Source organism: Myxocyprinus asiaticus, chromosome 6, assembly GCF_019703515.2.
Source record: "Myxocyprinus asiaticus isolate MX2 ecotype Aquarium Trade chromosome 6, UBuf_Myxa_2, whole genome shotgun sequence".
Taxonomy (NCBI): domain Eukaryota; kingdom Metazoa; phylum Chordata; class Actinopteri; order Cypriniformes; family Catostomidae; genus Myxocyprinus; species Myxocyprinus asiaticus.
In genome coordinates this window covers 17,879,383-18,009,961 of record NC_059349.1, presented here as the reverse complement: position 1 = coordinate 18,009,961, position 130,579 = coordinate 17,879,383, and the positions used below count along the sequence as shown (strand labels likewise).

The following is a 130,579-nucleotide window of genomic DNA, read 5'->3' as shown; positions in this document are numbered from 1 at the left end:
GCAATGTCTAGATACTGTTCACCACCAAGGTATTCGACTGACCTTGGGAGCATACACCAATTCAGAGTTTATATGTGGAAGCCAATGAACCTTCCTTGGAAATCAGACGCCTAAAGCTGGCCCTACAATATGCAACCAAACTGAAAACAAATAAAAAAAATCCAGCCTATCCAGCAGTTTTCTCAACTCAACGTTCAATACTATATGAAAGAAAACCAAGTCACATTCGTCCATTTGGCCTACGTATAAAAACCCATCTGGAGAATCTGAAAGTGGATTTAAACATTCTGGAGCAGACACATTTTTGTGAAATCCCCCCATGGGATCTCAAAAAGCCCCAAATCCATCTGGATTTAACGAGAAAACAAAAATCTAAAACTCATCCGAATGAGTATGACCAACAATTCCTGGATATAAGGGCAGTGTTCCCACAACATATCCCAATATACACAGATGGATCCAAATCTGGAAATCAAGTGGCAGCAGCCTTTGCAACAAGTCAACTGTGTCAAGGCATACGAATCCCTGACCAAAGTTCAGTTTTTACTAAAGAGGCAAATGCTTTATTACTAGCAATGAAGTTCATTGAGACTGATCCACAGAAATCCTTTTTAATGATAACTGATTCCAAATCATGTCTGGAAGCATTGGTGTCTATAAAAACCGATCACCCAACAATTGTGAAGATTTTAATCAAATTGTCATCTCTGGAATCAAATAATTTTAGAATATTTTCTGCTGAGTACCTGGCCACTCAGGAATCTCTGGTAATGAACAAGCAAATAGAGCTGCCAAATAAGCATTATCCTCTGAACCAGTAAAATGTTCTATTCCGTTCACAGACATAAAACCAACATTAAACGTAAACACTAAAAACAAATGGGAGTCGGAATGGGATCAGTGTTTAAACAACAAATTACGGGAAATAAATCCTGTTGTTGGGACAAGACACGTATTCCCTTTTAATAATCATTGGGATCAAGTCACTTACACTCGATGCCGGATAGGACACACAAGGCTTACACACCAGTTTTTACTATCTGGAGAAAATTCACCAAAGTGCCCATCCTGTCAGAACCCACTATCCATTAAACATGTCTTACTGGACTGTAACGCTTCTACTACACACTTGAGGAACCTGTATTATTCTGTTGACACTTTTGAAAAGGTGTTTAGTTTTAAGGTTTTTAGAAAAAATTAATCTTAAACACCTTTTTTTAGTTTTACTCTTGAATAACTAAACTGGCTCTTTCCATGAATATAGCCATAGAAGCTGGCATGGCATTAAAAAGGAAAGAAAGAAAGAAAGAAAGAAAGATGCTAAAATATAACATTTTTGATTTATTTTAGATTTTTTTTAGTCACAACATAATTCCCATAATTCCATTTCTGTTATTCCATAGTTGTGATGACTTTACTATTATTCTAAATTGTGAAGAAAAAATAATGATAAGAGTAAGTGGCCCCAAACTTTTGAATGGCAGTGTATATTTTTCAGCCAGTTGAGGATATTCAATATATACACAGGGTTTTTCCTGGCTCAAAATGAGGCAGAGGTGGTACCATCCTGATCATGTGCACACATACACTTCCACTGGCTGAAGCAAACACTTACAAGCAACATGTTTTAGGTGTTCTAATAATTAGATGATTGAAGAAAATGACAATTATCAACTTATAGCATATTTAATTAAAAAAGCTAACCTGTTCAACATTAAATTAATTAAATACAACATAACAGCTAAAGTGTTCATTTATAGTTAACAAACAGCAAACATGATTAACTCTTAAACCAATAGTAAGATCATCTCTGATCTCAGGTATGTGGGTGGGTATGATGGGAAGGGATGATGTGTAGAGACCAATCGGCCACTGTTTACAGCTTGCATTGGACTGATCACTTAGATTGACAGGTCTTGATTTACCATGCGCACAACTGAAACAGTGCTGGATCTTATTACTTGTTACTTATTCTATGTAATTATGTTTCTGGTTTATTGTGGCATTTACAAATGTAAGTAGTTCTTAGGTTCAGTAAAACCCTCAGATCACATAAAAAAAGCTACCTTGGTTCCAAGTGCCATAACTTGCTTTGAGATAACAATACAAAATTTTGCCCAGATACAGTTGACATGATTGTAGTCTTCATGTCAAGCATGAATAATTAACAAAATGAATAAATAAACTGCATCACTTTATCAGCAGTGTTGTAACATAAGAGCCTCCAAACATGAGATGTACATGTTTGCATTTTTGAGAAAATCAAGATTATGCGTGGTTAGTAATTTTCAAGTCACTGAAAGAAGGCCATGAAACACATAATAGATTTTGTAGACTCCAGTTTTCGCTCACAAAATTAACTTGTGTGAGACACTTTTTTTGTGTTAGAAAGGCCGTATCGGATCATACTGCTCTTCTGAGGTAAATTCACAGTGTGTCTTCTTCCAAAAATGATAATGAGCTCAAACGTGAAAGACTGTACCTCTCATTGGTTTCATACGGATTACACAATCAGAGAATAATTGTTTTCGATTTATATTGGTTCATTTAAAAGTAGACAATTCAAGATTTCTATAGACATATTTCTCATGTCTGTGAGGCAAGTATACGCTGAGTTTCGGTTCATTTTTTTGATGCACTCCAGACAGAAGTTCACAGAGACCAAGACGGCAGAAAGCGCATCCTGTATGATTTCTTTATTTTACAAAACCACAATGTTTTGCTGTACACAAATAAAAGTAAACCCTTTATAGTTTCAAATGATGTCTTACTCTTGTCTGTATGACCAAAAATGACGGAGTAGCCTATTTCTTTCTGCTGTTATCAGGGGAAAAAGTCAGATGACCACAGAGGATTGACTATGTTATGTTAATGTGGCAGCGGGGGCGTGGTCTAGCATCCTTTGAGAGAGAGAGAGAGAGAGAGAGAGAGGGAGAGAGAGCGTTAAGGGTGCATACACCTGAGCCAAATTATGACTAACACCTGTCTCTAATTGTAGTGAGATTGGGGAGGGCGGCATAAAAGGACCATGCCAGCGCCAGATCGAGAGAGAGAGACTGGGTCGAGAACTTTACTGTGAAGCTGATGAGTTATTGTGAAGCTGTAAACCAGAGAAGTGGTCAATTAAAAGTTCCTACCTGTATTTGAAGAATCCAGTTCCCGGTGTCCTTCCTTGTTACATTGGTGCTGAAACCCTGCACGCCCCATGGAGTCCTTCCCGCTGACCGACATCATCAAGTCCCTCGCCGACCTACATCACACCCACCAACAGGCTCTGCTTGAACTCCACCAAGATCAGGAACACCGCTTCCATGAAGTCCTTAGAGTTCAGGCAGAGGATCGGCAGGTCATTTGGAGCCTCCTCACCCAGGAGGAAGCCCTGGCAGCGACCCCAGACAACAGCAGCCCCCTGCCCCTGCCCACGTTGTTGAAGATGGGGGTGGAAGAAGACTATGAAGCCTTCCTTAACCTATTTGAGGATACCACTGAAATCTGGGGCTGGCCGCATGCTCAGTGGGCAGCCCAGCTCATCCCTCTTCCGGGGAAGTCTAGCTTGCAGCACAACAACTGCCGGCGATCTGAAGAAGACCATCCTGCAGCGGGTCGGCCGGAGCCCAGAGCAATACCGTCAACTGTTTCGCTCGATGAAGTTGGAAGGAACCGGTCACCCGTTTGCCTTTTCTCAGTGGCTCCGTGATGCCTGCCGGAAATGGCTGTGGGCGGGGGACTGCGACATCGAGGGAGTGGTCAACCAAGTGGTTCTGGAACAGCTGATCTGTCGGTTTCCAGAAGGGATGGCGGAGTGGGTCCAGTGCCATCACCCAGCGTCGCTGGAGGAAGCGGTCCAGCTGGCGGAGGACCATATGGCGGTGTGCCCAAGCACGGAGGAGCCCTCTCTCTCGCTCTCTCCTCCCCCTGTGTTTTCTCCCATCTCTTTCCACTCCCCTCTCACTCTGTCCTCTCTCCAGGCCCTGTTCCTGCACCAAGCTGGCTCCTCGCTTGCGCCGGTTTATCCCTTTCCCAGCGACTTCAGGGTCTACCCGCTCTCCCCCTCAGGCTGATGTACCCGCCCCCGCAAGTGCGAGTGTAGCGCCTGGGCCGGCCTGCTGCTGTTGCGGGGATCAGGAACACTTCCGGGATCCTGTGATGGAGCTGGGAACTGTAGTCTGGATCCCCGATGCACCACAGGCTGCCCCCGATTGGGCTGGAGGGTACAGGATACCGGTAAGAATCAAGGGGAGTACACACCAAGCCTTGGTGGGCACGGGTTGTAACCAGACCACTATCCACCAATGCTTGGTTCAACATGAGGCTTTGGGCACAACTAAAAGGGTGAGGGTGAAATGTGTACATGGGGATATTCACAACTACCCTGTGGTGACCCTCGTTATTAAATTTCGGGGCAAAGCATAGAGTGGAGGCCGCGGTTAATTCCCGCCTTACCCATCCGCTGATTTTGGGGACAAATTGGCCTGATTTCAGAAATGAGTTGAAGGGAATATGCGCGGATGGGTCCTGCACAAACGCGACGAGATGTGAAATGTGCGATGCTCTGGCAGGGGAGGCGGAGCCGTGGCCGTCTTCACCAGCTCCACGTCAGGATGACGAGGGAGGGAGAGGCTGCAGTCCCTCCCATCCTCGGGGGATTTCCCAAAGGGGATTTCCCTTTGGAGCAGTCGCGAGACAAAACCCTCAAGCACGCCTTCGACCAAGTGAGAGTGATCGATGGTCAACAACTCCAGCCGAATGTCGCACTTTCATATCCCTATTTCACAATTATAAATGAGTGGTTGTATAGAGTGATGCAGGACGCTCAAACAAAGGAAGATACAACCCAGCTCTTAATACCGCATAGCCTCTGGGAAATGGTGTTCCAGGCGGCTCATTATAATCCCATGGCAGGGCATCTAGGGGAGAGAAAAATACTGAACTGACTAATAGCCCATTTTTATTGGCTGGGCATTGGCAGGTGGTGTGCGGCATGCTGTGAATGTCAGCTGGTGAACCCACCGACCACCCCAAAAGCACCGTTGCACCCCCTTCCGCTGATCGAGGTCCCCTTTGAGAGAATTGGCATGGACCTCGTCAGGCCATTAGAGCGGTTAGCACGCGGACATCGCTTTGTATTGGTCCTAGTGGACTATGCAACGCGATATCCGGAAGCAGTGCCCCTGCGCAACATCTCAGCATGCAGTGTTGCGGAGGCACTCTTCAAAATAATCTCTCAGGTGGGGATTCCGAAAGAAATCCTCACCAATCAGGGCACAACCTTTATGTCACGGACACTACGCGAGCTTTACGAATTATTGGGCATTAAGTCAATTCGCACCAGCGTTTGCCATCCACAAACAGATGGCCTGGTGGAGCGATTTAATAAAACCCTTAAGAATATGATTCGTTAGTTTGTACACGAGGATGCTAGGAATTGGGACAAAAGGCTCAATCCCCTGTTATTTGCAGTACGAGAGGTCCCACAAGCCTCCACGTGGTTTTCCCCATTCAAGCTGCTATATGGGCGGCGTCCGCGCAGCATGCTTGATGTCATACGCGAAGCTTGGGAGGAGGGACCTTCAAACTGTAAGAATGAAATTCAATACGTTCTTGATCTTAGAACATAACTCCACACCTTGGGGCAACTAACACAGCAGAATTTGCTCCAAGCTCAAGAATGACAGAGCTGATTGTACAACAGGGAAACTCAGCTAAGAGAATTTGCACCGGGAGATAAGGTACTCGTATTACTCCCCACATCGAGCTCCAAATTACTCGCCAAGTGGCAAGGACCCTTTGAGGTCACACGACGAGTGGGGGATCTTGATTATGAGGTAAAGCGAACCGATAGAGGGGGTACACGTCAAATTTATCCCCTTAACCTCCTGAAATTGTGGAGGGAGGCGGCCCCTGTGACGTTGGCTACGGTAGTTCGGGAGATGGCGGAGCTCAGGCCGGAAGTAAACACAAAACACAATTACGTCACCCCGGTCACTTGCGGAGACCACCTCTCACCGTACCAACACGCAGAGGTTGCCAAACTACAACAAGAATTCGCAGATGTGTTTTCCCCTCTACCGGGTCGCATGAACCTCATCCAACACCACATCGAGACTGAGCTGGGGGTGGTGGTACGTACCCGTCCTTACCGATTGCCCGAACATAAAAAAATAAAAAAAAAAGTTCGGGAAGAATTGGATGCAATGCTCAATATGGGAGTAATAGAGGAATCCCACAGCGAATCCCTCCAGCCTGGTTGTTCTGGTGCCTAAGAGTGACGGGTCTGTATGGTTCTGTGTGGATTATAGAAAAGTCAACGCGGTGTCTAAATTTGATGCCTACACAATGCCTTGTATTGATGAGTTGCTCGATTGGTTGGGCACTGCTTGTTTTTATTCGACATTGGATTTGGCAAAGGGTTATTGGCAGATCCCCTTGACAACAATTTCCCATGAAAAAATGGCTTTCTCCACTCCGTTCGGATTACACCAATTTGTGACACTTCCATTTGGTTTGTTTGGGGCTCCGGCCACGTTTCAGCGCCTCATGGACCGAATCCTCATACCGCATTCAGCTTAAACCTATTTGGATGACATCATCATTTATAGCAATGATTGGCAGCGGCATATGCAGCATCTGAGGGCAGTTCTGAGGTTGCTGCAATGGGCAGGGCTCACAGCAAACCCTAAGAAGTGTGGGATTGGTCGGGTGGAGGTACGGTATCTAGAGTTCCACTTGGGCCACGGGCAGGTGCACGGGCAATTCCCAAATTGACAAGACAGCAGTGATTATGACCTGTCCGAGACCCAAGACCAAAAAGGGGGTCAGACAGTTCCTGGGGCTGGCTGGCTATTATAGGAGATTTGTGCCTAACTATTCAGACGTCACCAGCCCGCTGACTGAGCTCACTAAAAAGGGAGCTCCAGACCTGGTCCAGTCGACGGAGCAGTGCCAACAGACGTTTACGCAGGTTAAAGCCGCACTTTGCGGGGGGTCGCTTTTACATGCACCTAATTTCTCTCTCCCTTTTGTGTTGCAGACGGACGCTTCAGACAGGGGCTGGGGGCCGTACTCTCGCAGGTGGTGGAGGGGGAGGAGCGCCCGGTGCTGTACATCAGCCGCAAGCTCTCCTTGAGGGAAACAAAGTACAGCACCGTAGAAAAAGAGTGTCTGGCCATCAAGTGGGCGGTCCTCACTCTCCGTTACTACCTGCTGGGGCGGGCCTGCACTCTCTGCTCAGATCACGCCCCACCCCAATGGCTCCACCGCATGAAGGATACCAACGCGCTGATCACCCGGTGGTATCTGGCACTCCAGCCCTTTAAATTCAAGGTGGTCCACAGACCAGGAGCTCAGATGTCTGTTGCCGACTTCCTGTCCAGAAATGGGGGGGGAGTGGTAAGCAGTCCGGATGTCTCCCCGGCCTGAGTTGGGCGGTGGGGATATGTGGCAGCGGGGGCGTGGTCGAGCATCTGTCGAGAGAGCGGTAAGGGTGCGTACACCGGAGTTAAATTATGACTAACACCTGTCTCTAATTGTAGTGAGATTGGGTAGAGCAGCATAAAAGGACCATGCCAGCACCAGATTGAGAGAGAGAGACTGGGTCGAGAACTTTATTGTGAAGCTGTAAACCAGAGAAGTGGTCAATTAAAAGTTCCCTACCTGTATTTGAAGAATCCAGTTCCCGGTGTCCTTCCTTGTTACAGTTATCAATATAAAAAAAACAACTCAAACAGGAGCAATTCAAATATTGAATTTTGGGGGCATTTCCGACCCTGCACGATGATATTTTGAGCCAATGCCTGATTAGCTTGCTTGTTGATAAATCCTGTTGTTGGGACAAGACACGTATTCCCATTTAATAATCACTGGGATCAAGTCACTTACACTCGATGCCGGACAGGACATGCAAGGCTCACACACCAGTTTTTATTATCTGGAGAAAATTCACCAAAGTGCCCATCCTGTCAGAGCCGACTATCCATTAAACATGTCTTACTGGACTGTAACGCTTCTACACACTTGAGGAACCTGTATTATTCTGTTGACACATTTGAAAAGGTTTTTAACCAAGTAAATCCAAATTTAGTTTTAAGGTTTTTAGAAAAAAATAATCTTAAACACCTTTTTTAGTTTTACTCTTGAATAACTAAACTTGCCCTAAATATAGCCACAGAAGCTGGCATGGCATTAAAGAAAGAAAGATGTTGTTAAGCTTAATGGAGGGCTATTGCCTAAGTTCTGCTGGCTCTATGGAGATTTTTTTTATAGTGGTTTATTTTCACAGCAGTGGCAAACAATGCTTAGGGCAAACATTATCCTTACCTGGCTGTCACAAATGAAGGCTGGTCAGGTAGACTTCGATGTTGTGTGGAGGCTGTGATAAAGAACATCAAAGAGGTGGAGGGGCAGGGGCCCGTGTGGTCTCGCAGAATTACAACTTAAATGCAGATGTCGGGCACACGTTTAATTGAGAATTGATTCCAAGGGCCAAATTTAAATAAAAACTAAAATATAAATTAAAAAATAAGCAATGACTTGCAAAAAGGGCACTTATCTAGTGAAAGAGGGCGGGTGCTTGAGCACCACTTGGGGTCTCTCTGTGCACATGACTGCCTGCCTAAGTTTCATCGACAGTTTGAGGCGGCACGAAATTTGTTGGAGTTTGAAAGTGGTATAGAGACATCCTCTCTATGCAACATTTTTCACAAGAGCCTACAATTTTGCACAGTACTGTGTACATATATATATATATATATATATACATACACATATACACACTATATGCCCAAAAGTTTGTGGACACCCCCTTCTAATTAACGAATTTGGTTACTCCATTAAATCCAGTAAAGAAAAATCTTAATGTTTCTTTATGTAATGGCTTGGGCTTTGTGTGCTTCCAAATTTGTGGCAACTGTTTGGGGATAGCCCCGTTCTGTTCCAGCATGACAGTGCCCCTGTGAACAAAGTGAGGTCCATAAAGAAATGGTTTACTGTGTCTGGCGTGGAAGAAATTGACTGGCCTGCACAAAGCCCGGACCTGAACATCACTTTTGGGGTGAACTGGAACAGCAACTGTAAGTCAGACCCCATCGACCAACATCAGTTCCTGACGTCACTGATTTCCTTGTGTCTGAATGAGAGCAAATCCCTGCAGCCATGTTACTACATACAGTATAGTGGAAAGCCTTCCCAAAAGAGTGGAAGCTGTTATTACAGCAAAGGGGGAAATTGATGCCTAAGGTTTTGCCTATGTGTCCACAAACTTTTGGCCATATAGTGTGTGTGTATATATAATACACATATACACACACACACACACACACACACACACACACATATATGTATATGCATGTATGTGTGTGTATATATATATATCAACTGTCTTCTTTCTGCTTTCAATCTTGTTTCTGAACAGTAATCTAAATCAAGCAATTCTGTGAGTTTGGCTCCTTAATGTTTCAGTTTAGGAGCCAGTGGCTCCTTAGTCATTTTTTTAGTCTGGAGCCCTGCTATACAGTAATATAGCCTATTCCAGTCGCAATTTCTTCAATTTCACGTGCCTAGTTAAATGGAGCTTTTATTTTGGTGGAAAACCGAAAGAAGCACTTTTTCAGTTCATACAGTATGTTTTTGATGACCCCCTCTGAATAAACAGTTTGCTATGTGGCTTAATGTGCTTCTTCAACCACAGAAGGCTACGATTTAATTACATAAATATATTGTCTGCATGTGCTGCGTGCTTTAGAGTAAATGAGTGCTCTGCTATCTTGTCATCTGCTTCACACAGAGCGCTTGTGATGCAGCGATTAATCGGATTTAAAAAAAAATACATATGTATTTTATTCAAATGTGATATTTTCTTTTATTTTTATTAAATTATAAAGAATATTTGGTTTGATTTACGGTACTGAATTCTACTACACTATTCTATAATACATGATTCTTCTCTCACAAAACTTTGAACAAAGCCTGAATCATGAAAAGTTAAGTTTGAATTTATTATTATTATTATTATTACTTTCAGGATATATGCAAAACAGTTCCTTTCCTTTGCTTGTAAAGCTTAACATAAAGTACTATTCATTAAAGAGTAAAATGATCCATCAGGGATGGAGTGGGACAAAAAATCAGCCCATGCAGCAGAGGGCAATGGTGACACCAGAATAAAAATATGAAATCTGAAATCATGGTGTGACGTTGGACAGTTTAATCAAAGTGATTGTGCTCCATTTCTCCATTACGATCGATTTGATTGACGTGGATGCGCGCGCTCGCGTGCACGGCAAAGTTTAATGGAGACTCGCTTGTGGTAAAGAAACGGTTTTGTGAAATGGAAATACGTGCCTGATTTTGAATTCATAACATGTATACATTACAAAACAGAGAAAATAGCAGTAAAATGTAAGTTATGCGCTGGAAAGAAACAAGTCTTAAGCACATGAAACAGCACAAGCCCTCTTTCAACACACCTGTTGCAGCAACCGCTTCACTATAAACTCCTATGCTTATTATGTGTTTATAAAGTGCTCTCGTGTGCTGGGCAACTTGGGTCATGTTTTTTTTCCACTTCAACTTGTCTCTGTCATTTTTCAAACGAGTTTCATCATGCAACACATTTTTCACTGGGCTGCAAAGTGACATCACTGACGGATCTTCTCTGTGCCCGCCGCAAATATCCATCTAATCGATAATGAAATTCATTGTCGATGATTTTTATTGATGTCATTTTATTATCAATTTTTATCGATTAGTTGATGCAGCCCTAGTGTTTTTTTTTTTTTCACACAATTTGGAATGCCCAATTCCCAATGCGCTTTTAAGTCCTCGTGGTTGCGTAGTGATTCACCTAAATCCAGGTGGTGGAGGATGAATCCCAGCTGTCTCCGCGTTTGAGACCATCAACCCGCACATCTTATCACGTGTCTTGTTGGGCACGTTGTTACGGAGACATAGTGCGTGTGGAGGCTTCATGCCATCCACTACAGCATCCACGTTCAACTCACCACGCGCCCCACCGAGAACGAACCACATTATGGGGACCACGAGGAGGTTTGTTTGGCCAATTTGGTTGCTTAGGAGACCTGGCTTGAGTCACTCAGCATGCCCTGGGATTCGAACCTGCGAACTCCAGGGGTGGTAGCCAGCGTCTTTACCACTGAGCTACCCAGGCCCCAGCCCTAGTTTTATTATCTCACAAGGACATACAGTTGAAGTCAAAAGTTTATAAACACTTTAGCCAAATACATTTAAACTCAGACATTTAATCATAGAAAACTTTCCCTGTCTTAGGTCAGTTAGAATCACTATTTTAAGAATGTAAAATGTGAAATAATAGCAGAGAGATTTATTTATTTCAGATTTTATGTCTTTCATCACATTCTCAGTGGATCAGAAGTTTACATACACTTTGTTAGAATTTGGTAGCATTGCCTTTAAATTGTTTAACTTGGGTCAAACGTTTTGGGTAGCCTTCCACAAGCTTCTCACAATAAGTTGCTGGAATTTTGACCCATTCCTCCAGACAGAACTGGTGTAACTGAGTCAGGTTTGTAGGCCTCCTTGCTTGCACACGCTTTTTCAGTTCTGCCCACAAATTTTCTATCAGATTGAGGTCAAGGCTTTGTGATGGCCACTCCAATACCTTGACTTTGTTGTCCTTAAGCCATTTTGCCACAACTTTGGAGGTATGCTTGGGGTCATTGTCCATTTGGAAGACACATTTGCGACCAAGCTTTAACTACATGGCTGATGTCTTGAGATGTTGCTTCAATATTTCCACATAATTGTCCTTCCTCATGATGCCATATATTTTGTGAAGTGCACCCTCCTGCAGCAAAGCACCCCTACGACATGATGGTGCCACCCCCATGCTTCATGGTTGGGATGGTGTTCTTCAGCTTGCAAGCCTCACCCTTTTTCCTCCAAACATAACGATGGTCATTATGGCCAAAATGTTAAGTTTTTGTTTCATCAGACCTGAGGACATTTCTCAAGATCTTTGTCCCCATGTGCACTTGCAAACTGTAGTCTGGCTTTTTATGGTGGTTTTGGAGCAGTGGCTTCTTCCTTGCTGAGTAGCCTTTAAGGTTATGTCGATAAAAGACTCGTTTTACTGTGGATATAGATATTTGTCTACCTGTTTCCTCCAGCATCTTCACAAGGTCCTTTGCTGTTGTTCTGGGATTGATTTGCAGTTTTCGCAACAAACTACGTTCATCTCTAGGAGACAGAATGCATCTTCCTGAGTGGTATGATGGCTGCGTGGTCCCATGGTGTTTATACTTGCGTACTACTGTTTGTACAGATGAACGTGGTACCTTCAGGCGTTTGGGAATTGTTCCCAAGGATGAACCAGACTTGTGGAGGTCCACCATTTTTTTTTCTGAGGTCCTGGCTGATTTCTTTTGATTTTACCATGATGTCAAGAAAAGAGGCACTGAGTTTGAAGGTAGGCCTTAAAATACATCCTCAGGTACACCTCCAATTCAGTACACCTCTAACTGGCTAATTGTCTAAAGGTTTGACATAATTTTCTGGACTTTTCCAAGCTGCTTAAAGGCACAGTTAACTTGGTGTATGTAAACTTCTGACCCACTGGAATTGTGATATATTCAATTAAATGTGAAACAATCTGTCTGTAAACAGTTGTTGGAAAAATTACTTGTGTCTTGTGCAAATTAGATGTCCTAAACGACTTGCCAAAACTATAGTTTGCTAATCTGTGGAGTGGTTAAAAAAATTTGTTTTAATGACTTCAACCTAAGTGTATGTAAACTTCTGACTTCAACTGTATAACAATTTTAAATAAATTCATTTTATGCCAAATATGTCAAATTCCCTGACATTCCACATTTTATAGGTAATTCCTTTTTTATGAATGGATTCCGCAATTCCATCGTGTTTTCTGCATCGCGGATATCAAAAGGCCCTAAAAAGAATTTCCCACATTTTTTAACTAAATGAACACAAGGAAGAATGAAATTTGATTGTTTTCATTTATATGCATCCATATATAATGATACATAGTAGCCTAATAAAAATCATTATTTACCTAAATATGTTGTTACTAAAACATTTTTGTGAATGAACTTTCCTCATTTTTTGGATCCCAGTTGAATATTACACTCTTAAGAAAAATGGTTCTAAATAGTACCAAATAAGGGTTCATCTAGGGCTGAACAATGAATTGGAATAAAATTGAAAATTGCTATATGAGGTAGTTAACTCGATACTTACAGTGTATCCGGAAAGTATTCACAGCGCTTCACTTTTTCCACATTTTGTTATGTTACAGCCTTATTCCAAAATTGATTAAATTCATTATTTTCCTCAAAATTCTACAAACAATACCCCATAATGACAACATGAAAGAAGTTTGTTTGAAAAAATAAAATAAAATCACATGTACATAAGTATTCACAGCCTTTGCTCAATACTTTGTTGAAGCACCTTTGGCACCAATTACAGCCTCAAGTCTTTTTGAGTATGATGGTACAAGCTTGGCACACCTATTTTTGGGCAGTTTCTCCCATTCTTCTTTGCAGGACCTCTCAAGCTCCATCAGGTTGGATGGGGAGCGTCGGTGCACAGCCATTTTCAGATCTCTCCAGAGATGTTCAATCGGGTTCAAGTCTGGGCTCTGGCTGGGCCACTCAAGGACATTCACAGAGTTGTCCCGTAGCCACTCCTTTGTTATCTTGGCTGTGTGCTTAGGGTCGTTGTCCTGTTGGAAGATGAACCTTCTCCCCGGTCTGAGGTCCAGAGTGCTCTGGAGCAGGTTTTCATCAAGGATGTCTCTGTACATTGCTGCATTCATCTTTCCCTCGATCCTGACTAGTCTCCCAGTTCCTGCCGCTGAAAAACATCCCCACAGCATGATGCTGCCACCACCATGCTTCACTGTAGGGATGGTATTGGCCAGTTGATGAGCGGTGCCTGGTTTCCTCCAGACATGACGCTTGCCATTCAGGCCAAAGAGTTCAATATTTGTTTCTCATGGTCTGAGAGTCCTTCAGGTGCCTTTTGGCAAACTCCAGGCGGGCTGTCATGTGCCTTTTACTGAGGAGTGGCTTCCGTCTGGCCACTCTACCATACAGGCCTGATTGGTGGAGTGCTGCAGAGATGGTTGTTCTTCTGGAAGGTTCTCCTCTTTCCACAGAGAAATGCTGGAGCTCTGTCAGACTGACCATCGGGTTCTTGGTCACCTCCCTGACTAAGGCCCTTCTCCCCAGATCGCTCAGTTTGGCCGGGCGGCCAGCTCTAGGAAGAGTCCTGGTGGTTCCAAACTTCTTCCATTTATGGATGATGGAGGCCACTGTGCTCATTGGGACCTTCAATGCTGCAGACATTTCTGACTCGGAGGTCTATAGACAATTCCTTGGACTTCATGGCTTGGTATGTGCTCTGACATGCACTGTTAACTGTGGGACCTTATATAGACAGGTGTGTGCCTTTACAAATCATGTCCAGTCAACTGAATGTACCACAGGTGGACTCCAATCAAGTTGTAGAAACATCTCAAGGATGATCAGTGGAAACAGGATGCACCTGAGCTCAATTTTGAGTGTCATGGCAAAGGCTGTGAATACTTGTGTTTTTTTTTTTTGTTTTTTTTTTTATAAATTTGCAAAGATTTCAAACAAACTTCTTTCACATTGTCATTATGGGGTACTGTTTGTAGAATTTTGAGGAAAATAATGAATTTAATCCATTTTGGAATAAGGCTGTAACATAACAAAATGTGGAAAAAGTGAAGTGCTGTGAATACTTTCTGGATGCACTACAAGTAAAAAAAAAATAAATAAAATTACACAAAATTATTGACAAAAAGAACTGCATAAAGACTTATGCCTAAAAAATATGCCTTTTCTGTTTTAATTTTTCTGGATTCCATGTTAAATGTTTTAATTAAATGTTATGATCAGATTGTGTTTAATCAGATACATACTATACAGCTTTGATCAAATGAAAATATAATAATTTATAAATTTATAAAAACAAAAAAGATGCACAACAGAGCTTTACAGTTTTAATGAAAACATTCAATGAAAACAATCTGATAACCTGAGGCAAAAGGCTGCCATGGCTGAATCACAACATGCTGATATTCAGTACACTTGCTTATGTGATATTGCTAACAGATGATAATCTAATAATATAACCATTTAATATGACATTATTGTTACTATGAGTTTTATTGCGACTGCTTTGAATATTACGTTTATACAGTTGTAATATTTTTCTGTCGTAATGTCTTCAATTTCACGCATCCAGTTAAATAAAGCTCTCATTTCAGCAGGACTTTTATTTTGAAAGATATTTTAAGTTCTTCCTGTTTGTGATGGGCTCGTTATATCAAACTTCCCGCGACTCGTGAGCTGAAATCTCCGGTGAAAAGTCATTTGAAAGTTCACAACCGTTTATAAACTAAACACTACTTTGCGGCTCTGCAGATGGATACTATTGGACACACTGCATGAAAATCAAGCAGTAGTAGTAGTGTGTGTGTGTGCGTGTGTGTGTTCGTGCACCTGCTTGCCTGTGTGTGTGAAGGAGATGACAGAGCAGAGTGGTGCCTCTCATTCGTTCTGTGGCGTGCAGCGCATGTGACTATACTGTTTAATTAAATTACATCCTTCTGCTGTTTACTGATCACACTTGGCCATATCGAGACTTTTTTATTATTATTTTCAAATAGCCTTTGATTTCATCTCAAAACTCTCACATTACATTACATTTTGCTAACGGCAGCATACTTTAATATGGTACCGAAATTAACAACAAGATGATATCATACCATTTAAAAATTTTTGGAATCGTGATATTTAGTTAGTAGCGGTATACCACGCAACCTTACGCTGCACTTACTGTATGCGCGCAGCACTGTTCTCTGTAGTGTTACACATACTCAAAGCATGCGTGAGGCTAATGAACTGAGCATGTTACATTTACAGCACTCTAGATTCACTAATTGCAAATTTTTTGTGTTTCCAAATATGCTTGGCCACTAAAAGTTACGATCCAAATCTAAAGTAACCCCAGAACACCGGGTTTTTGTGGATAGAAGAGTTGATTAGGGCATTTTTCTGCAGTAAAAGGCCATTGTGAACTCGACTACAAACAAACGTCTTCCTTCATGTTCTGTCAATGTTCCGTAAACTACTTGATGTGAAGGTGATGTAAATCTGGTTGTCCCCTTCTATGTTTCACTGTTTTTTTTTTATTTTGTTTTTTTTTAAAGAGGACTCGAATGTGAACACCCTTTCTTAAACAGTATTTCTATTGGCAGAAGAGCGTGTTTGCCCATGACTTACTTTAAAAAAACACTTTTGTTGGATGCTGGTGATGTTGGAGCTTCTTATTGCATACTGAACAGGTACTTCTGTAAATGCATTTTGCTCCGGACTTTTTTTTAATAAAGATATTTGAATCATAGCCCATCCTGTAGCATGCGTAAATACTGGTATTTATGCCTGGTGTAGACAAGAGACCTCTGATGCGTGCGAAAGTTAAGACAGTTTTACCCTGGAAACAGTAAGAGATTAAATTACTACGCGGCTACCGCCACTTTCCCTTTGACGTCCTATGTGCAATAGCAATCACACAGTCAAATTAAGAGACCATCGATCGAGTCATAGAAAGCGAATATTGGCCAATACAGATCAGTGGCCGGATCAATCGGAGCATCCCTAATTAAACCCTGTATGTTACAGTGAATGACTGCTGTTATTGTGGCACAGGGAATGCAGGCTGCAAAGCAACATGGCATCGTGCCCTTACCATGGTGCCATGATGTCAGTGGCACCCAAATGTGCACAGACACACACACTACATATTGTTGTTATTTTGCTCTTTCATAAGTTGGAGCCATCACTACAGTGATTGCCTACAGTAATGGTTAGATCAGTGATAGTTTGGTAAAGCTGTTTCCTCCCACAACGACCTAAACCCAGCCCTTTCCTTGAACTCCAATTTCATAATGTTTATGTTTTGGCTGGAAAAGTCAGTCATCTGCTGTCATTACCCACAACAGGGCCATTACCAGGACTGCAGAGGAAATGCAGTACTGTGTATGTTTGTGTGAGGACAAAAGTGCTCCTTGTGTGCTGGAGAGTAGAATAGCGTGGTGTGTCTGTACTGCCTGTTCCTCACTGTAGGTTGAGGTTTGGTAGCCATGTGAATTGGACTGCTTCAGGGCCTGGCGCCTGGTAGCATTCCTAAACTTCCCACTGACCAAGCATAGACTCTGCCCACTGACCAATCCCCCTCCCAACCATGCCACCGTGAGCCAGCTGTGTCATGTCTGACATCACTGACATCATAGAAACTGAGTAAAGCCTATACATACATAGTTATGCCAGCCTACTCTGTGATTTGCAACCTCTAATCCATATGGATATTATACTTCTCTGATGTCAGATGAATTGCCTTCATAGCTACAAAATGTTTTTTATTACTCCCGCTGAAAAATATTTGCATTTTTTTTAATGTGAAGCTTACTGTTTGCTTGTGTAAAATAAAAGATAGCTGACTGGTGTAGGATAACATCTGCATTTTTTATGAAAGGCACTGTATGGGGTCTCTGTGTGTCAGTGTTAGATAAAGAGTGATACTGAGAATGGCCTACAATCCCCAGAGAGAGCTCTCACTTTCATTTTCACTACAGGTGTTTGTAAACCAGTCTGCTTCTCACACACATTCATTTTCCACCAGTCAGTCTCACCAGAGAATTCCATTCTTTACCTTCTATCTGAAGAAGTTGTAATATCGGTCGGCCGATATTAGCCTTTCACCGATATATCAGTATCTGCGTATATTTTGCCGATATGAAAACTTTTTTCAGAACATATAATGCAGAAAACAATGCTTTAGAATTGGTGTCATAGCGTAGTTTGTCCAGCAGAGCACGCTTACTTTAAAAAAAGTCTGTTTGTTTACAGAGCTGAGCTGATGGTGGTTCTGCAGACAGGGCGGAGTTAAACGGTCTCTTCTCATTAAATTGCTAACTAGTTTGTTAAATACACACTGGAAAGTTGATAAAAAATTACCCCATGATTTTATATAACTAATATAATGTTAACCCTTTCCCTGACAACCATGTCACTCATGTTTATCACATATGTTTGCTGTTAGCCAGCTATAGTTTGTCAGTGCATTCAGTAATGCAGCAGATTGAAAGGTAAACATCAGAGCATTTTTTTGCAGCTCAGCAGACAACGGTGCGGTGGTGGATTGTGTCTGCTGAGTGTTGATTTTATGCTTTGCTTTACCTAGTTGGTGAGACACAATGCTGGAAAGTAAAATAAACAACGTCCGTCTTTTACTCTCCGTGACAACGAGCTTATAGCTAACTAGCTAATCATGTAGCTACTTTCATACATTTTCAGCTGAGTGGAAGCTAACGTGTAAACGTGTTCACCAAACTGTTTTGTTCAGTATTCACAGTTTGGTACCCCCTTCAACCGAACAATACCAGTCATTGCATTTATAAAATGTAATATTTAAAAGTCTGGTTTTCCAGACATTAAAATAGGATACGTAATAAAAGTAGATTTGATAAATAATATATTTGCCCTGTGTAAATAATAATATATAGGAACTGTATCTAAAATAAATGAGGGGTGATACATACTAATATAACATGCTGGAGAAATAGACATTTATTCATTTTAATATCTTTTATATATATATATATATATATTTTGAATGTGTTGAAACTTGACACCGGGCGACACACCCTAAAAACGGCACCGTTAGATCTGTTTCATGCTGATGAACCGCTTAAAAGTATGTTTTTTTTTCTCTCGTAAATGTAAATGAGTGTAAATGCCAACATCATCATATATGTCGAAAAGACTGATGCCTGTCAACCAAAACATGAGCTCATTGATGTCATTAAATGAGTCTGCTTTTTTTATTCCATCAGTTACTCCTGGCCGTAAATATTTAGTTTATACGTAGGGTTATACGTAGAACTACACTACCGTTCAAAAGTTTAGGGTCACTTACTCATTCTTTCTTTCTTTTTTTTTTTATTTTCTTTTTTTTTCACATTTTAGAATAATAGTAAAGGCATCACAACTTTGGAATAATAGAAATGGAAATATGGGAATTAGGTTGTGACTAAACAAAATCCAAAATAAATCAAAACTGTGTTATATTTTAGCATCTTCAGAGTAGTCACTCTTTGCCTAGAATTTGCAGTCATGTACTCTTGACATTTTCTCAACCAACTTCTTGAGGTATCACCCTGGGATGCTTTTTAAACAGTATTGAAGGAGTTCCCATCTATATGCTGGGCACTTAGTGGCTGCTTTTCTTAATTATTCAGTCCAAGTCATCAATTCAAAAAACTTTTTTTTTTTTTTTTTTTTAAATAAAATTTTAGTTTTGTAATTAAATGAATATGTTGGCACAATTATAGTTTTGTCTGCAAAACTAATATTTAAGCATACGCCTTCAGATCAAAAGGTTTTTAAGATCATGAGAAACATTTCAGGCAAGTGACCCCAAACTTTTGAACGGTAGTGTAAATTTGATGGTGCAACGGTCAAATATTTAGTAGAGTGTAAATTGTGACTTAGTGCCCATTTATGCCACAACTAGGCTAAGTTGTAACGAACGTATAGCTGGTGCAACCAGTCCCTGATGTTTATTTAGCTATTTACTTTATTTTTATTTATTCTTTATTTAAATGGTCAGCATTTGACTGATACTAAACAGTACTGATGTTTATTTAGCTATTTATTTTATTTTTATTTATTCTTTATTTTAATGGTCAGCAATTGACTGATACTGAACATACAGTACTGATGTTTATTAAGCTATTTATTGTATTTTTATTTATTCTTTATTTTCTCAGTGTTCATTTCTAGAATTTGTTGACAAAAATATTTGTTTAAGAAAGCAGCCTTCTGAGTATCTTTGCATAGTCATATCGGTGCAAAATCGGTGCACAATCCACATAGAAAAGGTCTGTTTTCATTCCAGCTCAAAGATTAACTACATCGGCCACCATATCGGTTATCAGTGAATTTTCCCTCTCTAAAATCGGTATCGGTCTCAAAAATCCCATATCGGTCGGGCTCTTGTAATTTTATCTATGAATGACCAACCTGAACCTAAAAAGCTTCAACTTTGTTAAGCTACAGTACATGGTTTCAGTCTGACCCTAATCCAAGTTTAGTAAAATTCTACAATCTGTCTTTAAACAAGTCAAAAATATAAAATCAGTGTCAACAACTGTTCCCAGAAAAGGTCAGTTTATAAAAAGGATGGATATTTTTCTCTTACAGTCATAAATAAAGTACTTGGTCTGGTTGGTCTGAATAAAATAAGGTTTGGATAAAGTTTGCATTCTGATGAGGCCAGACTGAAATGCGAATCAAATGTTTTTTGTTTTTTGTTTGTTTTTTTAGATTTTAGTATACAAATATTTATCACAGGTGCATTTGTTGTACTAAAGGACACGTTTCCAGGTTACGCTAAATGCAGCTGTGTGGAGTAATTACAGTGCTTTTATATTATACTGCATACTGGGTTATTTGGTGTCTTTTTAGACTGAACTTTTAATTAAATGAGTGTTTCATTGCTGTGGTCCCTTATTCCTCATTCCCAGCTGGCCTGAACTATGTGGTGTATTCATACAGAGTGGCTTCAGAGTATAATCAGCAGTTCTCTTTGTGGCTGAAGGAGTGATCACAGGCCATGTACACATTACAGCTAAATACTCAGTTTACCTTTTAGTGCTTAATCCTGTTCTGTACACACACAGTTTGGTAATTTACGGGGGTGACAACCGCAATCTTCAACCAAATGAACTCCTGAAAATTACAACCGCGTTTTCAGAAATTGCACTTAGTGTGTATGGACTGAAAAACGAGTTGTTAATGACATGATCAATAGCGTGTGTGAGATTTGTCCGTCTTCTCCTGGTGCAAATCACACAAACAGAGGTATGTCGTCTTCATTCATTTATATATTGCAGTCTCTCTCCATTGTAGTTTCTCTCATCAGCCCTGCGGACTCAGGGTAGGAGACGCTTAGACACGCATTAACAAAACACGACGATTCTGTCAAAAGGGAGCCAACTAAACTTTGTTGGATGATAATACAGTTAAAGTCAGAAGTTTTCATACACCTTAGCAAAATAAAAATTTTTCACAATTCCTGACATTTAATTGTAGAAAACATTCCCTGTCTTATGTCAGTTAGGATCACTACTTTATTTTAAGAATGTGAAATGTCAGAATAACAGTAGAGAGAATGATTTATTTCAGCTTTTATTACTTTCATCACATTCCCAGTGGGTCAGAAGTTTACATACACTTTGTTAGTATTTGGTAGAATTGCCTTTAAATTGTTTAATTCGGGTCAAATATTTTGGGTAGCCTTCCACAAGCTTCTTACAATAAGTTGCTGGAAGTTTTGCCCATTCCTCCAGACAGAATTGGTGTAACTGAGTCAGGTTTGTAGGCCTCATAGCTCGCACACGCTTTTCAGTTCTGCCCACAAATTTTCTATCGGATTGAGGTCAGGGCTTTGAGATGGCCACTCCAATACCTTGACTTTGTTGTCCTTAAGCCATTTTGCCACAACTTTGGAGGTATGCTTGGGGTCATTGTCCATTTGGAAGACCCGTTTGTGACCGAGCTTTAACTTCCTGGCTGATGTCTTGAGATGTTGCTTTAATATATCCACATAATTTTCCTTCTATTTTGTGAAGTGCACTCCTGCAGCAAAGCACCCCCATGACATGATGCTGCCACCCCCATGCTTCATGGTTGGGATGGTGTTCTTCAGCTTGCAAGCCTCACCCTTTTTCCTCCAAACATAATGATGGTCATTATGGCCAAAAAGTTCAATTTTTGTTTCAATAGACCAGAGGACATTTCTCCAAAAAGTAAGATCTTTGTCCCCATGTGCACTTGCAAACTGTAGTTTGGCTTTTTTATGGCAGTTTTGGAGCAGTGGCTTCTTCCTTGCTGAACAGCCTTTCAGGTTATGTCGATATAGGACTCGTTTTACTGTGGATATATATACTTGTCTACTTGTTTCCTCCAGCATCTTCACAAGGTCCTTTGCTGTTGTTCTGGGATTGATTTGCACTTTTCGCACCAAACTATGTTCATCTCTAGGAGACAGAATGCGTCTCCTTCCTGAGCGGTATGATGGCTGCGTGGGTGTTTATACTTCCGTACAATTTTTTTGTACAGATGAACGTGGTACCTTCAGGCATTTGGAAATTGCTCCCAAGGATGAACCAGACTTGTTGTGGAGATACATCCCCCTCTATCTCTATCATTTACTCATCCCCATGTCATTTCAAACTCATCTGACTTTCTTTCTTCTGTGAAACACAAAAGTTTTAAAGAAGGTTCCACCCTGCTATTTTTCAGTGACAATAAAAGGTGATGCGTGGTATCGACCTCCAAAAAGGCATCATAAAAGTACCATAAAGTCTGTACCATGTAGTCCATATATTTATGTGCTGTATTGCTAGGATTTTGAAGCCATACTAAAGAGATCATTGTGTCAGGAACAGACAGAATTTTAAGTTATAATTCACTGAAAGTCTTGCTTTGAAATTGTTTAGCATTACCTGAACCATGTAGAACCTGGCTTTTACCATCATTCTGGTGAAGTAATAAGGAGATGAGAATAGTGAATGGAGAAAGATTTTAGAAGTTAGTTGATGTTGTTAAACCCCCATCCTACACACATGATGCAAAATACTTTTATAGCCAAGCATCACTTCTCTTTTTTTCTAAACCGAATAAAACCAAATTTAGGCCTAATATTTCTTGAGAGACATACAGGAAATACCTCTCAACAGTCGCATACTCATAAAACCCAGTTTCAACCAGTCATTTCAACAGATATAGTTAATGCAAAGTACAAAAGATGAGTGAGAGAGAGAGAGAGAGAGAGAGAGAGAGAGAGAGACGCTTCCACATATTTAAATGTGTAATACTCTTCAGTTGCTTTACAATTATTGGGAATTCACAGGGATGTGTATACACAAACTCAATGTGTGACAATGTGTGTTTGTGACTGTCTTACAGTTACAGAGGATCCCTATGGATGGAGATGTGCACGATGGTGTGATGGACTTAGAAGCCTGTGAAGCCAGTCACTACAAAGATACCCTGCCTGCGTGCTGTGTGTGAATCTATTGCTGTGCCACACACACACTCACACTGCCCATAAACCAAAGTGACCAACAGTCCTCTTACGGAGCGGACAGCTGGTAAGACCACACATTGTGCTCATGTCATCATAAAAGTGTGCTGTGCCTGAATACGATTTGTACTTGTCTGTCTGTTTGTCTTAGTATATGTGTGTATTGTCTTTTGTAGTGATCTTACTGTATGTTCTTGAATGAAATGGTGCTAACTAAAGCTCCAGGCATTTGCAGCAAGCACTATTGTGTCCATGTATGTGTGCCCCTGATATGTATCACTGCTCTTCACACATGCCACATGGCTCTCTCACCTTGTCCCATCCATCATTAGCTGTATGGAGGGTGAAATGGAGAACGAAGGTGAGCATTCTGTACCTTATTACTCTATGGACTCTGTTCCCTAGAATCAAACACCCTCTGTGTGGTCTACTGCCTTGAACTGCCTCCCTATGTAGGCCCCTGTGTAGTGGCTTTGAGATCTGGCTTTTACCTGATTTAGATGTACTGGACTCCTCCATTGTAATAACATAGCCAAGGGTGTGCTTGCAGCATTATTGTAGGCCATAATGGTGAATGTGGTTTGTGCAGAAGGCGTATTATAAAACACACAGTGGTCAACTGTTTCCTTCATAAACAGGAGGCAATCACATCAGCCCCAGATTTCTGACCGATGAGAGTTATTTTTTCCCAAAACGCGTCACAAAGAGTGCACAGTGCTGTTTTAAGCTGAGGTAAGCTCAGTGCGTGTGTGTGGCTGTCTGTCTTAGAGACTGGCACGTCTTCATAAGAAGTTTAGCAGTCAGAAAAAACATCTGTGTATGCGTTTAGCATTTAGTACTGTGTGTTGAGAGGAAATGATCTCAGGCTGAGTGTAATTACTGTATGCTTATCTGCTCTGCACTGCTCCCATCTTAGTCAAATAGCTCTATAATTAGAACAGAATACATTACTGACACATTTAGATTTTTATCTGGAGGTGGAGCAGTTCTGACATACACCTGCTTAAACATGCCTGTGTGTGTCTGTGACCGCATACATTGCTTTTCATATCTCCTGGCTTATTAACTGAATTTTGAATCCAGGAAATCTTGGTTTTTGTTAATTATGCTTGGTAGGGATTTTGGTTTTGATACAGCGGTGGTCTTGGAGTGTCTTTTATAACGAGGTGACAAACCCGAACTGGAACGTTCATGCAAGCCCTGACTGTTGATATGGATACATGCATGAGTGTTTGTCAGAACAGAGGGGTGGCTGCTCACAGAAGTTGGGGGGTTTAGTTCCCATCAGGGGAAGTGTGGCTATTTTTACCTCATAGGAAGTGTGTTTCTGTGTGTGCTGAAATAGCAGTGAGCGTGCTTCTTGTTTAGTGGTGTTGCACATGCCTGGAGAGACTGGAAAGCCAAGACCGACAGCTCTGGTGCTCTGCGTAGAGGTAAGAGGAAGGAGCTAGCAGCACAATGTTATTTTAACCCCTCTATCTGTCCCTTCCTGTGTGTTGCCAATGCCCACTCCGCACTCCATTTCCATGTCCACCTCTTCAAATGGACCAGCATTGCCTTACATCGCCCCATCTCAAGGACATGTCAGTGGTGACAAGCCTTCCTGGAGTGCTCTTAATGTGGTCCTCGGGAGAGTTGGATTGTAGCCTTTCAATTATATAAGATCATCTCTCTATTTTTGTCTCACTTTCTCTGTCCATCTCTCTCTCTCTCTCTCTTTCTCTCTCTCTCTCTCTCTCTCTCTCTCTCAGTATTGCAATGTGCATTTCAACACCATGTCAGAAGGAAAGACGGGTTACAAATTGGCAAGATCATCAGCCTCATGTCTTATAATATGGAGCAGAAGATGATGCAATAGCCCAGGTCTCTTACAGAGCATATACACACAGTCATGAACTCTTGTTTGTATTGTGATGTGCATATGCCACCCACACGGTCAAAAATCCTTTCACAAAAGTGGCAGTTCTGCAACCACAGACAAACTCACTGTTAAAAATGTTAAAGCATACATACGTACTGTACATTGACAAAGCAATAAGTGAAAAAAAGCTAGTCAGTGGAGTCTTTTTAGTCTTCATTTTGTGTCTCGCTCCTTTAATGTCTCTCTCACCTTCACTTCCAGTCAGCTGACTGTCTGCTCACCTGGCTTGGTGTGTCTCTAAGTACCTAGTTTAACTCCGTAGAGTAAACACACAGAGCCCATGAGCTCATCTGTGTGTATTTAACACACTCGCACGCATGCGCGTACACAGGCACAGTGCTGCTTATGCCTGTTAACTTGAACATAACATCATAGTGCTTATGGACTAAAAACAGCATTCATGCTGTCTACAGATATGCACTTGCATATGCACTTCTTTAACAACTTATTTAGCTTGAAATGTTATTTTAATGCTTCATGCTCAGTCCTGGGAATGTAATTTTAAAATGAAGGTCTCCAGTGAGTGGTGGTGCCTGGTTATTAACCAACTTTAGAAGAAACAGGCTTAGCTGTGATTCAGTGTTTCACACAGGTGCGAGTGACTACATGTGTTTGTGTCTGATATGGAAATCACCACATACTGTTAAAACATTCACTACTCCAGAGCACCATTTTTTTTTTTTTTTTTTTTTTTTGGGTGGAACTGGCCACATTGTAAATTTACAGCTTTTTTCATATGCTGAATTGCACACTAGAATCACACTTTTTTTTTTTTTTTCTCATTAATATCTCATTCCATGATTACTAAATTGCATGTTGAGATTTTAAGACTTGGACTCTGACAATTACAGGTTTATTTACTTATACTTTAATCTTAAATGTGTAAGAAGTTTCTGGAAACCTCACAGTCTGACAGTTCATCCCCTGTAAACTTTGTGTAACACTCTTCAAGGCTCACTGTTGTTCGTTGAGCCCAATTTGTCCTGCTCTGCTGCCTCCAGTGGCCATTTTTTGAACTACAGCAACCCAAGCGACTGCACACAAAGAGGATGGAGGAAGAGAAACAGATCCATGTGAATGACAGGCATTCATTATTGAATGAACAATGAGCCCTGCTGATGCAGTCATTTCAATGATCTGTAGAAAACCAGCAAGTGGCCACTGATTTTAATCAGAACTTTTTCTTTATTATACTGTATAGTGGAGACTGACAGAAAATACTTGGGTACAAAGAAAGAATGTGATCGGGACGTGCTGCAGGCTGAACTCAAACCAGTGTCACTCACATGAGCACTACAACTCAACATGTCTAGAGCACATGCAACTGCATCATGGCTCTGACCTAATCTGCACTTTAGAGGAGTGTATTTTTCTGTATATGTCCCATGCATTTCTGTCAAGGGGAAAAATTCAAATGGTCGAATAATTTCTTTCAGTAACCTTGCACAAATCACCTCATGTATGTGGTATGTCTGTCCTTTATAGCACATTGCTTACAGTCTGTTGCCCTGACTGTCTCGCTGCCCTCGAGGGTGACACAGCTGGGTGCTAACACTCTAGGGGCTGTGGATTTGTGTGACGAGCTTAGGATACACCTGGGTCAACCCATCCCCTTCACTCTACACTAGAGATCAGTAATCCTCTCACCTCGTGGGACTAAACTACACCTGTCAAATACACACACACTTTCACACACACCATGCCTTGGTGCCAGTTTGATTCACATGGCTGAATGGACCTTCCTAGAAAGATGCCACAAAAGTAGAGATTAGTCAGCCTGCACACACTCACAGTGTGTGTGTTTATCCTAGATTCTCACCCTGTGCACCACTGCCTGTGTTTAAAGGTAACTGTAAAGCTTTCTGGGAAGTAGGGATATTATACGCTATGTTAGGGCTCCGCTGGGTGGGGGGTGGGGTGGCATCCTTTTGGATAGACTTCATCATAATTTGGTGACCAACTTTGACCTGTTTTAACTCCTGGATAAATTTTTGCCTTGTGCTTTTCTTTGTATGTACCTTTTGTAAACATACAGTGGATTTAGTAATGCATTCACAGCATACATTTGTGGATTTTTATTTATTTTATGATGTATACTTTGGGCTTTGTTTGCATTACTAATTTGCATATTTGCATTCCTCTTCAGAGGAAGGAGTGTTGCAAGTGACTTGACCATGCCATCGCACTGTTGTTTTCATTAAAGTTGCAGTATGTAACAATTTTCATGTAATATGTATATATTTTTTTGCAAATGTGTGAACGGCTTGTAACGCAACTTAAAAAATGAGCCCTTCCCGGACTTCCTAGGTTGCCTATTAAAGCCTGTAGACTGATTTTCATGCAAAGGGAGCAAAAAAAAACTAGAGTGAACATCAGCAGGGCATTTGATTCCTGGAGGGACATTCGTCCGGTTTTGGGGATCAAAACCGACCCTGAATTGGCGTTCTTATTGGACAGGTAAGCTTACATAACTGCAAAACATGTGAAATATAGTGCCATAAGGATTGATCTGTGTAATTTTAGCTAACTTGATCTTGCCTGCTAATGCTGACGAATTGCAAGTTACCTTGCTTTGTAACTTTCAAATAATTTCAACAATCTTCTCTTTATACTAAAAGTCAGGTATACAGGATACTTTAAGCAAATACGCTGGTTTCTTATTCGTAGTACAACATATGACTTACAAAACATACAATAGTGCAAAATAACGGTGCGGTGCAACAGTAAACTGTCTGCTATAGTTCGGTAGTATATTTGTGTGTATCAGTATGCTATGTTAGGTGATAAGTAGTTTTAGTTTAGTCTCAAAGTTTGTAGTAAAATAAATATAACTGTAATTTTAATTATGCTACCTCATCTGTCAGCATGATGCCGGTGAATCACGTTCAGTCACTTTGTATGTTACTTCATTGTTTTGGCCGATACTCGCTCGCTCGGTCACGTCCCTATGACGTGTGTGCACAAGCGCGAGCAACAGGTAGCTGGCTGCAGTTCACTTAACGGCCACAGGTGTCATTAATAACAAGGGTTTCTGAAACTTGCATACTACACCTTTAACCTATTTATGGGAAGTTGGAATAATCCATCTTGCTGATTGTCAGTGAATAATTTAGACTAAAGCTTAGAGAAATTATTGCTTGTTTCTTCTTTCCCTACAAGGCAGTTTTAGAAGTTCCCAACAGATGTGCTGATCAAGATGAGTTAAATCATCTCTCTTCATTTTGAACCATCTCTCCTATCTTTAGCCACAGCATATGGAGAGGAATACATATATCAGATCCTGATGGAGATTAGCTTGTGGAACATGACTAAACCTGTACTAGTCAGGCAGAATATGAGGGCTGACTTTCTGAAGGATAAACTCAAGCCTCCATAGGAAACTAAGATGAATATGCATGCTCAAACCCAGCATTGTCCACTCTAGTTCAGGGGACATTACAAAGGCTCAACAGCACATTGAATTGTACCATCACAATCTAATTCCTCATCTGTTTTTTTGCTGCTTTTGGTGGTAACATATCAGGGCTTTTCCACTTTGTGGTTTAATGTGCCACCCCTGAATGTGTATTACTTTTTCTAACACTCCCAGTGATCTTCAGTGAGATGCTCAGAGTAAATGTAATGAGTAAACAGTAAATTGCTCAGCCTATCTATAAGTATAACTTGTTATACTTCATTGCTTTAATAATGACCCGCTCAGTATAAAATTTAAACATTTGACACACAAATAACATTACATCTACACTGCAAGCGAGCGGTGCAATGGGCGCAACAAATCTAGAAACCTCCTGTTATAATTAACAAAGCTGTCTTCTAGGCTTGGGATCTATGCCTTTTTCAAGCATCAATAATCAGAAACTTTTCCTGATGATAATCTATATATATATATATATATATATATATATATACATTTTTTTTCAGATAGAAATAGGGCTGCTTGTTGCACAATAATCTTTGTCTCTTCAGACATTTTTCTCAACACAACTTTGTAAAGTGTGAGCGGCAGGGTAAATTAAAGGGGGTCGCACACCAGACACGTCTGGCATATGACATGGCATGTTCTAAAATTCGAAAAAACTATTTGGTAATGCCATTTTACAACAAAGGTCCTTGTTATACATATTACATGTAATGACTATGGTAGCAACAGTTAATTATGCATAATTACAAGAAACTAACCCTAAACCAATCCCTAACCATAAACCTATAGTAAGTACATGTTGTTAATTAATATTACTGTAAGAAGGACACTGTAAAATAAAGTGTAACCCAGTTATTTTCTACGAAGGTACGCACACACTGCCGCTGCCCGTCTCCATAGGCTGCTCAAAATTCTGCAGCGCCATGGAGCTCAACTAACATAGTTTTCCATTAAATTTGACCCAAATTATTATCGAAGGTCAAAGATTATTTACTTTAGCCATAAGTGGATGATATATTGTGTAACTTTATTTTTCATATAGCCTACACAATGTATTTTCAGTTGGAAGTATGTATTTTTGTGGTTTGACAGATTGAATAAAACCTATTCAAAGCCACATACAGATAAATTGCATAATAAATTCTAATTGTTCAGTTTGCGCAGTTACCCCAGTTTCGTAGCTTATCTCCTAAATGTAGAAGTAAAGGGCATGTACCAGTTTTGACTACTTGAGAATGAATAATCAAATTATTTAGTGGAACTGCCGAGGAATTAATGTAAATTTAGCTGAACTGCAGCATTAATCTGCTGTTGTTAATCCCATTGCCTCTTGACTTTAAGAGACTCACTTGGTACCAAGCAGCCCATTGACCAATGAAAGATCTTTCACAAGTTTTCCTTTTGAGTGTAGACATGACCAGACTGTTTACACAAGATGCCGTATTGGTCATTCCAGACTTAATCATATGTTTTTGCTGAAAGGGGAAGTGCCAGCAACATGTGATTTTTGTCAGACACCACTGTCTATAAAATACATTTTACTGGAATGTCCTACTTTTAATGCCACTAGGCAGTGTTTTTTAGTGGATGTTTTTAAAAATGTTTCACCAGGGAAAATTTGAAATTGATCAAATATTGAAATGAAAGATCTTATATAATGTTCATTGTGTATATTAATGTGTTATATATTGTGTATATTACCTTTTAAAACTACCTTGATCTTGCCATGAAAATAGCCAGTGATGCTGACACGGCAATAAAAATAAATAAATAATTTACCCCAGTTTCAGTGCCACTTTGTTTATTCTTGAAGTACCAAAACCTTAGTAACTTTTGTGTGTATGATGACTAGATCCACAACTGCCACCTGCACCTAAATGATGCGTCCTGTGTTGTGAGAACTGTGCTTTGTCCACTTCTCGGTAAATGTTGTATCACCCTCTTGTGGTCTCCCAATGCTATGCCAGACTACATGACACAAGGCCAATTTAGTGAATTGGATACATGCAAATTAGGATTTTAATTAAAAAATTTAAATGTTAATATATCCATGCCATGGATAGCTCCATTGGCCACCGCAATGCCAATGGTTGAGCATGCTTAATATTCTTTCTTGCATTACCGTGACGGGAAAAACCTCAGTACTCAAGGGGGCGATAGTTACCTTCAAGTGTCTGTGACATTAAACTGAATGTGTTATTATTCTGGTAAGATGCAAAAAATATATTGACTTTAACTTACTTGCTCAGCAATATTCTCTTCAAACTGTTGCTCTGCCATGACAGTAGTTGAGTTGAAAGAGAAAAATCACTGTAGAAGTGGACAGTTCACATTAATCTTGTAAAAGCACCTCTTGCAGCGACGTGGAGAATGCAACACGTAGTTGCTTTGAGTTATAAATTATGGTCTGACACATTTTTAGAACGCATTGACATGTGAAATTGAGCTTGCGTTGCAAGATGTGTCTGCGTTCATGAACATGCATATGAGCATGTTCGGCCCTTAGTCTGCACATAGCTATACCAGTCCCTGTTTGGTATGGAGCTCAGGCTATAGGCTCCAAATATGTTTTCCATACCTGTGTGAGTAGTCTTGTGGGATATCAAATAGCCTGTTTTAAAGTTTGATCTGAGAGAACCGGTTAGAAGCACCATGGTGATGGACTATAACATACACCCACTCTCTCTTATTTTTCCCATTATTGTTCCACCTTTCTTTTATCTTTTCCTGAAGAATGTCCATGAATGAAAACAGTGTAGGGGTGAATGTTAGACTGTCTTTGTCACATTGATGTGTGTTGTTATGGCCCGGCATCAGGAGAATATCCCCTAACAGTGGGTGGGGGAGGGGGGAATGTGGGTGAAGTGGGATTTAATGACATTGCTGTTGATGCTTCAGCCATCTGCTCAGAGAGAGAGTCCTGATGCAAGGAGAGCTTAGAAACACACACACACACACACACACACACACACACACACACACACAGAGAGAGAGAGAGAGAGAGAGAAAGAGAGAGAAAGAGAAAGGGATGATAATGGAGACCAGGCACAAATACAGACTCTGCTTTGTATAATACAAGTGAGGACGATGACCAGGTTAGACTTGAAAGGAGAAAGAAATGCTAGAATAATTTAATGATAATGATCTCTTCTCTGTTATTGTACCCTTTCAGCCTATTTATTGTACTTCATGTTAGGTTAACCTTTTCCCCTCCAACACCTACACCAGCACCAAAGCCATTGCATTTCTTTTTGTGAGTTTGCAGTCTGAATTAAATGTGATGAGAAAGAATGGGTACCACAGAAAAAGGCCGACAATAAATGGAAAAAAGCTTTTCTATTGCATTGTCCTCTCTGACTTCATGTAAAAACAAACAAAAAAACAGACCAGTGTAATCTTATTCATGAATGTATGACTTGAATTAGCCAGTTTCTTTTTTTTTTTTTTTTTCCATGGCTGCACCATGGAAGATTTTTGGGTTAAAATTAACAAAATGCCATTATTGATTGAGTACATATTGAGTACATATAAAACAGCACTGACATGTACATATACACAGAAGAGCCAAAACATTATCACCATTCACAGGTGAAGCGAATAACGTCGATCATTTCCTAACAAGTAGTGCCAGAGTGCCCATGATGACCCCTGTCCACCGTTGAAAGCACCTACAATGGGCATGCGAGCATCGGAACTGGACCTTTGAGCAGTGGAAGAAGGTCTCCTGATCCGATAAGTCCTGCTTTCTTTTACACCACGTGGACGGCCGTGTATGTGTGCACCTTTTACCTGGGCAAGTGATGGCACCAGGATGCACTGTGGGAAGACAACAAGCCGGTGGAGGGAGTGTGATGCTCTGGGCAATGTTCTACTGGGAACCCTTGGTCCGGCCATTCATGTGGACATCAGTTTGACACGTGTCACCTACCTAAACATTGTTGCAGATCAGGTACACCCCTTCATGGCAATGGTATTCCCTGATGGCAGTGGCCTCTTTCAGCAGGATAATGCGCCTTGCCTGCACTCATTGCTCGGGAATGGTTTGAGGAACATGATGAGTTCAAGGTGTTTCCCCAGATCTCAATCCGATTGAGCATCTGTGGGATGTGCTGGACCAACAAGTCTGATCCACGGCAGCTCCACCTTGCAACTTACATGACTTGAAGGATGTGCTGCTAATGTCATGGTGCCAGGTATCACAGGAAACCTTCAGGGGTCTTGTAGAGTCCATACCTCAGTGGGTCTGCGCTGTTTTGGCAGCACGTGGAGAACCAGAACCAGCTTATCAGTGTATATATATTAATACAGTGTGCATGTGCATGTGATTAATACTTATGTGCATGTGATTTTTTTTAGTTTTTTATTTTTAATAAATTTGCAAAGATTTCAAACAAACTTCTTTCACGTTGTCATTATGGGGTATTGTTTGTAGAATTTTGAGGAAAATAATGAATTTAATCCATTTTGGAATAAGGTTGTAACATAACAAAATGTGGAAAAAGTGAAGCGCTGTGAATACTTTCCGGATGCACTGTGTCAGTCATACGTCTTTGGCTGCTGCATTGCATCTCGTTGTTCCAGTCTTACCTATTCATTATTATAGGCTGTTATAACGTAATATGTTACAAAAAAGATGGCATAATCAAAATATAATGCATCATATTTTTTTCATTATTTGAAGACACGTTGGCCAACTCAGTGAAAGAATGCTCACAACGCGCGTCTCTCTGCTCTTCCTTCAGGTTACCATTGTTATTTTGGTTAGCGCAAACCACTGTTTTTGTCATGGCTGACTGCACGGTGTATTTTCACACCGCGGTTGGCTTGACGGGATACGCCATAACCATTGTGTTTTTAATACGCTGTGTTAAGTTGAAAATAGTTTTGAAGACCATGTGTTCGGTTCCATTCAGCTTTTGTTTGAAAGTAAGAACTCACCTTGTGTGTGTACGCTTCTCCAGCGCTGTCTGCACTGTCACTCGCCTGGTGTGTGTGAACTCCTGTGGAGTGTTGAGCGCTGTCTCTACCCCGGCCAGAAAGTCATGCTGCACTGTGTGTTTCAGTGATGGCTTATGCTGCTTTCCATTCAAATCGGAGAGTCGGAATTTCCACATTTCTACTGGGAAAAGTGCAATGGAATGCCACTTTATCTTGAACTTCAAACTTGGAAACTCATGCGGAAATGTACAACTTTGATTTTTCCGAGATGCAGGTGTGTGACGTCACGCAAACATGTCGGCACCCAGGGAGATTTATAGAGTCAATGAAAAACATTCACTTTTATTAAATAATATCCATTAATGAGTCAAAGTTCCTACATTAAATGATAATACTTGTTCAGCTAACGTTTGCAGAGACAGGTGTTCAAAACACATTTAATTATCTCTTTTCATTATCGTAAATCTGTTGAACAAAAGCTAGCATTGCAGCATTGTTTATCAGTTTGGTTGCTGTGTGACATCTGTGTTGACAATCAAGGTACTGCTCAAAATCACAATATAATCAATCTCAAAATTAAAAAATAAGGCCCCTCTTTGACACGTTTGTGTATAGCTGTCAGGTAGTTGTCAGTGAATTTCAAATTTAGTGAAAAGTGATGTCAGGCATGAATATTATCAATCTTCGTTTTCATGACTGATAATTGCTGTCACTTCTGATTACTCAAGTTCTCGAGTACTGGTGCCTATCTCTAGTGAGCATTATGCATTTGTGTGAGAGGTAAAATAAATAAATGCATGAGTGCTATATGTGTGTGTGCGAGGTAAAAGCATTGCATGTGTGATCGTTTTGTGTGTATGTGCAAGCTTTTTGTGAGTATGTGCATGCATTGTGAATGTGAGAGTGAACTGTGTGTATATAAGAGGTAAAGTTTGAATCAGGGTCTAAACTACCCCTCCTATGAACCTGCATCATATGTCATAATATGCGGTGCCCATCAGCAATGCCAGTGTCAACTTGAAAGGTTTTCTGGGAAGTCAGGATAAAATCCAGTGGGGAATGCCAACCTAACATGTTCAAGGAATATTTTTCACTTAAGTCATCTCAGTGCAAGCTTGTTTTAAGTTGACTGAGAAAATGTTTCAAACTCACATGTAGATATAATTTGAATGAAATAGTTTTTAATGCCACCAAAATGTTATAGAAATGGTTTGTTTCATGAATCACACTACTTGTTTATTAGAAAACAATGAAATCATTTTTAATGCCACCAAAATGTTATAGAAACAGGTTGTTTCATGAATCACACTACTTGTTTATTAGAAAACAAAAATGTAAAATCATTTTGGAAATGAAACGCACACAAACCATGCTTGCAGCCTCTGATCCAAAGTCAGCTTTTCTCATCCCACTCTCCCAGTTCTGGGCATTTATAACAGAGCAGTTTGGCTGCATATAATTAGTAAATTGAGCGAGCATTTCACCCTGTATATCATGCCGTGGCCAAGGGAAGGCTAGCCTTATAATCCCTCTGCCTAAGCGCGTTTACAGATTTTTTTTTTAATGCAGCGTGTATTTACACATGAATCAATAAAATTTCACTCACCTGAATGTTGAATGTTAAATGCTTTAACACTGGAGCAGTTCAGATGTGAACTGATCCTAGACCAGTGGTTATGGGCAGCTTTAAAACAAAGCAATTCGGATTAGGGCTGAAATGATTAGTCAACGTTATCGACAACGTCGACAATAAAAAAAATTGTCAAAAATTGTTACATTTTTTAAATTAACAGCTGCTGCTCCGCTGAAGCAAAACTTGCATGTCGAGCATCTTTAAAGGAAACTCCCTGGCGTTACATATTTAATGCAGTTATATTTAATGCGTTATAGCTTTATTAAAGTTCAAATAATACGGAAGCAGATCATGCAAATAACTACAAACTCTGAAATGGTAATTTCTCTGTGCGGTCAGCGCCTCATCTATGAGTTGCGTGAATGTCCCGATCTAAGGGGGAGAGACTGAAACTGCATCTGGCTGAGGCACACTCCGACGCAGGGACACTCGTCCCTCGAGCATGCTTAATGCAGCTAGATTAGAACATGATGGCTCGCGACTTATTGAATCATAATACAGTATATGTGGTCACTGTGCATTTCTTATCGTGAAGAAAATTGGCAATACACAGCTTTATTAATAAGAGAGAGTTTGTTTTTTTGTGAGTTAAAGATGGATTGAAGTCAACAGAAAGGTGAGAGAGGGTAATCTTCGCCCCATTATACACTGCAAAAAAATACATTTTTGATTTGTTTTTGTTTTGGCTTGTTTTCCAAAATAAATATCTAAAACTCCTTTTAAAATTACTTTTTTTTATTTATTTATTTTTTTTTATTGTTATTTGAGAATATTAAAAATACAAATATTTTAAAATCTCTAAAAATCCTTAAAAAATAAAGATGCATTCACCTGAAAAGCAGCATTTAAAATATTTAAACTTGCTCTTAGAGGATTGATCTTAAATATAAAAATGTATTTTCTTTACTGCACTTGCAGAAGTATAACCAAACCAAAGTGACAAAATACACTTATATACAAAATACACTTATATTTAAGATACATTCTCTTAAAGCAAGTCTAAATATCTTATATGTTGCTTTTCAAGTAAGTCTGTCTTGTTTTAAGGATTTTTAGACAATTTTAAATGGAAAACAAGACAAAAACACTTGATAACAATATGATTTTTTGCAGTGAATTTATTTACTGAATTAAACTTAAAGTATTTTTTCCTTTTAAATTCAGTGAATGCCATTTAGAGGTACAGTTGAAGTCAGAAGTTTACATACACCTCGGCCAAATACATTTAATCATAGAAAGAATTCCCTGTCTTATGTCAGTTAGGATCACTACTTTATTTTAAGAATGTGAAATGTCAGAATAACAGTAGAGAGAATGATTTATTTCAGCTTTTATTTCTTTCATCACATTCCCAGTGGGTCAGAAGTTTACATACACTTTGTTAGTATTTGGTAGAAATGCCTTTAAATTGTTTAACATTGGTCAAACGTTTTGGGTAGCCTTCCACAAGCTTCTCACAATAAGTTGCTGTAATTTTGGCCCATTCCTCCTGACAGAACTGGTGTAACTGAGTCAGGTTTGTAGGCCTCCTTGCTCACACACGGTTTTTCAGTTCTGCCCACAAATGTTCTATCAGATTGAGGTCAGGGCTTTGTGATGGCCACTCCAATACCTTGACTTTGTTGTCCTTAAGCCATTTTGCCACAACTTTGAAGGTATGCTTGGGGTCATTTACCATTTGGAAGACACATTTGTGACTGAAGTTAATTGTGACTTTAACTTCCTGGCTGATGTCTTGAGATGTTGCTTCAATTTATCCACATAATTTTCCTTCCTAATGATGCCATCTATTTTGTGAAGTGCACCAGTCCCTCCTGCAGCAAAGCACCCCCACAACATGATGCTGCCACCCCCATGCTTCACAGTTGGGATGGTGTTCTTCGGCTTGCAAGCCTCACCCTTTTTCCTCCAAACATAACGATGGTCATGTAAAAAAGAAGATGAATATCTTTATGGATAATTTTCATATCCGTTCCAGAGCGGAACTTCAATAAATTGCCCTTGATGGTCTCTGCGTTGTTCTGTCTTTTCTGAGCGCTGAAGTAAATCAGTTATTGTTAATTCACACATTTAATTCTGTTATTCATTTTATCTGACTCCAATTTTATATTAATCTGACTCCAATTTTAAGTTGACCTCTAATTTATATTTAAGCTCTAATTAATTTCTGATCATTCTTTTAATTTAACATTTTTAGGTTATTGATTACTCTAAATCCTCTTCTATTCATTGTCCTTTTGATCTTTGGAGACTTACGCCAGCCGTTATTAAATTACGTAAACCTCCCGAAAATGGATAGCCAGTTCCGTTCTTAGTCAGTGGTTGTAGGGTTAACTAATATCGTCTGGTTTGGCTTTTCTCATAACCAGACAATAGTGCCGCTTAGTCACGTACATACAACTCGCAAAGACGGGTGGTGAGCAGTGACTGAGAGTCTCTAAATGGCTTTCTCCTACCCGGTTGTCCTGAGTGGTTTCTCCTATATTAAAGCTCCAGTATGGTCTACCCTGGTCTATTGAAATTCAAATCCTACCCGGCTGTCCTAGGTGGTTGTCCTACCTGGTTGTCCTAGGTGGTTGTCCTACCTGGTTGTCCTAGGTGGTTGTCCTACCTGGTTGTCCTGAGTGGTTTAAATTCAAACTGAGAGTCTTTAAATGGCTTCCTCCTATATTAAAGCTCCAGTAATGATTTCAGAGGAATTCAGAATAAATCAAATAATAACAATTTATTTGTCAGGTAGGATATAAAACATTGTTGCAGAAATTCAAATCAAAGCCAATTTCACATGATCAGAATAAACAAGCATTACTAAAAATAAAAGACAAGTCAAAGAAACATACCTGACAAAACTACATGCAGCGGTACAGCATGGGAGATCTGTATACAGATTCCCAGAACTTTATGCCAACTTTCCTTAAATATCCAGACAGAATAAACATTGTGTACCAAATGGTATTATCCTTTGGACAATGAGGATTTGGCGGTGAATGGGTTCTTGACTTCCTGGGGTTTAACCTTGTTAACATACAGGAGATAATTTCAATTGTAGGTCAAGGAGGGGGAGACACCTCCAGAATTATGCAGTATTTGACCTTATAACTTTGTTACCATTAGTTTTATCAACATGGGAAAGAGACCACTATACCAGTCGCACAGAGACCTCTTAAATGATATCAAACACATACAGTTGCATTCTTTGTTTTCATGTTATTTGTTATATTTTTACATGTAAATCTTATGTCTTTGTGTTGGTCCAGAGCTGGAGAAGGGGAGAGAGAAGGGGGGGCAGCAAGGTGATTTGCAATTTATCACACTGTGGTGATGTTCAGGTGTAGATTTCAGCAAAAGGCGATTTGCACTTTATCACACGTGGTGATATTCAGGTGTAGATTTCAGCTTTTGTGAGAGAGTTCTATGACGTTGATTCTTGCAGAGTTCTTTGACTTTTACCGGAAATGGCGCCTTTTGGTTGTAGACATTCTGGTGTCAGCCTTACAGTCATTATGGCCAAACAGTTACATTTTTGTTTTATCAGACCAGAGGACATTTCTCCAAAAAGTAAGATCTTTGTCTCCATGTGCACTTGCAAACTGTATTCTGGATTTTTTTATGGCGGTTTTGGAGCAGTGTCATTTTCCTTGCTGAGCAGCCTTTCAGGTTATGTAGATATAGGACTCATTTTACTGTGGATATAGATACTTGTCTCCTCCAGCATCTTCACAAGGTCCTTTGCTGTTTTTCTGGAATTGATTTGCACTTTTCGCACCAAACTACGTTCATCTCTAGGAGACAGGATGCATATTCTTCCTGAGCGGTATGATGGCATGGTGTTTATACTTGCGTACTATTGTTTGTACGGATGAACGTGGTACCTTCAGGCATTTGGAAATTGCTCCCAAGGATGAACCAGACTTGTGTAGGTCCATAATTCTTTTTCTGAGGTCTTGGCTGATTTCTTTTGATTTTCCCAATGATGTTAAGCAAAGAGGCACTGAGTTTGAAGCTAGGCATTATAATACATCCACAGGTACACCTCCAATTGACTCCAGCCAGTTAGCCTATCAGATTTAGGTAATTGCCTAAAGGCATGGCATCATTTTCTGGAATTTTCCAAGCTGCTTAAAGGCACAATTAACTTAGTGTATGTAAACTTCTGACCCACTGGAACTGTGATATAGTCTATTAAAGTTAAACAATCAATCTGTAAACAATTGTTGGAAAAATTACTCATGTCATGCACAAAGCAGATTTGACAAAACTATAGTTTGCTAATATGAAATCTGTGGAGTGGTTAAAAAAATTAGTTTTAATGACTTCAACCTAAGTGTATGTAAACTTCTGACTTCAACTGTATTTTTAAAAGATGATTTTGTCCTCTTTATTTTTAGTAAGCAAGCTTAATGAAACCTTTTTAAGAGCCAATGATTAATCGTTACAATAATCGCTGAATAGCTGAATAATCGTTCTAATAATCATTAGATTAATCAATTATAAAAATAATAATTAGTTGCAGCTCAAATTCAGATGTACAAGCAGTCAGTGATCATTCCACGTTGTATGTAACTGTATAATAATGCCGTGGCCATGGGTTTACACACCTTTTAATACCGCGTGCATGAATTTATTGCAGGAAACAAAGTTTCACTTACCCGAATGTTACATTATTGATAAAATGTTGCTTTGTGCGGTTCAATTTTTTAATTCTCACTGTGATTGTAATGACAACAGAAAGGTTATGGTAGCTGCACATTCATGCTCCAGTGCACAACATATCCACCGCTGCAAATAATGAGTACAGCTGTATTCCACTGAAGCGTTCAGATTTATTTCCTTTAACAGCAATATTTTGCAGTTTTTAAAATGTAAATCTAAGGGTTTACATTGGCTTACCAGCGATGTAAAGAGTTGACTTGCACTCTTTACATCGCTGGTAAGCAAGCCTCCCACTCTCTAGAACTACAGTACCATCATGCACTACCCAAACATACTACAATATCTCCTCCCACACAGTTTGCTCACTTTTACTCCTGATTTCTCACAATACAGGGAAAGAAGAGGTGTACAGAAGCAACACGTTACTTGTTTAAAAAGTAACTCCGATATTATGGTCTAAAATAAAATAAAAAAATATTGCATTACTTGTTACTCTAAAAATTATTCTGATTACGTAACACACATTACCCCCAACACTAATGAGCACTAGTATTTAATGCTACTTAAAGTGGTGCTATTTTAGTGCATTTCTATTTTTATACTGTGGAATGCTTTGTTTGGAAAATGTTAATAAAACGTTACATATTGTTTTCTTTTCTAGGAGAAAAAAAAACCTAAATGTATTTTAACAGAAAAAGTATATATAGAGTTAAATTACAGCCCTTTCTAAATCTGCAATTAATTGCGATTTACTATGCAAAATCCTGCAAGTAATTACGAGTAAATATTTTAATCGACTGACAGCACTAATAATTTGCAATGAAATTTTTTTATTTTGTACCAGAATCACCACCTGATTTTATGGGTTCCCCCAACTCCGAAATCCCAGTTTAATCCCTGTTTACAGACTGTTTGTATGACAATGCATAATTAAAGATACACGTTCACAAGATTTGTTGTGATAAATGGTATTTAAATAAAAAATATTAAAATATGTCACAAAAATAGTATTGTTCTGTTTAGTTTGCAGTCAATAGGTCCAATTTTATTCTGGTTGAGTGAGAGAGGGAGGGAGAGATAGAGAGAGAGAAATTCTATTTTATACCATTACACATGCTCAATCCTCCATTGGTACTTTGGTATGATGCCCTCTGAGATGAGCAGGAGATGAAGAGAAGGTAGAAAAACAACTGCACATGCAATGCATCATGGGAAGGAGTGCAGTTAAAGAGCACAAACTGGCAGCCTGTTGACCAATTGTTGAAAGGATAGATGGGGTGGTTTCAAATGAGCTTTGTTGCAGAAGGCAGGGCCCAGAGATTTGCATATGAAAACCTCTAGATGGATGAGAGAGAACGTGTGTGTGTGTGTGTGTGTGTGTGTGAGAGAGAGAGAGAGAGAGAGAGAGAGAGAGAGAGAGGCTTGGCAGGGTGACTGTGATCATTGTCAGAGGAACAGAGTGTAATATCTTGTATTCACACCTGGGTGGTGGTAAAGGTTTAGTTCTCTCACAGCTTACAGCTTTGAGACATCATGTGGCACCAACATTTCTCTTTGGGTAGACAAGATGAAGTGTCCTAAATGGAAAAACTTACCTGAACCTACATGAGGCCAACTCAACTTCTCCAGAAGTGCCGGGGAAATCTGTTCTGCATGACTACAGAGCAATAAGCTGACACAGCGGATGTTTTTGTATCCTAGTTAAGACTTTGCCTCAGCGGGTTAAACGAGTGAAAACAGCAGATTGGCCACACATTAAGCCTACTCAGAAAGAGTGGCAAGAGATCAGGAGACCGGAGGCGGCAAACAGGCTACCCTTCACCTCCCTCCTCTCCCCTCATTCATCCATCTAAATGCATGGACTGTGAGCTCCCAAATGGCCCTGATTCTCTCTCTGTGTATGTCCCTATTTCTCACTTCCCTCTCTCACTCGAGCATACTTGCTCACTGGATTAAAGCCTCCTCATCAAGGAGAGCCACTGTGCGTTCTGATTGGTCGAGAACCTCAAGCCCACCGCTCCCTGTCTAGTGCCCTTGTCGAGTGCCCTTGCTGTGTTGTCTGGGGCAACCACTCACCGCAGCAGCAGAGACTGGCAGCCAGGGCTTAAAAAAACAAGAGGAAGGGAAAGGAGGGAGAAATTAGAGGATAAAACATGACAACAATAAAAAGGGATTAGCCCATGGCATCGCTGAGCCATCAGGACTCCCACCGCACACAGCTGTTTGTGAAATAGGGAGGAGGGATGAAGCGTTTCAGATAACCTCGCTGAAAGAGCCAGGTTGAAAAACAGCTCGGATAAAGAGGATGTGCGATCTGCTTTGTACACAATAGAATTTGGAATTGCTTGTTGACGTGATGGACTCTTCTAACTGATAGTGTGGGATCACACACAAATACACACTGACATGGCATCAAGGAACCAGGGTCAGCAGCCCGTTAGGAGGAGCAGAAGTTAGTGCCGTCCCCTGTGTGTAGAGGAATAGGCCACGTCCATGTCGATTTGAACAGGAGGGCTGACAATTGACGTGCCAGGACTCTTTGTTTGACCTTAACATGGGGGACACTGCAGAATACAAGCGTCTGCCAAGCGATTGCGATGAGGATGAGGTATTACAGCTCTTTGAACATGTCGTCAGACCATCCAGATATCCAATAACAGTTTTATTGGGATGTCATCTGTTTTGAAAATGCTTATTTTCTGATGGTGGGTCCATGAGGCATTTTTCTTACCATCTGTGTATTGTAACCACATATAGTAAAAATGAGATGCTCAGGAGTTGATTAAATGCACTAGAAATGTGAAGGTCTAAAGTGTGTCAGTGTGTCTGTAAGACGTTACATTAACCCACATGTGGATGAATTGTCACGTGACTTGCGGTACACTGTGTCTAACTGAGTGTGTGAGGTCAGACGCAGCTGAACAAGGCTGTATTTTTTTTTTACAGCAGTCTCAGTCTGGCAGTGTGTGTTTACAAAGCACTGTTTTCTCTGGATGCTGTGTACAAAATGGAATGCAGAGCTTGTCACGGGAGCTGCAGAAAAGGGACGTAGCTGTGACAGAAATTACTAGGGCTTTAAATGAAAAGGGTTTGTGCGCATGTTAGGGTTGCAAATTTTTAACAATTTTCTTAATCTCCAATCGTTAATGTTAATGAATGAAAATTGATTAATCATATAAACAATAACAATAATAAACTGTAAGTGGTAAATAGCTTGAAACTCAAATGCAAGACACAATTCTCTTCAAAATTTTGTTTATACAAAGTTTGATTTTTGACTCCCTAATCGTTCTAATGCAAACTTAAAAATGTCAACATTACCTCTGAGAAAAATTACTTACTGTAGAAGGAAACATGAAAACATGAAACAGCCACTGATGCAAGTATGTGTATGTAGCCTACTTTTTTAAATATCATTCAAATAAACGAAAGTAAGAAATGGGAGTATTGGAATTTTCCCCTAAATATATTTTTAGTTCAGATTTTTTTTTAATCAATTCAGGCTGTTTTAATTAATTTTCTATTAATATATTACTGTTAGTAACAACTTGTATAGAAGATACAGATTCGATTTCATAAAAAATCCACATTGTAGATCGTGGGATATTTCTTGATGGTGAGATTTCATGAGAAAGAATGTAACTGCATGCTCTCCTGAACCGATGTGATTGTCTGTGTGGATGATAAAGGGAGGCCAATGGATCAGCAACGCTTGTTGTCATGTTGTACTTAAACACACAATCACGGTTTAGGCAGTAAACGTAATGTTCATATATAGAGAAATGATTGACATTGACACATTGCTTTCTTTTAGTGGTAAGGTTTGGGTTAGGGTTAGTCTGTATTCATAATAATTAGCTTTATGTATAAAGAAGTTGTTTATTGGCCTAAGTTCCGCTACTTGCGCTCCAAACACGAAGCAGCGGTTTGTTTAGAGATGCACATATTCCATCGCATTTTCTCTGTATGTCTGATCATACACAAGATAACACAACAGCTTGTTCAAAAACAGAACGCAATAATAAAAATCGAAATCTCAAAGTCATGTCAACTCTTTTTTGTTTTTTTTTTCTTTACACTGTGCTAAAGTTACTGGTATTTAGACCATGTTATTCTAAAGGTCTTTTGTTGTTTGTTTTTTAGAATAATATCATATGGAAATGTCCTGACTTTTTATTAAATTTTTCTGCTGATGCAACCAAGGCCACACAGGCAGGTGAAAAATATTAACCAATATTGTAGCCCACTTTTCACAATTCAATTAAATCATGTAGGATATTTGATCAAGTCTACATTTAATCCCATTGAAGGTTCTTTTTTTCACTCAGTTTTGTCTTTAAAGCCGATTACTGGTGAATTCAGCTGCATATTCATTAACATTTACATAGCTGAATTGTGCAGCACCATGGGATTGTTAAACAGAAGCATGTGGTTGTCTCTTTAGCCATGTTCAAGCATGTATTTTTCAGAGTCTTCTGACTTTTATTAGATTTCCAGATGAGCTTTAAAAGAGCCAGTTACGGTTACTGCTGTTGTCCTTTATTGTAAAATGCTTCATGGATGCAAGAGTGATGGCTTCAGCTCATCTCCATTCTGGCTGTGAGTGACAGAGAAAGAGAAAGTACTCTGGAGTCCCTTTAGTTCTGTGTATGTGAATAGGGGTGCAAATGTGGACAATTTATCACAACTACAAATGCTAGATGTAATACAAAGGACCTATGACTTCCTTGTTAGGCTGTGGTTACTAAATTTCTGTCGTATCGAATTTGTAACATAATTGACTTTTTAAAGTGGAATATCTTCTAAAGATGGTCTTAATAGATGTTTCCAGGTGCCATTCAAATGCCACAGGTTACAACACTACTGTGTGGTTGCTGCCCCCTGGTGGACTGTTAGAACACTGCAGCTTGGAAACATTTGATCTGTAAGACAATAATAACAAATCTGGTTAAGAAGAACAAGCAATACAATAGTTAGTGGCTTAAGCCCTGTTCATACCACAAACGGCATCGCGCGACGGAGCAGCACAATCCCATTCATTTTCAACGAGAGCATAGCGACTTCCGGCGACACGAGCTGTTGCAACCGTTGGCGACAGAGATCACCATGGGGAGCGACAAGTTGAGAAAATTTCAACTTTATACAAATGATGAGTGACATTCGCAAGCGACTACCAATGAGAGTAAAGACAGAGGAGCTTTCGTCATCCGTCTCCAGGCAGGGTGAGTGTGAGATACTGCTTTCGACTCGAGTGCAGGCAAGACTGAGAAGTTAAAAGTTTCTGTGAGCGATTTCACTGTTCTGTATCATTTGTCTGTAACCACATACATAAATATGGCCTAATAAAATGATGTGTGGAAAACAGTGTCGGCATTCTGAGTGAGTTTGATTCATATATTGATATAACGTTCGTCTTGTTTAATGATATGATGCATTAAAGGAATAGTTCATCTAAAAATGAAAATTTGCTGATAATTTACTCACCCTCAGGCCATCCAAGATGTATCTGAGTTTCTTTCTTCATCAAAACAGAATTGAAGACTTTTAGGATTTCATTTCAGGCCTCCTCTAAACAATGCAAGTGAATGCCCTCCATTTTTTGATGGTCCAAAAGGAATATTTAGGATGCATCAAAATAATCCACACGACTCCAGTCGACAAATAAAGTTCTTCTGAATGCAAACGATTGATTATTTTAAGAAACAAAACAATACTTATATACTTTTTAACTACAAATGTTCGCTTCTGTACATCTCTGTGACGTGCGCTCATGAGAGGGATGACGTAAGCTCGTTGGTAAGGTCACGCACCACGTGGAGGAGGAGGCAGGAAGCGTGTCATTGTTTACAATAGAAACTTCCACAGACCAAGCGCCGTTCACAAACCAAAACAGTCCAAAACAATTTCAAAACAATATAAAATAAAAAATTATTTCCAAATAATAATAATACAAAAAACCCAATGTAAACAATGACGCGCTTCCTGCCGCCTTCCCCACGTGATCATATATCATATATCAACGAAAGCTGGTGTACAGATGTAACAACGTTAAAGAGGATGTGCTGTCCTAATTTGGAAGCGCTCTTTATTAACTTTAAGCCTTTCTACTCACCGCGGGAATTTTCCTCGTTTATTCTGGTGCGTGTGTATATCGCACAAAACGCGTGTTTGAACACAGCGCTGCAACAGCTGGCTGATCAAATCACAGACACAGAACAACAATACCCGGACTCAGTTATTATTATTCTTGGGGATTTTAACAAAGCAAATCTCACACGTGAACTGCCCAAATACAAACAGCACATCACATGCCCCACCAGAGACAGGAACATACTGGATCATTGTTACACAACAATAAAGGATGCATATCACTCTGTCCCTAGAGCAGCTTTGGGACTCTCTGATCACTGTCTGGTTCATCTTCTTCCAACCTACAGGCAGAAATTAAAATCAACCAAGCCAGTAGTAAAGACTGTAAAGAGATAGACCAATGAAGCAGAGCGAGAACTACAAGCCTGCTTCGATTGCACGGATTGGAGTGTTTTTGAGGCTGCAGCCACAGACCTGGACGAGCTCACAGATACTGTTACATCATATATCAGTTTCTGTGAGGATATGTGCATTCCTACTAGGACTTATTTAAAGTTCAACAATGACAAACCGTGGTTTACAGCAGAGCTCAGGCAGCTTCATCAGGCCAAAGAGGATGCTTACAGGGGTGGGGATAAAGTCTTGTACAATCAGGCCAGGAACACATTGAACAAGGAAATCAGAGTGGCTAAAAGAAGATACTCTGAGAAGCTGAAAAACAAGTTTTCAGCTAACAACCCTGCATCAGTGTGGAGTGGCATGAAACAACTCACAAATTACAGGACTCCTACCCCCAACCCTGTAGGGAACCAACAACTGGCTGACGACCTGAATGTGTTCTACTGCAGATTTGAAAGGCCCAATCCCACACCCCACACCCACTCTGACCTTCACTTCACACAAACACCAACACCTCCTGCAACCCCCCTCCTCCCCCCTCCTGCTACTCAACCTGCACTTAAGATCTGTGAAGATGATGTGAGCTGCATCTTTCGGAAACAAAAGACGAGGAAAGCTTCGGCCCAGATGGCGTCTCACCAGCGTGTCTTCGATCCTGTGCTAACCAGCTGGCCCCCATCTTCACACAGATCTTCAATAGATCACTGGAGCAGTGTGAAATCACATGCTGCCTCAAACGCTCAATCATTATTCCTGTCCCAAAGAAACCAAAAATCACAGGACTTAATGACTACAGACCTGTCACCCTGACATCTGTGGTCACGAAATCATTTGAGAGACTGGTGTTGGCCCACCTGAAGAACATCACTGGACCCTTTCTAGATCCCCTTCAATTTGCTTATCGAGCAAACAGGTCTGTGGATGATGCAGTCAACATGGGATTGCATCATATCCTGCAACATCTGGACAGACCAGGGACATATGCAAGGATCCTTTTTGTGGACTTCAGTTCGGCTTGCAACACCATCATCCCAGCTATACTCCAGAATAAATGACACCAACACTCTGTTCCCATGTCTATCTGTCAATGGATTACCAGCTTTCAGACAGACAGGCAGCAGCTTGTGAGACAGGGGAAACTCACTTCTAGCACCTGTACAATCAGCACTAGAGCCCACCAGGGATGTGTGCTCTCCCCACTACTCTTCTCCCTCTACACCAATGACTGCATCGCCAAGGACCCCTCTGTCAAGCTCCTGAAGTTTGCAGAAGACACCACTGTCATCGGCCTCACCCGAGATGACGATGAGTCTGCATACAAAAGGGAGGTTGAATAGCTGGCTGTCTGGTGCAGTCAAAACAACCTTGAGCTGAACATGCTCAAAACAGTGGAGATCATTGTGGACTTTAGGAGGAACACCCCAACACTGACCCCCCTCACCATTCTAAACAGCACTGTGGCAGCAGTGAAGTCATTCAGGTTCCTGGGCACTACCATCTCACAGGACCTGAAGTGGGAGACCCACATTGAAAAAGACCCAGCAGAGGTTGTACTTCCTTCGCCAGCTGAGGAAATTCAACCTGCCACAGGCGCTGCTGATACAGTTTTACTCAGCAGTCATTGAGTCTGTCCTCTGCACTTCAGTAACTGTCTGGTTTGGTTCAGCTACGAAATCAGACATCAGAAGACTACAAGGGACAGTTCGGACTGCTGAGAGGATTATTGGTTGCCCCCTGCCCCCCCTTCAAGAACTATACACTTCCAGAGTGAGGAAAAAGGCTGGAAAAATTACTCTGCCCACTACCTTTTTGAACTGTTGCCTTCTGGCCGACCCTTCAGAGCTCTGAGCACAGAACCGTCAGGCACAGGAACAGTTTTTTCCCTCAGGCTATCCATCTCATGAACAGTTAAATTGCTCCATTGAGCAATAACTATGTGCAATAAACAGGTTTAGTCTTTTTTATATTTGTCCAACACATCCAACCTCTTCTGCCATTTCATTCCTCTGAGAAAAAAATAATAAAATAATAATAATAATAATAATTTGCACTGTACATAACAGATTTGTATTTGCACTGTACATAACAGATTGTATTAGATTTGCACTACCCATGTGTATGTGTGTATGTATGAATGTGTGTGTCTGTACATTTGTGTATAATTATTTTTTTTAATTTATTATTATCTATGTGTTGCTGCTGTTTTTGTATTGTTTTTGTATTGTTGTACACTGGAAGCTCCTGTCACCAAGACAAATTCCTTGTATGTGTAAGTATACTTGGCAATAAAGCTGATTTTAATTCTGATTTATGAGATTAAGCTTTTGACACTTAGGACAATTGAGGGACTTGTTCACAACTATTACACAAGTTGCAAACATTCATTGATGCTCAAGAAGACAATACACTACTATATGCATACTATCTGTAAATGTCTGTAATGTAGATTCTGAAGAGCAGTACTAAATATAAAATATCTTTTATCTCTTATATTTGTATAAATTATTAAAGGGGCATGAACATTTACGAGACAAAAGGGGATGCAAACTTCTCAACTATATATACTGTTTATTAAACCTCCGATTAATGGGTTATCAGCTGTCTTCCTTTTCTTCGGCTTTCTGTCTTGTTTCTGTTCAGCAATCTAAATCGAGCAATTCTGTGATTTGGCCACTAAAAACAGCCATTTGGCTCCTTAATGTTTCAGTTTAGGAGCCAGTGGCTCCCAAGTAATTTTTTTGGTCTGGAGCCCTGTATGGCCAGTTGTGCAATCCACCAATAACGTTAGAGCAGTGGCAGCAGTGGGAACTCCCGCCAGCGACACAGATTACAAAGTCTAGCGACATGCCGCCCGCGGTGTGAATGGGGCTATACGGGTTTAACAGACTCAGTAAGTCTCTAATTGCATCAGTCAGATTTGGACACTTGCTCTGTGTTGACACTGACCATCACTGAATCCTGAAGGCAGACATGAGAGTAAGGTTGGATTTTTCTTCTCTATGAGGTGCTACATATGGAGGTGTAGTGTGAACATGGCTCATCCGGTCCAAATGTGCAAAGCTCCAATCTGGTCACATAGAGACACGTTGAAGTAAGTGGTCCTTGGCGAGTATTGTTACCATGTTTCTTTGGTTTATAATTTTAAAGAATTAGCAATGGCCTCAAGAATGCATCGGTGTGAAGATAAATATTCAGGTCCATTATATTGCAAATTGATTGTTGGTATCATAGTGTCTGGTCTGCAGCTGGTTAAAATGTACAGCCAAATCTCTGAGCCAAGTCACAGGAACCCAGACTTTCCCTCATTTACAGCTGGCATTACCAGATTTTTTTCAAACTCTGTCTCTTAAAATAAAGCTCCTTTTTCAGTAAGTCTCCATAACATTCCTGCTGTATTATCCACATGGTGTGAAGCAGCGCTGGAAAATATTTGTGTTAGGGCAGTAATTGGAGGCAGACTGTTTATGACAGGCAGGGCCTAGCTTTATTGTCTCTGTCCCTGCTCACCTCATCTTCCCTCTGGCTCCGAAAAAAAAAAAAAACAGCTCAACTGGCATCTTACATTTTATCGCTTAAAATGCTGCACATCTGGTTTAGTCTATGGGCTTGATGAATCAGTGGGGAATGAGGGAGAGGGGTTGAATGTAAATAAAACATAAACGGTTTATTCTGCTCGTGATGATGAAGCCAAAAGTTTGAGAACGAGGGAGGAGAAAAAATTGAGAATGGGTTTGTTTACAGGAGGTTGAGATAACATTTTTAGAAGGATTGAGACCGTAGAAAGCTGTGAACCAAATAAAGAAGAAAAGTCGAGACTTGTGGGAGTGAAGAAGAAGAGTGGGAGAGAGAGAGTGAATATAAAAGGGAGTTGTAGTGGCTTGGAGAGAGGGAGAGAAAGATAGGAGGGGATATGGTAGTGTTCAGGAGGGGGATTTGTTAAGAGCCCAACATATGGGAGGAGTACAGGAAATGAGCTCTCCATCCTGCAGTTAAATCTGACCTTTTGGCTCACGATCAAATGCTCCTCCATCCGAATACCATAGAGTCTCTGTCCTGGGCATGGGCTGACGGAGGGAGGGAAAGTGGGAGGGAGAGAGAAGGGACACTTCCCCAGCATCTGTTTGTAAGTTGCAGGAATTACACAGGCACACAGTAAAAAAGAGAGAGTTCTAGCCACTCCTCCTGCTCCAAAACAACATGCCCCCTCTCTGACACAAACATGCACACTGATGAAAAAAGCCAAGCTACCTTTTCTAGCTAAACAGATCTTAGAGACGCTAAGGGATGGAATTGTCTCTCGACTTTGCTGCTCTTCCATTTCTCTTATCACCTCCACTGTGGCTGTCATCTGAGTGAGGGAATCGGGGAGAGAAGAAACCATCCTATTAATAGCTGACCGGTGGACTGAGTGGATGGACAACCAAGGGAAATGACTCCAATATCTTCATGTTTTTCAAAATCCTTTTCAGCCTTACTTTAAAACCCTTCTTGCATAACAAGGAGGTCTTTATCTTAACCTGCTTCTGACTCACAGTGTGGAGTGTAAACTTTCTAGGCTGCCAAGGAAACACTAACCCTGTGGCATACCCCTTTTTTTTCTTGCCTAGCCCCACACGGCTCCCCAAACTGAACTTTGGTTAAATGAGCTTAATGTGGATTGTCCCGTGATGGAATTTAGTCTGTGGGCTGCACAAGCTGAGGAGACCTTTGAACTGAGGAGACCTTTACAGTTCTGGAGCGGTCTCCCTGTACCGGCTCCCGTCTTGAACACTGTTCTCCAGCAAAAGAATCTGGGACATTTAGACCGAGCTTGACTTTTTGTGGATTTTCATGTGTCTTTGAACGATTCAAGATGCGTCGTTTTGACAAGCTCAAGAAATCATTCCCATTTCTTGCTCATTTCCATGTTTACAGAGTAAGTCTAGTTTTGGTTGTCTTATGTGTTTCAGTATGGGAAATGGACCTGGACTTTTCTGGACTGACACGTGTGCGAGTGTACGTGTCAGTGCAGGTTCATGACAGCATCTGTGTTGGTGTGAAACCACATTATGCAAGATCTTAGCTGTGCACATGGATATCATCAGACCATACCAGAGCCTGACCCCAACCATACTGTGCATCAAACTTTCACATTGCATAACTTTAGAGCATCCTGTGTAACACAGTCCACGCTTGATTTATAATGCACATGCTGTCAACAGTCAGGCCGTTATGCACTATATCTATTAACCCTCTGGGGTCTTGGGCCCTGGAGAAGTTTTGACATGCCTTGACATTTGTGCTTTTTTCAGTTGCTTAAAAACATATTAATGGCTAAAGTCTGATAACACTGTATTCAGCACAAACTGGGCTACAATAATATGTGAACAACATGTATGTACGTGTTTGTATTTTTGAGAAATAACGTTTATGCGTGGTTTTTGAAAAAACAAACATTTTAAGTCACTGAAATAAGGCCATATAACACATACTAAGCATTTGTTCACAAAACTTTTGAGAACTGGATCTTGTAACCTAGAGTTTTTGCTACAAAATTATGTGAAAACCATCCTGATCACTCATTCATACAAAACAATATAGTCATTTAACTTTTGTAAGACACTTTTAGTGTTAGAAAGGCCATATGCGAGGAGGCGTGGATGATCATGAATATTGATGTGATTCACACCTGAGGAGACAAAGACCCCTCCCCTGAGAGAGAATGAATGTGAGGAGACTTAATGATTGAATGTATTGTTTGTAGCTTATTCACAAAATCAAGTTAAAAGAAGTAATCTGACTATACATTTTCTTTACATAAAGACTTTACTTAAAAACTTTAGACCTACACTACCGTTTAAAAGTTTTAGATTGGTAAGATTTTTTTTTAATGTTTTTAAAAAAAGTCTCTTCTGCTCACCAAGGCTGCATTTATTTGATCCAAAATACAGCAAAAACAGTGATATTGTGAAATATTTTTACAATTTAAAATAACTATTTTCTATTTGAATATATTGTAAAATGCTATTTATTTCTGTGATCAAAGCTGAATTTTCAGCATCATTACTGCAGTCTTCAGTGTCACATTATCCTTCAGAAATCATTCTAATATGCTGATTTTCTAATATGGGCATATTTACAGCACATTTTACACATTTACACCCAAACAGATATTTGCAAGCACAAGCTTCATTGATGATAATGAGGCAGCATAAACACTTGTTAAAATATAATCTAAACATTCATATTATTTTTATATCATATTACATATCATATTTATATCATACAGCATACAATTTAAATACCTGCTTTAGCTGAAACAACATTTAAATGTAACTAAACTTGCCTATTAGGACATATTTCAAATTTCAATACTCTGAATCCTGGCTGGCAAATCTGGAAATAGTCCAACTAGTAAAATATGTCCATGTTTATATAAAATAGCATGTCAACTAATATGTAAGTAAAACTAAATGACTTACTCATCCGAAATTGTATCCTCGGCTGGATCAAGTCACTCTTCAAAATGAAAACGTTCATCGTCGGATTTCCGCTTTTCTTCTGAGGAAAATGTGAACACTTCGTCACTATCCAGGAGCTTCCTCACCTGTGTAGCATGCCATCTTCCAAACGCGCAGAAAAGTGAATGAACTTGATGTTTTTTAAGGCATTGTTGGGGGTGTTTACCATTTGCATTGATCGCCTCAGCACATTACCGTATGAATAGCGCGCTCTGCTGGTGGGTGTGATCACATTAGCGATAATTAGCTGAGCCAGGAGAAACTGTACATCATTTTGTTTCATACAGATTACATTGCAGGAGAATAATTGTTTTAAATTTGAATTGTTTTATTTAAAAGTAGACATTTTAAGCTTTCTTTAGACATACGTTTCATGTTTGTGTGATAAGTATTCGCAGAGTTTCAGTTCATTTTTGTGACGTGTTTCAGAAAGATTCTCGTGGAGACAGAGACGGCTGAAAGCGCATCCTGTTTATTTTCTTTATTTTACAAAAGCACAAGTTTTTGTTGTTATTGTGAGTGTACACAAATAAAAGTAGACCCTTTATAGTCTCTAATGATGTCTTACACTTATTTGTATGCCCAAAAATGGAGTATTTTAAGTTGTTTCCGCTGATATGAGGAAAAAACTCCAGCAGGACGCGCCGGTGTATCCGTCGACCCAAGAGGGTTAAACTACACTTGTTAATCTGTCTTAACAGCATCACCATAATATCGACACAGTCTTTAATGTAGTTGATTTCTTGTATGTCATTATAGCTATTAAATTCTAATTCTTGCTTGGTGCGCAGGGTGTAACCACTCTTGGTTGTGACTCATGGCCTTTTTCCAAGGACCATGGCAATAGTTCCTTTGGGATTAGAGACAGCAGCCTTCTAATACCATATGCATTACTTCACACTGCTCATGCTTCACTTGATACCACTGGACTTTGGTTCTGTTTAATTGTTTTTGCTATGTTGTTTTGCAATCAGACATCTTTCCCTACTCTGGAAGACACTAGCTGGCAGTAAAACAGACATCATTTAGTTTATTATCATTGCTCTTTCTTAATGCCTGGGTATACCTAATTTTTCTGGGTTCCGGATCGGATAACACCTTTAAAAGTGTACTCTTGACTGTGAGCGAATACAAACGCATTCGACATATGCACACTATGACTACTCTGTGATGATACTCATTTAGTACAATCAACGTGAGGTGCATGCACCAACGCTGCGCACAGATGAGGACTGTGCGCATGAAAATATTCCTTCCTCAAGGAAATTTGCATCATGCATACTGTGCGAGGAGCAATCTGCAACGTGGACAACCGAAGTGTAGTTTGGCCTTTAAGGTTAGAGTTTTTTTCAAAGTTCAAGGAGGGATTTGAGCCATATGTAGAGACCAGAGTATCATAGGATCTTTGGGGTGGGCTCTTTTGTCCTGGGCCAGTAATCAGCCAGCTGCAACTGCATAGCAAAGCCCTGGCAAGGCAACAACCCACAAAACTGTCTAGCTGTTGGTTGGGGTTGGTACACAGTATGTCTAGACCATCACTCTTTAGCATGTTGCTGTAGAGATGTATTGGAAAAGAGTGCCGAGAAGCAGCCTTCAAGACCAGACATCATCCTTCTCAGGATCAGGTACCAGTGTTGTAGTACTCGAGATCGGTCAGTCTCGAGACCACTTTTTGAAGGTCTCAGTCTCATCTCGGAATCAATCGCATTTTTAACGGTCTTATCTCGGTCTCTGACAAAGAGGACTTGGGATTTTATTTCAAGACCGGTCAAGACCACAGCTGCGGGATGTCACTAAATTGCATGTGCATTGTCTGATTTATTTGTTAACATCATTACTGTGATTGGATGTAAAACTTCTTGCTTCAAATGCAGGCAATAACTTGACTCATTTCTAATTTGAAATATTTGTTACTGTTAACGGCTGTCATCCCTCCCCATCCCCCTTCACACGCTCCAACAAAGTGAATGCGGGAGACAGGAGAAGAAACTGTGGCTGTCTGAGAGATGTCAGCCAAATCTTCTGTAATACAATTTGGCTACCTGTGTTTCCCAACCACTGTGCTCACTAGTGTGCTGTGAAAGATTGTCAGGTGTGCCATGGAAAATTATCAAATATCTCTAAATAAATAAATACAGTTTTTTCCTGGTATTTTAGTGAAGGCTTAGAGATGGTAGAAGAGTTTTAAAGTTGCCAATTCAGTACATTTTCCATTACAAAGTATTTTACGCAACCAGTTTAAATATTTTGTCCTTCATAAAATTATTGTTCTAACAAACTAGTCTGCTGTCAAACACATCTCCTCACATGCCCACAAAATGATGCTTCATCACACTTGTAGTAAAAACATTAAGTCAATGAACCGAATGAATGAATAGAATACAACAGGTGTATTGTTTTACTCACAGACTAAAAGCTGTTTATTTGTGCACAGCATAGAGTTACAGATGTTATGAACACATGTGGCTTACTTATCGCGTTTCTCTCATGAAACATAAAAAAGAATATGAGAAACTGTTACCTACGATTACTAAAAGCAAATTCTCCCGTTTTAAACAAGTCCAAAAACACGTGATATGATGTGTAGATTCTGAGGTACTGTAATCTTCACGGAGCGTGTTTAACATCTGAACCAGTGAATGGAGGCCAGGCAGCTGCTCCCAGGTCCTAGTGCCTGCCGAATCCAGCCTCCGTCAGTGCGATTTATGTTTTTTTCTCTCTATCAACAATGCAATTTTGACCCGGTGCAACTTATAGTCAGTAAATAAATAAATAATAAAACATTTATTTGTTGGTTTTTCATTATCCAGTTAGCGCTCTTGGCATCTGTGACCTCATTAGACAGCTGTTTTTTTGCATAGCCGAATTTCAAACATTACGAGTTCACGCTACTAAGACAGACAGAAAACATGGACACGTTCTTAAAAAGGAAAACTATCGACGATGGTTATGTGGGATAGTGGTGTGCCATGGAATTTTTTTATCGTAAAAAGTGTTCCATGGCAGAAAAAATGATGGGAAACACTGACCTATACCACAAAGTGTTCATCTGCAAAAAAGCGTCCAAAAGAAAACACACAGCAGTATGTAAATTCTGCAATGCAGTGTTGCCGAGACGGCTGGGACCACGTCAAACATTTATCGGCACTTAGAAAGGAAGCATAAAGAAAGATGAGCTAAGTGTAAGTGATGCTAGCAAAGCTAGCTAGCTAACGTTAGCAATCTGCCTCTTGCTGCAATTCCATTCAAATCGGAAAGTTACTATATTGTTTAAGAAAAGACAGAGAAAAGTGAAGACTTGAGTATTGAATAATTGTTTGATATAGTCTGTACTTAATGATGGTTTCTAGGGGAAGAGTCATCTAGAAAACCTGATGTGATGCTTGCACAAAAATGTAATTGTTTTAGGTGGATGGTAAAAATCGCATTTACACACCGTCACATGCAAACTGACCCATTATAAAATTAATTAATTTATTTATTTAATCCCCTTTTCTCCCCAATTTGGAATGCCCAATTCCCACTACTCATTGTGGCATGGTTACTTGCCTCAATCTGGGTGGTGGAGGACAAGTCTCAGTTGCCTCCACCTGAAAAGGAGTGTTAAATAAAGATGGTCAAGTTGATTTCAGCTCCTTAGTTTTTGTTTGTATTTGTTTGCTCATAGAAAACAAAGGAAAATTCACACACATACAATTCACCTCTGCAATGCCTTTTGGTTATTTTATCAAGACATTTCTCATGGTACACTGATACATACACAAACACACATATTGTAATAAAAGAGGTGAATGAAGAGGAATCTTCATTTGTTTTCTGTGGGTGTTTTTATGGGAATGTGGATCTTTCAGATCAATTTGAGGAGTGCCTATGGTTAGCGTGTTCCATATTTTATCGTAAGTGTGTCAAGCAATGTGGGACTCGCACTGGTCTGGTCTTGGTCTTGACTTGGTCTCATTTTAGGTGGTCTTGACTACAACAATGTCAGGTACTGTAGATCAGATAAGATAAAATTTCATGGATGCTTTGGCACTGTGAGGACAGATTACTGCTTGAGTAACAGTTGGGTTTGGTATAAGAATTTGCACATAGTTGCAGTCGGACAAAAGCAGAAGGTTGTAAGTAATTTTTTGTAATTTTGACTCCTCGCATATCTGCTTGCAGCCACTACACATTTACTCTCTTCCACTTCCAATCTGATGACCCACTTTGCAGAGGGCAAGTGTTGTTTTTTTCCACCATCAGCTGCTCATCTTAAAAGACACTTTTTCAAAGGCTCTGAAGAGGTCTGGTTTCCTCCTACTCATAGGAGCAATGTTTCCTGTATATTCAGAGGTATGTTTGAACTTTGACGTCAATGCCTTTCAGTGCCTGTCTATTTGCAAGCCGGCAAAGTAGACAGGAAACAGTGAAGTATATTGTGACATCATGTTGGCTCTTTTCCCAGCTTAAGTGTGAAAGGTTACAGGAAAGTTCACTGTTAGGGGAGAGAGATGTGTATGGTTGAAATAACAAATTTGGATTTGGGAATCAGTATATTTCAGTAAAACTTGTTGACAATATGAACTCTTAAACCCTATTCGGATGGGATTAGTTGTATATGGGGACATGGGGTAATGTAATAATTACCGGAGGTTCTCAGTGATTTTATTTCCTTTCGAATCAGTATGTCAGTAATTTTTCAGGACTTTTCAAGGACTGCGGGTCCATTGCCAGTAAAAATTACAGCGTATTTAAAAGCCCTGTAAAAATAATCCCTTGTTATATTAATCTCATTCAAATTGACTTGCTGGTAAAAAGCCTGTGAATCTGCACTTTCCAGCCTGTGAGCCCTTTAAATATCACTGTTTCTCAAGTTCTGTGTCATGTATACTATTTCCTGCTTAATTAACACTGACTACCACCCCTGGAGTAGCGAGTTTGAATCCAGGGTGTGCTGAGTGACTCCAGCCATGTCTCCTAAGCAACCAAATTGGCCCGGTTGCTAGGGAGGGTAGAGTCACATGGGGTAACCTCCTGGTGGTCGTGATTAGTGGTTCTCACTCTCAAGCGTGGATCTGCGTGGATCGTGGAGAGTAGCATGAGCCTCCACATGCTGGGAGTCTCCGTGGTGTCATGCACAACGAGCCACGTGATAAGATGTGCGGATTGACTGTCTCAGAAGTGGAGGCAACTGAGACTTGTCCTCCGCCACCCGGATTGAGGCGAGTAACCATGCCACCGCGAGCCATCTGTGTTTTATGAACTTCAGGTGTGCCTGTTCATTTGTGTATGTGTGTGTGCTGACCAGATGTGCGGTACGGTCGAACAGAGAAAGCCAACTGTAGCTATCTTTTTTTATGAGCTGTTTTTGTAGCACACTCTGACCTAAATCATATCAATAGCATGATGAATGTTCAATCACACTTTTGGACTTGGTCACTTGTTTCTGTCCAGGTGGACACTACTTTATTTTTGGCTAAAGGGTTGGGGATTGTTAATTTGCTGGGAATGGCATGACTATTTTTGTTTCCAGGCTTTTGGGAGAGTCATTTCTCTTGCATGTTTGTGACTTTGTTAAAAAAAGATTGTAATGCATTGTGTGTATAAAGAATCAGTATTGCCCCTCAGGGTATAGCTCAGTGGAGTTCATTGGTCAATTTCTCTCTTTGCAGAAGCTGGGCAGCAGTATGCAGTGTGAGGAGGGCACTGAGTGGCTGCTAGAGCTGCTGATGGAAGTACAACTGCAGCAGTACTTCCTGCGTATGCGGGACGAGCTCAATGTTACACGCCTCTCGCACTTTGACTATGTGAAGAATGAGGACCTGGAGAAGATCGGTATGGGCCGACCCGGTGAGTCCAGTCCACGGTTTATAACAATTATAGCTGTTCTTTACATTGTCTGCACAAAAACTCAAAATCTAAACTGTGACATTGTTATGTACAGACGAAAAAGCAATAGACTATTTTGGGGGGTGTTCGCATTAAGCCCAAAGAATACTTCGGTCAGACCGCATACAGGATGCGTGACTCAAATCTCGTCATCAGCGGAGTGCTTGAGCACTGCACGTGCAGCCCGATTTTTCTAACCGCACATCTTTGAACGCACAGAATGCACATGAGTCTGGAGTTATTTGCACTAATTAGTGGGTCCACAAGGTGGCATTGCTAACATTTGAGCCATTGCTGTCATGAAGCGTTAGAAGATGTAATCGCCATCAGGAGATGAAGGTAAAAATAACAGTGGATGTGCAAGTCACGAGCGCGTGTGCAAGTACAAGTGTACAAGTGTGCTATATACTGAATTTTGCTATGTTGAGCACTGCGCGAAAGCCTCTGCCTGCCATTCACCAGACGAGAGACACTCCTGCTTCTTTCCTTTCTTTCTGTCTCTCTTTCCCATTAATACCTCTTCAGTCATAGCTGTTACTGTTTTTGTCCCAGCTCTGAATACCAAATCAGATGCACTTTACCTCAATGTCCGGTAGTTGTTCTCCAGGACACAGTGCTGCGTGAAGCTATAAACAAGAAATGGCATTGCATTTGTCCAATTCCATGTAAATTTCAACCATACCATAATAATAATAATAATAATAATAATAATATGTTTAATTTATATAGCGCCTTTCCAGAGCTCAAGGACGCTTCACAATAAAGAGCAGTAACATAACAAACATATAGACAATCATATGGACAGTGGACAGTTGCCCAGTCCAGAACAGAAAGCAGTTGCATATAGTAGATAACAGATCATACAAACAATTAGACATTTCAATCCAATACAAGTAAGCATATAAATACAATGAGCAGTACATGATGCATATACACATTATAACTGATAATATTGAGAGAACAAATAGGTTTTGAGCTGAGTTTTGAATTCAGAGATAGAGGTAGTAGTTTGGAGTGCCAGGGGAATTGAGTTCCATATCTTAGGTGCCACAACAGAAAAAGATCTGCCACCCATTGATGAAAGACGGAATCTTGGAACAAGAAGAAGATCACACCCAGAAGATCGGAGTGAGTGAATAGGAGTATAGGGAGAAAGTAAATCAGAAAGGTAAGAAAGAGATAGACCATGGAGTGACTTAAATGTAAGCAGTAGAATTTTGTATGCAATACGGGATGCGACAGGTAGCCAGTGAAGGTTAAATAGGATGGGAGTAATATGTGCAGATCATTTAGTGTAAGTTAGTACTCTCGCAGCGGAATTTTGAATATTTTACAAGCAGGAGATAGAGTGTGCCAGTAGTCCAGAAAAAAGGGCGTTACAGTAGTCAAGGCGAGATGTAATAAATGCATGGACTAATGATTCAGCATCTTTCGCTCTTGGCATCTGTGACCTCATTAGACAGCTGTTTTTTTGCATAGCCGAATTTCAAACATTATGAGTTCACGCTACTAAGACAGACAGAAAACATGGACACATTCTTAAAAAGGAAAACTATCGACGATGTTTATGTGGGATAGTGGTGAGCTAACGTAGGGACGAATTTGGGCGATACGACATGCTGCTTTAGAGCAGGAAAAATGCTGCTTTAGAGAGTTTGTTAATATAGGCATGTAGGGTCAATGAAGGGTCAAGAATGATACCTAAGTTTTTGACTGTGGCAGATGGGAAAATTAGAGTACCATCAATGTCACAGCTAGGGATATTAATTAGATTTTTTGTTAGTGTTGATGGTCCAATAATTATGATTTCAGTTTTACTCAAGTTTAATTTGAGAAGGTTGGAGTTAAGCCAGCCCTTCAATTCATTGACACAAGAGGATAACGAGGCAGTCTGGTGGGCTGGCAAGCTGTATATATTTGTATATCATTGGCGTAGCAGTGATCGTTAACACCATGATGTCAAATAATTTGTCCAAGAGGCATAATGTAGATAATGAAAAGTAATGGACCAAGAACTGAGCCCTGAGGAACACCTTGTTTGAGTGGGACAGTGGGGGATTTGTAATTGTGCATAGAGATATAGTATTGCCTATCCATGAGATATGAAGAGAACCAGGATAACGCAACGCCTGCGATAAGGCGAGAAAGTAGTAGTTTGTAACAGTGTCAAAAGCTGAGCTGAAGTCAAGTAGTAAAAGAATGGAGAGATTGCCCGAGTCACCAGAGAGTAAAAGGTCATTGACAACCTTTACTAGAGCAGTTTCAGTACTGTGATGTAAGCTGAAACCAGATTGAAATATATCAAACAGATTGTTGTGAGCTAGAAATGATTGCAGCTGAGTGGCGACAACCTTTTCCATGATTTTAGAGACAAATGGTAAATTAGAAATTGGACGATAATTTGAAAAGTCTGCTGGATCCAGATTTGATTTTTTGAGAATAGGAGTAACAGCAGCAGTCTTAAGTGATATTGGGACAGTGGCAGAGATAAGAGACATGTTCACAAGGTGTGAGATAGGAGCAGAAATAACAGAGGTACAGTGTTTTAGAAGAGTGGAGAGTGTAGGATCTAGCCGGCATGAAGAGGAATTGGATTTCTGTATTATATCACTAATGAGGGAGGGGTTCGTCGGGGTAAAATTAGTCAAGGGTCGGATAGACTGATCGAACTCACAAGTAGAATTAGTCAGTTCATCACCAAAGGTCTCACATAAAGTGTCCAGCTTTCCCTGAAATTGGTGCAAAAAGGAACAGCAAGTGTTATCAGATTGGCAAATAATGTGGCTGGGTGCTTGCACTAGTTTGTTTACCATGCTAAACAGTACTTTAGGCCTATTATTAGATTTATTAATGATGTTGGAGATATAAGTAGAGTGGGCTGCACTCAGGGCAGTTTTATATTGTCTAACATGTTCCGAGAATGCTAAGAAATGTACAGTTAGGCCCGACTTCCTTAAAAGTCATTCAAGTTGTCGGCCTTTTGCTTATAGAGCACAAAGCTCTGGATTAAACCAAGGAGAGGAGTGAGAAGAGGGAACATACCTGGTCCTAATAGGAGCGTACTCATCTAAGGCATTAGCAATAAGAGAATGGTACTCATCCAGTATCATAGATGGACAGGTGAAATTGAAGACATCAGAAATAGCAGAGGAAGCAATTGAGTCATTGATGTTACGATATGATATGGTTGTGGTATCAATACATTTTGTTGAACAGGATAATGTAAAATCAAAAGTAATAAGTTTATGGTCAGAGATAGAAATAGCCAGACCACAGATGGAAACATTATTCAAACCAGATGTACAGACCAAATCAAGCGTTTGACCATGAGTGTGTGTTGGGAAATTGACATTCTGAAGAAGATCAAAACAGTCCAGGACAGTCTTTAAGTGAGTCCTGTTAGAGCATGCAGCATCAACATGTTGATGTTAAAGTCACCAAGCAAAAGGACCTGAGATGACACAGCACAAGTTAAAGTTAATAGTTCACTGAGTTCAGAGAAAAATTCAATTTGCTGCTTAGGTGGCCTATAAATTAAGATAATTATAAGGGGACGGTTAGAGCCAACCTTCAGAACCATGTTCTCAAATGTCTTAGTGTTGTGAAAATCCAGTTGAGTAAGTGGTATTGAATTTCGATAGATGACCGCAAGTCCACCCCCTTTTCCATACGAATGCGGTTTAAACAAGTGCTGATATCCATGTGCTGTAAGCAGGTTAAGGTGCATGTAATCATTAGGCGTCTGCCAAGTCTCTATGAGAAATAGGATGTCCAGGTTGGTGTCAGTAGTTAGTTCATTAAGATAGGGGCCCTTATCCGAGATGGAGCGACAGTTCAGGAGAGCAGAGTGTTTTTGCAATACACCAAGTTTGCCTGTAGAGGTATAATTCGAGTTTGTCTTATTTATGTTGACAAGTGATCGCGGTGTCCAGCGATCCCTTTGTAAAAGCTTTGGTTTACTTAATGCTCTATTAATTGACCAAATGCACGGAATCTCAGTAGGTGCTGACTGTTGAATGTTGAAAGTCCTTCGGGGTGAGCGATGCACATACCGCGGGCGCCGGATGATACCAAGCTGGCAGTGCTAGTACATCGCAGAGTCGAGGCGCGGATGCCCGTTTAATGCCTTTACAGCAGATGACAAATACCCAGTTTCCATGTTGGATGTTAATCCAAAAATGAGGGAAACCAGAGGCAGGATGCGTGCTAAAGCTTTTGATGTACTAGCGATAACCGTGAGAAAGCCAGCCATTAGCAAAACCACGTTAGCCAAAACCTCAACCATCATAACATCTATAAATAGCTCACAGAAAGGAAAGCAACCTGAGGTGACAGTAAGCAAATAGAGTGATTGATAAGGAGAGTGTTAACTCACCCCACAGTCAGTCTGATAGATGGAGGATCGAGGAGGGAGAGAGCTCGCAGTAAGACAGCAACCAAGAGTTCACAGCGGCAACAGAGATACACGGCAAGTTGAAGCAGAGGAGGTAGATCCAAGTTGCAGAGTGGCATCCGAGAAACCAGAGGGGTAGCAGAAAACACAATAACTGTTGTAGAACAGAAGCCAGATGATAGCAGAACATAACAAAGTGAAAAATAACAAAAGAAAAAGAAAACAAATAACACAACTGATCACAAACAATCATCCCAGTGTGGAGCGGCAGCCAGACGCGCACAGCGTTCCCACACCGGAACAAAATGAACAAATACATTTTTGAAGCAAAAGAACAAAACCCTCATTAAATTGTTCATACTGTACTACAATGCTATAATGGATTTTTTTTATTTTTTTTTAGGAAATTGCATTATTTACCATACATTAGGGGTTCACCATATCTAAAACAACATTTTCAACCATCAATATTTCATGGATGCAAAAGAGGGATCAAAGGACTTTTTTTTAACTTTCACTTTATGTATTTTTAATCAATTTCCAGAATGATAAGGAAAGGTCTAAGAAATATATATACACTTACTTTCTTATAACAGCACTTTTTTTATTTTATTGTAAGAGCCACATTTATGATGTTTCAGTGCTGTGCCAAGTTTATCACTCATACAATATTCATACAAACAAGTGAACAAAGCTAACTTATGTCGATGTTAAGTATGATGAACAAATGGTCTCCCTTCTTTACTTTAAGTACCCATAATTCTGCGTTACAGACACATCAAATCGTATATATATAATTTAGGGGTGTATTGGTTCAAATTTCTAACAGTTCAGTTTGTATCATGGTTTTAGGGTCATGATACAGTTCAGTATTTACTATGTTCAGAATTTTTTTTTTCTTCTGCCAAATCCAAACTAAGAATACTCTATATGGTAACAAACACTTCAACAGGTTTGCCCTTACTTAAAATTGCCATGGTTTTACTACAGTAACAATAGTTTACTACCTTGATATTTGTAGTAAAATCATAGTAACCATAAAATCAACATGGTTACTGTCATGGTTACAATATATAGTAAAAGCATGGTTACTATATGGAAACAGTATTACTGTTGTAAACAAAAATGGTTAATTGTATCAAAACCATGAATTATGATGAGAAAAAATTGGTTACAGCAGTCATGGTTACTACAGTATTAGTAAATTACATGATAATAGTCTTAGGAGTGACAACCCTTTTACATTCTGTGGCTATTCATATTTCTGGATTGTGCATTTCAATTCAAAATTTATACAAAGTGTGCAAGCTCTCAAAAACTCATGTCAATTTGTTTCACATCCATAACTCTTTTTCTTTTCCTGATCTAAATTGAAGAAATAATTGTCTATACTGAATTTTCTGATGTCTGGACTCTGCAGGGGGTTATGATTATACATACAAATGGTTTGATATACTGGCAATGAGTACATTTATGTACATTTTCTCTGCAACTGTCACTTCCATAATGTTGGAATTAACCATTTGTGTCTACCAACACAATAATGGAAAAATTCCCCCAAAATTAAAAATTCTCTTTCTCTTTTCTTCTCTTTTGAAGAATATCCTGGTCATTCTTTTCCATTTAATGACAGAGAAATGGGATTAGGGCTGTAACACCCATTACCTAACCATTCCTCAAGTACACAAAAGCAGGTAGTGAAAGTGAATTTATGAAACTTCCACTATCATTACTCTGTAAAGCAGAGGGATGTTTTTGACTGGTAGCATAAGCTTTGAGTGTCTGCCAAATCCTAATCAGCGTGTCAGTCCACACTCAGTACTCGGCACTCAGCCTTTGTGTGAGGTGTAAACTCTACTAATGCAATTTCACTTAAGCCAGCCTGATCACTGCTCATATTAAACTCATTACAAGCCTCTCCTAGCACGCTCTCTTTTCTCTCTTTTTTGGTCACACTCCATTTGCCTCGCATCTTCTATTGCACCCTCCCTTCATCTGTCTCTCGCTCTCTTTCTGTCTGTCTCTGTTTGTCTTTTCTTGATGGTGACACATCTTTTTATCTCACCAGTGCCTTCTTTTTACCTTTAGGAATTCTGTTGGCACAAGTAGATAAAATAATTGTACCAAATCAAATGTTAGTAATGTTAGGAATGCTAGTTAAAGATGCACTCAGTATTTTTTTATATTTTTAAACATTTACATAGAAAGAAATAATTATAGTAGAATAGTGTTTTTGATTTTTGAAAGGATGTTTAAAATGATGGACACTCACATGTGATGAAGACATGTTAAGCTCATATGACCAACCGAAAATTACTTGTTTCATCTCTGTAATCCCCTGTAATTGGACACTTTGTCTTGCGAAAAACTTAATTTTGGCTGACTGCGAAAAGCACATTTTAACAAAGACATCTGTAACTGAGAACTATACAAGAATATTACTGAGTGCACCTTTTAAGCTTTATTGACAGAATTTGTGACATGCTTTTGATTACCACCACATTTTGTTTTTTTTATTTGTCCATTTTGTAAAATCAAGCAAAAATCGTGTTTACAGTAACATGCTTACAATGGAAATGTATGGGGTAAGGCATTCTTCCATACAAAAAGGTTTTATTTTAGCTGTAAGGTTGTCTGCCCTTTTAGCAGCGGTATTACTATTCTAGGCAGAACTTCTGGTTATCCGTTACTGACATAGGTGGAGTGCTTCGTGTCAACAGTATTTCACAGATAGTTGCGTCACATCAAGATCAATGTCAGTAATTTTGAACAGGCCGAAGGGATTTTATAACACTTTTTTTTTTTTTTATATATACTTTTTTGTATTTCAACATTTTTGCCCTATAGACTTGTAAATGCATTATTGTACACACTTCTTGTTTTTGTAAAAAGAGTAATGTGTCAAAATAATTTTCTATATCAACTGCATGTCACAGTTGGAGCATAGAGCATAACTTGTTTTGAACTTGCAACATTCCTTTAACAATAACATTCTGTCATTTGCTTTCTCTGACAGGGCAGAGACGACTGTGGGAGGCGGTGAAGAGGAGAAAAACCATGTGCAAGCGCAAGTCTTGGATGAGCAAGGTATGTCAACAACCTTCCTTGCACACTGACCGATCAATGAGGCTTCTGGTCCAGGATCATGTCTCACACACAAACACACACTCACACTCTCCCTTACAAGCATACACACTCAGTTCAGTTCAGCCGGACAAGGACTTTGTTTCATTCACAGGAGATTCAGATCACAATTTCCCTCAAGCGCTTTAGAGTCTGTGACTTTCACAGTCTCTTATTGAACCTGAATTGAATAAATCAAGAACTAATGTTTAAAGCACTTGACCTAGACAATTTCAGCAGCCTTTCATCTTTTATACAACATACATGATCGCTTTTGTCAAGCTGAGGTCACAGTCGTGATACTTTTCAGAAGATAACTCACGGTTCTGGAATTGAGGTTTCTATACAAAAATCTTTGAAATAATGACCAGGAAGATGAAAACATATTCTTTTTGTACTACACTACATTTGAATGAGTCCAAAGATCATCCTACTATCCGCTAAAAAGTGGTCTGTTTCATTTCTTTTAATGTGTTGCCTCATTAGCCTTTTATTTGCATTCTTATTTTCCCACTACTTTGCACACAGAGGAGCTGAAATGTGCTCTCTGTCCTGTGCGTGCCCTGTTGGCAGTTTCTCTGTGGATTTTTGTCTGATCACTGGGATTTAGGCAGGAAGTGACCACTCTGGCCTGCCGCTCATACCTCTCAAGCACTAACCTGGTTAATGCTCCATCAAATGCTGCAGGCGGAGTCTCAAATTGGTCTCAGTCACAAGCAATAAATGCACAATGTGGGCTATTCTCTGAGGTTTGTGTATGTGTGCATGCTTGCAGATAGATTCATAATGCAGAGGAAATTAAGTAAGTGTTTGGTTCTGTGAGCCAGTCTGAACTTGATGTGTAGCTGCAACATTCTGCACAAATGAAATATGGCACGTTAGGTCTGGGCAATACATTGAATATTTATAAGATATTCAATGGTATTTTGTTTGACAATACAGAGGGATTTTGTAAATATTGTGATGATTTTAACATGCTTTCAAGTTTCCTGGAGAGTGCTGCAGTAGACTAGTTTTACAACTCGTGAGTACTCAAGAGCAGGGTTTCTCAACCACTGGGTCATGATTGTCTGCTGGGTCGCAAGACCTTTTCTATCATGAGAACAGATTATCAATTAGAAGCATAGAACTGTACATTTGCAATGTTTGGAGCAACAGTAACCTCTATTTATTCGAATCATGTTAATATCTCCAGGTTTACGTAAATGACCGTAAGTAAGATGCTACATTTCTCTGACGTTAATTATTAGCTGTCCAATCACAGTAATCCATCAATGCTACAAATTTTTCTTTTTGGACAAAGTCTCTTTACGTAGCGTTGCATGCGCTAGCTCCATGCATTACCTGCTAGCCTGAATGCAATCCAATCTCTGGACATCATCATTTCAGAGCGCCAGTACTAAGTTATGTTGCCACCCGTACCGTAAAATACAGGATCGTCCCATATTTAAAGATGAAATGATGCGTCATTTATCGAATCAATACGGGACACAGTTTCCCATATTTAAGCTGATCTGATGGCGTCACCTGGAAATCGTTTAAGATAATTCATTTAACCTTGATATTAGTTTATATTATACTTGATATTAGTGATAAATTGTGCCTACGGTGGGTAAGGGACCATCAGAAATGTCTTCACATTGTGCTAAAACGGTCTAAAACTGTGGAGGGTGTGGTAAGGGACCATCTTAAAACTTCAGCCAGCAGCACCAAAGCTACAAATATTGGGCTATAGATATTAGGCCGCTATATTATAAGCATAAAAACATAACTAGATTAATTAAGCACTATTAATTTATTCTGCCAACCACAGGAAAAAAACTTTGAATTAAGTTTAATTCAGTAAAAAATTCACTGCATAAAAATAAAAGTTCTTTTATGAGTGTTTTTGTCTCATTTTCCATTAAAAATATCTAAAAATCCTAAAAAAATAAGATACATTTACCTAAGAAACAACATATGAGATATTTAGACTTGTTTTCAGAATATACTGTACCTTAAATATAAATGTATTTTGTATATACAGTAAGTATATTTGTTCACTTGTTTTTCAGTTTTTTTTTATTTTGTTGCAGGGTATACTGGGCTAAGACTACCCACTCTCACCTTTTTGTTGATTTGATTTTGATCCATATTTAACTCACAAAAAACAAATGTTCTTCATAATAGAGCTGCGTATCACTGATTTCTTCACGCTGAGATACACAGTATATTACATACAGTATATTATGATTTAGTGCATTGCATCACATTATCATCTGAAACTGCAGCAAATGTGCATGAGACGAACTTCTCCGTGTGAGAAAGTGCATCAGCTGGGTGCAGTTTCAATCTCTCGCTCTGTTAGCGTCACTTCACTCAACTCGTAGAAGCGGCTCTGATCGCACAGAGAAATGCCAATTTCAGAGTTTGTGCTTACTTAGATGACAGGCTTCCTTATTATTTGACCTTTAATAAAGGATGCATTAAAGATATAATGCTGGGGGTTTCCTTTTTGATGCTCTAACATAAGTTTTGCTCCAGCGGAACGCCAGCTCTGCTTTATTTCACGACAACACTGCTTCTGTATTTACATATTTTGTATTTTTTTATTTTTTTTATTCCCTCATACTTTGCAGTATAAATCTTTAGCCGTTTGGAATGTTTGGAGTGCATCTGGACTGAGCTGTGTCATCTTCCTCTCTGTCCGCCTCTTCCATGCACTCAAGCTGCAGTGCTCATCTGCAGCGCTCTTGCGCATCATCATTAGAGTTAAACGACATTAAACGAAATTAAACGACTATTCGACAACTATAGTTTTTGTAGACAATTTCATGTCGACTAATTGTTTCAGCCTTAATTATATATTTTAACAGTCTCCCATTTAAATCTCAGCAAACATTGGGAAATTTTACTAATTTCTGTAAATCAGTTCGTTTAAATGAATTGTTTCAAAACACCTGATTCAACAATTAGTCAGCTTCGTAACTCATAGTATTTACAGTGTCAGCTGTGACTGTGCAGCATTTTGTTTTAAAATGCTTTAGTAAAAAATAGTATGTAGGTAACAGTACTGTTTATTTCTTTATTTATTTTATTATCCCCTTTTCTCCCAATGTTGGAATGCCCAATTCCCACTACTTTAGTAGGTCCTTGTGGTAGCGCAGTTACTCACCTCAGTCCGGGTGGCGGAGGACAAGTTTCAGTTGCCTCTGCTTCTGAGAACGTCAATCCACGCATCTTATCACGTGGCTCACTGTGCATGACACCGCAGAGTCTCACAACATGGAGGCTCATGCTAAACTCTGCAATTCACTCACAACTTACCATGCGCCCCATTGAGAGCGAGAACCACTTAATCACGACCATGAGGAGGTTACCCCATGTGACTCTACCCTCTCTAGCAACCGGGCCAATTTGGTTGCTTAGGAGACCTGACTGGAGTCACTCAGCACACCCTGGATTTGCTACTCCAGGGGTGGTAGTCAGCATCAGTACTCGCTGAGCTACCCAGGCCCCCACAGATGAGGTTTTTAAGGTGAATGTTCTATCAAGATTTAAATCAACAAAACCTACCTCTCTACCCTAAACCTTAAACCTAAACCTAACCGATAGTGTCATAAAAAGCAAATGTGTGATGAAAAACACAATTTCTGAAGCAACCACGTCATTTTGTGGTATTTCTATGAGACTTTTGCCTCACATGTCGACTCGCATGCTCTTCAGGATTTGTACCCCGGTGCTTGTATCTCATATGCAACACTATCAGTTGAGCTACCACAATTTGATCACACTTAAACAAGCTTGTAAATGTAGTTGGTTATGTAATGCAAAAGTTTAAATGAGTGCTATAGTAAAAGTGTTTATATGTCATAAGATAGCACATTGTGAAAAGTGTTTATGAACTTGTTTTACTCGTGATTTGAGTGAAAGGGGATAAAAGTCATTGTTGTTTTAGTGCCTCTAGTGTTCATTCCACAACAGACCACATACAAATAATTTTGCAAAAATGTAGGCTAGTTATTGTAAGATGATTGTATGACCAGGTTGTGAATGCCACTAGGGGAAAAATATGACAAACAAACATATAGAATTTAACAACATCCTCTCTCACACAATCTTCTCTTTTGATTTCATTTCAGCTTGGAAAAAAGTTACTTTTTACTTTTGTAGTATTTAAGTACAGTTTAATGTGAATACTGTTTTACTTTCACTCTAGTATGTTTTTGGCTAGATACTTCGAATTTTAATTGAGTAAAATTTTCACTCAGTATCCAAACTTTCACGTAAGTATAATTTCAGAGTACTTTTTACACCCTTGGTGGTGTATTTCAAACATCTTTTGAATTTGGCATTACCAATATTAGCACCTGCAGTGTTCGCCTCATTTAAGTTCAAGCAGCAACAAGTGAAAAATGAACTAAATGAAAAGGCAGGGAAGGAATTAAGAAATATAACAATTCTTTATACAATATTAAGATACCACAATATAATGTATTAAATGTAATGCAAATATAAAATAGAAAAAAAATGAGGAATAATAATAATAATTATATTAAATAATGACAATGAATCAATAACCAAAAATGTCACAATAAGTTTAATTGTACCTTTGGATTATCAGTTTGACACTAAGCATTTCATTTTTTATAGGGCTATCTATCTTAATATAGAGAATATTTTGTTAGCCTGTACTTGTTTTAAAGTCTTATTAAAAAAAGCTTTTTTAATAAGCCTTTTAAACTTTAACTTTTTTTGTCTGCAAAAACTAGGCAAAGTGTTATTATTGGGAAGAGGAAAATTCAATTAATAGTGATCATGTGCAGAAAGCTTACATATAGCCAGTTATGACAGAGATCTTGATAAAAGGTGAAATGATCAGGATCGGTATTGGATGATCAGTTGAAAAGAAGATCGGTGATCGTATCGGCTATAAAAATCATGATCGGAGTATCCCTACATATAATAATTAATTGTTCAAATAGTACTTAGTTATTAATTAGCTAATAACAGTGTGGAAAACATCATTGTATTTTACTTCTCCCTTTAAACACTTTGAATCTACCTGACAGCAATGGCTGTTTGGTCAAAATTATAAAGTTATATTAAACATAAATAAAATCAATCAGGGCAAATACATACACTGGTGGCCAAATGTCTGGAATAATGTACAGATTTTGCTGTTTTGGAAAGAAATTGGTCCTTTAATTCACCAAAGTGTCATTCAACTGATCACAAAGTATAGTCAGGACATTACTGATGTAAAAAACAACACCATCACTATTTGAAAAAAGTCATTTTTGATTAAATCTAGACAGGCCCCATTTCCAGCAGCCATCACTCCAACACCTTATCCTTGAGTAATCATGCCAAATGTGCTAATTTGGTACTAGAAAATCACTTGCCATTATATCAAACACAGTTGAAAATTATTTGGTTCGTTAAATGAAGCTTAACATTGTCTTTGTGTTTGTTTTTGAGTTGCTACAGTATGCATTAGACTGGCATGTCTGAAGGTCAATATTAGGTCAAAAATGGCAAAAAAAGAAACAGTTTCTCTAGAAACTCATCAGTCAATCATTGTTTTGAGGAATGAAAGCTATACAATGCTTGAAGTTGCCAAAAAACTGAAGATTTCATACAAAGGTGTACACTACAGTCTTCAAAGACAAAGGACAACTGACTCTAACAAGGACAGAAAGAGATGTGGAAGGCCAGATGTACAAATAAACAAGAGGATAAGTACATCAGAGTCTCTAGTTTGAGAAATAGATGCCTCACATGTCCTCAGCTGACAGCTTCATTGAATTCTACCCGCTCAACACCAGTTTCATGTACAACAGTAAAGAGAAGACTCAGGCGTGCAGGCCTTATGGGAAGAATTGCAAAGAAAAAGCCACTTTTGAAACAGAAAAACAAAAAGAAAAGGTTAGACTGGGCAAAGAAACAGACATTGGACAACAGATAATTGGAAAAGAGTGTTATGGATCTCAAATCAAATCACTTTTATTGTCACTCAACCATATACACAAGTGCAACAGTAGGTGAAAGTCTTGGGTGCAGTTCCGAGCAACATAGCAGTCATGACAGTGATGAGACAGTACCAATTTACAATAAACAGATTTACACAACACAATTTACATATCTGATATACACATAATTACACACAACACAATATACAAATAATAATATACAATGTACAGTATACAATACACACAATATAGAATGCACATTATAGAATAAAAATAGTATATATAAAATATACAGTAGGTTGTATTGTGCTGTATTGACATTCAGGCTGTCAGTTGATATTCAGTTGCCAGTGTGTTGTTAAGAGAGAATATAATTTATGACAGTCCAGTGTAAGGTTAATAAAGTGCAGTGCTGATGTATATTGATCGTGAGAGATCAAGAGATCAAAAGTCTGATTGCTTGGGGGAAGAAGCTGTCATGAAATCGGCTGGTGCGGGTCCTGATGCTCCGATACCGCCTGCCTGATGGTAGCAGTGAGAGCAGCCCATGGCTCGGGTGGCTGGAGTCTCTGATGATCCTCCGAGCTTTTTTCACACACCGCCTGGTATATATGTCCTGGAGGGAGGGAAGCTCGCCACCAGTGATGTGTTTGGCAGTTCGCACCACCATTTGCAGGGCTTTGCGGTTGAGGGCAGTGCTGTTGGATCTTAACCCTATTGAGCTTTTGTGGGATCAGCTAGGCTGTAAGGTGCGTGAGAATTGCCCGACAAGACAGTCACATCTATGGCAAGTGCTACAGGAAGTATCTGGACAAACTGGCAGCTAGAATGCCAAGGATCTGCAAAGCTGTTATTGCTGCATGTGGAGGATTTTTTTGATGAGAAATCTTTGAAGTAGGTTAAGAAGTTCTGAAAAAAAAATTGTTTCAAATTGTAATAGTAATTATTCATGTTATTAATGTCCTGACTATACATTGTGATCAGTTGAATGCCACTTCGGTGAATAAAAGTACCAATTTCTTTCCATAAGAGCAACATCTGTACATTATTCCAAATTTTGGCCGCCAGTGTAAATACTGAAATATATTGTGCAAATCAGAATCAGCTTTATTGCCAAGTATGCTTACACATACAAGGAATTTGTCTTGTTTACAGGAGTTTCCAGTGCACAACAATACAAAACAGCAACAAGACATAGATAATAATAAAAAATAATTAAAAATGAAATAAAAATAATAATAATAGAAAATAATAAATAAAAATGTAATAGAAAATAAAGTATATAGAATATACAATAAGACTATATTAAGACTATACTCATTCTTTATTATAATTTTTTTTCACATTTTAGAATAAAAGTCATTAAAACTATGGAATAACATAAATGGAACTATGGGAATTATGTTGTGACTAAACAAAATCCAAAATAAATCAAAAATCTGTTATATTTTAGCATCTTCAAAGTAGTCACACTTTGCCTAGAATTTGCAGACATGTACTCTTGACATTTTCTCAACTAATTTCTTGAGGTATCACCCTGGGATGCTTTTTAAACAGTATTGAAGGAGTTCCCATCTATATGCTGGGCACTTATTGGCTGCTTTTCTTTATTATTTGGTCCAAGTCATCAATTTCAAAAACTATTTTTTTTTTTATTACATTTTAGATTTAGAATGAAATAAATTAATATGGTGGCACAATTATATTTTTGTCTACAAAACTAATTTCAAACATTTAAGCATACACCTTCAGATCAAAAGATTTTTAAGATCATGGGAAACATTTCGGTCAAGTGTTTCAAAACTTCTGTCCGGTAGTGTATACACACACACACACACACACACACACACACACACATATATATATATATACACACACACACACACACACACACACACACACACATACATACATACACATATATGCATATATATACACACATACACATATGTAGTGCAAATCTAATACAAATCTGTTATATACAGTGCAAGGGAATGTAATGGCAGAAGAGGTTGGATGTGTTGGATAAATATAAAAAGACTAAACTGTGTATTGCAAATTAATTATTGCTCAATGGGGCAATTTTAACTGTTCATGAGATGGATAGCCTGAGGGGAAAAAACTGTTCCTGTGCCTGACGGTTCTGTGCTCAGAGCTCTGAAGCATCGGCCAGAAGGCAACAGTTCAAAAAGGTAATGAGCTGGGTGAGTGGGGTCCAGAGTGATTTTTCCAGCCTTTTTCCTCACTCTGGAAGTTTATAGTTCTTGAAGGGAGGGCAGGGGGCAACCAATAATCCTCTCAGCAGTCCGAACTGTCCTTTGTAGTCTTCTGTAGTCTTCGTAGCTGAACCAAACCAGACAGTTATTGAAGTGCAGAGGACAGACTCAATGACTGCTGAGTAGAACTGTATCAGTAGCACCTGTGGCAGGTTGAACTTCCTCAACTGGCGAAGGAAGTACAACCTCTGCTGGGCCTTTTTCACAATGGAGTCGATGTGCGGGTCTCCCACTTCAGGTCCTGTGAGATGGTAGTGCCCAGGAACCTGAATGACTCCACTGCTGCCACAGTGCTGTTTAGAATGGTGAGGGGGGTCAGTGCTGGGGTGTTCCTCCTAAAGTCCACAATCATCTCCACCGTTTTGAACGTGTTCAGCTCAAGGTTGTTTTGACTGCACCAGACAGCCAGCTGTTTAACCTCCCTTCATCTCGGATGAGGCCGATGACAGTAGTGTCATCAGCAAACTTCAGTAGCTTGACAGAGGTGTCCTTGGCGATGCAGTCATTGGTGTAGAGGGAGAAGAGTAGTGGGGAGAGCACACATCCCTGGGGGGCACCAGTGCTGGTTGTACAGGTGCTGGAAGTGAATTTCCCGTCTCACAAGCTGCTGCCTGTCTGTCAGAAAGCTGGTAATCCACTGACAGATAGACGTGGGAACAGAGAGCTGGTGTAGTTTAGTCTGGAGTATAGCTGGGATGATGGTGTTGATAGCCGACAAAAAGGATCCTTGCATATGTCCCTGGTCTGTCCAGATGTTGCAAGACATGATGCAATCTAGAAAGGGTCCAGCGATGTCCTTCAGGTGGGCCAACATCAAATGATTTCATGATGTTTCATGAAGGGCGACAAGTCTGTAGTCATTAAGTCCTGTGATTTTTGGTTTCTTTGGGACAAGAATGATTTATTTTTATTTTTTTATTATTTATTTATCACACATTATACAATTGCACATATACAGTGAAATTATACTTTTTTTCACATATCCCAGCTAAGCTGGTGTCAGAGTGCAGGGTCAGCCATGATAGGAGCAGATAGGGTCAAGGGCCTTGCTCAAGGGCCCAACGGTGGCATCGTGGCGGTGTTGGGGCTTGAACCCCTGACCATCTAGTCAGTAACCCAGAGCCTTAACCACCAAGCCACCACTGCCCCTGATGATTGAATGTTTGAAGCAACATGGGACTTCACACTGCTCCAGTGATCTATTGAAGATCTGTGTGAAGATGGGGGCCAGCTGTTTAGCACAGGATCTAAAACACGCAGGTGAAACGCCATCTGGGCCTGAAGTTTTCCTATTCTATTGTTTCCGAAAGACATGGCACACCTCTTCTTCACAGATCTTAAGTTCAGGTTGAGTATCAGGAGGGGGGAGGAAGGGGGTTGCTGGAGGTGTTGGTGTTTGTGTGAAGTGAAGGTCAGAGCGGGTGTGGGGTGCGAGATTGGGCCTTTCAAATCTGCAGTAGAACACATTCATGTCGTCAGCCTGTTGTTGGTCCACCACAGGGTTGGGGGTAGGAGTCCTGTAATTCATAAGCTGTTTCATGCCACTCCACGCTGATGCAGGGTCATTAGCTGAAAACTTGTTTTTCAACTTCTCAGAGTATATCTTCTTTTAGCCACTCTGATATCCTTATTCAGTGTGTTCCTGGCCTGATTGTACAAGACTTTATCCCCACCCCTGTAAGCATCCTCTTTGGCCTGATGAAGCTGCCTGAGCTCTGCTGTAAACCATGGTTTGTCATTGTTGAATGTTAAATAAGTCCTAGTAGGAATGCATACATCCTCACAGAAACTGATATATGATGTAACAGTATCTCTGAGCTCGTCCAGATTGGTGTCTGCAGCCTCAAAAACACTCCAATCAGTGCAGTCAAAGCAGGCTTGTAGTTCCAGCTCTGCTTCATTGGTCCACCTCTCTACAGTCTTTACTACAGGCTTTAATTTCCGCCTGTAGGTTGGAAGAAGATGAACCAGACAGTGATCAGAGAGTACCAAAGCTGCTCTAGGAACAGAGCTATATGCATCCTTTATTGTTGTGTAGCAGAGATCCAGTATGTTCCTGTCTCTGGTTGGGCATGTAATGTGCTGTTTGTATTTGGGCAGTTCACATGTGAGATCTGCTTTGTTAAAATCCCCAAGAATAATAGTAACTGAGTCCGGATATTGTTGTTCCGTGTCTGTGATCTGATCAGCCAGCTGTTGCAGTGTGGCACTCACACGCATTTAGCGCGATATACACACTCACCAGAATAAATGAGGAAAACTCCCGTGGCGCGTAGAATGGCTTACAGTTAATAAAGAGTGCTTCCAAATTAGGACAGCACATCTTCTTTAACGTTGTTACATCTGTACACCAACTTTCATTGATGTAAAGCATGTTCCACCGCCTCTCGTTTTCCCCTTTAAATCCGCAATGTGATCCGCTCTGAACAGCTGAAAGCCCCGCAGAAGAAATGCGCAGTCCGGAATGGCTTCACTCAGCCAGGTTTCTGTGAAGCACAAGGCAGCAGAGTTGCTGGGAAAAGTCCCTGTTTGTACGGGTGAGGAGATGTAGTTCGTCCGTTTTGTTAGGAAGAGAGCGGAGATTCGCTAGTTGAATGCTCGGCAGCGCTGTTTGAAATCCGCGCCAACGGAGCTTGACCAGCGCGCCTGCTCATCTCCCTCGCCTGCGTCTATTGAACAGCAAAGCTGCGCCTCCGACTAAAATGTCCAGCAAAGCGTCCGAATATTCAAAAACCGGGAAAAGATTGTCTGGTATATGCTGCCGAATGTTCAACAGTTCGTCCCTGGTAAAACTGACTGGAAAATAATTACTAAACACAGGACAAACTAACAAAAACAATAAAAGAATAGGAGCGCTCCACACCGAGGCGGCCATCCGCAGCACCATCGTGATGCAAAAAAAAAACAAAAAAAAAAAAAACTGTCAAAAGCCAGAAAATATATATATCAAATATCAATAAATAGCCCTAGTGGATATGTATGCCTTGCTAATACCTGTATAATGTGTAATAAGAAAGACCTGTTTTTAGAGTTGCTGTGAGCGTGCGACTCTTGAGTGTTGATTTGGTGTGGGGAATAAAAACAGGCGATGAGCTATATCAGAAAAATAGCAGCTTGATACGCCCAAAATATTTTATGACATAGCATAAACTGACCTGAATAAATTTATGATTTCCTCTGAGCTGTTTCTGTGTGGCTGGTTATAGCGTGGCCTTTGCGTGAGACTTGTTTTCATAGGGCTGGATGTCTGGTTGGTACTGACCAAAGACATTTTTGGAGCCAGAGGCAGTTTAAACCTGTGTAAACAGCAACAACAGTTACTGCATTTGTAGTTGTAACAGGCACATCTATTCATTTCTTTCTTTATGTTTGTCCACCCTCATTTGCTTTTTATCTTTTTAATGTACCTACAGTGTTTATGTGTCTGTGTTTATCTGCTAGAATGTACAATATGTGTGTGTATGGGGGTGTGTGTGTTCTGTTTTTGACTGGTTGCTCATTTATAACACTGCGTGTACATAGCGCCTAAGCTAGAATTAGAGAGACCACTGAATGAGTCAGTCCCTTTCCTGCTCATTTTGATGTTCCACACCATTAATCTCCTATTCCCACATATATTTAAGGATGATGGGCTGTTGATGTGTGTGTTCATTTACAGTGTGTTTGAAGGAAATTGTGTATGTGGGAGTGATATACACGCAGGTTGGGGAGTGGAATGATTGCTCTTGTCTAAACCATCAGTGCGCAGGGCACATTCCTCTCTCTGTGGGATGAGAGGACATCTTGAACTTTGGCCCCAGAAACTGCATGTTCATGTTAACTGAAACACACATACTGTACACTGATGAGCCAAAACATTATGAACACCTGCCTAATGTGCTGTTGGTCCTCTGTGTGCGGCCAAAACTGCGCCGACCTGTGAGACATGGACTTTACAAGACCCCTGAAAGTGTCCTGTGATATCTGTCACCAAGACATTAGTAGCAGATCCTTCAAGTCCTATAAGTTGTGAGGTGGAGCCACCATGGATTGGATTTGTTGGTCCAGCACATCCCACAGATGCATAATCAGATTGAGATCTGAGGAATTTGGAGGCCAAGGCAACACCTTGAACTCTTCATTATGTTCCTTAAACCATTCTTGAACAATGTGTGCAGCGTGGCAGGGTGCACTGTCCTGCTGAAAGAGGCCAATGCCATCAAGGAATACCACTGCCATGAAGGGGTGTACCTGGTCTGCAATGTTAAGGTAGGTGACACATGTCAAATTGACATCCATATGAATGGCCGGACCGAGGGTTCCCAGCAGAACATTGCCCAGATCATCACACTCCCTCCACTGGCTTGTCATCTTCCCACAGTGCATCCTGGTGCCATCAATTTTCCAAGTAAACGGTGCACACGTACACGGCAGTCCAAGTGATGTAAAAGAAAACTGGATTAATCGGACCAGGAGACCTTCTTCCACTGCTCCGAGGTCCAGTTCTGACACTCACGTGCCCATTGTAGGCACTTTTGACGGTGGACAGGGGTCATCATGGGCACTCTGACTGGTCTGCAACTACGCAGCAGGGTGCGATGTACTGTGTGTTGTGACACATTCCTCCTGTAACCATCATTAAAATTATCTGCGACTTGAGCCACAGTAGAACTGTCGGTTCGGACCAGACGGGATAGATGTTTGTTGAATATTCACTAGTGCCCGACCGATATGCACAGATATGTAAACTTTTTTTCAGAACATATAATGCAAAAAACAATACTTTAGAATTGGTGTCATTACGCAGTTTGTCCAGCAGAGCACGCGCCGTCTCCATTGTTTACAGAGCTGACTCTGAGCTGACGGTGGCTCTGCAGACAGGGTAGAGTTGAGCGGTGACTTTTCAGTAAGCTGCTAACTAGTTTGTGAAATACATACTGGAAAGTTAATAAACAATGACCCCATCATATTCCCTTTTCAATATAACTAATATAACATTAACCCTGTCCCTGACAACCATGACACTCCTGTTTAACACATCTGTTTGCTGTTAGCCAGCTATAGTTTGTCAGTGCAGTAAGTAATGTAGCAGATTGAAAGGTAAACATCAGAGCATCTTTTTGCAGCTCAGCAGACAACGGTGCGGTGGTGGATTGTGTCTGTTGAGTGTTGATTTCACGCTATGTTGTTAGTTGGTGAGACGCAATGCTGGAAAGTAAATAAACAACGTCCATTTTTTACTCTCCGTGGCAACGAGCTTATAGCTAACTAGCTAACCACGTAGCTACTTTCATTGCTTGTCAGCTGAGTGGAAGCTAACGTGTAAACGTGTTCACCAAACTGTTTTGTTCAGGATTCACAGTTTGGTACCCCCTTCAACCAAACAAGTACAGTCATTGCATTTATAAAATGTAATATTTAAAAGTCTGGTTTTCCACCGTTGAAAGTTTCCACTGAACTTGCATAGCTGCCACTGCTGCTGTTTATCTCGTCTCGGCAGCAATAAATGCTTCTTGTTTTACAACCTGCCCCTAATTAACTGGCAGTATTAAAATAGTCAGCATTTGACTGATACTAAACAGTAATACTGATGTTTATTTAGCTATTTATTTTATTTTTGTTTATTCTTTATTTTAATGGTCAGCATTTGACTGATACTAAACATACAGCACTGATTTTTATTTAGTTATTTATTGTATTTTTATTTATTCTTTGTTCATTTCAAGAATTTGTTGACAATGTATAATAATAATAATGTCAAATATTTTTTGATAAAAATATTTGTTTAAGAAAGCAGCCTCCTGAGTACCTTTGCATAGTCATATCGGTGCAAAATTGGTGCATAATCCACATAGAAAAGGTCTGTTTTCATTCCAGCTCAAAAATTAACTATATCGGCCACCATATCGGTAATCGGCGAATTTCCCCTCTCTAAAATCGGTATCGGTCTCAAAAATCCAATATCGGTCAACTGTTCCTTAGGGACCATCTGAAAGATCCACACAGTGCACTAAAACATTGCTGGCTCACAATTGACTTGACAATTAATGTTTAGGGATGTGCGAGACTAGTCGACTAAACGCTTCTGATGCTGCTAGTCGACACTGGAATTACTAGTCGGTTAATACTTCCCCCATTAAACTGATCATAATTTTTACACATTTACATTTGGCTTTAAATTTTTACAGAGGCTGCACTTAAATTACTGTCATATTAATGTTACATATTTTAAATAGAATTAATAATACAAATATTATTTAAAAAAGAGGATATCTGGAGCAGATACAGAGTTTAATTTCACCTCAGGCTGCACATGCTTCTTCCCTCTCTCACTCGCTGCACGCGCAGGACAATGTCCTCTCGCTAGACAAGCAAACTCAGCAAAGTAGTTATGAAATCACTTCGGTGGTGCAGGAATCGGCTTTCCAAACGTTTGAAAGTCCCTATGGATGTTTTCACATTTGAGTCTTCATTACATCTGTGCATGCTTGGATGTTATTTTTCCACTGAGCAGGCTTTTTTAAGCACAGGATAGATGCCTCAGGTGAGTCAAGTCCTGTCTTTCACCGGACCATGTCGACGGGTTAATTTCGCTCATCCAAAAATTTATGCTTTTGAGTAAGTAGCCTAGAAAATAACTGTTTTAGACTAGGTATGCCATTTTTTTAATCTGCTGATTAAGAATGCTATTTTCAACAAGGTGCCGACTGCTTAACGGGTTAAACTATCTTTTATTCTGTGTACACGTCATGTTTATAATACATTTGGTTTATTGTAGGCTAAATCACAGGCCTATTTTTTCTATCCTATAGCTACTATTTTTATTTATTTTTTTTACATCGTAACTGTTATTGGTTAACGTTCTTTACCGAACAGCTGTCATATTAGATCAACGGTTAATGCACGACTGCACGTCTTACGCACAACTTTTCAGAGCATTTTTTTTTCTCTCTCATAGATTTGGCTTAGTCTACCTGTTAATTATTTTCAACAATGTCCTGACTGTTTTAATATGTTAAGTAACTTTTACTTGGTGATTTCCATTTAGAACAGGCTTTTAATGGTTGTTCCATTGATCCTGCACTATTCATTCAGCTGTTTTCAATAAATATGTCTGTTAAATATTTGCTAACGTTGATTCAGTGAATGCATGTCATGTTCTATATTTAATGTACAATGATCATAATTCAAGGCGAGCACGTTGCAGATAAATGCCCCTTTTCAGTGGAATTTAGCATCGGATTTGGAATAGATTAAGTATTTTAAATGGGTCGCATAAACACACTTTTTTTTTTTTTTTTTTTACTGTTTTCTGAAGGTTGGTTTCTCTTTAGACTAGTCGACTAGACGGTTACAAAACTTCCGTTTAAACAACAGTCAAATTAATCATAGCGCACATCCCTAGTTTACAAACCCTGTTTTTAAAACAACATTTCCACATTTTATCTCTAACTTACATGTCAGTTAAATGAATGCTTGGACACCACTGACGTTATAGCGCTGTGCATGGAATTTTTAGATCCCTTACGTACAGTAGGCAATGAAAGTGCATCAGAGTGTTTTCTGGCATAATGCTGCAGCTACAACAAGCATGGACTGCTTTATGTTCAATGTTTTATGCCCGCCCATTTGATACGTTTTACACTCTTACATCTTTGTATGATTGTCCCTGCAAAGACCGCGGTAGGAGAAACAGAATGTCCAACGAATATCGAATCTACAACTAACTTGACTGCATTCTGAAAGCATTGGTAGCAGTTTATGCGTTAGCTGAAAACACTGTAATAATGCACAAACACAATACAGACAGAGCAGTGCGCATAAACTTAGAAGCGAGCAGACTATTTATTTATTTAATAAAATTGCAGTCCTTTGAGGTTTAATAAGGCCGTATCGCAATTTCATTTTTATTTTAACTGTGCAGCACTAAATATATACAGTATTGTGCAAAAGTTTTAGGCACTTGTGAAAAATGTTGCATAGTGAGGATGTCTACAAAAATAATGCCATAAATAGTTTTCATTTATCAATTAACATCATACAAAGTCCAGTAAACATAAAAAAGCTAAATAATTATTTGGCGTGACCACCTTTGCCTTCAAAACAGCCCCAATTCTCCTAGGTACACCTGGACACAGTTTTTCTTGGTTGTTGGCAGACAGGATGTTCCAAGCTTCATGTAATCCCAAACTGACTCGATGTTCAGTGGGGGGCTCTGTGGGGGCCATGCCATCTCTTGCAGAGGGCCCTGTTCTTCTATTCTAATCTCTTCTATTTGCAAAAGTGATGTTTGGGAGTCTAAAATGTATTTTTAATTTGACACACTAAAGCTGAAGGTATAAATAAATCTTAAAGTGCCTAAAACTTTTGCACAGTACTGTGTGTGTGTGTGTGTGTGTGTGTATATATATATATATATTAGGGCTGTCAATCGATATATATTTTTTTTATCGAATGAATTACATAGTATGCCAATTAATTGCATATAATAAATGTTTGCTAAGAAAGTCCCTCATATACCAATAATTAAATAATTATTAAATACTAATAAATAGTTATATTTAAATAATTATAAATAATAATAATTATATATATATATATATTTATATATATACACACACACACATACATACATACAGTACTGTGCAAAAGTCTTAGGCACATAAGATGTTTCACAAAAACATTTGTCTTAAGATGTTTTTTTTAATATCTTCAGCTTTAGTGTGTCAATAGGAAATATATATTTTAAACTCCCAAACATTACTTTTGTAAGTAGAATAGATTAGAATAGAAGAACAGGGAGCCCTACAACAGATAGCATGGCCCCCACAGACCCCCTACTGAACATCGAAAAGAGAAGCTTGGAACATCCTATCTGCCAACAACCAAGAAAAACTGTGTCCAGGTGTACCTAGGAGAATTGGTGCTGTGTTGAAGGCAAAGGTGGTCACACCAATTATTGATTTAGCTTTTTTAATGTTTACTGGACTTTGTATGATGTTAACTGATAAATGAAAACTATTTATTTTTGAAGACATCCTCACTAAAACTTTTGCACAGTACTGTGTGCATATATATATATATATATATATATATATATATAAAACAATATAGATAATTAAAATGCTTTACATCATTGTGGCACAGGAGTAAAGCATTAAAAAAGATGGTAACACTTTACAATATGGTTCCATTGGTTAACATTAGTTAACATGAACCAAAAGTGAACAATAATTTTACAGCTTTTATTAATCTTAGTTAATGTTAATTTCAACACATACTAATACATTACTCATATCAAAAGTTGTGTTTGTTAACATTAGATAATGCACTATGAACTAACATGAACAATCAAAACTGTATTTTTATTAACTAATATTAACAAAGATTAATTTACAAAGAGTAAAAAATATATTGTTAATTGTTTGTTCATGATACCTAATGCATTATCTAATGTTAACAACAGAACCTTATTGTAAAGTGTTACCAAAAATACAATTCAAAAAGTGGCTTTAGTATGCAATATTTTGTTTCCATATTATTGAACTTATGTTATCTGCCTATAATTGGCCTAACTGAATTCGTCAATCAGTCCGAGATCAATTTATTATAGGGGCTTTTCTAAGGACGCGTCAATGTACACCTGCGTCACACTTCAGGGCTTCAGATGCTTTTGCAGCGCCTCGGTTGCGTCGCGCCATAAACATACCGTTTGTAGGTTACAGTGTCAAGTTAAACATAGTTTTTAAACTCAGAAAAGCACGTCTTGAGATCCCTCCATCAGCTGTATTTGAACGCAAGAACGTGTTTTCATCTTGTGTTGTCTGTTGTCGGATTAGTGTGGTTTGTTCTCTTGTCTGTTCGAGCTGTGTGTTGCCCAAACAGCTGAAGTTTCGCTTACTGCCCCCTGGTGAAAACAGGTGGTACTTCAAGCTTGAATTGCTTAGATGGAAGGAAAATTACTTGTCAGGGTACGGAGACATGATTTATTGCGTACATTTTTACCGCTCTATTTTTTATATAATTATATAAAGTGTGTGTGTGTGTAAAAACAATAAAATCTACGATATGTCTATGATATAGATGGCAAGTAAACCTGCGTGTGTTTGGATTTTCTACACATTGAGGCATTTGCCAGTGTGTAATGTATGTTTCCTATGTGTATGGTTATCAGACTATCGTCTGGGGTTCAAGGCTCTGTCTAGATCCTCTGCATTCACTCGGGTCTCTGTTCAGTTCATCTATTTTCAGCCTGTCCATCAAATCTGGGCTCACTCTCAAGGCTGCGGACATTGCATTCCATTCTCCTCTATTTCTGTTTACTCTCTCATTTTTTTATTTTTTATGTCATATCTCCCACTAATCTGATGTTGTTTTGTTTCTTTATTTATGATTTAGGGTTACACTGCAAAAAATGTTTTCTTATTGAGTATTTTTGTCTTGTTTTCCAGTAAAAATCTAAACATTCTTAAAACAAGATAAATTGACTTGCGAATAAAAATGGCAAGATATTTTGTCTTGTTTTCTGAGAAATCTAACAAAATTTAGTAACGTTTATGCTTATATATATATATATATATATATATATATATATATATATATATATATATATATATATATATATACAAGCCAGTGGGGTAAGGAAAAAAAACTTGATTCAGGGCAAAAACAAGTTATTTTCCTAATCCATTCAAGGTTATTTTCATTAACAAAAATGATTACTATGATGAAAACTGGCAGTGAAAAGATACTTTTGTAAACTAAAATAAAAATAAAAACGGGAGTTTTCAAAAATCAGAAACTAAAATGAAACTATAAATGTGCACTACAGTGTGAACTAAAACTAAATATTATAAAATAAATTCGAAAATAACTTAAGTTTTTTATTTTCAATCTATGTTGGATAATCTTTTTTAAATAATCTCTTAGGCTTGATTTCTCGATGTAAGAACTGAGCAGCCATCTGACTGACATGTAATAACAACCATACATGATGTTTAGTAAAGTAATATCACACTCGCAATTGTGCTTTATGTCACTATATCAGTAGGACTGTGATTCGGAAAGTTCGGAAAGTCTGGTAAACTTGTATGCACCAGTATGCTCCAGAGATAGGATAGTGCACAGCAGATCATTGGCATGATTCTAAGATGGCTCATGCGATACTCGTGTTAAATCAGCCTTCAAGAGCAGATGCGCATCTTAGATGAGAAGCATATTTAGTGCTTATAAAGCATAGGGGTTTAAATCGAACGTTTCATCATGATACGATCTTATATCGATTCTCTTGGCCTGCGATCCGATATTTGCCGATACTTCAAAGTCTGCCGCGATACATTTTCGATCTGATTCGATTCAGGGCCCTGCGATCGATATTCCGATATTATGTGCCTATTTTTCACAATCAGTAAGAATTTTTTTGCCCTCAAATGCAACCAAAATATAATTTGAATATTTTATTGAGCTCTCTGAAAAGTGCAAATTTAGTATCCACATTGGGACATCCACAACAAAATAAGGTACTTCAGATGTTGAAAGAAATTATACAGATAATAATATCTGTATAATAGATAAAAATAACGTTACACACAAGTGATCATCAATCGTTTGATTACAGCTTATTTTTCAGTTTAATTTAATTCAAAGTACTTACATACCCATGACTTGTTTCCAACTATCCGTGCTATCTGTGGTTTTCTTGGCTACAACTTCCACAGTTGTAATGAAAAATTCTGTTACCGTTAACTCTGTGTGTTGATGTATAGATGTGTAAAGTCTTATAACTGATGCTAATGCTGGGCAGCAGGTGTTTCTCTTTCCCTCATTAGTGCTGTTCAGAATGTCGGCATTGTCAAGACGTTTCACATGATGGTTGAACTGCTCCATGGTACTTATAAATAGCAAATTGTGTTGTAAAATTCAAATGGGTCACATGCACAAAGATATAGATGGAAACCCGAATTAATCGCGCACGTGAGCCGCTCTGCGTTTGTCACGAGAGCTCGCATTTTAAAGAGCGCCCGGTTGACGTGCTCGCACTGATCCTGTCACTGGAGCTCGGGTTTCGTGGGAAGCCTGGTTGAAGCATGCGCATGGATAGCAGAGCACAATTTGGATTCAAAGACCCAGCGCACATCTGTGTCCCACATGAAAAGCATATTTAGTGCTTATAAAATGAAATTAATGTAATAAGGTTGCTTCATCGCCTGACGGAAATACATACGGACGTGGCTGACGGTATTAAAATAAAGGTACATCTTTTCTTTTTTTTTTTAATCCCTTTTTTCTCCCCAATTTGGAATGCCCAATTCCCACTACTTAGTAGGTCCTCATGGTGGGGTGGTTACTCACCTCAATCCGGGTGGCGGAGGACAAGTCTCCGTTGCCTTCGCTTCTGAGGCCATCAATCCGCGCATCTTATCTCGTGGCTCGTTGTGCATGACACCGTGGAGACTCCCAGCATGTGGAGGTTCATGCTACTCTCCGCGATCCAAGCACAACTTACCACGTGCCCCATTGAGAGTGAGAACCACTAATCGCGACAACGAGGAGGTTACCCCATGTGACTCTACCCTCCCTAGCAACCTTTTGGTTGCTAGCAAAAATTTGGTTGCTTAGGAGACCTGACTGGAGTCACTCAGCACACCCTGGATTCAATCTCGCGACTCCAAGGGTGGTAGTCAGCGTCAATACTTGCTGAGCTACCCAGGCCCCCAAAATAAAGGTACATCTTAAAAAAATGTCTATATCGATATTTACACGTTGTATCGATAACATTGGATTGTTGGTTATTGGATCCGTGCATCGATCCAGATCATTGAATCGTTATACCCCTCATAAAGCACAGAATGTGAGATGAATATAATTTAATTTGCTTTTGCGGCCCAAGATTTTCAATACAAGAAAAACCCTGTAGTCACTCCTGCTTCCTTCCCCTGCCCTTCTTGTCACTTGAGTTTGCTGGCTCTGGCTTCCCTCAGCCCACACCCTGGTTCTTGATAACTCTGCTCTCCCTGGCCGACCCACAAGCTTCTCATGCAAAGTGCCTCAAAAGCTGATAAGGAGTTGAATAGAGCAGCACTATCTGTAATTGCCTTTCTCTTTCTCCGTGATTATTACTGCTATCCTTCTTTTGGCTTTGGGATGTTAACTATTGGTGGATTTCATTACTGCAATTGAAGAGAGACTAGCCAGACTCAAGTTTCTAGAACCCACACAAAAGCGGCAGATGAAATTTAGTTACGGCTGCTCACAATTATAAATTTAGATTCCTATTCTTATTCTTAGCACAGCAGTTTTGTGGTGCAGGGCGTTTTTTTTATTTTTATTTTTTATCTCTACATCTTGAATTTGTTGTTTTTTCTCCTTCAGGTGTTCAGTGGTAAGAGACCAGATGGAGATTTTAATCCCCAGCCAGCCAGTACGTTCCGGAAACTTTCCCCCACGCCGCCTCCGGTGGATGGCCAGCAACAGGCTCTCACCTGCCTGATCAGTGAGAAGGACCTGGCCCTCTTTGAAAAACTGGGCGACGGCTCCTTTGGTGTGGTCAAGCGTGGAGAGTGGTTCACGCCAAATGGGAAAGTGGTGAGTGGATGAGGAGAGAAAGAATTGAAGTGTTTGGAAAAACAGAGGGAGCATTGTTAAAAACACAAGCTTTGCAGATGCAAAATTTAGGCACCTCCTCATTCACGTACTGGGACAGATTCAGGATAAGGATTCAGGTTGTGCTGTTGATACATAAGGGATATGTTTATTTCTTTGAAATATGTGATAAACACCATCTCACACACACACACACACACACACACACACACAAACACTAATGACTGAAACACATTTTTGGCAGGAACATTGTTTGTCGCACTCAGAACCCTAGATCAGCACAAGATTAGCTTTCAGACACTTTGTAACTACGGTCCCACCTTTCCCTTCAAATGTTCCAGGGCTCCATGTGTACATCCTGTTTCAGATCTGATCTCTGTGTGTCATTGTAGCAGCTGCGTTCTCAAGAGGAGGCTGGTGGGAGAGACGGGCCTCTAATGGCCTGATGAGGGGGTCAGATGTCATGTGAACTGAGCCGGAGGCTGTAGTGATAGTGCGTGTTGCTTACCAAAGGGTTCTTTGCACATGGTACACAAATGGGAACATCTTTCCTTTGGCCATCTGTGCCGATCAAACACTGATTTATTGCGCTATACTGAATAAAATGAATGTAGTACAAGATGTATGTAAACTGCCTGCTGTTTTGATGCATGTTATGTTCTGTAACCCTCATTTAACTGTTCATGATTCAAGCTTCACGGTTATTGTTAAGGCAAGGATCAGTGTGCACACTCCTGCAATTAGCCCCCACTAGTCACAGAGGTTACGACAGAATACAGAGCTGTTTGAAATCTGCCCGACAAGTCGTCAGGTGTGCACACTGTCCCGAGTTGTGAGAGACCATCTGATTTTTGAGAAAATAAGGTTTATGCGTGGTTTTTGAAAAAATAAAAATTGTAAGTCACTGAAATAAGGCCATATAACACATACTAAATATTTGTGCACAAGACTTTTGAGAACTGGATCGTGTAGCCTAGAGTTTTTGCTACAAAAATGATGTGAAAACCATCCTGATCACTCATTCGTACAAAACAATATAGTCATTTAACTTTTGTAAGACACTTTTAGTGTTAGAAAGGCCATATGCGAGGAGGCGTGGATGATCATGAATATTGATGTGATTCACACCTGAGGAGACAAAGACCCTCCCCTGAGAGAGAATGAATGTGAGGAGACTTAATGATTGAATGTATTGTTTGTAGCTTATTCACAAAATCAAGTTGAAGTTAAAAGAAGTAATCTTACTATACATTTTCTTTATGTAAAGACTTTACATAAAAACTTTAGACCTACACTACCGATTAAAAGTTTTAGATCGGTAAGATTTTTTAATGTTTTTAAAAGAAGTCTCTTCTGCTCACCAAGGCTGCATTTATTTGATCCAAAATACAGCAAAAACAGTGATATTGTGAAATATTTTGACAATTTAAAATAACTGTTTTCTATTTGAATAAAATGCAATTAATTCCTGTGATCAAAACTGAATTTTCAGCATCATTACTGCAGTCTTCAGTGTCACATGATCCTTCAGAAATCATTCTAATATGCTGATTTTCTAATATGGGCATATTTACAGCACATTTGACACATTTACACCTGAACAGATATTTGTAAGCACAAGCTTCATTGATGATAATGAGGCAGCATAAACACTAGTTAAAATATAATCTAAACATTCATATTATTTTTATATCATATTACATATCATATTTATATCATACAGCATACAATTTAAATACCTGCTTTAGCCGAAACAACATTGAAATGTAACTAAAACTTGCCTATTAGGACATATTTCAAATTTCAATACTCTGAATCCAGGCTGGCAAGTCTGGAAATAGTCCAATTAGTAAAACATGCACATGTTTATATAAAATAGCATGTCGACTAATGTACGTAAAGACTTACTCATCCGAAATTGTATCCTCGGCTGGATCAAGTCGCTCTTCAAAATGCAAATGTTCATCGTCGGATTCCCGCTCTTCTTCTGAGGAAAATGTGAACTCTTCGTCACTATCCAGGAGCTTCCTCACCTGTGTAGCGTGCCATCTTCCAAACGCGCAGAAAAGTGAATGAATTGGATGATGAACTTTTTAAGGCACTGTTGGGGGTGTTTACCATTTGCATTGATCGCCTCAGCACATTACCATATGAACAGCGCACTCTGCTGGTGGGTATGATCACATTAGCGATAATTAGCTGAGCCAGGAGAAAATGTACATCATTTTGTTTCATACAGATTACATTGCAGGAGAATATTTGTTTTAAATTTTAATTGTTTTTATTTACAATTAAAGCTTTCTTTAGACATATGTTTCATGTTTGTCTGATAAGTATTCGTGGAGTTTCATTTAATTTTTGTGACGTGTTTCAGAAAGATGCTGGTGGAGACAGAGGCGGCTGAAAGCACACCCTGTTTATTTTCTTTATTTTATAAAAGCACAAGGTTCCCCTTCTGTCACTCACTCGACATTGTGTCGATGTAGTGACACTAGGGGTCGCTCTTGAGAGCCCCGATTACCTCAGATCTTTGAGAAAAGGCCAATGAGAATTGGCGAGTGGAATTTGCATGCCATTCCCCTGGACATACGGGTATAAAAGGGAGCTGGAATGCAGGATTCATTCAGATATTTTCTTCAGAGCCGAGTGGTTGTACTATCAGCGAGCTGAATACTACTGCTGTTCCATTCACCTCTTAAGAAGCGTATGCTGTTGGATATATGGCGCATTTCCAGCGGCTTTCTCTCCTTCTGCACGACGAGTGCAGATTTCGCCCCTGGGCGCTTCGACAGCGTTAAAAGAGTGTATATTCCTGCTAAAGAGTATATTTTCTCTATTAGAGCACACACATTGACGTTGAACGTCTTTTTAAAGACGCGTCTTTTTAAAGATGCCTTTCCGTCTTTGTGTGATTCCTGGATGTGGTCGTTATCGCTCCGCCTCTGACGGCCACAGGCGCTGCCTCACGTGTCTGGGCAGTGATCACACTGAGGCAGCATTTGTGGATGGTTCATGTTCTCATTGCGAGTATATGACCATGGCATTGTTGTGGTTGCGGCTTTCCTTCTTCTGAGGGAAAGCCACTCTAGCCACCCCCTGCGCTGTGCCTTCTACCAACGGGTGTGAGGCCGGCCTGGCTGGCGCTGGAGGCGATTTGGGGAGTTCAGTGGGCGCGGTCTCGACGGGTAATTTCCCACGGAACTCCCGTTCCCCAGCACGCTCCTTTGCTCCCGTCCTGTTCTGAAATGAGACCAGCCCGCCTCATGGCCGGCTTGACATCTCTTTCGGGGCCTGCGAGCAGGGGGCTCCCCTCCCAGTTCCTTTCTTCCCGGAGGTGCATGACGAACTCACGAGGTTGTAAAGGGCACCTTTTGCTGCCCGAAACAGACTTCCAGATTCGTCCGCTCTCACTACCCTGGACAGTTGGGTCAGTGCTCTCATTTCTGCAGGAGAGGGTGGAGGGGCAGCTGTCCCCCTCCACCTTGAAGGTTTATGTAGCCGCTATAGCGGCTCACGATGACGCAGTCGACGGTAAGTCCCTTGGACAGCACGACCTGATCATCAGATTCCTCAAAGGCACCCGGAGGCTTAATCCTCCCAGGCCATGCCTCTTACCCTCATGGGATCTCACCGTGGTCCTCCTGGGCCTTCAGAGAGCCCCATTTGAGCCGCTAGAGTCAGTGGAGCTGAAAGCCCTCTCTTTAAAGAAGGCCTTCCTGATTGCGCTCACCTCCATCAAGAGAGTGGGGGACCTGCAAGCATTCTCTGTCAGCGACACTTGCCTGGAGTTCGGTCAGGCAGATTCTCACGTGATCCTGCGACCCCGACCGGGCTATGTGCCCAAGGTTCCCACGACCCCCTTCAGGGATCAGGTGGTGAACCTGCAAGCTCTGCCCTGGGAGGGTTAATCAGAGCATTAAAATAACGTGAAAATGAAGAAATTTGTATATTTTACTATTACATAATATAATAAAATATATGTAAAAAATATTTTTTTATAAAATGTAAAAAAAAATTTACTGAAACTAAAGATGACCAAAAAGACATATTTTAAGTATTTGAAAGTATTTTGATATTTAAAACATAATTGTTCATGTCATTCATAAGTTTTTAAAGTCTTAAAAGGAAATCACTTATTCCTATTTTATTTTCTGATTTATATATTTCAAGTTAAATATGTAAAATGACTTCTTAAGGTGTATGAAACACACATGCAAAAAAAAACACACCTAAGAAATATGACAATTTATAGGACAATTAATCGTGAAAGCCCTTAAAAAGACAATTAATCATCATAGCCCTAAAACAGACAATTAATCGTCAGCCAAATTTCATAAACGTGACAGCCCTAATTAAACCTCACGCACGTCTCATGAACTGCTCTCTCATTATTAATTTCAGCTGTTTTTCTAGTTTTTTCTCGCTTTGTGCAAATTAGTGCAATACACGGGCACCAGCTCTTTCTTGTTGTTTGCTGACATGTTATATGTATATCTCCTGTTGCTATGTGTGCATGTTTGTGAAATAATTTCAGTATTGTATCTTTAAGATGCACTAGCATTGTGGTGGCAATGTTTGCATGGTTGAGCACAACTAACATTCTCTTCAGAAAATAAAACAATTAAGTTTAACATGAACTCAAGAAGTAATGCGGAAGGGTCTGGTCATAATTTAGCTTGAATATTGACAAATACAGTTGTTGCATTATTTCCTAAAAATGTGAGATGGAACTACAGGGAATAATTTTGTTCTGTTATTGTGCTCTGAACTCCAAAGACCAGTAACAGTGTAAATGTAGGTCTCAGAGGGGTCATTAGCATGTGTGTGTGGCAAGGTTATTATAGTTTTGCATTTTCAAATCAGTTTTTATTTTATATCGTTTTCAAATTTGCTATAAATTTGAGTTTAGTTTTAGTTAGTTTCGTTAATGATTTTGTTAGTTTTATTTTGTAAACACATTTCTATTTCGTTTTATATATATATATATATATATATATATATATATATATTAGTTTCAGTTTTAGTAATTATAGTTTTGAGAGTTAACAGAGCACTTCCAGAGTGTAGACCAAAGCAAGACATTTGAATTTATTTGGCAGACTTACACAGTACACTTAAAGCAAAACAAAACAGTTGAATATTTGCACAGTTTACTTAGACTCAGCATAATTGTGCATAATAACAATAACATAATGGTTTGAGATTCAACAAAGTCACAAAGAACAAAACAAAAGCAAATCAAAAGTATAAAAGTTAAATGTATGAACATTTCAAATGAACTCAAATTCATGTTAAACATAAAATCTTGTTAAACTGTTGATGCTCACTGTACCGACGGTGGGCATTCCGTCACTTTGTTTATATATGTTTACATTTACTTTATACGATATGATGCTTGTCTCGTATAATCTTGAAATCCATGGTCGTCTGTTAAATATAGTATTTTATCCATTCAACCACAAAGCCAGAAGCCACTGCAGCGCAGAAATGATCCAAATATGAACATGAAGAAAAAAGTGTATCACATTAGAGACCACATGAACAGACTTCCTCATTTGGATCTATATGTATAAACTCTGTGTAAAGCGAAAAAATAATGTTTAGTCTGATGTAAGATGTAATGAATATATAGATGACTACGAAAAGGTATGGTTTGTCAATATTTTCCAAGCGATCGCTGGTATTTGTATAGGTTTATTGAACAGTTCTGGATCTGGCACTGGACAGGCTGCAAATTCTAGAAATATTATGCTTCCTGCTTCATTCTACGAATGGAATCCACATGAAATCTGTAAAAGAAGCTGTTATAATAACTTGATGATGATTGAAAGATATTTGCATTAGATTATGTGTAATTTGTAATGTTTACATGAGCTAACGCTAACACGCTAGTGCCTTTGCCATAGTATTGCACCTGTTACCCCAGTGTGCCAGCCTTCGCCACAGTAGGACCTGAATATATTTATAGATTAAATTACTCTGACATCACACTGCAGGAAACCGTGCTTCCGGGTTCTTTTGAGCAGCAGATTTCAATGGTGGAAATAGGCAGCACTGCAGTTTTAATAATCTTTTAAGCTTTATAGAATGTAATAATATCTGTAAATGTTAATAAAAGTTATTATAAAGGAATATTTATGGTTTACAGCGAAGAAATGATGTGGGTTCTTTTCTGAATTATTGGCAAAACAAGTTTAAACGTGGTTCAGTGAGCCTGTATGATTATGCCGGACATGTAACAGGTTGATGAATACACATCCTCACACGTTTAACATGCTTCTAAAGCCTTAGAATTTGTGTACTTAGAATGAAAACTACCATCAGACATACAATATGTGTCTTAACTGCTTAAATTATTAACCCACATACAATAAATAATAATATTTTTACTTCAATATGATCATATATCCATATCAAAACATAATATTATTCACTGCATTCAAAATGATTGCAAAGACATCATTTTAGCAGAATGACATTATTTTTATTCACTTATCCTTTCACAAACAGTAGTCCATGTGCTGCTGTGGTGGAAATGGGATCTGTTCCCCCTGTTACATCTTGTCAAATAAGATCATCGTTAGATTATATTGGACCTCATATCTGTCACAGTGACAGCACTTTGGAAATTAAAAACAGCCGTTTGTGATCAGAGTTTGCTTGATTTCTTCGCTAAAAAAGTTAATATCCACCAACAGCTGCTGCGGGTCATTTGTGTCTAATAGAGCTGACGTGATAACAATGACGGTGACCCGTGAAATATCATCACTGATGTAAAATCCTGAGTTTTCCTGATGCAACGATCAGGTGGAAATTTGAAGAAGCCCTTATCTCCAATAATCTGTGGAAAACAGGGTGTTTCAACCCCACAAACAGCACTTTTTGGGCAGTTTCAGCACAATTTGAGCGAAGTGTCCATAGACAGCAGCTTTTTTCTGGGCAACCAAAAGAACCCGGAAGTGGCTGGGTGGAGCATTTGTTTGTAAACAGTAACTTCATCTATAGAAGATCGTGAAAGTTTTGTTTTAGACTTGTTTTTAAATAAAGACTTGCTACCTGCCATAATTCATGTCCGAGTCGTCTTCATATATCAGTCTTTCAGTATCAGCTAACCTCATGTGCATTAGATGCCACAACACCACCTGCAGGTATTTATCTAAACAACCCAATAGTGTATGACTCTGCGGCTCGGAAGATGAACATCTCAAACACACACGCAGATTAGATTTTTCCGACATGTGATGAGAGCTCGTTGATTACGAAAACGATAATTTTATTTTTGAGCATTTGTATTTTATTTCAGTTTGTTTTTTAATAACTGCTGTTAGTTTCGTTTAGTTTTAGTTTTTCATTTATTTAGAAATTTTTTTTATTTTATTTTATTTTTTTTTTAAGTTTACGAAAATGTTTTTTAATCAGTAATTTTAGTTTCAGTTTTAGTTTACAAAAATAACCTTGGTGTTTGGGGAATTGTGATGTGTATAGGTCAGTCCAGCTGCTGAGAGCTCTCCCTGGCAAAGGCAGATGCCTTGGCCCTTAAATACAGATGCAGGGTTTTTTTTTGGTTTTTTTGGTTTTTGGCAGAATGGAGCTATTGTGAATTTGTCTTAATATTATGAATTTTAGTCTGAGTTTCATTCTCTGAACATGTCCTCCTCAGCTTAATGTAGCAGTGAAGTGTCTGAAGACAGACATGCTCAACCAGCCAGATGCTCTGGATGACTTCATCCGGGAGGTCAATGCCATGCACTCTCTTGACCACCAGAACCTCATCCGTCTCTATGGAGTCGTTCTCACACACCCCATGAAGATGGTGAGTGTGTATGTGTGTGTGCACTCTCATCTAAATCAAATTGGTGGCAAAGACAGGGTGCTAAAATATCAAGGTCTTGAAAAGGGAGGGGGTGGGCTAAAATAAGGCCTGACATTTGTGTGCTCTCTCAGACTCTGATTATTTGCTGACGCTCACTTCTGGAGTTATTCGTGATTGGCAGTGTTCATTGTCTCCGATGGCAAGATGCTTCTTGTCGGGTTACTTTTTCAATAGTTATGAAATGAAATTGAATATTCTCTCCTCTTCTCCCCCTTGCTTTTCTACCCTCTATGTCCCATCCATCTTTCTGTCTCTAAGGTGACTGAGCTTGCACCTCTGGGCTCAATGCTAGATCGTTTGCGAAAGACCCTAGGCCATTTCCTCATTTCCACCTTGTGTCAGTACGCCATCCAGATTTCCAATGGTATGGCTTACCTAGAGTCCAAACGCTTCATCCACCGAGACCTCGCCGCCAGAAACATCTTGCTGGCTTCCAGTGAGCTGGTTAAAATAGGAGACTTCGGACTGATGAGGGCACTGCCCAAGAATAATGATCATTACGTCATGCAAGAGCATCGCAAAGTCCCTTTCGCCTGGTGAGATGATGGGTTGAGGGGTAAGGGCTGGACTGTTTAAATGACTTGGTTGATTTCTGGCAAGCCATAGCTCAGGATTCAGCTTGCAATTGTATGAGGTTATTGTTTGTGGCACCTTTTTTGAATAAATGAATTCTGCATGACATTTAGGTCATTCATTTACAAGCATATTGTTCTTCTGACCTACTTTCTACATGCTGTGTATTTTTTGTTTTTGTTTGCATGGGTTTTACCAAGGTGTGCCCCAGAGAGCCTGAAGACGCGCACGTTTTCTCATGCAACAGACATATGGATGTTTGGTGTGACACTTTGGGAGATGTTTACCTATGGCCAGGAGCCTTGGCTGGGCCTCAATGGTAGTCAGGTGCCTCCTCTTCATTCACTCACTTCCAGTCACTCATAAACACTGACCTAAATCAACCTTTATGTGATAAATTAAAGTAAAACAATATCTGACATTGAGAACCTATTATCAGATTTGCTTCTATTTATTTTAACATGTCATGGTAAAATTAATTTACTGAGTAAGACAGCCACAAAAATTTTAAACATCTCTGTGTTTGTGACAGATCCTCCACAAAATCGATAAGGAGGGTGAAAGACTGCCTAAACCAGAGGACTGTCCTCAGGACATCTATAATGTCATGATGCAATGTTGGGCTCAGAAAACAGATGACAGACCCACCTTCGTGGCTCTAAGGGAGTTTCTAGTGGAGACCATGCCTACTGACATGAGGGCCCTGCAAGACTTTGATGAGCCCGACAAGCTTCAGATCCAGATGAATGATGTCATTACCATCATAGAGGGCAGGTGAGCCCTTACAATACACATCTTCATGCTTATGTTGTTATTGTTAGGAAGTGATTAGATCTGTCATACTTTTTCTTTTTTCTTTTCTTTCTTTTTTTTTTTTTTTTTGTCAGGAAGAACCAAACAAAAATATGAAATAATCTCTTATTATGTTCAATATGCATGTGGCAATTCATAATGAGAGACACCTATAATGAACCCTCCAAACACAGAGAGCTTTTCCAGTTCTTCTCTCTAGAACAGGGGTCGGGAACCTATGGCTCGTGAGCCACAAGTGGCTCTTTGTTAAATATGAAGTGGCTCGCTGGGTGTCTCATCATTCACCAATACATGATCGTTTAAAACTTTTTAGAGATCATTTTCCTGCAGAAAGTGTGGGTGCGATTGCAAAGCTTGAAGTCAGTGACACTGTTTTGATTTCCTTTCTCCCGAATTTGTCATACAGCCTACTCCTGGTGAACAAGTTTTCAAATTAACACCCGGCAAACACGGATTTGTCATGCTCAGTGGCGGGTAATTTTGCTGATTTACCAGCCACTGTGGAGGGCGACCTGTAAGATGTCTCGGAGTGATATATGACAAGAAATTAGACACAAAGACGTGCATTTGAAGAAACATGTGTGATTATATTTTTAAGAACCAAATGCAGGTATTTCATGCACGGGTTTTGCTCATCTACCCGCAACAGGCGGGTGACCTATAAGACGTCTCGGAGTGACGCGTGATGTTAGACACAAGACACGAGCTTGAAAATTTTTTATTATATTTTATTATATAACAACAGTCAAAGGAAAAGCCATTATTGCTCGTGTCTGATGCTTTTTGTTCAGAGGCTTGCAGCGGGACCCTGTCTCGTGGAACACACGCATGTAAAGAGTTATCACTCCTTTTTCTCTGTTTTATTCGTCTGCAAATTGTTTGCAAGAATAATGTCGTCTACGAGAATGCTGCAAATGATGTCAGATCATCTCAGAGGTGCTCTGAGTTTAGTTTGCTTTATTTCCACGGAGCAGTTCACTCTTACGCAATGTGAACGCAACTCTGCAGGTTGAGTAATATACATCTTTCTGTTAAAGACACAAAGACGAAAGTGATAAAATCTAAATAATAAGACACCTTGAACCTAAAATTTAGTTCTAATTTTTTCTTTAGGCAGCATTAACTGTTTTACCAAAACGCAATACAAACACATTCGATAAGAACACACATTTGGCAGCATTATTTTGGGAACACAAGGGAATTTATTAGGCTTTTTTTATTATTCATTCATTGACAGATGCTTGATGACAAATAGGGCCGTTGGAGACGGTAAATGTTTGGATTTGGGGAGGTGGTTATAAAAGATTTTTTGATCACTTCATTATTTTAATTGCATTTTTCGTTTAGTTTAAAGTGCAATTTGAATTTATAAATGTCTTTTGTTTAAGTTTTTCGTGTTTCAATAAATTAATTACATTTTTAAAGCAAAATCAATAAAGCAAAACATTCACTGACCCTGGGCAGGGGTGTTGACGATATAATTGAATATCACAATATTTAAAATTAAAATTAAATAATTTTATGGAGACCCGCACAAACGTGTACTCAATTCCATACTGCAACATGTTACTTTTAATTGTTGCATATTTGTTTGTTTTTGTGATTTTGAGTAGTCTATGGGCACAATAAACATTTTATTTTATTGAAAAACTTTGTAAATAGTAAATGATTAGTTTTTGCTATGGCTCTTGTGAAAAAATGCATCAACCAAAAATTAAAAAATTTAATTTAATTAATTAATTAATTAAATTATATTTATTTATCACACATTATACATTTGCACATATACAGTGAAATTCTTTTTTTCACATATCCCAGCTAAGCTGGGGTCAGAGTGCAGGGTCAGCCATGATACGGCACCCCTGGAGCAGATAGGGTCAAGGGCCTTGCTCAAGGGCCCAACAGTGGCATCTTGGCAGTGCTGGGGCTTGAACCCCTGACCTTCTGATCAGTAGCCCAGAGCCTTAACCGCTGAGCCACCACTGCCCCATAAATTGGCTCCATAGTGAGAAAAGGTTCCCGACCCCTGCTCTAGAACATTCTCCATTTCTTCTGCAGGGCTGAGAACTACTGGTGGAGAGGTCAGAACAAGCGTACGCTGAAGGTTGGTCAGTTTCCCAGGAACACAGTCACATCAGTTGCGGGCCTCTCTGCCCATGACATAAGCCGTCCACTGAAGAACAGTTTCATCCACACGGGCCATGGAGACAGTAACCCTCACCGCTGCTGGGGCTTTCCTGACAGGATTGATGAGTGAGTCCCTAAAATGTTACCTCATACTGGCACTCTCTGTATCTTCTCACTATTGGTCCTGGCAAGCTTTTCTGTGGTGGTCGACCGACATGGGTTTTTCAATGGCCGACACTAATATCTAGAGAGCAGAGTGGCTGATACATAATTAAATTTAATCATAACAAATAAGATATGTGCAAAACTGCTTAATTTAAATGAACACTCATTTTACAAAATATTTTTTCAAGTTTTACTCAGGACACATGCACTATTTCTGTGTATTCTGTTAGCCAATCTAATGCTGATAAAATGGCTAAATCTTGTGTCCTGTTCCCGTTTCAGTGTTTCATGCCAAAATTTAGAGAATATGGTGTTTGGGATAATGCCATATAAAAATATGACACAAAAAAGTTTAATTATAGCAAATGAGACATTAAGTTTTATTGTACACAATATTTACAAATATTGTGTTAATATCAAAGTTCACTCAGAAATGTTAAAAAACTGAAAATTTGTGTTATTCTTCAGCAAGGCTCTCTGTAAATTTTGGAACTGTAATGATCAACGATGAAGTGAATACAATATCTTCCCTGGTTGATGTATTGGTCTGTCACTAGTTTGAATGTGTCTACTATATCACAGTCACATTGTTGGTTATGTACTGTCCTCACATATCATGTTCATTCTGTAATTCTGAATGCCCTGCTGTCCTCCCACAGAACCACCTTTCTCTTTTATAATTGGCCTTCCACAATACTACAGCATGTTTTAATGATAATAAATACCTCTATAACCAGCTAGATGCTGATTTGCAGAAGAATTTGAGCATAATGTATTTTTAGTTTGTAGAGGGTATACAGGAATAGCTGCTGCAGTGATATAATACCTCATCATCTATGAGATTAAATGTTGTGGGTCACACATTAGATGACAGATGCCTCTGTTATGGCCAATAAGTAAAGTGTCACATTCACTTACACTACCAGTCAAAAGTTTTGAAACACTTACTCATTCTTTATTATAATTTTTTTTCTTCACATTTTAGAATAATAGTAAAGTCATCAAAACTATAGAACAACATAAATGGAAATATGGGAATTATGTTGTGACTAAACAAAATCCAAAATAAATCAAACTGTGTTATATTTTAACATCTTCAAAGTAGTCACCCTTTGCCTAGAATTTGCAGACATGTACTCTTGACATTTTCTCAACCAACGTCTTGTGGTATCACACTGGGATGCTTTTAAAACAGTATTAAAGGAGTTCCCATCTATGTTGGGCACTTATTGGCTGCTTTTCTTTATTATTTGGTCCAAGTCATCAATTTCAAAAACATTTTTTTTTTTAATTAAAATTTACTTTTATAATTAAATCAATTAATATGGTAGCACAATTATATTTTTGTCTACAAAACTAATTTCAAACATTTAAGCATACGTCTTCAGATCAAAAGATATTTAATATCATGAGAAACATTTCAGTCAAGTGTTTCAAAACGTTTGACCGGTAGTGTATGTGGAGCCATGGCCCAAGTCTTTACAAGCACTTTGTTTCATCAGCACAAGAGGGCAGTAGAGTACAGCACACTTTGTCATTTCCATAACCCCGACTTTATCAACTGATAATATCACAGCTGTAAATACCTCGATTAAACATCCAGTGAAATATATGTTTGGTAGTTAAAACCCGAAACGTCTTTGTATTACATTTGTTATACAGTGTCATCAAATCTTCTAATGGCAAGGTTCCAGAGCCTGGTTTTGTTGTAAACTTAGGGCTAAAATATGATATCATATATACACTGGTGGGCTGCTTCTGTTTTTCTGCTCCTTCTGCAGTCTATATCTTGGTAACCCAATGGATCCTCCAGATGTGCTGGGGCTTGAGCTAAACTCTGCCAGACCAACACAGCTCCCTGGACGCACTAAGAGTGAGCGAATGCTTTTCAATTACAACTGTCTGAGCATTTGCAGGTTTTCCCTGATTGTGGGTACCCTGTGGATTAATATCATGTCATTTTAAAATTGTGTTCTAAGTCTGGAAGGGTCATGGAAATTAACAAAATCACGGTCATGGAAAGTCATGGAAATTTCTGTAGTGAATAAACAGTACATTTTTCTAGTTATGCTCTGCACTAAAATAATTAATAAACAGCTAGATATTACTCTAGTGTAGAGTAAAACTAGCTTGCAAACCAGAGTGATGTCAGCTTTTTGAGCAAATCATTCTTTTGAGTCAGTTCTTTTCAGTACATTTTTGAAACAGTCTGAATGTTTCATTAGCAGATCAGTCTAAATGTTGTTTTTTTTTTTAATCCTAATGCATTAATCACAAACAAACTACAGCTTACAAAAGCAAAAATAGTTTTGGTGTTTTCAGTTCACTGCTTTTTTTTAAGACAGGTCCTCGTGCTTTGTGCTTCTTACCCACTTCTATTATGCTTTGTTCCTGTTTTTCCTTTTCCTACCCCCCAAATTTCTTCGCATATGCTCTCTGTCTCTCTCTCTCACTTGCTCCCTCGCTCTGCAGAGGAGTCTCCCCCTCGGCCCCCTCAGCCATCTTTGCTGATTAAGAGTAAGTGTGGACCCTCATTTCAGTTTAAGCACTGCTCATGCCCCCTCTGTTCACTCCTAGCACCCCTCCTCAAAGGTACAGCACATCTGTATTGAACAACGTTGTTTTTTTTTTTTTTTTTTTTTTTTTTTTGCTTGCTCCCATTTTTTTATTCCCTCTCTTTTTTTATTTGCTCCTGTTTTAAGCTCTTTTTATCTGATTGTTGTGTATTTGCTATGGTCTAACTGCATGGAAAAAGCTCCTACGAGTTGGTGTTGGGTGTATCATTCTTTTTTCTTTTTTTTTTTTTCTTTTTATGTGGAACACCCTAATGACTGTTTCCCATCTTTTTACTCTGAAATAATGAGTTGGGAAAAATAGTTCATTGTTGGCCACATGCACACTGCAGCTAAATACAGTTGCCACACTTCTGTGTGCTTAGTTCTGTTCTGTACACACAGAGTTCAGATATTTACTGATGTCAAAACTGCATTCAGACACATGGAGTCGCGAGTTCGAATCCAGGGCGTGCTGAGTGACTCCAGCCAGATCTCCTAAGCAACCAAATTGGCCCGGTTGCTAGGGAGGGTAGAGTCACATGGGGTAACCTCCTCATGGTCATGATTAGGGGTTCTCGCTCTCAATGGGGCACATGGTAAGTTGTGCGTGGATCGCGGAGAGTAGCATGAGCCTCCACATACTGTGAGTCTCTGCGATGTCATGCACAGTGAGCCACGTGATAAAATGCGCGGATTGACTGTCTCAGAAGTGGAGGCAACTGAGACTTGTCCTCCGCCACCCGGATTGAGGTGAGTAACCACGCCACCATGAGGACCTACTAAGTAGTGGGAACTGGGCATTCCAAATTGGGAGAAAAGAAAACTGCTTTCAGGACCGCCACTTCCTATACGCAGATTGCGCATTCTGCGTAGGGCACCAACCTCTAGTAGGGGGGCACCAAAAAGTCAGCCGGCTGTCCTTCCTCGCATGTTATATGTTATTGAAGGACCCAATAGCAGTCGCGGAACACTCTTCCCATCAGACGATCGCCTCACGCACCCCCCATCTGACGAATGCAATCGTGATTGCCTTAAATGCGATTGTCAATCCCAAAACTTTGCAGTTAGTATGTGGCCTTTGTTGTAGTGACACTTGTATTCTCTGAGGATTCAGTTTCCTCTGTCACTACTTTTTTTGCTCAACAGATAATGTTAGACATTTGATTGAGCCTTTTTTTTCTTCTTGTGGACAGAACCATGCTATGATGCTGTTGCTGAGGACGAGGACCAAACATCCTCAGGCCTTCAGCGACTCTCTTTAAAAAAAAAGGGCCTTAAACTCAAACCAGCTGCTTGGGTCTCTGCTACCAAGATAGGCGATCGTTCCACTTATGGTTTTCGGACTCCAGGGGGCAGCACTCCCACAGAGGTATCTCTTATAGACTTTGGGGAAGAGCTCCCATCAGCCACACCTTCCCCTTCTCCTGTGGTGGAGGTCCAAATCCCCACCCTTGCTAAACTTGCCCTGGATGCAGAGAATATTTTAGACAGAACTCCTCCTCAGAGCCCTTCATGCTCTTTACCTCGCCCCCTTCACCCTACACCAATTGTGGATTGGGACGCTCGACCCCTACCTCCACCCCCAGCCTATGACGATGTAGCACAAGACGAGGATGACATTGAAGTAAGCTCCATCAACAGTGCAGATTGTGGAGCTGATGAACCTTGCTCTCCACGCACGCCCTGTACTCCCATCGGAGAGGGCAAAGCTCATGTAGAAGACAATTTATTTTTGCCCTGCAGGCAGAGCCATGTCTCTACCTTTTCCCAATCTGTTGAAATCTTCCAAGAGCTGCAGCAGGAGTGTATGAGGCATCTTAATGTACCCGTGAGCTCTACCAGCCCTGGGCTGGAGCCACACCGACAAATTGTCCTAACCTTTTCTGAAGACAAACCCCAGATACCACCACGCATCCCCATCCCACCCCGTCCAGTCAAACGCACAGGTGGCGAGTATGCACGCTGGTCTGGTGAGTTCTCCCCAGTCTTGGGAAATGAGGAAGACAAAGAGCGTCCACCCCAGATCCCCCCTCGAGAGCCCCTCTCCCAACCAGGCTCACGCACGCCCAGTCCACACGTGGGTTCCCCGCAGACCCATGGCAGCTTCTGCTCATCCGCCTCCATCTATGGCTCATCCTACCTCTCCACCTCTCCCGCTAAATTCATGCCAACCACTCAGAGCTTCGCCTCAGATCCCAAATATGCTGCGCCCAAGGTCATCCAGGCGCAAGGCAAAGACAAGGAGCCAGCCAAAGGGCCCTGCATCCTGCCTATCGTGCGTGATGGCAAGAAAGTCAGCAATACACACTACTACCTCCTGCCAGAGAGGCCTTCGTATCTAGACCGCTACAATAAGTTCTTCAGAGAAGCAGAGAGTGGTGAGGAGAAGAAGCATTTTAACACAGCCACCGTCAAGCCCATGGTTCAACAACCAGTGGATCTCAAGTCCAACTTCTCTTCCAATAACAACAGCAGTCTGACAGTCTCTGGATGTAGAGGGGGGTTGAAGAACTCTCTCAGCGTGTGCAGAGTCAGCACTGATGGCTTATTTAGCAGGACTGACAGCATCGGCACCCACGACAAAGTCAGACTGGTGAGTGATTTGAAGATATTGCACAGGTCGTTTATTACACTCTTGAACTTTCAGAAGTGGATGTGTATTCACCATAAACATGCATGATTGCCATGCATTACTACTATTTATGTTAGACAGTGATTGATGGTTGGCTTAGATTGTCTGTGTGTGGTGCTGATTGAGGGAACCTGGTATTTGACTCGAGCATGTCTCATTGTTATCTCATTATAGTGGGCAGCATTCCTATAGACAATAGCTCTGTTCCAAAACGTATTGAGCTGCCTTGCTATCTACTGCCTGCATTTGCCAGTGCTTAGGCAGCATCCTAAATTAAATGGAACCTTATAAGTGACTGATTTGGAGTGCTTTATATAGGCAGCAACTGTGCATTCTACAAAAATAGTGCAAGACACACAGGAGACTTGATATCAGTATTTAACTGTTAGCATGATGCTAAGATAAAAAAACATTTATAAAAAAACATTGAACTTTTTTATCTCTACTTTTGAGTACTGAAAAAAATAATAAAAAAAAAATAAAAATAAATATATATATATATATATATATATATAAGAGCTGCCAGAATGAATGTGTTAACTCATGAAATTAATGAAAGTTTCACACGTGAATTTTTCTTAATCGTGATTAACACATTTCCGTTTACACACAACAATGCTTCTGTGTCAGTGATCAAATGATGGAGAAAGACACATTAACGCAATTTGATGTACAGTTGAAGTCAAAAATGTACATACACTTAGGTTGAAGTCATTCAAACTCCTTTTTTAACCACTCCACAGATTTAATATTAGCAAACTAGCAGACAGAGATCAATGAGGTGCATCGCAGTTCAACTGGCGGGTCATTTTGGTGAGGTTCTGTGGGGTTCATCCTAAGTCCAAGTTTCAGGCAGTGGCATATGAAGTATCAGATGTCTTACAGTTGGAGTTGGCATTAGTTCATCCTCTGAAGTCCATTGTAAAAGACCGAAGTGATGTCTGGCTAGCACCAGCTGTAGTTTGTCTTCGTCACTCAGTGGACATAGCAGTGGAGTCCGACACCAAGCAGGAACGGAGCTGGATCTGGCTGGCTCTGGTAACCTCGGGATATGAATCCCAGCGTTGAGACAGGGAAACAAATATAATAATATTAGCATAGATGCCATTCAATTTATTGCAGAGTTATAGATTATGAGAAATGTTTCTGAGAAATGTTTCTGGTTCTGGCAGACCTAACTAAAGCAACCTAATTGTGAGTTGATGGATAAATTAGGTGTATACCTGGATAAAAAGATGAGTCTTTAGTCTAGACTTAAACTGAGTGAGTGTGTCTGCATCCCAAACAGTGTTAGGGAGACTATTCCATAGTTTAGGTGCCAAATGGGAAAAGAATCTACCTCCTTTTGTGGATTTTGATATTCTAGGAACTATTAACAGGCCAGAATTTTGTGATCGTAATGAACGTGATGTAATATAACATGACAGAAGGTCACTTAAGTACTGTGGAGCTAGACCATTCAAAGCTTTGTATGTAGTTAACAGAATTTTATAATTAATATGAAATTTAAAGGTAGCCAATGTAACGACGATAGAATGGGGCTAATATGATCATATTTATTGGTTCTAGTCAACACTCTGGCAGCTGCATTTTGAACCAGTTGAAGTTTATTTATTGAACTTGTAGTGCATCCTCCCAGTAATGCATTACACTAATCTAGTCTTGAGGTCATGAACGCATGAATTAGTTTTTCAGCATCAGCAACAGTGAGTATGTGTTGTAACTTACTAATATTTCTGAGGTGGAAGAATGCTGTTCTACAAACACTGGAAATTTGATTTTCAAAGGACAGATCTAATAATCACACAGTAAAGATTGTCAAATATTTAAGTAGTTTAATTTTGCATTAAATTACTTTTTTATGTTTTTATATTATAATTTTTTTAATGTTTAATTACTGTTGCTGAAAAACTTAAAGCATTGTTTACTCTGTTTTCTATTTAATTACTGGCTCTTGAATAATTCCTTTAAAAGCAATTCCTTGAAGCAATTTTTACAAGAGACACTGAAGGCCACATTGTTTTAATGATAATTATATGTTAAAAAATGATATATATATATATATATATATATATATATATATATATATATATATATATATATATATATATATATGTGTGTGTGTGTGTGTGTGTGTGTGTGTGTGTGTGTGTGTGTAATGAAGCCATATTAATTCATATGATCACTATCCTTAAATAAAAGACTTTATCCTTTTTTGCATGATCAGTCATATTTTCAAAATCAATGCCAAAATTTCACAGTTTCTGCCAGGGTATGCAAACCTTTGAGCACAACTGTCTATATATATGTATATGTACATTACGTTACTTTGTTTAGTACCCTTATGTCCAGGTTTTGTAAATCACATAAGCATTTTTTTCTTCAGAATCATGAGAGAATTGTGGTCTTTATTCTAAGCAAAATAATTGTGATTCTCAATTTATCCAGAATCGTGCAGCTCTAGCATGGTGTAGATTGGGTGACATTAGCTGATTGCAGCAAACAAGAGACGAGGCAATGATCTGAGATGTCATCGCTCTGCGATAGAATTTCTATAGTAGGTCCTGTCACATTTTGTCTGACTCCAAGAGAGTTGAGAATATCAATAAATGCTAATCCCAATGTGTCATTTTCGTTATCTATGTGAATGTTGAAGTCACCAACAATTAAATCTCTATCTACAGTAACTACAAGATCTTATAGAAAATTTGCAAATTCACCAAGTAAATCCGAGTATAGCTCAGATGATCTATATACTAGTGCCCGACCGATATTAGACTTTCACCGATATATCGGTATCGGCGTATATTTTACCGATATGCGTCAATATGAAATCTATAACATATAATGCAGAAAACATTGCTTTAGAATTGATGTCATAATGTAGTTTGTCCAGCAGAGCGCGCTCTGACTCCATTGTTTACAGAGCTGACTCTGAACTGACGGTGGTTCTGTGGACAGGGCGGAGTTGAGCTGTGTCTCTTCACGGTAAGATTAGTTTGTGAAATACATACTGGAAAGTTAATAAACAATGACCCCATCATTTTCCCTTTTCAATATTACTAATATAACATTAACCCTGTCCCTGACAACCATGTCACTCATGTTTATCTCATGTGTTTGCTGTTAGCCAGCTATAGTTTGTCAGTGCAGTCAGTAATGCAGCAGATTGAAAGGTAAATATTAGAGCATCTTTTTGCAGCTCAGCAGACAATGGTGCGGTGGTGGATTGTGTCTTTTGAGTGTTGATTTCACGCTATATTATTACCTAGTTGGTGAGAAATGAAATGTCCGTCTTTTATTCTCCATGACAACGAGCTTATAGCTAACTAGCTAATCACGTAGCTACTTTCATTGTTGTCAGCTGAGTGGAAGCTAACATATAAACATGTATTCACCAAACTGTTTTGTTCAGGATTCACAGTTTGGTACCCCCTTCAACCGAACAATTCCAGTCGTTGCATCTACAAAACATAATATTTAAAAGTCTGGTTTTCCACTGTTGAAAGTTTCCCCTGAACTTGTATTGCAGAATACAGTGTAACACCATTGCCGCTGTTTGTCTCTTGTCTCGGCAGTATTAATATAGTCAGCATTTGACTGATACTAAACAGTAATACTGATGTTTATTTAGCTGTTTATTTTATTTGTATTTATTCTATATTTTAATGGCCAGCATTTGACTGATACTAAACAGTAATACTGATGTTTATTTAACTATTTTATTTTTATTTATTCTTTATTTTAATGGTCAGCATTTGACTGATACTAAACAGTACTGATGTTTATGTAGCTATTTATTTTATTTTTATTTATTCTTTATTTTAATGGTCAGCATTTGACTGATACTAAACAGTACTGATGTTTATTTAGCTATTTCTTGTATTTTTATTTATTCTTTATTTTAATGGTCAGCATTTAACTGATACTAAACAGTACTGATGTTTATTTAGCTATTTATTATATTTTTATTTATTCTTTATTTAAATGGTCAGCAACTGACTGATACTGAACATACAGTACTGATGTTTATTAAGCTATTTATTGTATTTTTGTTTATTCTTTATTTTCTCAGTGTTCATTTCTAGAATTTGTTGACATTGTATAATAATAATGTCAAATATTCTTTGATAAAAATATTTGTTTAAAAAAGCAGCCTTCTGAGTACCTTTGCATAGTCATATCGGTGCAAAATCGGTGAAAAATCCACATAGAAAAGGTCTGTTTTCATTCCAGCTCAAAGATTAACTATATCGGTAATCGGTGAATTTTCCCTCTCTAAAATCGGTATCGGTCTCAAAAAACCCATATCGGTTTGGCTCTACTATATACTGTAGCAAGGGCAAAAGACGAAAGAGATTTTTTATTTATATCTGACGGTGTCACATTAAGCATCATTAGTTCAAAAGACTTAAATGTATGTCCTGTCCTCTGAATAACACCAAAAACTTAACTGTAAATTGCAGCAACACCTCCTCCTCGACCCTTCAGACGAGGCTCATTTTTATAACAATAACCTGGGGGAGTAGATTCATTTAAACTGATATATTCATCCAGTTTAAGCCAGGTTTCAGTCAAGCAGAGCGCATCCAAACTATGATCTGAAATAATTTAATTTAGAATTAGTGCTTTGGTTGAAAGCAGTGGTGGCCCATGCATTTAAAGTCTAGGCCTTCAATGTGATTCATGCCATTAAGAAAACACAGTTTCACAATGAATAATACACTATACGCCTATCATACATTACATGGCAGTCAACTAATAATACCAACTGACATTTTAAAAACACGTCCACGCACGAAAGGCAGGACCAAGGAGGTCTAATACCAAGAAAAAGCTCTCTAATAATAGTTGCAATTTAAAATTTGTGTAGGGCTTTACTGGTTGTTTAGATCAGTGTTATTATCAGAAATAATTATTAATTATTTCTTTAGTTATTAATTAATATTTAAATTAATTAATTGAATCTAACTCATTAAAACCTCATATGGGGCTCCAGTAAATGTAGTGCGCTATGTTTAGGAGTGGGTTTGGTTATTAACAATAATTAATAATTATCAAAGACAAATATTAATTATTAAAATCAATAGAACATTAATAATTAAAATTAACACTAGCTTACTGATCATTCAAATTCAACAATCATCAAAGATAATTATCAATTATCAAAAATCAGTAGAATATAAATAAGGATTAACATTGACGTGGCACCACCCTGGAATCAGGGACTAATAACCAGATAGTATAACAGTCTCAATATTAGATTGTTTTATTAGGAAAATCGACATCCGAAGAATATCGATTTTCTGGAAAAAAAAACAATGAATGAAGGCTTGAATCCGAGCACTGACATCCCGTCAGCATGACACAGGTGTATGCAAAACAAACCAAAACACTTCTCTTTGTAATATAAACAAAGTTTATTTATGCAGTAATATCAATTAATAATTAATACAATGCAGTCAGTAAACTTCTGACTTACAACTACAAACTAAACAGTGATATGATTAGTTATGGAAATCAAAATAATCCTATAACACATGAGGGTGTGTGTGTGTGTGTGAGAGCGAGTGTGTGTGTGTGTAAGGAGGGACGCGCACAAAATGGCGGACGTGACTCTCGTGGAGAGTATGTCACGCGAGACTTCCGGCCAGAGAATATGGCCGTGAATGTGGGCGGAGAGAAACCAGTCAATGGCGTCTACCATTTACCGCGTGTATCCGCTTGTACGAAAGCTTAGGGACAAAGCTGAGCTTTATCACGAAGCTATCTACGAGCCAAAAATGTGTGCCAGAATGTTTGTGAGGGGTCGCGTGTGTGTGTGTGTGTGGTTAGTACGAGAGAGAGAATTAAGTGACGGTCCCAAAGCTGATTTCGCGATCGTGGGAGAGAAAGGAGCTGTTAGTTTATCACTCAGAGACGCGGTGGACGGCTCGTAAACAGTCCCGTTATTCTTTAATGGATAAACTCAGTTTGCCGGTCTTACCCGCGATGGCGGAAATGCACAACAGCCCACTGTGGTTGGACCAAGATACAGCAAATCAAATTCATCATAATTAATACCCTGAGTATTAATAATGAGTGGACATGGCGGTCCGTAAACTGTACAAGCAAAAACCTTGAAACACAAGAATAACACACTATAATATTCTATCTCTGCCCAGATGTAAACCTCTTACTTGAATCGCATGAGGATGCAGGTGGAATGTGTGTTCATCCGTCCTTTAACTCAGACTCGGTTCCTCGAGGCTTGGGTGATGACAGGAGGCCGTTTCCTCACTCTGTCGGCGGGCGGTACGGCTGCTGATTCTCGGCGGGCTGGCGGAGAAATCAGAAACGTCGACTTGATTGAAGATGGAAGAGATATCTTTAATCTCTTCAATTCTGCAGGCAAACGGATGAAGATGCGGATTGCTCGGCGGTCTCCTTCGGATCCGTTAGTGTTCGGTTGAACACAGAGTAATCTCAACTCGTCCAGTGAGATGGAGATTGTATGGCCGCAGTTTCAAGTCGGACGTTACTTCCTTGTGCCACGAGACTGCACCTGAGAGCAGCGATGAGCTGCATCTACCCACGGCAAGCAAAGTTGCTGGAAGCAAATCCTGGAAGCATTTCAGAAGTATTTCTACTCTTGATGATGTCATGGTTGAGGGACATTCTGTTGTGTGCCTCATCCAATAGGAGTTGAGAGTTCGATCCTTTAGTGAGCAAGGCTTCATGGGATTTGTTGTCTGTTTTGGACTCCCTTTGTTTGATTTTGGTGCGATTTTTATCAGTATAATTTATGACCTGGTATGTGGGGGCCTGAGTTAGGTTTTACGACTGTGTAAGGCCTGCCTTTGTCTTCTATCTGAATACATGAGGCCCAGCATTCCCCCCTTTGGTCTGAAGAATTGGTTGTTGTCCAGCATCTTTAGAGCAACTGAAGGGCCGAACAGTTCTTGTCGGTTCACAGTAATCTGTGGGTTACGCCATCCAAGTATTCCTGATAGGAAAGAAAAATGGTTGCACAGTCCATACAGTTCATTAGAGTTCACAGAGGTTTTATCGTCTGGACAGAGATTGAGGCACATCTGGGCATAGAACTTCTAGCTAAATCTAAAACTACATTCATCACACATTTGCCTATTAGAAGGCACAGCATTAACCGTAACACAATCCTTTGTTGTTCTTTGGTCATAACACAAAATCAAAGTAGAACCTGACACTGGTTACTAAGAACAAAATGTTAGAGGAAAGGAGGGTTAAAGGTTAAAAGGCTTATCCTTGGAAATGATTGGGGTTAACCTGTGGGATGGGCTCGGACTGGTGTGTTAAATGCGGCTGTACGAGGAGTGAGTCCAGTCTGGCCTGTAGGTGTTGAATGTACCTGTACATGGCGTGTGCAATAATTGCAACATTTGCAATTAGTTTATTACTGCAAACTGATAGGGTGTTCTTGGTAAGATGACGATCTGCTTATGTGATTAGGAAATATAGTGGTCAAGCCAGTCGGTTTGAGACTGAACTTCACTAATTTCATCCCTTCAACCTGAAGCTGCTGTTGAAGGGTGTCATCAACGGTGAGGCTGTGACCTCTAAATGTGTCCATGATCTCAATTTCTGCGTCATGTTTGTCGACGTTGAGATGATGGAGGACAATATCGTCAATGTGCTCGGTGGCTTCTTGGAGAACCATTAAGAACACCGTTTGGTTTGGTAATGTTAGTTTAATGGCTGTATCATGGCGGTTGTATGACATTGGGACTTAGGTGGCTAGTGTGTTAACGAGCCAGCGATTGCCTGCTCACTCTACCCTTGTCTCTGTTCCTTCATCTTTGATGGACATGCTACCATGACACTTGTTCAGGGAATTCGGCTCTTAGGCTGCAGAGGTAGGTAGTCACCTCTCTAACAAAGGGGTTGCATTTTGATAAACCCAATGAATGTACTTTGTCTTGGTATACATGTTTAGATTAGGGATAAGGTAGAGCGAGGGGTCCTCATCATGGTAGGCGAGTGTTGGTGGTGTTTTGAGGTGAATGTGTGCATTACTTCTGTGAAAACCCTGAAGGGTTTTATTCAGGCCCTGTAATTGTTCTTATTGGAGTCGTCGCTGGATTTTTGGACGATGGCAACTTGTCCATCTGAAGCTGGCAAACTGTTTTCTGGACCAAGTGGTCTCGGTATGTCAACCTGAGCCCACGTGTGTCCACGACGGCAGTCAATGAGCGGAGCCAATCGGTTCAGTAGGTCCTGGCTAATTAACAGTGGTTCCGTATTAATGGGACATACAGTATGTAAACAGGGTCTATTAGCATCATCCCTTGAAAGGTGTCAATCCAGGCCCGTTTTGTGATGGACGACCTATCTTGCGTGTAGCTTGTGATGCTTACGTTGCAGATCTCTGTCTATAACGGTTTGCCAAGGGAGAGCTTTGCTCTAGCCACCTCTGCGAAGGTGTTGGAACCCATTAAACTTATTTCGGAACCGGTGTCGAGTAGTGCGTGGGAGCTGAATGACCCATGTGCCAGGCGTTGCCCTTACGGTACAGATCGCCCAAGAAGGTCAGAAAATGAGGGTGTGGCATGTTAGGAGTGACTGTTTTGGGGAGCAACTTGGACCCTGTTCCCCTTTTCCCGACCTACATAGTAAACTTTGGCGTTAACGGGAGGGGATACATCGTCTAGTCAAACTGACGGGGTTTCAGTGCCTTGTTCCTTTGAGGAGGTCGATGGAAGTGGTGAACAACGGAGCACGTCAAGCTTCGTTACTAACTCAGTCAAGCATCTCCTTATAATCCTCCATTTTTTTTCTCAAATCTTTTTCTCTGAGGGGGTTTGAAACCTTTTCTACCCACCCAGTTTTCGTTCAAAACGCACCTTTCCTTTTGGCTGGCGGACGTTTTGTTGTTTAGGCCTGCCGTGACCCTGGGGGGGGTGTCTGGTTACCACCCCCCTGATTCTGTTGCCTACCCTGCTGGCGGGGTGATCGGTGCCTCTGGGGTCCTGTTCTAGCATTCACCTTAATGCGAGGCATTTCATTGCCTTCAAGCGCTAGGTCTGCACATTCTGAGGCTTGGATCCCCAGAGCTCTGGCGTCGCCTTCATGCCCTCGGGCAGGGTGCACGCGTGTCTCCCATGCCAGTTGCGCGTACCTTCTAATTTCCTGCATGGTGGGGTTGCCCATTCTGCAGTGCATCGTGACGTCATATCGCACGCACTCGTGGAGGTTGTGAAGGAAAAGAGACTTGAAAGCTTGTTCCTCTTCCAGACCTGGTTCTTTACTTCCTTGGAAGTACGCGATTCTCGGGCATCTGTAATACTCACGCAGAGGCTCGTGCCTCTTCTGGGTGATGGCGAAAGCAGCTATGGTAGCGGAGGCTTTGTTGATATACAGCGAATACTCCTCGCGTAGGGCTTTACACAGAGCTGAGTAGCGGTTTCGTGTACCAGTCGGTAGCGTTTCCATGAACGCATGGACACTCCTTACCGTGGTCTTCCATATAAGCTTGAGTTTTTCACGTGACAAGGCATAAAGCAAGTCAACCAGGCAGTGCTCAATTTCCCTAAGATAATTGTCGATGTTTGAATCTCGATTACTTGGGTCAAAGCGTTCTGTGTCCCCTGCGAGGGACTCGAGTTGTCGGATGCGCAAGCGTTGGTGGCGGTATGACCATGGGTCGTCTGAGTCATCCGAAACACCATAGTCACTCAGATCACTATAGCGATGAGGACGACTTCCTCCCCTTCGTGGTGGGGAAGGAGTCCAGTCGACGCGTGGGGGTGGACCCGGGTTGCGTACAGCTCCCTGGCTAATGGGATCTTCGAGCCACTTACACCACTCTGGGCTTGAAAATAATTGTTCCCCCATCCATGGTGCGGAATCAGTCAGTTTGAAACGCACGGTGGCGTGACTGAAAACTGACTGGGGGGGGCAACTGTAAGAAGGGGCACCTGCATCCAACCAACCGGCCGCTGGAGGAGCTTGAAAGGTGTCTTTGAGGACGAAGTCAGAGACTGTACCACTAGGGGCAGCTCGGCTCCTAGTGTGTGTCCCTGGGTTTCTCAGGGGCACATTCCTACATGTAGCGCTAAAGAGGGGGCCCTCTTCTATTTCGGATGTTGTGCTGTGCATTTCAGCTGCACTTACCTGATCTGACTCTACTTTTAGCTGGGCAGCTTGAAGCTGCCTGCGCAGGGTTTCGTTTTCCTCCTGCATCCGGGCATTATCTTCCTGTGCCTGGACTTTCTCAGCTTGGGTGCACCTGACGTCTTGGTGCAGGCTGAGATTTTCCCTCTGCACCGCTTGGTAGCTGCTCTGCAGCTGGGCAAGCTGGGCCTGGTGCTTGGCGGTTTGCAGTTGGGTTCTGCGGTGATGAAGAAGGAACATTTGGCCCACTAGGTCCGGGATTGTGTGCTTTGGCTTCCCGACCGGGTTGTTGACATAATCAACTAGTTCCTGCAATGCTTCATCACAACGACTAATATTGTAGCCATTAAGGTTATCACTCTCCTCTACGGAGAGATGGAAGACAGCAGCGACTACATCTTGCAGTGCTGGGTCGACTAACCTGGGTCGACAGCTCCAGTCACGTGGGGCGATTGGTGACTCATTTTACTGGGGCAGTAAAAATTATTGCGACACAGTGGCTCTGATAGCTTGTTGTTTTACAGTTGCTATAATGCTGACACGAACGCACAGGTGAGAGGCTTCGACCTGTGGCTTACGGTCTACTGTTATGTAATGTGCAAATTTCACTGCGTTCTCTCTTTGGTGGACGTCAATGAAGTGACTTGGCACCTCTCTGTAACATCTAGATGAAAGCGTTAGGAGTAAAAAATAACAACAGCAGGTTTTAAGCAGACTATCGTAAATTTACCAACCCCTAATTCACTCTTAAGAGCACTTTCACACCACACTGGCTTATGTTTGGCAAGTTGTGAGAAGTAAATTGTCAAACAGAACCAAACTTTGAAGTAATGATTCAAGTTATTACTTTGGATTCTTATGCATACGCATTGTGACAAAGTAGGATTCCTCACACGGGGCACCAATACATGAGGCCCAACATTTGCTTGCAATAAATTTAGTTTCATCAGGGTATACGGTTACTTTTCAAAACTTGATCTGACACTGAATGTTCAAGCAGCCTAATTTACACTTAGAAAACTCCTGATGTTGCTATAACAATGCAAAAAGCACTTATCAATTTGCTTGAAGTGAAAATCAGCCCTCGTTTCCTGTTTAATAATCAATCGCACGATAATGCAGAACATCTCAGGGTTTTAAATCCATAAGGATCTCTTTCTAAACGGCAATAACAGCAGTGATGACATCCGACCTGTCAGCGAGATCTTGCACTCTTCGCTTTCAAATTACGTACATCACTTAAAGCATGATTGCGACTCTCATGGCCAGCTAGAAGGCCTAGACAGGGACATTTCCTAAAGACCATAAGTGATTCACTTATGAATCTGACAGTCTGACTTTAAATGCCTATTCACTGCAGTGTTGAGGGATTCTGTGGAAATTCTGAAGGCTTGACTGGGTGGAGCTCAGACTCACGTGCTGTTTCGGCTAAGGAGCATGGCTTTGGGCATGCGATTTGTGAAAAAGTTGTCACACTTTGCTTGTAAGCATCGAGAAATAAATTCTGATTGGATAAACTTTTAGTTTTTTGCTATTCGTTTGTAGATGAATTAGAAGTGGAAAGTGATTGAAAATACATAGGTAGAAAGGTCAATGAGAAGGAAAGGATGAAAAAATATTTATTTATTAGGCATGTTACACTAGCAGAGAAGGCTTTGCTGGCCCTGAGAAATCGCCACTGGTTGAAAGAGATCTAATGTTTGTAGCCCTACCTTTGTATGATGTTTATCTGCAATTTATTTATTTATTTATTTATTTATTTTTCAAGTTTGACCTTAATCAAATTTTTTCTAAATTATTTAGTGAGGGGTCTGTGTGATGTCTCAAGGCAGCTAGCAGATGTTTGGATTAACCAGTTTGTCTGCTTCCTGACCTGGGACCCAGTTAGTCAAATACTATCACTATTAAGACTGTGAGCCAAATTACTAGAGAGGAGAGCCTTCCCTGGAGGGATGGTGTCCGTCTCTCTTTAGCATGTCTGGTCTATCCCAAAAACTCTTCCAATTGTTTATAAAACCTATGCTATTCTCCGTAATGTAGTAATGTGGATAGCCTCAATCTATCTGGCAGATTAATATTGTGGAGGATGAGAGTTTAAGAGATTTAATGCCCATTGCAATGAAAATGCAACCTATGGGGAGACCAGTTCTTTCAATTAGTCAACCTCCCAATTAGACTTTGGGAAACATTTAATTTGATTTGAATTGGTGTTATTTTTGTGCATTTCTATCTTTATACTGTGTAATATAAAGATTTATATTGTTACATATTGTTTTGTTTTCTTTCCTAGTAGAAGGAAATACATGCATTTTGACAGGAAAAGAAGTATATATAGTGTCAAATTTCAGCACTTTCAAAATCTGCGATTAATCTCAAATAAAACTTAATTGACTGAAAGCACTAATATATATGCATACAATTATGCTGCCTACTTTTTGAAACAGCCTTTGCATAAGGGTTTTGAACAGAGCTCGTATTTCTGTTAAACCAATATATTGCTTAGGATTAAACTTTCTTTACTCTCTAAAATCATTCCAACACTATACCTTACTTACTATGGTTTTATTCTCATAGCATGACAGAGCTGATTGGTTGGATTTGCCCTGTTTAGGTGCAGGAGGCTGTCCATGGAGTAACAATTGAAGAATGTCAGACAGCTTTACAGAACCACAGCTGGAACGTGCAGAAGGCTATGCATTACTTGAAGGTATCAGCCATTACTGCTCTGTCATGGCTCACTTCCTGGTTAGTTTTAATCTAATTATAATTAAATCAATAAGTGATCAGCCAGAAAAAGACACTGGAAATGTCCCTCCTCCTCTGTCTGTAGGACATTTCTTACACAAAGGCTGGAGGTAAAATACTAATATAAACCAAAACAAACTAAAGGATATATGCAGGCAGTGATAAATAGGGTTCTTTTAAGCCAGAAGCTCTTTAAGTTCATTCATGTTGAAACACATTAACTGGTGTATTTTTGCTAGTATTTGTTAACAAATCATGTTAATAAAACCCATTTATTACATTTATGGCCACTGGACTAGTTCATAAACTGCCCGGTGAGCACCTGGGGTTCATTGAGGACTTTAATGAGGTAAATTAATTAATTGCTTTCTTCTCTTGCTCTCTGTCCGTTTCCCCCATTCTGGTTCAAAGGTGGAACAGCTCTTCTGTTTGGGGCTGAAGACAAGGGTGGAGTGTCATAAGATTCTAGAGATGTATGACTGGAACCTGGAGTTGGCCAGTACCCAACTGTTGGACTCCTATGGCTCAGTCAAGCTGAGGTAGGGCTTTCTCTCCTGTTGGTCCATGTTTTCCCCAACTGGTTTTTTAACCTTTCTAAATTCATTCCTTACATGAACCTTTTTTAACATACAAGGTTCATTCCTACAATTCGGTGACATTTGAGTCCCTACAAGTTGTGGCATTCATAATGTTTTATTTCATCAGATTATAATTGTAATAGTCTTGGTAAGAAGAATACGGACTATTAAGGAAGAATTTAAAATAATATAATGTAATAAAATAATATAAGTTTACAATTATGTTAGCTGGATAGCATTTATGGGCCATGGTGTAATGGTTCATTTATCCACTGAATGTCCACCCTGTTATTTTCCACCCTGATCCTGCTTATAGTCATTTAGCTTTACTCGTTTGAATTATCAAATCTTTAACATGCATCTTAAATGAAGAATTAAAAAGATACTTATAAAAGTACGTTTCATTTTTCAAAAGTTTCAAAGCCGACATGTTACCGAGTTGTAGGAATGACCCACATAATGTATTAGAAGAAAATTTTATATTTTAGGTACTGTATCTTTTCAGCATTTCTTTTCAGTTTTCACAATTTATATTTTACATTTATATAACTTTTTTGTAGTTCACTTAGAGAGTCCTACACTGTAACAAATTCATTTTTAAAAGTAGAAATATTCCATGCAGTCTCAATAAATACAAGGTAAATAATACTTTTTCAAGAATTAGAAAAATGCTTTTAAAATAGATCTAGATAGAGAATAGCTTGTCACACCTGAGGACACTGCTTGACATTTCATGTCAGCTACTCCAGAACGTTTATGAAATGCCATCCTAGCTCTGCATAACATCATACCCCTTATGTTACTCCCACACCAAAACTCTACCATTTCGCTTGAACAGATGGCAAAAGTGGATTTGTCATAAACCGATTCTATTTTCTGGCCAGGGTTTTTTTTTATTCTGTTTAATTCACCTCACTCCAACCCCAATTGCTCATGTTAGAATTCATCAAAACAGTGTGTGATCCTTTCAAACTTCATGCAACATACTGCTTTTAAAACTTTCATGGAAATAATTGGCCATCGGTACAGCATTAACTGTGTTGTACTCAGACTGTGGCAAAATCAGCCCTCAACCAGGATAAGAGGCAGATTCGTCTTCTGAGCCTGCGGGTAGTTTCATATTAAGTCTATTTTTGAGAGCTTAACTGTACAGATGTTTTATTAACTCTAAATTAATTTCAGTAGGTAACCTTTAAGGGAGCAAATATATCCCGGGGGCCAGCTTTTCCTAGTTTCAATCACTTTCGGCTCCTACCCTCGATTGCCATCTCTTTTAGACAGTTCTGAAACTTCCAGACAAGCAGCTTTTACAAATAAATAAGTGTGTGTGTGTGTGTTATTTTGAAGTCAGCTAAATTCATTTTATTGCTGCCTGTAAAAGAAAAAAATAAGTTTGTATACTCTCACTACTTATTCGTACTGGACTGCACTTCAGGATGCTTTCCTGGCATTTTTGTGTGGCTTTTAATTTTAATGTGCAATTTACAATTTCTCTTTTTACATTTATTTATTGTCCTCTCCTATTTTTGATAAAAAATCTGCAAGTCTGTTGTGCTCTACCTCATCTGCTTGTGTATTAGTCTCGCTGCCCATTCTGATGTCTTCTGATTTTTGTCAAATGTAGTGAAAATTGTATGCATCAATCATGATTTTTTTTTTTTCCTCTTTACAGACGATGATGCATTAGACAAGCCTTGTGCCCTGTTGAGATATCCCCATATGAAGAGCAAAGAGGGGCTGAGAGCCGACCAATACTGAAGCACTCACTCCTAGCACATTTTACCTCCACTCCAGCACCAGATCTGACTGTGTATGCATGCATAAGACAGTGAGTGTGCTCCTGCAGGCCTCTTGTTGTCTGGTCAGAGATCCTTCTCTAGGGTGCAATACTAAGTTCACAGGTCAAAGTTGAAAGAACCTGCTCTTTTCTTCCAGTTTATAGCAACTGATGGAAAACAAGGTGCTGCTTTTATTTTCATAAATAATTTTATACAAGAGAGGTGAGTAGACATTTATGAAAGCCTGTACGTGTGTATATATTGTATTGTCAAATGTTTTGGCTAAACATTTGCATCTTATATGTTTGAGTTGTTGGTCTTTGTCAGATAGTTGGCTATTTTACTTTTATTGCTTTTTGTATGGGTCACCTGCAACAAAGTAAAGTTCAGACTCTTGACTCATGACTTGTTATTAAGTTGAGTTCAAATGAATTCAACAGGTCCTTTATGTTGAAAAATCATCCTGTCTCACCCATGTTGACATAAACATAAGACCCTCTCTGCCTTACTTTTAATTTTTGCTTTCTACCTTTCACTACTTTGCTCATGCATCACTATGAATCACAGTTTTTTTGCTCATTTATACCCATCATCAGTAAAGTCACACAGCTTTGGTAATATTTCTTATGTTGATTTGCACAATGCTGCTTCCAATCTGAATAATTAATAAGAGACAAAACCTCTGAAATCCAAAGACCTCCAAAACACAAATAAGCGACTGAACATTTTCTTGTTACTGTTTTTTTTATTTGTATTATAGCTATTATTTAATCCAGGCTATTGTCTGTTTTTATTAAGCACAACTATAACATGACAGTTTTGGTTTGGTTCACTCAGATACTGTACACCACAGCACTGGTCTCAAATGGTAGCTCCTGTACAGTTTTTATTCAGAACTCATGAACTGTCATTTTTCTTTCTGTGAGAATATCATAACACTCAGGTGTTGAAGATCTAACCTTCATGGTAAGGTGTTTTCAACTTACCTGTATACATACTGTAAATGAATCAGCTTGAAAATTGACCAGTGAATAACAAACTTGAGACCAGCACACAACCCAACAGCAATGTAAGTAATAAATTGAGACATCTTCTTTTTTTTTCCAGTACAACACATCATCCACATGTATATGGCCAAGTCCAACGGTATTCTGAGTGTATTGTTGCACCCGTCTTTCTGTGTGAATGCTTTGTGTAGTATATGCGGGTATCATGTAGAAGCTGCTTCTGTGTACATGAAGTAACATTGTCTGCAGTCCTTTCCTCTGTCCTAGCAATCTTGGAAGGGGGCTTATAGAATTTGTTACCATGGCAACCTCTGTGTTGTTTTTGATGGGACACCATTTGCCCCTTGAGGATATGTACTGCACCTTGCTGCTTTCTAGCACAATGCCAGCAAAGACTGCTTCTGTCACCATCTGAAGATTCAGTAAACAGTGGAGACTTGCCCTAGTCTTACCTTATGCTGTTTTAGTTTTAGGTTGAGGAGTTGCATGATAACCCTGTGTTTCTATTGATGTGTTTTACAATTTGTTTCTTTTCTCCTCAGTCTAGTCTACCTATGTGCTCAAATGGGTTTACTATGAATAGCTTTACAAGTTAGATCCTTGGTGTCCTAATTGTGTATGTGAAGTTTATAAAGTATATAATATAAATATATAAATGTATTTTTTATTAAAAAAAAATTTTTTTTTTAATTTTGTTCTATGAAAGTGTCTTTATATTTTCTTTCTTCCTCTTGCACTTGCAGAATCCCAGATTGACTGAAGTTTCTCATAGTTTTTCTACATTGAGGACGTCATGTTTTAGAGTAGCTTTCGTGTCTCAGATTTTCCATCTGTCACGCCATGGCTGCATCTTCAAATCAAGCTTTCTATTGATTACATGGGCAGCTATCTACATAAACATTCTGATCAAATAAAGCCTAAAATAAATAACTGATTTGATTGAGATGCTCTTCAAAGGCAGAAACTTCCTTAACAGCTTCTCACATGTAGCAGGTGAATAGCTCCTCTCACATATACTATGAGAGATTTGAGTAACACTTCCCATGTTCTAAGATTAGCGTGTATCTAAGCGAACAACTTGATACTTTAATAAGCACAGAAAATATGTGCCATACACAAATATTGTGTAAAATTATAGACTTTTATTTAGATGTACAGTACTGTGCAAAAGTTCTAGGCACTCGTGAAAAATGTTGCATAGTGAGCATGTCTTCAAAAATAATGCTACAAATAGTTTTCATTTATCAATTAACATCATACAAAGTCCAGTAAACATAAAAAATAAATACTTGGTGTGACCACCTTTACCTTCAAAAACAGCACCAATTCTCTTTCTTGGTTGTTGGCAGATAGGATGTTCCAAGCTTCTTGGAGAATTCACCACAGTTCTTCTATTTAGGCTGTCTCAATTGCTTCGGTTTCTTTATGTAATCTCAGACTGACACAATGTTCAGTGGGGGGCTTTGTGGGGGCCATGACATCTGCTGCAGGGCTCCCTGTTCTTCTATTCTATTTGCAAAAGTAATGTTTGTTTGTTTGTGAAAATTCTCAATTAACTACCCCAGCCCTGCTCTCTCTAATATATGAATCAGCATCCCATGTCCTATTCTATTCTGTAAGGGCATGAAAATAAGGTTGCACCTGGTGTGTTACCTGTAACCAAACCCAGCATATCAGGGCACAAGCAAGAATTATATTATAAATTATTAAGAAGTCCAGATGTTGGAAATTATTATTGCCTTGTCATTTCAAATGCTAATTTTTGTTCCTGAAGTACATTATTGTAATTGTATATGGGTTTACATATAAAATAAAAATGAGAATGTATTATTTATTCACGTTACATTCTCTCCGTAGGCTGTAAGAGGTTAGCAATAAAAGGAAGGCACTGTCAATGCTCATGTGATGTGTACATGTTCACATACTGTGCAACCTGACAAAAAGTTTAGATATGCACTTGTTTTTTTTTAAGCCACTAGAGAGCCAGTAAATTCTTTTTGTTGTTGTTTTTGTTGTTTACTACAGGTGAAATAACACAGTTAATCACTATATTACTCACAGTTACTCAGTAAGGTACTTACTAATTTGTGTACCATATCAAGCTTAGTAACTTAGTACTAGACAAGCTAACTGACAATTTAGCTATGGAAATGTATTCCCTGTTCTTTGAAGTAAATTGCATTTAAATGAAAAAATTGGTTATTATTAAAATAATGAAATGTGTAGGTAGTCTATTAAGTAATAACATTGGTTAATGTTCAGTGTGACAGGTGTTACAAGTTTTCTAATTTAGTTTGCCAAGTACCAAAACCTAGCTATTAACACATCTTTTTTTTCAACTGTAAAAATATACACCAACCATTGATGAACCAGATTTTGAAATCCCCAATTTTTAGCAGAAGTGTCCTTCCATTTACAATGGCAAGATAAAGTATGTGAACCCTTTGGAATTAGCTGGTTTTCTGCATTAATTGGTCAATAAAATTAAATGTGATCTCATCTTCATCAAAGTCACACGTATAGACAATGTGCTTAAGTTAACAACACACAAAACAACTATAATTTTTGAAACAACTTCCATCTGTGACATTTGCTGACTTCCTGTTCAGGCTGCTGCCGGTGTCATGATAAATTGAGTACACCCGGTTAATCGAGTGCCCATGGGGGTAACCATTTGTAATGACTGAGCAAAAACCATTATGTTATCGTGATAGAATGTCATTGAAGTCTAGTCTAACTGAAAAACACAAACAATGACACATCTTTAATTTCACAATCTATAACTTAAGTTATATACTATTATGTGCAACGTATGGTTTAAAAGTCATTAAATGTCGTATTTACAAAGTTATATCGACATTCAAACGATTTTAAAGGATTTTTACTCAGGCAGTGAATATAGGACCCATTAATAGGTCCCTCAGCCCTTTCTTTTTTTTTATTCACTTGTCCACATCTCTCATCTCGACTGCGTGGATTTGTTTTCTCCACTGTGTTTTACACTGATTATTGCATCAATCTCAAACCTCTGCTGATCAGGAACCCCATCGATCTCAAACCCTCCCTGCACAAGAACAACCACAACAACAACACAATTGTGGTAAGTCATGGCATTCTCTCATGTTATTTCTTCCTACATTGCATGCCACATGTTTACCTTAGCTTCTTCCGTCAGCAGTGAGAGATTTACATGTGATAAATGTAAGGAATTAGTCAGGCTGATGGAGAAGGTTAATGAGTTAGACACATGCATCCGAATGCTAGTGGAGGTCCTTGAGAAAGAAGCTGGTAGATACTGTTTCGGGTACGGGTAGTACAGTACAGAAACACACACACTTTGGTTCCGGCTGTAGAGCTCCCGCAGCAGTGCGTTTTGATGACATCTCGGCGACACCACTCTCCCATTGTTGCACTGTGATGCACCCACTGAGAATAATTTTGAAAGAGCCTTGGTTATAAGTGATTCTATTGTAAGGAACATGGAAATATTTCCGGGGTTTGAGCGTCTGACATCAGATTAAATTTACAAGTGCTGGCTAATGCTAAACGTAGATTTTATGAAATTGTTATTCATGTCGGCACTAACGATGTCCGGCTTCACCAGTCGGTGATCACTACAGATAATGTTAAAGGTGTGTGAACTTGCAAAAACTATGTCAGACACTGTAATATGCTCTGGCCCCCTCCCTGCTTGCCGTGGTGATGAGGTTTATAGTAGATTAGTGTCACTGTATGGCTGGATGTCTGAGTTGTGTCCGGAGAATAGCATAGGATTTATAGACAATTGGAAGAGTTTTTGGGATAGACCTGACCTGCTAAAGAGAGACAAACCCCATCCCTCCAGAGAAGATGCCACTCTCCTCTCTAGTAATTTGGCTCATAGTCTTAATAGATACAGTATTTGACTAATTGGGGCCCAGGTCAGGAAGCAATTAAACTGGTTAATCTGAGAGTTTGCTAGCTGCCTTGAGATGTCACACAGGTCACATAAACTACAACACATAGAAACTGTATCACCTAGATATCATATAGAGACTGTGTCTGTTCCCCAAACGACCAAACACAAACCCCTCACTTAATCATTTAGAAAAATTAAGGTCAAACTTGAAAGAAACAAACAATTGAAGATTAACATCATATAAAGGTAGGGCTACTAAACATTAGATCTCTTTCAACCAAAGCATTAATTGTCAAATAAATTATTTCAGATCATAGTTTTGATGTGCTCTGCTTGAAACCTGAAACCTGGCTTAAACCAGATGAATATATTAGTTTAAATGAATCTACTCCCCCAGGTTATTGTTATAAACATGAGCCTCATCTGAAGGGTCGAGGAGGATGTGTTGCTACAATTTACAGTGAAGTTTTTGGTGTTACTCAGAGGACAGGATATAAGTTTAAGTCTTTTGAACTAATGCGTAACGTGACACCAGATATAAATAAAAAATATCTGTCGTTTTTTGCCCTTCCTACAGTATATAGATCACCTGGGCTGTACTCAGATTTACTTGGTGAATTCGCAGATTTTTCTATCAGATCTTGTAGTTACTGTAGATAGAGCTTTAATTGCTGGTGACTTCAACATTCACATTGATAACAAAAATAACACATTTGGATTAGCATTTATTGGTATTCTCCACTCCCTTGGAGTCAGACGAAATGTGACAGGACCAACTCATCACCATAATCATACGCTAGATTTAATTCTGTCATATGAAGTGAAAAATGAAATTCTACTGCAGATTGATAACATCTCAGATCATTACCTCGTCTCTTGTTTGCTGCGATCAGCTTATGTCACTCAATCTACACCACGTTATCGTTCAGGTAGAACTATTCTTTCGACCACTAAAGATAGCTTCACTAATAATCTTCCAGAATTGTCTCTCATACTCAATAAGCCAAAAAGTCTAGAAAAGCTGATGTAATAACAGAAAATATAAATGCAGTCTTCTCTAGCACTCTTGATAGTGTCACCCCCCTTCGATTAAAGAAAAAAGCCCCACACTATGGTACAATGATCACACTCATTCTCTCTCAAGAGAGCAGCTCGGAAATTGGAGCGCAAGTGGAAGAATACAAAATTAGAGGTATTTCACGTGCATGGAAGGATAGTGTCTGTAGCTACAGACAGGCACTAAAAACTGCCAGGTCCGCATATTATAGCAAACTCATCGAAAATAACCACAATAATCCTAGGTGTTTATTCAATGCTGTGGCTAAATTGGTAAGGAATAAAGCATCGACTGAACCAGATATTCCCTCACAGCACAATAGTAATGACTTCATGAGTTTCTTTACTGATAAAATAGAAATCATCAGAAATAAAATTGGAATTATGCAATCAACTGTCACTGCACCTCAGAAAACAGTCTCATAAATTTCCTCACGAGCAACTTCAATCCTTCGCTGTCATGAAGAGCTAACAAAACTTATAAAAAAAATCTAAAGCCACAACATGTATGTTAGATCTAATACCAACTAAGCTCTTAAAGGAGGTATTCCCTGTAATCTCAGAACCTTTTCTTAATATTATTAACTCCTCACTCATCCCAGGGATTCATATGCTGAGGTTACCAGAGTTGGCCAGATCCAGCTCCATTCCTGCTTGGTGATGGACTCCACTGCTACATGTCGCTGAGTGATGATGACAAACTACAGCCGGTGCTAGCCAGTCATCACTTCGGTCTTTTACGATGGACTTCAGAAGATGAACTGATGCCAACTCCAACTGTAAGACATCGGATTCTTCATATGCCACTGCCTAAACCTTGGATTTAGGATGGACCCCACCGAACCTCACTGAAATGACCTGCCAGTTGAACTGCGATGCACCTCATTTATCTCTGCCTGCATCACTTTTGTCTATTGATGGACTACACTCCTGAAATGGAATACATAGACTATCAATTAATTGCCAACAAAAGCCTTCATCAGCCATCTAACAAAGGACAATGCATCTATGTGAACTTCTGCAGTTAATCCAGGATGGATTAGACATTAGTCATTAATCTTACAGTTCATACAAAATCATTGTTTAAGCACTGGACATTTACACTTACTTAGTTTACAAATTTTAAACCATGACTTGCACTGCTCACAAATAATTAATATTGGCATTAAATTCATACTGTTTAGCCAGAGGGGAACTGGCCCCCACAGTGAGCCTGGTTTCTCCCAAGGTTATTTTTCTCCATTAACCAACATCTTATGGAGTTTTGTGTTCCTTGCCACAGTCACCTTCGGCTTACTCACTGGGGTTCTAGATATAATTATTATTTAATTATTTATTTTTTATACACAATTTTCAATCATATTTAATCAAATTACACAATGATGACTCTAAGACTTTATAGATATTACAGTTTAATTGTCTGTAAAAGCATGATTTTCTGTAAAGCTGCTTTGAAACGATGTGTGTTGTGAAAAGTGCTATACAAATAAAAATTACTTGATTTGATAATCTTTCATGTCTTTATTGAACACATCCCATTAAACATTCACAGTGCTGTAGAAAAAGTAAGTGAACCCTTGGATTTAAAAACTGGTCGATCCTCTTTTGGCAGCAATAACCTCAACCAAGCATTTCTAGTAGCTGCGGATTAGACCTACACAATGTTCAGAAGGAATTTTGGACCATTGTTCCTTACAGAACTGCTTCAGCTCAGCCATAATCTTAGGATGTCTGGTGTGAACGGCTCTCTTGAGGTCATTCCACAGTATCTCTATTCGATTAAGGTCTGGGCTCTAACTGAGCCACTCCAAAAGGTGGATTTTCTTTATTTTTAAGCTATTCTGTAGTGGATTTACTTCAATGTTTAGGGTCATTATCCTGCTGTAAAACACAGCTTCTACTGAGCTTCAGCTGGCAATTTGGGAATTCCTTTTTCCCTCTGATGGCAAGTGGTCCAGGCCCTGAGGCACCAAAGCACTTCATCTAAACATACTTCTCTGTTGGGATGATGTTTTCATGTTGGTATTCTGTGCCCTTTTTACACCATACGTAGTGCTGCGTGTTATTCCCAAACAATTCAACATTAATTTCATCAGTCCACAAAACATTTTCCCAGTAGCGTTGTGGAGTGTCAGTGTCGTCTTTGGCAAACTTCAGGCGTGCAGCAATGTTTTTGTTGGAAAGCAGCGGCTTCCTTTGTGGTGTCCTGCCATGGACACCATGCCTTTTCACCATGCCATATAGTAGACTCATGAACAGAGATGTTAACCAGTTCCAATGATTCCTTCAATTCTTTAGCTATTTATAATTTATTATTATTATTAATTATTTATTCTCTAGGTTTCTTTTTTACTTCAATGAGCATTCTGCGGTGTGGCCTTTGTCATCTTGGCTGAAAAGCCACTTCTAGGGAGAGTAGCCACAGTACCAAATCATCTCCATTTATAAACAATTTGTCTAACTGTGGACAGATGAATATCTAAGCTCTTCCAGATAACTTTGTGACCCTTTCCAGCTTTATGAAAAGCAACAAAACTGTGCTTTTTATAAGTCAAAGTAGCTTTAACCCACACTCCCAATCTTGTTTCATTATTTGGATGCCAGGTTTGCCAACTCCTGTCTCTAATTAGCTTTTGCTAACATCATTAGCCTAGGGGTTTGCATACTTTTTCCAACCTAAACTGTGAATATTTGAATGATGTATTCAATATGTATAAGAACAATACAATAGTTTGGGTGCTATTAGTTAAAACTGATTTTGTTTGTTCATTATTGTAACTTAAATGAAGATCAAACCAGATTTTAAGACACATTTATACATAAATATAGGTAATTCCAAAGGGTTCACTACTTTTTCTTACCACTGTATCTCCCATGATTGCTGAAGCGATGCATTTACTGTATAGGTGCTATATAAATGTATTATTTATTGAATGGCCAAAGTTTTTCAAGTTCCATATGTGCTGTATTGCGTTGGTTCTAGTTAATTTGTTAAATGAGCTTAGCTAGTGACAAAAAGGTTAATCCGTAACCTGGTTCCATCTGTAAACAGTGGTTCCTGTCTCCTTTGTACCTTAATGCTCAGTTTCTTCGAGACTATACGACCTTTGAATGACATTAATGAGAGGAAAACAAAAGGTTTGCAAAGACAGCTCAAGACATTTTTGGCATTTCTGTATAATCCGACAGGTAAAAAGCCCGTATTATTTGATCCAAGTTGTTCAAGCAATTTATTGTAAAAAAAAAAAAAAAAAAAAAAAAATTAATGTGTCTGTTGCCATTTCAGTGAACAAATGTTTCTTTTTGTAAGATATTAAGTTTTATGAGGAGACAGTTCCAGTCTCACTGTTCACATGATTGCTTAATTCTTTTTGTTTTTCTTTGTTCATATGATTGAAAGTTCTTTTAAGAAGCAGGTAAAATTTAACCTCCTCCATGCTTCAAACAGTAAAATGAGAGCATACTGTACAACAACATTGAAATTCTAGTTGCATCCATGTCTAACATGAGGCAGGTATTGACAGGGTGGGAAGGGTTACTTTTGAAATGTATTCCACTACAGATTACAGAATACATGCTGTAAAATGTATAGTTGTGCTCAAAAGTTTGCATACGCTGGCAGAAATTGTGAAATTTTGCCATTGATTTTGAAAATATGACTGATCATGCAAAAAAATTTATTTATCTTTTATTTAAGGATAGTGATCATATGAAGCCATTTATCATCACATAGTTTTTTGGCTCCTTTTTTTTTTGTGGATTTTTCCACTTTTTCTCCCAATTTGGAATGCCCAATTCCCAATATGCTTTTAAGTCCTCGTGGTCACGTAGTGATTCGCCTCAGTCCGGGTGGCGGAGGACGAATCCCAGTTGACTCCGCGTCTGAGACCGTCAACCCGCGCATCTTATCACGTGGCTTGTTGAGCACGTTGCCACGGAGACATAGCGCATGTATAGGCTTCACGCCATCCACCGTGGCAACAACGCTCAACTCACCACCGAGAAGGAACCACATTATAGCGACTCAGTGGATGCACTGAGCAGGCTAGATACTGAGCCATGGGGAGCAGAAAAGAACTGTCAAAAGTCCTGCGTAACAAGGTAATGGAACTTTATAAAGATGGAAAAGGATATAAAAAGATATCCAAAGCCTTGAAAATGCCAGTCAGTACTGTTCAGTCACTTATTAAGAAGTGGAAAATTCAGGGATCTCTTGATACCAAGCCAAGGTCAGGTAGACCAAGAAAGATTTCAGCCAGAACTGACAAAAGAATTGTTCGGGATACAAAGAAAAACCCCACAGGTAACCTCAGTTGAAAAACAGGCTGCTCTGGAAAAAGACGGTGTGGTTGTTTCAAGGAGAACAATATAACGATACTTGAACAAAAATAAGCTGCATGGTCGAGTTGCCAGAAAGAAGCCTTTAATGCACCAATGACACAAAAAAGCCCGCTTACAATATGCCCGACAACACCTTGACATGCCTCACAGCTTCTGGCACACTGTAATTTGGAACGACGAGACCAAAATAGAGCTTTATGGTCACAACCATAAGTGCTATGTTTGGAGAGGGGTCAACAAGGCCTGTAGTGAAAAGAATACCATCCCCACTGTGAAGCATGGTGGTGGCTCACTGATGTTTTGGGGGGTGTGAGCTCTAAAGGCACGGGGAATCTTGTGAAAATTGATGGCAAGATGAATGCAGCATGTTATCAGAAAATAC

General features: G+C 39.5%; 1 protein-coding gene across 3 annotated transcripts; it reads left to right on the top strand.

Annotated features, from left to right (window-relative positions):
• The first annotated feature begins 41,808 nt into the window (after positions 1–41,808).
• On the top strand, positions 41,809–121,592 carry LOC127442005 (activated CDC42 kinase 1-like). 3 transcript variants are annotated; one of them, XM_051699636.1, is made up of 15 exons: positions 41,809–42,349; positions 58,385–58,562; positions 66,011–66,081; positions 87,695–87,907; positions 95,586–95,738; positions 96,057–96,334; positions 96,572–96,698; positions 96,904–97,145; positions 99,243–99,437; positions 101,258–101,349; positions 101,949–101,993; positions 103,225–104,624; positions 117,406–117,501; positions 117,951–118,078; positions 119,790–121,592. In XM_051699636.1, the coding sequence occupies exons 1-15, from the start codon at positions 42,296–42,298 to the stop codon at positions 119,794–119,796; spliced, it is 3,279 nt and encodes a 1,092-aa protein (XP_051555596.1). In that variant the 5' UTR covers positions 41,809–42,295; the 3' UTR covers positions 119,797–121,592. The 3 variants fall into 3 exon arrangements, with proteins under 3 accessions (XP_051555596.1, XP_051555598.1, XP_051555597.1); XM_051699637.1 differs by lacking the exons at positions 41,809–42,349; positions 101,949–101,993 and adding an exon at positions 50,414–51,145; XM_051699638.1 differs by lacking the exons at positions 41,809–42,349; positions 101,949–101,993; positions 119,790–121,592 and adding an exon at positions 50,413–51,145 and having other exon boundaries at positions 117,951–118,082.
• The last annotated feature ends 8,987 nt before the right edge of the window (positions 121,593–130,579 follow it).

Excerpts from the sequence above, each read along its gene's own strand:
- LOC127442005 (XM_051699636.1), top strand. The coding sequence starts at position 42,296 with ATGGGGGACACTGCAGAATACAAGCGTCTGCCAAGCGATTGCGATGAG. Across the intron at positions 96,335-96,571 it reads CGCAAAGTCCCTTTCGCCTG|GTGTGCCCCAGAGAGCCTGA; the intron begins GTGAGATGATGG and ends GGTTTTACCAAG. Across the intron at positions 104,625-117,405 it reads CCCACGACAAAGTCAGACTG|GTGCAGGAGGCTGTCCATGG; the intron begins GTGAGTGATTTG and ends TGCCCTGTTTAG.